Raw genomic sequence first — 144179 nt, 5'->3', positions numbered from 1 at the left:
TGGCCAGTTTGCAGCTGACATGGAAGTCTACTGCCATGAACCACTGAGTCATGGGGGTTGTTTTTTAACAAGTATAGCCTAGCAGCAGCTCACTGATATGGACTCAATAAGCATTTGTTGAATTCTATCAACCAGGGACAAAGTCATGGGAGCCCAGAACAAGGAGGGCCTAATTGTGACTGAGGCAACGGTCAGAGAGAGACTCCAGAGAAGGGACTATTTGCACTACCCCTTGAAGTGTGGCTAGGATTGAGAGAGAAGGGAACTGGGGTAATGGCATATTGATTTCCTAATAATCAAGACCATGCACTTTGGGGTTCTTTTTCGATGTTATAAATTCTGCATAAAAACTTTCGAGTTCCTTGCTTAATGGTATGCTTTGGTTCTCTTTTGAAATATGCTTCAAAAACCTTCAAAAATGGCAAACAGGGGCGGCATATTAATGGCTTGGCCCAGCTTATGCACGGGAGGTCCAAATAAAATTGGAGTTTCACAGCAGAGAAAATAAAGAGGGATCTGAAAAGAGCTCCAGATTCTTGCCTGAAGAATGCTTCTCTCTTTAAGAGACAGACATCTGACACCCAAGAGAAGCTTATCCATAGAAGCTCAGCTCCCTTTGAAACATGGGCAACTAAGACCTTGCAGGAATAGGGGCTGGTTGGCAGGGCTTGATACAGCTCCACTAACAGCCTCCCTCTCCCTTCTCAGGACCTGGCTGGCTCTGAATTGCAGCAGGAAAAGGCATACTGTGAACAGGTTGGAAGCTAAACCCTCTGGAATTCAGAGGATGTGTTCCAGGGCCTTTGGTGAGCACATTTGGTGAGGGAGACTGTGTGCATGTGGGTGTTCGCACACACACAAGCGCACACGTTCAATTTAGCAGAGGAAGTCAAGGCAAATAGTTTAATCACAACCATCCCTTGAGGCAATTTGAAATAATTTTCTCATTAGAGAATATAACGTGCAGCATGACTAATGTTCAATCAGACGGTAGTTCCAGCCCCTTGCTCACCGCCATTACGCAGCCTCTGCCCTGATGAATGGAGAGGGCTTTCTGTCCTTCCTCTTCAGGGCTGGGATGGTGGCAAGAGTCCGGTGACAGGGAGGGCAGGGGGAAGGGAAGGGAAGGTCTTTTTTTCAAACATGAACATGAGAAATGAAATAATGAGAACCCTTAGGTCTGAGGTGGATTCAACTGAAGCTGGAGACAGCGCCCCCTTTTGGGGGATTGGGATGCTGGGGCAGGGCTGTGGTCTGCAGGCTCCATGCTTGACAGAGACCCAGCTGGCAGTCTCTGTTTCTTCCTGTGCTCCCCCAGCCCCTCGTCTTTCTCCCCACTCCACCTCTGCTCTCCTCCTGTCCATCTGTCTCCCTGTCTGTCTCTACTCCAGTCTTTCCTATTCTCTGCATCCCTCACCGTGTCTGCCCCTGGCCACGTGGGCTTCTGTTTCTTCTTCCTTCTGTCTGCCTGTCTCTGCTGGTGTGATGCGTGTGTGACCTTTGGACTCAGAAATGATTTGGGTTTTTCTAAGAAAGCCCTTAAAATTGACCCCGGGCCGGGCGCAGTGGCTCACGCCTGTAATCCCAGCTCTTTGGGAGGCTGACACAAAAGGATTGTTTGAGCCCAGAAGTTCAAGGCCAGCCTGGGCAACATTATAGTGAGACCCTGTCTCTACAAAATAAAACAAAATAAAATAAAACAATTAGCCGGGCATGGTGGCACGTGTCTGTAGTCCCAGCTACTTGGGATGCAGAGGCAGGAAGATCACTTGAACCCAGGAGGTTGAGGCTGCAGTGAGCTATGATCCTGGCCACTGCACTCCAGCCTGGGCAACAGAGTGAGACCCCATCTCAAAAAAAATAAAAATAAAAAATAAAAATAAATGAGAAGCCCAGCTTCTCTCATCCCAGTTCAAACCATACCCCAGTATGTTCACATTGAAAGGGCTCTCAGAGATTTCTTGGGGGCCAGGATACAGGACATCCATGTGGGGCAGCCAGACCCCAGCATCCTGGGACCCCTAGGTGGAAAGTCCTGGGTGGGGTCCCATGGCATCTGGTGCAGTCCTGGCTCTCAGGGGCCTTGGGCAAGTCAGCTTCCTGATGGGCCCAGTCCTCTGAACTCGCTGGTCTCTTGGAACCCTCCTTGTTATAGGGTTGTGTGGTGCCGCAGGCACTTCTAACCTTGGTGCTTACAGTGTTTGAGATCAAAGATTCAAGTTCAATGAAGGCACACACACCACGTGTCTCCCCTCGACCCCCCACTTCACCCCTTAAGAAACCTTCTAGACACTTGTGATTTTAACTAAAGCCTCAGTGCTCAAGTGGGGTCCAGACCAGTAGCATGGGTGTCGCTGGAAGCTTAAAAATGCAGATTCTCAGGCCTCGCCCTCCAGCCACTCAATCAGAATCTGCGCTTTAAGGGGATCCCCAGGGCATGTGTGTGCACATGGAAGAATGAGAGGCGCTGGTCTAAAACACTCTCATTCCTGGAAGAGGCAGCCATGAGGATATGGAGAGGGCCTGAGATTGGGCCTCAAAAGCAAGCTGCTCTGCTCTCTGCTGGTTGTGTGGCCACAGGAACCTTTTGCCCTTCCCCGTTGGGTTTTTGCATCTGTAAAGTGGATGGCTAGTGCTTGACCTACACACACCAACTATCAGACGGAAGTGAGTATCTCTAAGTTAATTGGGCACAGCTGGGTGCGCAGTTAACACAGAGGTGTTCACTGCCGCACTGTTTGTGACAGCGGAAAAACCAGACACAATCTAGATGTCAGCCAGTAGAAGATTAATATAAGAACTGGTATACACCCACACAACACAGGACAGTGCAATTAAGAAGGAAAAAGAAGAACTGTATGTTTGGGATCTATTGCTGAGTAAAAAGGCAGGATTACAGAGCAAAATGGGTAGTGTGATGCCAAGCATGCAAGAAAAAGAAACCACACATATAGTTCATGTATGGATGGAAAAGTCTAGAAGGTTATAACCCAAACTGGGTTCACAGCGAACTGGAAGATAAAGGGAACTGAACTGGGAACAGGGAAGAGGCTACTGCTTTCTCAATATTGTTTTAAATCTTATTAAAATGGATTAGAAAAAAATTAACATGCTGTATAAATTTGAGATATTATTACCATCATTATTTATAAGGTAGACATAGTAGCGCTAGTGACTTTAGCCAGGAGAAATAATACATGCAAAACGCCACGTCCCGCTCTTTAGAGTTCCTAACCTCTCCCCAGGGCCAAGACACAGAGGCGTGAAGGCGCTGCAACAGTGAGGCTCCGGCGGCTTCTCCAACTCAGCCCCCGAAGGAGGTGCACTGCTACTTGAGTGAAGTACACACAGAGGGTAGAACATTTTCAGATGAAAGCATTCCCCTACTGTACATGTGTCTCTACTGAAATGCCACTGGCCCATGGTATAATACAGGCTAAAATGGCGTCTGATTTAGAACAAAATTACACCACGCTCAGACATTTTGAGTACAACGTATCTGCATCTCACAGTTGGGCGGGGAGGGCAGTGGGAGGCGGTGGGGGGAGCTCCACAAAGTCCTGACCCCCACTCCCCGGTGAAGGGCCAGGGTCAGGGGTGCCAGATGAGGCCCAGAGGGCACGCAGGAGAGCACCACACCCAGCAGCCCAGGAGGCAGCCCCAGAGAGAAAGGGCACCTCGCACACTCCTCTCTCTGCCTCTGCTCAGTGACAACCAGGAAACGCAGTCTATGCAACTCAGCAAAGAAGGGAGACAATGGTAGGGGTCCTGGGGACCCCAAATCGCACCACCAATGCCGCCCACTTAGACTCACATGGAACACTGAGCCTGGGTTTGAGGCACAGCAGAGGAGCCCCAGAGGAGGCTAGAGGGGTCAGTCCCCAGGGGAGAGCAGGGTGTTTGGAGGAACTCGCCCCTTGCCCAGGGCCTCTGTGTCAGGCTGCCTGAGGGCACATGCAGGCAGGCAAGGGCTCAAGTCCAAGAAGCATATCTGAATATGCTGCCAGGTGAGGCGGGAATTGCGAATGGGTGCAGGCAGAGGAATGGGGGGCTGAGGACTGCGAGGGCATTAGAGTCAGGAGCAGGCTCAGCACCAACAAGCAGTTGGGCACACACGGAGACTGGGTGTTTACCAACAGCCTAGCATACTGCAGGTGCTCAGTAAATGGTGGTGCACCCCCCTTCCTCCCGCTGCTGAAGAGGCTCCTCCTTCCTGCCACTTGTCAGTGCTTGAGGGACTGTCTCAAGTCCAAGGATGGAAAAGCCCTGATCTCCCCTAAAATAAGGAGCCCTCTCTAACCAAAAGGAAGGAGCCAGCTGGGGCCCAGAACGCTCTGCCAGAACCCATTTCAAAGTCCCTTCTACATGTTCATCTCAGGTAGGCTGCCAGATAAAATGCAGGTAAAATATTGTATGGGACATGTTAATACTCAAAAATTATTCATTATCTGAAATTCAAATTTAACTAGGCATCCTACTTGGTTTTGTTTGTTTCATTCTTGTTTTGTTTGTTTGCTACAGCTGGTTAATCAAATCTCAGAACAATCTTACCAACGAACAGCAAAGATATCATTATGCCTACACTGCAAAGAGGAAAGCAAGGTCCAGGACATTTGTGCTCACCTTCTAGGGGGGCAGGGGCGGCTCTCAGGTTCTCAGGTTCCCAGGCTGTCCTTTCCCCCACACCAATAGTTTCCAGTCTGCCCATGCAGCATCTGGGAAATGTATTAAAAATAAAATGAAGGCTGAAGAGGAAGGTGCTCCAAGATACACCCCAAACTGATGGTGCCAGTCTCTGGGGGATAGGCATGGCAGGGGAAACCAAAGACTGGGTGCTTTTGTTTCATACACTCCTTATTGCTTGAATATGCACTGCTTTTGTGATTCTAAAACTAAGAAAATAAATGAGCAAATGTTCCGTATTGGCAGGAGACGGGGTGGATACACTGGGGGGGAGTAGAATCCAGCACAAGGAAATGAGCTAAGCTAAGTGTTTAAAACTCTAGAGTTTTCTCACACACTTGGGAACCCATCTCGAGGAAATAATCAGACATGCAGACAAAGATTCCCTTATGTGCAGCCGGTACAAACCACACTTTCAAAAAATATTAAATGTCATGGGAAAATACTCATGATGCTCAGAGGAAAATGACACCAAACTGAGTGTGCAGCACTAATCCGAACATAAATGTATGCACAATAAAAAAGCCTGGAAGGAAAGTTGCAAAAATGTTCAATGTGAGTATCTGAGGGAGGGAACCATGATGGTTGACATTTTCTTAATTTTCTAGATGAACATACATACTGAAGATATTTTGAAAGAAAAATAAAGATGCTTGAATCCCACATAAGAAGGACTAAGCCAGAATCTCCGAAGGCTATGAATCCTAGAGATCTGTACAGCACTTCGAAAGTGTTTGGAACTCTTCTGTGTCTACACCATGCCAGTGCTTTATAACTAACTGCTAAGAATCCAAGGCCGAAAGAGGTCTCACTCCTGCCTGGGCAAGACTCTGTCAACTTGATTCGCTTGGCCCCTGCAGGTGGTTCTAAGGGAGGGAGTGGCAGGGCAGAGGGCAGCCTGTGGGCAAAGCAGGGCACTTCACATGCAAATGCTCCCTGGCATGTGACTTCCTCTGACTTGGAAACAAAGAGAGCTCCATGGCTCTATGAAAATCGCTTTGCAAATGAAACGGAAAACAGGGCCTTGGAGATAGCCAACCCCAAAGCACACCCCTAGAGTCACTCACCTGGAAATACAGTTATAGCCAAACACACAGCACCACCAGGTGTAATTCGATCAGAGTGTCTCATCTGTGAGTTGACAAAGTAACAAAAACATTTCACACATCACTCTGCCATGGGGCTGCCATTTTTAAATTTAGAGTCCAGGAGGCCCTTGTGCTTCCCAAGAAGAAAGATATTTGGGCGCAATCCAACCTAGTTACTGATGAGGCCCTCTTTAATCACCGCAGTTAGGGCCCAAGTGGTGCCTCGACAGGCGGGAGACAGAACAGGCAAATCTGAATGGCCCCGGGGCCAGCTGACCCTGGAGGTCTCCTCCAACCCCTACGCGGAATCTCTTCCCACTCCCTCACCTCCAACTGCCTACATCCCTACCATAGGTTCCCCCAAGGCCGGGTCCCACTGAAGGTCTGTTTAGCAGAAACTCTCTCTTAATCAATCCTTTCACCCACAGTGCTAGCACCTCAGTGGACAGGGCTCAAGTACATAAGCAGAAAAAATCAGATTAATTCATACTAAGGTGTGATTGACTGATGAACTGACCCCTGAGAGCCACAGGAAATTGGCTAGCCATGGGGAACATCTTGGCCCCAACCCACACTGGGCTTTGAGACTCCCGCGTCCTCCTGAGAGGCTGGAAGACAGCAAGGTTCCTCTGGACAACTTCAGCCCTCGAGAAGGGAGGCTTCTTCCCGGGTCTCCTCGGTGAGCATCCGCAGGCCCGAAGCACTGAGGAGAAACTCTTAGGGCAATTACATCAGCACAGGACGCCTTTGTTTTGAGCTAAGGCTGGTTTTCCCACAAGCGACTGAAATAAATTAGAGCGTTTTCAACGAGGGCGGTTGAAAGCGGTACTCTTGGAAAAATCTCAGCAGCTGCTCTTTATTGGATTATAACTAGGAGCAAAACACCCCAAACCACACAATCGCCTGCAAAGAAGGGGGGGAAATCAAATCAAATACAACATTGTTGTAGGCTCTGGAAAATGTTTCCCCAGGAAACCCAGCCTGGGAACCTAGTCAATGTTCTCTTGCTCGGCTGCGAGGGGAGACAGACACTGCTTCTCGGGGGTCAGATACAGTTTGTCTACATACAGGCAGCCAGAGACACTGACAGACAGCCACACACAGGCAGGCTGGAGACAGGGGACAGACGCCCCAGTGCAGGCTGCTGCCAGAGGGATGCGCTGAGGCCCAAGGAGAATGTCCCGTCTGCTGGGGTGGCTCAGCCCAGAATGAGACACGCCAGGCTCTCTGCTGAGAGGTCTTTAAAAATAGGTAAAACCACCCTGCTTGTGGGGCAAGTGCAGCCCATCGTGCCTGGAGCCCAGAGGTGGGATATGTTCCTTAGGAAATCCATGGAGGCATTGATCCATTATTGGTATCTAATTTGGCAGACGGCCTGAGATGGAAAGAAGGAGCTAGAAGACCAGAAACCTGGCTGGGCCTAACACTGCTAATACTTAGCTCTGTGAGCTCAGACAAGCCATTTCTGTTTAGCTGAGCCTTCATTCCCTTATCCATAAAATGGCTATAATCTGAGAACACACGGACACATGGAGGGGAATGGCACACACTGGGGCCAATCAGAGGGTGGAGGCTGGGAGGAAGGAGAGGATCAGGAAAAATAATGGATACCAGGCTTAATACCTGGGCGATGAAATAATCTGTACCACAGACCCCCATGACACAAGTTTACCTATGTAAGAAACCTTCAGATGTACCCCCCTGAACTTAAAATAAACGTTAGAAAAAAGAAAAGAAGAAACGGGTATCATCACATTAGTTTTCCCTCTTTCCATGGTGGAGGTGGGAGATTGATCAGGAGCCTCAAATGAGAAGCAAAAGGAGACAGAAATCAGAACAGTGGTTGTTTGGTGGGGTTGGGAATGGCCTGGGACAGGGGCAGAGGGAACCCTCTGGGCTGAACATAAAGGCACTAGATCTTGACCGGGGTTCCTCCGAGTTCCTCTGGCATATGCGTTTGTCAAAATTGATCAAGCTATACATTTAAGATCAATGCATTGCACCGTATGTAAATTACACCCCGGTTTTTAAAAATGAGAAGTAAAACGAAAGCGCTGAACAAATGAAAGCTACTTCTGCCATAAAGGAGGCTTTATTGGCCTGCTGTGAACAGAACACTCTCAAGTAAATAAAGTCTCACTTTGCCCTCGGATAGGAGATTATTTTGAAGTTCAGGTTCAATAGTTTCAGAAAACACATATGTTTGTGTCTAGTTCGAACTGGTTTGGTAGGTATTTAAGAAAAAACATTAGTTCAATTCAGAGTTCAGTCAAAAAATAATAATATTTGGATTCGGTTTCGGGTTCAGTGAATCAGGGCAGTGTTTTCCAATTTGGGGGTCATGGTTCGGTTCAGTTCAAGTTCTTGTTAGAACAGCCCAGCATGGGGCTTGGCCCCTGGGACACAGCCAGCCTGGCCCACCAGCCATTGTCCACACACTCCCAACCCTTCCCGATCAGCAGCAGTCAAGGGGGCCCTTTCCAGCCTCTTTCCTGCACCTCCCAAAAGGAGAAACCAGAACTTAAGAGGAAAAGAAAATAGTTAAATTTTTTGGCAAATCAAACCTCGGTCTGTACTCTTGCACACGTGGATGAGGCAAGACTTGGCCCCTCAGATGCTGCCACCCACCAGGAGGAAGAGTAAATAATCAAGGCATTGGGGCAGTTTATGCGCTGGGCCCTGGGTGGGTGGGGGCTGCTATACGCTTTTGCAGGTGGAGGAACTAAGGCAGGGGGTGTGATTCATCCAGTGCCTCAGTCAGGGGTGGAGACTATGCTCATACCCAGGTGTGCACAAGCAGTGGGCGTGGTATGAGAAGTCCTCCCACACCACCCCGAGCACAGCGGCAGTGGCTGACTCCTCCCAACCCCCCACTGCACCCTCTGTACCCAGTTAGTCCCAGCAGACACATGTGTGTGGTCATGACTTCCCTTTTTAGCCTTGGCATTTCTGCGTAAGAGTAAGGCTCCAGCTTCTGTTTCCAAGATTCCCAGCAGAAGCTGGCACAATGGGCAGAAGACAGAGCTCAGAACTATTGCTGGAGGCTTCTGGGAATATCATTGATGTGGTATGGAAATAAGCCTCTAGAGGAGCCTAGGAAAAGGAAGGTTACCTCCCACCTGGCTCTCCCTTGCTGCCCTCTTCCCTCCAGCCTGGCACATAGCTCCCTGAGCCTCAGATACAGAACAGCCTGCAGAAGACCAGGCCTTTAACTCTGGCCCCTGCCCACCTCATCTCCTGCTGTCCCCACCTTGCACCCTACTCTCTAGTCAATGGGGAAGTTTTATGCCTCTGTGCATTTGCACATTATATTTCTTCACCCAATGCACCCGTCCTCCTCCTTATCCTCCTGTATAGCTTCTCCTGGATGCTTCCTAGGAAGAGTTGACCACTCTGAGCACAGAAGGGACCAGATGGGGAGGGCATCGCCCAGGTCTCAGGTACCTCCTGCTTCCCGCCTGCAAAAGGGTTATCAGTCCTTGATACAAACAGCCTCTACTGGCAGGACCGTCATGTACAGTTGTGCAGTTTATGCACTGCACAAATGTGTCCAGCTAAGAGGGTTAGCGGGGACTGAACTCCACTTGCAAAGCTGTGCTGCTGAAGGCTGTGCCCATCCAGAGAGGGTTCTTTTTCCTAATTCTCCCTGTCAAGGGAGCAGCAGCCTTGCCCAGCAGACATGTGCAGACCCTAGGAGTAGGCATTTGGTGCCTTGACCAGCCATCTTGATAAGCTTGTCACTCATCCTCGCTGCAGTGACTTGCAGAAGGGCCTGTCTGCTGCTGGGCTGGTTGCTTTCTTCCACAGGCCCTGGAGAGCTGGGGCTTCTCTCTGTGATAGTAGCCCTGAGCACAGCATCCAGCCTGCCAGCTGCCTGGCTGCTACAAGAGCTGATTTTACCCAATGAATCGAGGACCTGGCGAATCCCTTCATTTTAGCTTCCATGCTCAGGCTGAATGTCCATCCAGTGTCTGTCAGAAGCTGACACCATTTCATGGCCCCCTGTGGAAGTGGCCGATGCTGTCCCTGGCCACCTGGCAAAGGGGGCCTGGGTGAACTTCCACCAGCATCTGCTTCTGCCTACATAGCCCCCACCCAGGCCAGCCAGACACCGCCAGGTCCTCGGCTCACCAGGCTTAGGGGTTTGGTTCTTGTCCTAAAAGATGTTTTAGATAAGTGTCTGGGCCGTGGAAGAGGCACGTGCAGGTATCAGGGCCTTCTTGGCGGTGGTATCTCCCTTCCAGGCCCTGTCAGCCTGGCTGTGCCCCCTCGGCCTGGCCCAGTGTGTGCTTTGCTGCTACCTGTGCTCTGACCATGGGGTCCTAAAAGTCCCCACATCACTTGTTTCTGATGTGCTGCTCCCCTCAGACCTCCATGCCCTCAAGGGACTCCTGGGCTGCTGCCCCAGTTCAGGCGACCACCACAGCACACAGCATAATTGTCCATGCCCATGGCCCACAGCTGCCTACCATTTGGGCATCACGGATTCATGCCTGTGAATGCCACTTCTCATCTCTCAACCTCAGAGGCATCCAGGAGAAACAGCATGGGTCAGGTGGTCCTGAATTCAAATGTCCACTCTTCCCTCCCCATCCAGAGAGTTTGGGCAGCTTGTTTAGCCTCTTCCAACCTTAGTTTCTCTGTACAATGGGGAGATAACACGACCAACAATGTGGGTTAGGCAAAGTGATGTCTGAAAAGTGGCTGGTACCTGGCCCGAATGACCAACTTCTTGGGTTGCCCAGGATTTTCCGAGTTTAGCACCAAAGCTGTGCATCCAGGAACTCCTCAGTGATGAGCAGACTAGAACAGCTGGTCGGCCTACAGCCCCACACACGGGAGCCGCTTCCTCTTCTTCACCCATCACTCAGAGGAGCAATCGACAACCAGGAGCAAGACCATTCACGAAGCCTTCGGAGTAAGGAGAGGCGGCCGGAAAGGAGGATTCAGCGTGCCAGACCCAGGCTGGGCCTCGCTTTGTCACACCTACCAACACCCCTTCAAGTTGCCCCATGCCCCTGCGGAAGTATGAAGTCCATAGGGCTGTGGGCCCCACAGCTCCTAAGGCAAAGCCCGGCGGGCAGTGGGTGCCCAGGAGCCCCAGCTGCTGGGTGCTCCCACGCGCCCTGGCCAGGCCAGTGAGGGGGGCGCAGCCCAGCAGGCCTCCATGGGGTCCTCTGAAGGGAAGGAGGAGAAGGGCTTTTACTCCTTTCCTTAGGCAGAACTGCAGGGAAACAGGCTCCTAACCTTGCTGTAAGGTAGAGCCTGTGAAGCGGGAACAAAGCGGTTTGTTCCAGCTCACCGTGTCTCCGCAACCCGTGGCCGGCCGTCTCTGGGGCAGCAGTGACACCTGCTGGCCGCCGGATGCACCTTGCTCCAGATTCCCTGCGGGAGCCTCTTTTCCTGCAGCCCTAAGGAAGCTCGGGACCTGGTCAGCTGCAGAGGAGAGGCCCGTTCGCCCAACCCCGCAGCCCTGAGGGGCGTCGGCTACAGACAGACAGCTGGCTGGAGATGCTGCAGGAGCTGCGGGCTCTGGGTCCTTGGGGAAGGCAGGACAAGTGGCCACTGCATCTGTCCTCCTTGGAGGGTGGGCCCCGCACAGCTTTCAAGAACGAGGAGGAAGAGGGACCTGGACAGAGCTGAGGGCGCAGGGAGCTAGACCAGCTTGCGGTGGCGAGCACCCTCTCCTGGATTTACCTATTTCCTCCCCTAAATGCTCCAAGAACACATCGTTTCCCCCATAACACTTCTTGATTCTAAGAACAATCACTTTCTCGGAATCTTCCTTTTCTCTTTGTTTCAATCCTAGTACTAATAGCTGGTTTTCTCTTCAGTGCTTCCTCCAGAAGCAAATGTCTCTGCAGCTCATGAGCAGGATGGGACATGCCTGGAAGGTGGTACCACAAAAGCCTCATGGGGACAAGGGCACCCTGTCATCAGCCACTTCCCTGGTGGCCAGCTGATCATTGCCCACACTCCAGCCTCAGAGGAGCAGCTATTTAAAAACGAGGCCTCAGCAGAATCTCAGGCTCTCACATGCCTCAAAGTCCAATGGTCTATGCTCTTCCTAGTAGACATCTAGGGAAATCCAGGCTGGGAGAAGCAGAACGGCTCGTCCCAGATCTCAGAGCTGGCTCAGCCTCACCCTCTGTGCCTCCCACTGCTCTGTGCCTGCTTCAGGCTTCCAGAAGAAATCATGTATTGTGTTTGGGGATGCCTTGATATCAAAGAGAAAAACTGAATACAACATTAAATGTTTATCCATAGGGGGACTGATTACATAAATAATCTATACCCACCCACTGAAATGCTGTGAAATAGCATACTGGCCTTAGAATGGCCACTCCTCTGTTTATTTTGTGACTGTGAGCAGATTACCCACCCACTCTGAGCCTCTGTTTCCTAATCAATAACGGGGTGATGCAGTAACACCCTTCTAAAGGTTTATCTGGGGCCCCCAGGACTTCATGACTTTACAGGATATTTATATATAATAACACCTTTTTACACACATACACACACACACGCAGATTACAAAACAATATATGTGCTTATTCTCAGTCAAGATTCTGAAAAACATAGGGTGGGGTGACTTGAAAAGAGTTTACTTACAGGGTTTAAGGAAATCAACAAGGGAAGAAGGGCCAGTAACCATCCGCAGGGCTGAAGGGTAAAGGGAGGAGGTCATTATGGGAATCCAGAGAGGGAAAATGTGTGAAGGGGCCACCTGACAGGAGCTATGACTCCCAGCAGAGGACTGCCACCAGCCCCCTGACCATGTGGTCTCCCACCAGCCCCCTGACCATGAGGTCTTCCACCAGCCCTCTGACCATGAAGTCTGACACTAGCCCTCTGACCATGAAGCCTGCCACCAGCCCCCTGACCCCAGTGTCTGCCATCAGCCCTCTGACAACGGGGTCTGCCACCGGCCCTCTGACAACAGGGTCTGCCACCATCCCTCTGACCACAAGGTCTGACCTGGCATAGAGGGAGCCAGCGAGAAGAATATCCTAGCCACACCTCCTGTCCCTTGCAGAGGCTGAGCCCTTTGATGCAGTGCACACCGGTCAGCTTCTGGGCAGAAAGTACGGTGGAGGAGGCAGCCAGGGCGCAGGCCCATACAGCTTGTATGCATATGAGAATGTCCAAAAGAGACACCCCAACATATCAAACTGTGTTCATCTTGGGTTGGGGGCCAATTGGGGTTGCCAGGAGTAGAGGAAATGACACTTGGATCTTTTACTTCCTATTTCTCTGTATTTGCATTTATAACAATTAGCAGATATAAAACGTGTCATTGGCAGCAGTAATTAAAATGTTCCATTTAGGGAAACAGCACCTAGATTTCAGTGAGGTCCTGGTGGAAAGAGCCCCATTCAGGGGTCCGCAGTCTGAGCAGCTGTTCACGCCTCCTTCAAGAAGTGAGCCTGCCCCCTACTCCAACCCACTTGCCGCAATGGCTGCACAGAGCTCCAGGTCAGCTTCAAGTTGAAGGACCGTACCTCATGTTGGGCTGCTCTGTACCGTTCTACTTAAATGAGGCATGTGTATCCACAGCTAGACAGAGGCCGCCTCAATGTCCTTTTCACAGCCCTGGGCTGGGCACAGAAGAGGTGCCCAGGAATATGTGGCCACAACAGACTGATCGAATGCACCAGCTCCGTGTCTTACCAGTGGGATGACCTGCGGGGTAAGCCATTTAACTTCAGTGCTCTCATCTCTCAGGTGCAGAGATGGATGGAGGCCTTGCTCATCTCTCAAGGCTGCCAGGAAGTGAGAACACTCTGAAAAGGCAAAAGCACATGCAAAACCGATGTGTCAGGAGCAACACGCTTGGATTCATGCACCTTTGCAAATGCTTTTCTTTTCAGTGTTTAAAAAAAAAGTGTGTTTAAGAAGAGCGATCACTTATCTTCATTTCCTCCCCTCTCCCCTTCGCTTGGGCATGAGACATTTCATTCAGGGTCACAGATTCTGTTTCTGTCTGGGGGAGGCTGGCCTCGGGGGAATGGCCCCCTTTAGGAATTTATACCAGGGGAAATATAATCCAGTGTTTTCCAGCCACCATTTAGCAAAAAGTTGTCATCGGAGTAGTTTCCTCCCAGCGATGCTGCCTTCACCTTACCCCCACCCCGCCCCCCGAAGGACCGACTTGGTGACTCTCTTCATAGTTATGAACAAGCAAATCTGCGAAAACTTCGGAGGCCTTGGCTGAACCAAAACGTTTTTCACAGAAACACTTTCCAGCCCAAGAAAGGTAATATCCTGGAGGGCTGCCCGCCTTCCTGCAATTAACTAGAATACCACCCAACGGCGCTTTTGTTGGCTACCATTTCCCATGGAAATACCTCAAATGCTTTTCCTCCTGGTGGTTCAGCAACTAGAGACATGGAAACAGACTGCAGCTCTAAAATGGGACCTTTGTCTTTTCCTGTTCAAGCCACAGAAGGGTAGCCTGGACCAGAGAGCCCTTCCTCTGCCACCCACGGCAGCCGAGGCGCGGGCAAGGGGCAAGGGTCCTGGCTCCCGGGTGGGCTCTGGGCCCAGGCCCTGAAGCAGGATGGGAGGGGAGGGGGCGATGTCATGAGGAGGGGCCTAGGGACTGAGACTCTACCAAAAGTGTATTCAAGTCCAGCCCCACCAGAGAGCCTCCAGCTCTGTGAACTTGACTGCTTGACTGTACCTCCCTAAACCCCTAGGCCTCCACTTTCCTGTCTGTTAACTAGGGAAGCAAAACCTTGCAGGGTTGTAGTGAAGATTAAATGAGCAACACTTGTGCAAGCTCCTGATACCCAGTAGGTGCATGTTACAGCATAGTTTTCATTTTATTCTTTGAGTTAGAGTGTCTGCTCCACTGTCTCCTTTTAAAATATAAATGCTGCAGGAGGAATAATCTTTGAAGGTTTCTAGAAGTCCATCAGGAAGAGGAAAGGAGGTGGTGGTGCCAGGTGGAGGGGGCCAAAGGAGAGATATCAGAAAAACCAAGCCACAGAGCAGCTGATCTATCCTATCAGGGGGAATGGCAGAGAGATCTTCCAAAGAAAGCATTAAGGCTTCTGAGCCCCCCTAGAAACCTAATGCAAGGGCTGTCCCCTGACCAGGTGTTCTGTGCCATGCTATCAGTGACAAGGACACTCGGAGTTTCACCACTAACAGGATCCAGAAAAGGAATTGGTATGGAAAGTATGTCCCTCCAGCTTCAAGCCTGCCCTGCACATCCTCCATGACCTCAACCCACGCCGCTGCCCTCCTTCCCGGCCAACGCCAACACCGGTCTGCAACTGCACTGATGCTAGGTTATCAGCACCAGGCCTCTCACTTCCCAGAGGCATGCTCTTGTCCACCTAGAGCAGCCTGACCAGCCCTGGAAAGGACCTCTGGCCCCGAAGACCTGTCCCACTGAATGTCTGCACCTGAAATTCCACCAGCAGCTGTTCATTTCTTTAAGCAGGAACTGTACAGTTTTGAAAATGTTCAAACTATGGAGGAGACAAGATAAGTAAAAGGAAAAAATGGGGTGGGGAAAAGGGAGTTTGCTATCATTTACAAGGAGCACGAAGATAGAGGCGTGAAGTAATTTTGTAATTTTATGACTCGTGCTATCTTTTGCTCACTGAATCAACTCATTTGACATTATCTCTGATCCTTTTTGGACTGAGGCAATGTATTCATTTGTTATTTAATATCAAGTTGAATATATTACATTTAAAGATATAACTTAGCAAATAATACATTTGCCAATTGAATTTCATTTTTACTTCGTTTTAAAATGGGGCTACAAGCTGCTAATCCTCTATAAATCTGGCATCTTGACTTTTGTTTCTGAAAAGCAGTTTTTATAAAATCATAATCAAGAAGTCTGCTGTCACAGAGCAAAACTTTGGATGTGTGCATGTCCTTTGATCATCTTCAGGGAAGGAACAATTCTGAGCCCCAAATCAAGAATAAAACAGCTGAAGGCCAGGTGAATGAGGAAGAGGTCACAGCACACCTTTTTGTACAGGAAACTCACAAGTGGCAGCATTTACACCACGGGGAACAGCAGCAGCCACTGGGGCATGATAACAGGCAGGGCAGGGCACAGGGACTAGAATGAGGAATTTGGAAGGTAAAATTTGTGTAACTTGCAATTTTGCTAAAGAATGCTGCTGTTGCCAAGTGACATTTCAGTAGTTTTCTTTGTTTATGCTGATTTTTTAAAGATACACTCTAGTCTTTCAAAAACACATTGGATGATCCAAATTGTCTCTGAGAATTTTTTTAATGTATTACAAAGGAGCATAAAGAGTAACAATGCTTATATCCACGCCACCTTGAGTTAAGAGTTCTTCATTTTCAGAGGCCAAGGCAGGTGGATCATTTGAGGTCAGGAGTTCGAGACCAGCTTGGCCAACATGGTGAGACACCCCGTCTCGACTAAAAAAATACAAAAATTAGCCAGTCGTGGTGGTGCATGCCTGTAATCCCAGCTACTCAGGAGGCTGAAGTAGGACAATCGCTTGAACCCAGGAGACGGAGATTGCAGTGAGCCGAGATCATGCCACTGCACTCCAGCCTGGGCGACAGAGTGAGAGTTCATCTCAAAAAAAAAAAAAAGAGTTCTTCAATTTCACTGGGAACATTACTAGGAGGCATGAACTGCTATAATCATGCCTATTCCGCTTTTATTACATATCCATGACAAGGGATCTGTGTTTGTGTAGTGCCCAGCTATATTAGTTGGCAAAAAACGAAGTTCTTACGTACAGGTTGGTGAATGGCCCTCGCCACCTGAGCCTTTCCCCGGGGCTCCTGCACCTGGCTACAATCTAGCAACTAAAGAGTTGACATCTGTCACGAAGCCTGCAGCACCTAGGTTACTGTCCCAGAGGGCCTGGCTGGGGAGCCCCTGCACCCACTAAACCTCTGAAGCTCCTGCGCGAGATTCTATCCCAACATGCCTCTTTGGCCCAGCAGCCTGGACACTCCTTGACAGTGGGGCGGCCATCCCCCGACCCCCACACCCAAAGGCTGTGGCTGCCCCATAAACCGGCACTCCCCTGGCATCGCCCTCACATGGCCACGTGTGGAACTGCGGCCTCTGCGCTCCGCCGGGCGGGAGAGCAAGCAGCCAGGCAGTGACTTGGCCGGCGCTGGTTAATGCTGCTGGTTCTGACAGTAGAGGCACCCGTGCGACAGAAGGAGGGATGCGGACCCAAGTCTGTAGGGGCACTGAGGGCCACGTCCCCTCAGGGGTAGGTCCCTCTTTCATCAGGGGTAGGTCCCTGTTGAATTTCACCTTCTTTTATTTTTTTTTTCCTTTTTTTTTTTTTTTTTTTTTGAGACGGAGTCTTGCTCTGTCGCCCAGGCTGGAGTGCAGTGGCGCGATCTAGGCTCACTGCAAGCTCCGCCTGCCGGGTTCACGCCATTCTCCTGCCTCAGCCTCCTGAGTAGCAGGGACTACAGGCGCCCGCCACCACACCCGGCTGGTGTTGTTTTTGTATTTTTAGGAGAGACGGGGTTTCACCATGTTAGCCGGGATGGTCTCGATCTCCTGACGTCGTGATCCGCCCGCCTCGGACTCCCAAAGTGCTGGGATTACAGGCGTCAGCCACCGTGCCCGGCTGAATTTCACCTTCTTTTAATAAAACATGTATTAAAACATTGAAACACCTGTCCATCACTGGCATTAAGAATCTAAACTTAATAAAAATGAGAGCTGACATTTATGTAGTGATGCTCACTGCCAGGTACCATTTTAAGTGTTTCCTGCCTTACTAAGTACCATCCGTATCATCACCATCATCACCGCCCCCCTTTACAAATGAGGAACCTGAAGACAGAGGTAATGAAAACTGACGCAGGAGAATCAGAATTCAAAACCAGGCAATCTGGCAACGAAGCCCATACATTGAGCATCTTCTCTCATCCACCTGAAAGATTAGACTTGATCTAACTAAATATGACGTTTCAAGAAAGGAATGTCAATGATTTCATCACTCATAGAGGTATGGAATATATGGAAACTTCTGACATTTTTATAGGCCTCAAAAATGTTTTACTTAGCTGCCGTTAGTTTAGCAGAAGCTGAGAAGAAATCAACACCACTTACAATATCCGATGTTCCAAAAGATTTTCTGCTTGTTGAGACTAAAAGTTACCTCATACCTATAATTTCATGGGGAAATTCTTGGAAGAGTTTGCTGCCATCTCCTGTATCAAAGCATGGCCCAGACCAGTGCATCACTTACCAAGAGTCCACCACATCAAACAGAAGCTCACACCAGCAATTCCTGAAAATTAACAACTTGGAAATTATAAGATGTATTTGATAAACCATTTTTGCCAGAATTTAGACAATAAAAGAGAATATTTTTAAATATTGGATGTATTTATTAAATTATGTAATTAAAGAATGATATTTGCATATCAACTTCTGTCCCTATCAATAATAAGAAAGTTTCACCTGTGAATTAGATTGTCACAAATGCTCTCTTGCTAAGTATGTCATTCTGCATCCTCTTTTTTCTCAGTGGTCACTTTTGATTGCTGCACAGCAATTCCTCTTGAGACCCTCCCACATTTTATTTATTATTTCCCTACTGATGGACGGAACGTCCAAAGGTAGGGAAAGAATAAATAAAATGTGGGAGGGTCTCAAGAGGATTTGCTGTGGAGCAATCAAGGGGGACCACTGAGTGGGGAAAGGTTAGAAAGGTTTAGTCGTTTCTAACCTTGTACACTTCTCCTTGTGCACAAGTTGAAGAATTTATCTTGTGTATAAATGCTGAATCAGAGCTGTTGAACCATAGAATACACCCATTTCACTAGATTCTACCAAAGTACTTTCACCCTCAGTGGATGAGATTTGCCAACTTTCTTCTTTATCCTCTTCAATCCTTGGTATTATTAGACTTCAATTTTTTCAATCTGATGAGTGCAAATGGCAGCTCAATTTTTTTTTGTTTGTTTGTTTTGTTTTTGTTTTTGAGACAGAGTCTCACTCTGTTGCCCAGGCTGGAGCGCAGTGGCATGATCTCGGCTCACTGAAACCTCTGCCTCCCAGGTTCAAGCGATTCTCCTGCCTCAGCCTCCTGAGTAGCTGGGACTACAGGTGCGTGCCACCACCACTAGCTAATTTTTGTATTTTTACCGGAGACAAAGTTTTGCTGTGTTGGCCAGGCTGGTCGTGAAGTCCTGACCTTAAATGATCAGCCTGCCTCGGCTTCCCAAAGTGCTGGTATTACAGGCATGTGCCACCGCACCCGGCCTAAATTTTTAAAAGTTCTTAAAGCATCTGGAATGTATTCTTGTGAATGGTGTGAGGTGGGGAGATAAGGCAAGGAGACACACAGAAGGGGATTTAGGAGCAAGATGACAGCCACTAAAAACAATATTGCAGAAAAAAATGAATTCCATAAAAACTTACCATACAACATTTTTTAAAAGCCAATCACAAACTGCATGTCCATTACTAGTGCATTTTTATTAAACATTTATGTGTATTTTCAAAGGCTACACCCAGGTCATGTTTTAAATGTCTCCCTCTTGTTAGTCCTCCCTCTCCCATTAGAGTCACTATATCTCCCCCACACACCTCTTCTCCCTCTTCTCTTCTGAGAAAGGAGGAAGAACTCTTTCCCCAAAAATCATCCTTTGACCTTTGGTCAGTAATGGAATGTCCGGGTTTGCCTGGGATAGCCCAGTTTTCCCAGATTTCCCAGTTGTTTAATCTGATGTGTCCCATACTGTGGTATTGGTACCACCACCACGTACCACCACTGGTATTGTCACCACCATTATGGCAATAGTACCACCAATACCATAGTATGGGACACATCGATTAAACAACTGGGAACTAATGCCCCGAATCAGCATATTTGATACCCAGAATAAATCTTAGTTTAATACTTCCCACTTTTTACATGTTGAAAATTTTTCAGTTATCAAATAAAAATATTACAATTCACAGTGTGCACTGTTTCAGTGTTTAAATTCTGAATACAAATAAAAATTCCAAGTGGTCACATAGAATGACAATTAAAGTAGCTCAATTCCTTTCATCTTTATGATAATCACTGCATTATCATTGTTTATTTCAAATCTATTGTTTAAATGCAGGAGTAGGCTGGGCGCGGTGGCTCACACCTGTAATCCCAGCACTTTGGGAGGCCAAAGTGGGCGGATCTCCTGAGATCAGGAGTTCGAGACCAGCCTGGCCAACAAGGTGAAATGCCATCTCTACTAAAAATACAAAATTAACTAGACGTGGTGGCTCACGCCTGTAATCCCAGCTACTCAGGAGGCTGAAGCAGGAGAATCACTTGAACCCACGAGGCGGATGTTGCAGTGAGCAGAGATCACACCACTGCACTCCAGCCTGGGCAAACAGCGAAACTCTGTCTCAAAAAATAAAAATAAATCCAGGAGTTCTCTGCCAGAGGTTGGAGACATGAGCTGTTCACTAAGCCTGATGACTTTGAATAATTATGAATGTATTCACAAAAAAAAAGTGTGTAGCATATGCCAGGGGTCAACTGTGTAACTGGGTATTTGTCTAATTAACTTCCATGTAAAATATATTTATTTAGTAAAAGGTAAGAAATTAGGCCAGGCGCGGTGGTTCATGCTTGTAATCCCAGCACTTTGGGAGGCTGAGGTGGGCAGATCACCTGAGGTCAGGAGTTCGAGACCAGCCTGGCTAACATGATGAAACCCCGTCTCTACTAAAAATACAAAAATTATCCAGGCATGGTGGCGGATGCCTGTAATCCCAGCTACTTGGGAGGCTGAGGCAGGAAAATCGCTTGAACCTGGGAGGTGGAGGTTGCATTGAGCTGAGATTGTGCCACTGCAGTCCAGCCTGGGCGACAAAACGAGAGTCCCTCTCAAAAAAAAAAAAAAGTAAGAAATTAAAACAAGCCCATTTTAAGCTTACGTGCATGTTAACACAATAGTAGCCACAGCAATTGTTTAAGAGTTAAACCAATTAAATATTTTTTTTAAGGAGGGGTAGATTATCACTGATATAGTTCAGAATTGCTGGTTGCTGCTGCATGGTGATAATGAAAAGCAGACCAATTCTTACCGATTTATATAGTCTTTAGCGAATGTATGTCCTGCTGGACTGCTTCCACCACCTGCACTGTTACCATTCTCAGAAGTGTCCCAGTTTCGATGATAAATTATTGAATATATGCTCAGTGGTTTATTTGAATCTTTGTTTTTGCTTATATGGGGGCAGGAGGGGAAAAAATGGCTGTTGGGCACAACTGAGAGAGGAAAGAAGCCTGGAGCTACACAGCAAACATGAGTTAATACTTTGAGGTCTTCTTGCTGGACTGGAATCTGCCTCCATGGCCCTGCTTCTCTTTCTTGGGGTCACATGAAAGAAAATTAAGCCTCTTGCATGTGACAGCCCTTCAAATTGAGAAAGGGCTTGCTACAGGTTGAACTGTGTCTTCTCCAAAAGAGATGTTAGAGTCCTAACCCCAATACCTGTGAATGGGACCTTAACTGGAATAGGGTCTTTGCAGATGAGCAAGCTAAAATGAGGTCATTAGGGTGGGCCCTAATCCAACACACCTGGTGTCCTTACAAAAAAGGGAAGCATGGACAGAGGCAAGCACACAGGGAGAATGCCATGTGAAGACGAAAACAGAGACTGGGGTGATGGAGCTACAGTACAATGAATGCCAAAGATTGCCAGTGAACTGTCAGAAGCCAGGAGAGAGGCAAGGAACAGGTTCTCCCCCACAGCCCCCAGAAGGGCCAACCCTGATGACACCTTGACCTTGGACTTCTAGCCTCCAAAACAGAGAGACAGTAAAGTCTATTGTTTCAGCCCGCAGTGTGCGGCACTGTGTTAAGGCAGCCCGAGGCACCTAACACGGGGCTCTTATGTCACTTTCCCACACCCCACCAGCTCTCCGCCCAACCACGACTCCCATCTCTTCACCCTGATGATTCTGTTTCCCCCAAAGTTCACAATTGAACACAATTCCCCTACTAGTCTTATACGGAGGGCATTGGTATCTAGGCCCCAAGTCAGTCAGATTCTTCTATTCATCGTTAATCTCATTTCATACTGTTACATTCAGCTCATCATTCTGTTTGGTCAAAATACTTTTTGGATCTTGCAATATTTTTCAAAACATGAGCTCTCCTGACCAGCTTCAAAACATCCCAGAATGTAATGAGTGTGCTTTTTAGGCTTTCATGCAAGTGAATGCTTGGAATGTTAAGCAGTCCAGGGTCAAGGGCAGAGTCTGGGGCACACCGCCAGATACCGCCCTTGGGGATGACACTATTCCCTTAATCAGCACAACTTTTTGTGCTGACCTTGTACCTTGGTGCTTTTATTTCTTTAAATATTGTCCTATCTTGACCATAGTTACATCAAGTTTTTTTTTTTTTTTTTTTTGAGACAGAGTCTGGCTCTGTCACCCAGGCTAGAGTGCAGTGGCGCGATCTCGGCTCACTGCAAGCTCCGCCTCCCGGGTTCACACCATTCTCCTGCCTCAGCCTCCCGAGTAGCTGGGACTACAGGCGCCTGCCACCATGCCAGGCTAATTTTTTGTATTTTTAGTAGAGACAGGGTTTCATTATGTTGGCCAGGATGGTCTCGAACTCCTGACCTCGTGATCCGCCCACCTCGGCCTCCCAAAGTTCTAGGATTACAGGCTTGAGCCACCACGCCCGGCCTCAAGTTTTACAAAACAAAGTTTTATAAACACAAAGGTAGTAAGTAAGTCTTTCTCTTGACTTTTACCGTTATTTAATGAAGAGCTTTACTTTACGTGAAAAGTAATACTGGCTGGAGTGTTCCCTATTCCTGTTTCTCTCCATTATTCCCAGTTGGCCCAACCTCATCAGGCACTCCTGAAGGCCTGGTTCCACCACCAGCAATGTTAAGTTCTGCATTGGGGGAAATAATTATGCTCCCTAATAATAAATAAATATTTAAGGATATCTTTGCACATTCAGAAAGTCCAGAGATGGTCAACCCGGGCTGGCGTGGCACTCCCTGGTGTATGTGGACCTGGGCCCCTGCTGTCTTGTCCTCCCTCATGCCTGGCCTCCCTTCCCAGTGTCTCCTTGTGGCAGGTACAGTGGCCAGAGGGCTACGAGCCTCTAGTGTCTGCCTCTAGCTGGCAGAAGAGAATAAGGAGGATACAGCCTCTCCCATCTTAAGAACACATCTCTTGCACTCATCATTCCTGTTCTGTTCCACTGGCCAGGACTTAGACACGCCACCTTCTTAATATGGGCTTTGAAGACTGACTGTTAAACACTGCAGAGAATGTCCACTGAGACAGTGCTGGTGATTTTGCTAAAATATGAAACACGTTTAGAGACTAGGCCATGTATAGGAAATGTGGGGCTTGTAACTTTGGATTCCTTTCCAAAGTGTGGAATTTATATGTAAAGTAAGTGTGTTCGTTGGAATTTAGTTCAGCTGTAACAGAAAACCCCGCAGTAACAGTGGTTTGCTTCTGTTTCCCGTGTCTGAATGTTTTAAATGACAGTAATGCCTACCACCGACTGAAGGCCTGCTGCGTGCCAGGAACGGCCCTAGGTACTTTCCATTTCACCTTCTCGAGACCCAGTAAAGGAGGGCCCCCCCTTTACAGGTGAAGAGACTAAAGCTTGGAGAAGGGAAGTAACCTGTCCAAGGTCACACAGCTCCTTCATGGTAGAGCCTGCAGGAACTCAAAGCTCTTTCCACTCCACTGACCACACCAGAGGATGACAAGTGCCACCCTCACTGCACCCAGGTCAACTAGGTGGGAAGGGACATCGCCCAGCTGACTGTTCGGTGACAGAAGCATGTTTTCCTGGACATGTGTGCTAAATGGTGAAAACTAAAATTGACATGTGCATCCACACTCATCACCCCACACGGGCTCTTCCTGTTAATTTTTTTAAATACCGCAGAGTGACTTCTTTGGGTTACGCTTCTGATTCACCAAGCACAACTGTGAACCAGATATGAGACATAAACCAATGCCAAGGACGTCTGAGACGAGACCTCATGGAATGATGAGTCTCCAGGCGCTCAAGTCCTCTCTTCCTCCCCAAGTACCAAGTTTTGGTCAAAACAACAAAACTCGTGGCCCTGAATCTGGTGTGAGGCTCACCCCTGGTATCTTTCTCTATGAACTACAGCCCAGTATCATGAAGGGCATGGTTGGTATCAAAGCTTTCCAGGTGCGGGCACTTAGGAGCTCAGAGGCAAACAACTTGACTCATGACCCCTTTTACTCAAGCAGTAACAGCCGCACTTCACACAGGGTCAGAGACACCAAGTAATTTGTCTCAAGTCACACAGCCTAAAAATAACAGAGTCAGGACTCAAACCCAGGACTTCTGACTCTGAGAACAGAGCTTGTTCTTGTTCCCGAGATGTTCCTCCTCAATGTCTCCCCCTCTTCCCATCCCCTGCTGTGTGGAGCAGCAAAAGTGGTAATTTCCAGAGTTGAAGCCCATCCATTGTGTGGGCACTGGGGATGGAGATTGCAGAGGGGGCCTGATGTTTTGTGGCCAGACATGCTGGGGGACAAGAGGGAGAGAGACAGAGACAGAGATGGAGAGAGAGGCTGAGCGAGCAGCCCCCTTTCTGGGCAGATAAGCAGAAGGTGTGATCTAAAGAAGCTTATGACCTAGCCAAGGAGCGAAGACATGACACAGGAAGAAACTAGGACGCGACGTGAAAGCCGGTCAGCAGACAGTAGGGGGGTTCTGGGCAGATTTGGACAAGGGAGAGAATGCAGAGGACCCAGTGAGAGGACGGAGAAGAGACTAGCCTGGAGTAGGGGATGACCCAGGAGGCACCCTCACCCTGAGGGCGGAGGCAGCACAGTCCTCCACCGCTTGGGTGTTACCACGAGTTTAATTCACTGAAGGACGTTTAGGTTGTTTCAGACTTTTGTATTCACAATGCAATAATGATGGATTTCCCTTCCAGGTCAATCCCTAAATGTGGAATTGCTCACTTAAAGAGCAGAAGCAAACAGTGTTTCCCAGGTTTTTGTTTGTTTTGTTTTGTTTTTGTTTTTGTTTGAGGCAGGGTCTCACTCCAGCCCAGGCTGGAGTAGCAATCATAGCTCACTGCAACCTTGAACTCCTGGCTCAAGCCATCCTCCCAGCTCAGCCTCCTGAGTAGCTGGGACCACAGGTGTGTACCACCACACCCAGCAAATGTTTTAATTATTTGTAGAGACAGGGTCACCCTATGTTGCCCAGGGTGTTCTCAAACTCCTAGACTCAAGCGATCCTCCCACCTCGACCTCCCCAGTAGCTGGGACTATAGGCACATACCACCACACCTGGCTACTTTTCATAATTTTGGTAGAGATGGGGTTTCATCACGTTGCCCAAACTGGTCTCAAACTCCTGAGCTCAAGTGATCTGCCTATCTCGGCCTCTCAAAATGCTGGGATTACAGGTGTGAGCCACCGTGCTGGCCTTTCCCAGGTGTTCTAATTGCATTCCGTGTTGCCGCGTTTGATGGGTTTCTTCTGCTCTGCTCCCCTGTCTCCGCTGTGCTAAGACAGCCCCAGAGCTGCTGTCCTGCTTCTTGCCAGCTCAGTGAGTTGGTAATGTGTGCCCTGATCATGTATTTGAGAAAATGTAGAGAAATCAAGGTTTATAAGCTAACTCCAAGCTTTTCAAATGTATGAGAGGGCCCGGGCCAATTGGTGAACTCCACATTGACTCAAATACAATCAACAATCTCTTTTCTGCGCTTTGGGAAAGTGCCCAGGTTTTCAGATATATCGTCATTTTCAGGGCTTGTTTGTAATGGTGTCAGGAGGACACGACTCTGGCAGTGACCCCCATATCCCCAGCCACAAGATAGTGAAGCAGGTGCAAGACTGAGAAGTGGGTGGTTATAGAAGCAGGGCCGAACTGTGCTCTGTCCTAAACTTTTCTGAAATGTTGATCCTAACGTAGGCATTCCTTATCTATCTCATCCCCTTCAGGGGCCCTCGGGAGTTTGTATTTGTGTTCACATAATATCTACAAGATGTGTTCTCAGCTGAGTTTGAAATATGTTGAAATATACTTTCAAAGACCAATGCAAAAACTTTGAGTTAACTCAGATGCTGTTTTACTTCTAAGAGGGGAACCAATTAGCAGTGCTGACCAAATGAGTCAAAGGAGAAGAAGTTTTCCCCTCACTGACACAGAAGAAACTGCAGGGACCAGTGTGCTTTGAATTTCAGAGAGGAAACAGACACATTTCTTTTTTTTTTTTAATCTTTTTTTTTGAGACAGAGTCTCACTCTGTTGCCCAGGCTGGAGTGCAGTGGTGCGATCTCGGCTCACTGCAAGCTCCGCCTCCTGGGTTCACGCCATTCTCCTGCCTCAGCCTCCCGAGCAGCTGGGACTACAGGCACCCACCACCACACCCGGGTAATTTTTTGTATTTTTAGTAGAGACAGGGTTTCACTGTGTTAGCCAGGATGGTCTCGATCTCCTGACCTCGTGATCCGCCCGCCTCGGCCTCCCAAAGTGCTGGGATTACAGGCGTGAGCCACCATGCCCGGCCTAAATTCCAGTTTTAATAGCTGCACATAGCTAGTGGCTACCATATTGGACTGCAAAGTTCTGGAAGAACCAGAACCTTTCTGAACTTTGATTTTTCCTTGGGTTTTTCTGACCCTTTGTCAAAGCACGAACGTGGCAACTGTGGGTACAGCAAGAGCCCTTGTTCTCCCCTCCCTCACCCCAGCTCCCCTGCCCTTTCTACATTCCCCCTTCCGCCCAACGCCTTTAGAGCTTTCTAGGACCAAATATTATTTCTAATAACAGAGCTTTCTCATTCCAGTTATAATCACAAATCCCTCTGGGAAGAAAGTCTTATAGTGCAACAAATGGCCTATCCAAAGATTTCAGAAAATTACTTTTTAAAAACTCTTTGGAGTGGACTATGCAGGGAAATTAAATAAGTATCAGGTTGGTTTGAGTAAGTTATCACATATGCCCCATGAGTTTCAGGGCATGTTTTGAGAAGGCTTTTTTCACTGGTTGCAAATAACGGACAAATTGTTAATATCGTGAGTGATCGAAGGAAGGGCCAGTTGCTGCCTTCAGAACAGGAAGACCTCTGCAGGGAGGAGAATATTAATCAAGCCATCTGGAGAGCAGAGGACAGCCAGGAGAAAAACAAGCTTCTCCTTCATGTATAGGCAGCTCCCGGGTGAGGCTCCAGCAGTGTTTCCCAAACTTCCATGTGCATGCACACCACCTGCATTTAAAAGGCAAATTCCCATTCAGCAGAGTTGGGTGATGCTGATGCCATGGCCCATAGTGACCCTGCAGGCCTCGATGCCCTGAAGTTCACAGACAGCGTCCACATCTTCCAGCCCTGACTCTTGGGTCTACCCTGCCTGCTGAAGGCTAGCTTCTCTTGAAACGAGCATCTTGGAGCCTGTCTCCTTCTAGGAATTCAGCTCCGCTTTATAAACTCACCTGCTGCAACCAGCAATCTGCAGATCTCCAGGAAGTTTCCAGAACCCATCCAAATTCATAGCATAGGGCTGAGCATGATGGCTCATACCTGTAATCCCAGTGCTTTGGGAGGCCAAGGCCAGAGGATTGCTTGAGGCCAGGAGTTCAAGACCAACATAGGCAGTATAGCAAGGCCCCATCTCTACAAAAAAATTAAAAATTAGCCAGGTGTGGTGGTGCATGCCTGCAGTTCCAGCTACTTCCCAGGCTGAGGAAGGAGGATTGCTTGAGCCCAGGAAGATGGAGGCTGCAGCAAGCTATGATCATGCCACCCCAGCCTCGGCGACAGACGGAGATCCAGTCTCTAAAACAAACAAACAAACAAACAAACAAACAAACAAACAAACTTGTAGTTCAGAAGCCCTGAGAGATTAGCTTTGGGAGATTTATATATACAATCATCTTCCTGGATGCCCATGTAGGTGAGAAACCTGGAGGTCATCCCTTATGCTGCCTGTTCCTAACTCCCCACAAGTTGTTGCCCTTGCCTTAGCGCCTCTGAGACCTGTCAGCATCTTGTTCACCGCCACTGCTGCCCCCATGGCTCAGGTCTGCATTGCTCTCTGCTCACTTGTAAGCTGGCCTCCAGCAGTCCTTTGCCCATGCTGACTCCTCCTCCTTACGCCTCTGCTGGAAACTCTCCTTGTCCTCTAAGTACAGTTTTCCACCATTTTTTTTTTCAGTCTTTCATTTTGGCACTAGCTGGAATGGTTTGGTTCCAAGTAACAGTAACCAATACAAGAAGAGGCTGGGTACGGTGGCTTATGCCTGTAATCCCAACACTTTGGGAGGCCAAGGCCAGTGGGTCACCTGAGGTCAGGAGTTCCAGATCAGACTGACCAATATGGTGAAACCCCCGTCTCTACTAAAAATACAAGATTAGCCAGGTGTGGTGGCACATGCCTGTAATCCCAGCTATTTGGGAGGCTAAGGCAGGAGAATGGCTCAAACCCAGGAAGTGGAGGTTGCTGTGAGCCTAGATCACACTGCTGCACTCCAACATGGGCAACAAGAGAAAAACTCCATCTCAAAAAAAAAAAAAAAAAGAAGAAGAAACCAACACAAGTCAGCTGATGTGTAGGGGCTCTCGCAGGAACCAAGGGAGGTCTGCAGCTAGTTTTCAAGAAGATCCTGAAAGCAAGACTGAAGCCACTAAATTCTCCCTAGGTCTCATCTCTGCCCCTTTCTGGAGACAGCTTTCTTTGTTCCTCCGTCCCCATGAGGAAACGTGGCAGCTCTTCTATTCCTGGCTTTACACATTCATGCCGCCATAAGGGAAACTGAACGCTCTCTTTCAGCTCCAGATTCCCAGTAGAGAGGATGTTATTGGCCCAGAGTAGGTCAAAAGTGTCAAATCAACTATAAAGAAATGGAAGAATAAAGAATTGTTGGGCCCTATTTCATTGTATGAAAATTTCATACAATGAAAATTTAGGGAAATAACTAATTAGAACTGAAGACTTCAGGAAGGCTCCATGGAAGAAGTAGAGCTTATAGTATCTTTTAGGCATACACAAGGAAGCAGGGGGCCTGGTATCCCCATCACTCAGTTGGCTTCACTACCTCCTGCATGTCCATCCCCACTGCCCCATATGGATCCATTACCAGGCTACCCACTGGCATTCTTGGTTGCAAGCCACAGAAACCACTACTGACCAGTCTCAGCACAAAGGGAGTTGATAGCTCATACTCTCTCAGGCAAGCCCGGAGAACCAGGCATGCTGGCTGTGCTGCCCAGAACAATGTCCAAAAGACCCTCTGCAGAATCAGTCCTGCGCCCATTGGGTAGACACCCTGAGGCTCGCACCACCACCACCTCTGCCGGACATTCCTCCGGTGGTGATGGCTGTCTCTGAAACTGCATGCATGGGTCCTTCTGAGCTGGAAGGTGTGGATTCCACACAGCCTGGGCTCCTGTGCATCCCTGGTTCCTGAGCCAAAGTCCAGCAGCACCTGACTGGGGAGTTTTCACTGCCAGGAAGACGAGGAGAGCAAGTTTTCAGCTTCTATGGTAGGAAGCAAGGAGGGGATTCCACAAATGTACCAAGAGACTGTACATACTATGAGGCCGAAACGAATGATGAGCATCGAGTCCAGCCCTGAAATCCTGAACTTCTCCCTGCCCTATCCACCCTAGGGAACCCACAGTGGCTGTTCACATCACCATCCCTTTACTCATGCCTCAACCTAAATGACCTTCTCTCCTCTTTTGCTGGTAAAAGCCCATCTGCCCTTTAGGATAACAAACGCAACCCCACATGCACCACCTGCCCTGTCCAGGCTGCAGCTCCCGCCTGTGTTCCATGGCCCGTTGACTCTTAGCTCTGTTTTACAACCTGCTACGTGATATTGTCACCATGTTGCCACACCTGACCTCCCCTCCCCGCCTGCGGAGCAGACTTACTTCCTCTGAGCCAGGAATCGCATCATTTGTCTTCTGAAGGCAGCGTCTGCAATCATGTGTGCCCTCTGCAAGTTACTGAATCGTATTGGGAAGGCATGGGGAACACTCCTTCTCCATTCCTCTGCTTTCTAAGACAGGGGTTTTCCCTAAACTCTCCTGGCCTCCTGCCTAGAGACGTAGGAGTAACCAGACTGGTGGGTGACAGCCAAAAGCCTAGAGTCCCAGGCCTCTTTCTCCTTTTCTTCTCGTCCTAGACCAGAATGAGGCATCAGCCTGGGTGAAGGAGTCCACTCTGCAAACTCACCCTGGCCCATAAGGGGCAGCTCTGAGGCCCAACGGTGGTGGGCGCTCTAGGAAGCCACTGCTAGCATGAATCTAAGCCCTATCTGCTTTTATCAGTAACCATGTTGATTTTTCATGTTTCTTTCTTCTTGTCTCCTCCTCTCTCTTACTTCATTTAGTCTTTGGTAGGAAGGAAATGGGTCGAATTTGCCCTTTCAAACTTGATCTCCATCCATAAGAGGAAGACAATCGAGTACTTACACTTCTGTTTTGTAAGGATCATATCAGACGAGGAATAGGCAGGTTTAACCTCATCCCTAGTATGTCAGATGGTCACTCAACACAAGCCATTAGAATTAGAGGTACCTACAATGTTTGTTCTATGTACAGATCAGTCTCCAAAAACAACCTCCCTGTTAACCTCCAGATCCATATTTTCCAACACCTGCTTGACGTTTCTACTAACAGCAAACCTTTCATCTTTTCTCCAAAATCAGTTTCTCATGCCACCTTCCGTCAGAGGTATCATCATTGTCCATCAGAGACATATCCAGGCACCAACACCTTCCACTCTGCCTCCCCAAAGCTCTTGAATACACCCCCGCTTCCTTCTCCATTACGCCACCCTCATCACCTGCTCGCAGACTCCTGCAATAACTTCTCACGGCCTTCCTGCCTCAGTCTCTTTTATCCAACCCCGTTACGGGCCCTGCCTACAGGTTAGTCTTCCAAGCACTGCTGGAGGCATTCAAAACAATTCCAGTAAACAGCTCCAAAGACGTGGCACTTTAAAGCCCATCCCAGTGACTCACTGCCTCCTCCACACCCCCTGGAGCCCCCACTAGGGCTGGACGCTCAGGCTTCAGCAGTAAATACGGCGAGCCCCACCCTACACGCTCAGTCTGTTTTCGGGAGGCTTAAATCCCAGGTCGAATGAACCTCTGTTTTTCAGAGAGCATTGATTTGGTTTAGGTTTTTCCCTGCACTTATTTGCTATGGTTTTGTCATCGAGCAAAAGTATTGCTTTTGTTTCATAATCTGCCAGGGATTTTAAGACCCGGTATTGTTTTGGAATTCATCTAGTTCAAAATAAATATTGTTTTTAAAAAAGCAAGTTTGCTTAAAAATAGTGATGACAGTTGAGAATGAACATGTTCTGCTTCTCGGATTTGAAGGTCAAAAAGATCTTAACCCAGTTCTTGGTCCCTCGGTTAAAAGCCATTCCTCTGTTTAACCACCAGATGGCACTGAAGCCGCGGTGGGCTGGACCAGCTGGCTCCAGAGTTTAGGACCACACCCCAAGAGGGCCTGGACAGAGAGGAGATGGGTGGAATTTGGAAGAGATGTCCCACCACTTCCTTAACCAACATACAGGCATGTCACTTTATTTATTTTTTATTTTATTTTGTTTTATTTTGAGACAGGGTCTTGCACTGCTGCTATCTCAGCTCACTGCAACCTCCGCCTCCGGGTTCAAGTAATTCTCCTGCCTCAGCCTCCTGAGTAGCTGAGACTTCAGGCGTGTGCCACCACACCCATCTAATTTTTGTATTTTGAGTAGAGACGGGGTTTCCCCACGTTGGCCAGGCTGGTCTGGAACTCCTGGCCTCAAGTGACCTGCCCACTTCGGCCTCCCACCACACCCAGCCAGCATGTCACTTTAGAATCGATTTTTATTAAAGACAAGAACAAATACTAATAATTGATTACCATCGAAGAAATAGTGGGAAAAAAAACCCACATAGGTGATTTAGAAAATCCCAGTCTGTGGCTCACAGAGTCTGCATGTCATGATTCTCTTTAGTTCCACCTTCTTGTTCCATCTCACCCCCAGAAAATGACACCTTCTACAGAAGCTGGAAAAAAAAAATCCCTCTAGTTTAGTGCCTGTCCCATCTGCATGCTTACCACTAAGATGCTGCCTTCCCTGGGAGCTCAGTTCTCCAAGGCTCAATTCCCCAAGGTGCAATCCCTGAAGCATTTAGTAGCTGTTCATCCACATGGGCTCCTCCTAACTCAGCAAGCAGAGATGAGGTGGCTCGCTCCCGCCAAGCCTCTTGGTTCCCTGCCACTTGAACACTAAAATAAAACATGACCTGGCGCCTGTAATCCCATCACTTTGGGAGGCCCAGGCTGGTGGATCACTTGAGGTCAGAAGCTCAAGACCAGCCTGGACAACATGAGGAAACCCCATCTCTACAAAAAATAATGTGGACAGCTGCCATCCTCCTTTTTCTTCCACCAGATTTTCAGAACCAATCAAGAGAAGCTTGAGGGAAGACACTGGAAATTTCTATGGACGTTTGAAACTTCTAGTCTAGGCAGGGTGCAGTGGCTCACACCTATAATCCCAGCACTTTGGGAGGCTGAGACAGGAGAATCCCGTGAGGCCAGGAGTTCAAGACCAACCAGGGCAACACAGAGAGATCCTGTCATTACAAAAAAACTAACTTCTAGATTTCTTAAGCAAGCAAAGCCTACATCTGGGCAGGTTTTCTTGATCTCTCCTTCCTCAGATGAAGAGTTTTAAAACCCAAACTATAGTTGACAGACTTGACCATTTTTGTGGGGAAGCAGGAAGCTCACCTTGGAGTAATCAAATAACCATCTCCCACATATCCTTTCTTTTATAAATTTTGTGTTTAACAGACAACATGTTAGGAAATGTATGAAATACATATAGATAGTAAAAATCACTACTATAGTGAAGCAAGTTTGACACAGCCATCATCTCACAACTACCCTTCTTGTGTGGCAAGAGCAGCTAAAAGCTACTCATTTAGCAAAAGTCCTGAGTACAATTCAGTATTAACTATAGTGCTCATATTGTACATTAGATGGCTAACTTGTCCATCCTACAGAGCTGCTACTTTGCATCCTTTGAATTAGATCTCCACATTTCCTACTCCCCCAATCCCTGGTAACCACCATTTTCATCTCTATGTATTAGACTTTTTGTTTTTAGATTTCATGTGAGATGGTGCCATATTTTTCTGTGTCTGCATCATTTCACTTAGCATAATGTCCTCTAAGTTCATCCATGTTACAGCAAATGGCAGGATCTCCTTTTTTAAGGCAGAATATTACATCGTGTGTGTGTGCGTGTGTGTTTACACATGAATCTGTCGATGGGCAGTTAGTTGCGCTTCTGTGTTTCCTATTGTGGATAATGCTGCAATGAACATGAGAGACCAGATAGCTTTATGAAGTATGATTGCATTTCCTGTGAGTGTATACCCAGAAGAGGGATTGCTGAGTCTTGTGGTAGGTTTACCTTTTACTTTTTTAGCAACCTCTGTACTGTTTTCCATAATGGATGCACTAATCTACACTCCCACCAACAGCATACAAGGATTCACTTTCTCCACACCTTCTAGTTCCACCTCACCCCCAGCCTGGTCTCAAACTCCTGGCCTCAAGTGACTCTCCCACTACAGCCTCCCAAAACACTTGGATTACAGGCATAGACCACCACACCAGCCAGAATATGTTATCTTAAGAATCGTTAAGGAAGACAAAATATATCTAGAATTCATTAAGTGGAAGGGGATCGTCATGAAGGTCTTCATCTGCATCATCTTCACACCGAGTGGGCCGAGGAGGAGGTGGAAGGGAAGAGGAAAAAGAAAATCCTTGTATAATTAAACTGCAGTTCAAACCCATGTTGTTCAAGGGTCAACCATACTGTCATTTCAACAGGTAAGCAATATAAAAAAATTGAGCTATATTACATTTACTTTCATATTGTCTTCAAAACCCAGTATTTTACACTTAATAGCATACCTCAAATTTTACAACAGCCATGTTTCAGGCACTCAACAACCACGTGTGGCTAGTGGCTCCCATACGGGACAGCACAGCTCTACATGGTACATTAACAAGTCTCTTATAACGGGTAATTTTAATACACATATATTACTAAGTTATTGTCTTCTTTTTTCAAAGAAAAAAATCTTGAGACAGAGCAAAGCTTTCGAAATATTTAAGCCTATCTTTAAAATGTTAGTCTATTAATCATTGAGATTACTAACCTCTCTTCAATGTTTTAGTGAATAGACAACATGTATGGCGTCCCCATGAAGTTACAGCAGAGCTGAAAAATTTGTATCACCTAGTGATGTCATAGCTGTCATAAAGTGTAACACAATTACTTTACTTTTTAAATTTAGTGTAGCCTAAGTGTGCAGTGTTTGTAAGTCTACAGTAGTGTAATGTCCTAGCCTTCACATTCACTCACCACTCATTCACTGACTCACCCAGGGCAACTTCCAGTCCTGCAAGCTCCACTCACGATAAGTGCCCTATACAGGTGCACCATTTAATCTTTTATACCATATTTTTACTGTATATTTTCTATATATATATATATATATGTATACCTAACATAGGTGTGTATGTGTATATGCGTGTATATATGTATATATGTATATGTATATATGTATATGTATGTATATATGTATATGTATATATATGTGTGTATATATATATACACACACATAAACACCTATGTTAGGTATACAAATAGTTGACTGTTACACTTGCCTACAGTATTCAGTACAGTAACATGCTGTACAGATCTGTAGCCTAGGTGTGTGGCAGGCTATATCATCTAGGTTTGTGTAAGTACATTCTTAAGATGCTCCCACAACGACAGAGTCACCTACTAACACATTCCTCAAAAGGTATCCTCCCCATCAAGTGATGAGTAACTGTACTTTCTGATAACAGAGCTGGCTAATGAGCCAGTAGTATACACAAGCCGGATACACTGGACAACAGGATGATTCGCCTCCTGGGCAGGATGGAGTGAGACCATGAGAGATTTCATCACACTACTCAGAACTGTGTGTAATTTAAAAAGCACGGATTACTTCTTTCTTTCTGGAATTTTTGACTTAATATTTTGGGGCCATGCTGACTACAGATTGTAAATCTCAGAAAGTGAAACCTCAAGGGGGGACTACTGTAATATTGCCTGAACTCCCCTCCTTGGCCTTATCTCTGGCAGCAAATGTGCAGAGGAGACCCAAAGAAATAATGTAGGACTGCAGGAAGGATGAGGAACCAAGGAAACACTTTCAACAAATAATCCAATCCCAAGAGGCCAGGCAGAGGTGAAAAACTTGGAACCAAACCCAAAGACTGGCCACCAGGGACAACCAGATGAAATAAACAGCCTTAAATAATGAAATAGGATGCATACCCTAGAGATCCCCCAGAGACATATATAAGCCATCCCATGACCACAGTGTAAAGGAGCTGCTAAAGGAATTAAAATTGGCTCAAACCACTGGTTCATTCTTTACTCAGAAGTCCAGAAAACTACAGGCTTGAGTGTGATTTTGAAAAACAACGGTTATTGTGCCAGCTCCAAATTCACCCTGCTTTATGATACAGGAGTTGTAACCTAGAAACGTTTCCGTTTTGCCAGTGGATCCAACAGCACAGCCACTGAGGGACACAACAAGTGGAAGGGGCTTGACTTCTGGTTCTGGTGCTTTTCCTTCTTGCTCCTACTGTGTCACTGTCAGCATGTGGCTTCCTTGCCACCAGTGGCACCTCTCTCTACCAGGGAGGCGTGGGAGACCCAGTGGTGTGGGTGCTCTGGAGTTCTGCTAACGCCCCAGGAGGCAGGTTTCCTCCAAGTATCACCAGCACCCTCAGCAACTGACTTTCTAGCGAGGTTCCCTGGCACCCTGGCAGCTCAGCAAACTTCTCCACCCACACTCTCTTCAGTGAGATGTGAATCTCAGCCTTTGAGGAGGCGGGAAAGGGCTCTTCCAAGTCCTTCTTCGGTTACTCTCTGTCTGCAGGTAGCAGCTGCTCCCTACATCTGCCATTCCTGTATTATTTAGAGATGTATTTTTCCCTCTTAGTAGTTAACTCCCTACTACTGGTCAGTAATCTTCATATTCAGTCTTCCTTGTTCAAATTACTGGTTTGCTTTCTTTCTCCTGAACAGATCCTAAACCCTGAATGATAGATACCATAATTATTTCTAAGACTTAAAAGATGATGTATATTTTCTAAATCACTAAGAAAATTAAAACTAAGAAATTACAGTCCATTTACGGACATCAGTGAGAAAGTGTAAGACATGATTACAGAAGACTAAAGTCATTAACTAGCATACAAAACAAAACAGACCCTATTAAAAGCCAAACACTCTCGAAATGGTTTGAAATACAAAATTCAACAAGATATGCTGTTTAAGAGACAACTAAAAATTATATGTGAAAGTTGAAAATAAAAGGATAGACAATTTATCATGCAAATATAAGCAAAGAAAGAAGAGAAATTCTAATAACAAAGAAAGTAAAATTCCAGGCAAAAAGCATAAACAAAACAAAAAGGATAGCTTTAGGCCATGAAGTCTTCCTTATGAATTGTATGTAACAGACACAAGTATTTTACACTAAATAACACTATCAAAATACACAAAGCAAAAGCTCTAGAGAAACAAATGAAATAGAGAGAAAGAACTATAATCAGAGACTTTAAGAAAACACTATTATTCTAGGGTATCTATAACAACAATAAGAACATTAAATTTGAATAATTAAGTTGGTTGAATAAATTACACATTCACCTCTGTCCTATACAAACTAAATAAATCTTCATTTATAACATCCATAGAACACTTTTTAAAGATGCTAGGCCCCCAAACCTCAATAAACAGAAACTACATAAACCACATTTTTTTTCCAGAAGGTAAAAATCCTACAACTAGCAAAAAAAAAAAAAAAAAAATTTAAGCCAACCATATGGATATTTTGAAAAAATTATTGAACCAGAAATTTAAAACACAATGATAAACTACTTAGAAAACAAGACTAATACATATCAGAATGGCTGGGATGTGAACATATTTGAACTTAAGAGATAGTTCAAAAGTCTTCAACACATTCATTTGTATACAAGCAAAAAATAAGCATCAGTCTCAAAAAGTCAAAAAAATCTACAGAAAACTAATAAGTCTAAATTGAGAAATTAACATATTTTGAAACAAAATCACAATCGATAAGCCAATCAAAACACTAGTTTTCTGAACAGAAAATATATATCCTTAACAAGTCTAGTCAAGTAAAAAGTGGTAGAATTAAGAGAAGGTAAATTTCCTAGAACTTAGAAATGGCAAAGTTAATAGAAAAGAGATTGCTATTAGAATTTTCTGCTAACAACAGATGTTTATATTTAAACTAAATAAAAATATTTCTTAAAAAGTATACATTACCTAAATTTACTAAATAAACATAAAAGGAAAAATATACTTTAAAACAATTTTTTTAATTTAAAGTTGCTTAAATTTAAAAATAGATAACATAATAGTCACAAAAGAAACTGACAGTTATAAAGAAATTATTTCCAGAAAGCACTGTGAACTCAAAAGTTCTACAAGTACAGACTTTCAACCTTTCATGAACAAATCATTCCCGTGTTATAACTGCTTAATGCACAGAAAAAGATACACAGTTATCCTATTTACTTTAGAGAGCTAGCAAAATCCCAATGTCAAAATACAATAACCAGGCTGGGCATGGTGGCTCACACCTATAATCCTAGCACTTTGGGAGGCCGAGGTAGGTGGATCACCTGAGGTCAGGAATTCAAGACCAGCCTGGCCAACATAGCGAAACTCCGTCTCTACTAAAAATACAAAAATTAGCCGGGTGTGGTGGCACATGCCTGTAGTCCCAGCTACTTGGAAGGCTGAGGCAGAGAATCACTTGAGCCCAGGAGGCAGAGGTTGCAGTGGGCCAAGATTGCACCGCTGCACTCCAGCCTGGGTGATAAAGCAAGACTCCATCTCAAAAAAAAAAAAAGTACAATAGCCCAAAAGACCAATCTCACTAATGTAAAAATGTAAATTTCCTAAATAAAAGATTAGTAAATCAAATTCAGATGCATTTCTAGGGAGGATGCATGGTTGGCCAACATTAAGTCTGCCATCACTATAGTGTGGTTTTTCTTTGATGTCGTTTTTTATTAGACAGCATCATGTCTCTAATATTTCAAAAAGGACTCTCCCTTGTGGTGGTTTCTTTCAGCTTTTTAGCACATTTTATTTCTATCCCAAAGTTACTGAGACTTTAACACGCTTAACACAAGTTTTAACAATACCTTAATGAATGCCTTAACGACCAATACCTTAGTGAACAATACCAGTGTGAATGTTATTTTTATTGTTATTATTTTTTAATAGAGACAGGGTCTCACTATGTTACCCAGGCTAATCTTGAACTCCTGAGCTCAAATGATCCTCCCACTTTGGCCTCCCAAAGTGCTAGGATTACAGGCATGACTCACCGCCCCTGACCTCAGTGTGAATGTTAAAATAGTCACCAAAATCGCTGCATGGTGCTGGTAAAGAATCCTGGGCTTTACAGGATACTAACAAAGGATAACAGTGTGTCTGTTCACCATTTCAAGTGGCACTGCTACCTAGCAAATGCATATGCAGTTTACAATGCACCAGTTTTGAAATTTTGTAATTCCTGCCAATTTTTTTAGGCTACAAGTATGTGAATTACTTCAAATTTTGAAAACAAAGTGAGCCTTTATTAATATTAGATCAACTTTTAAATCCATATAATTCAAGACTACAAAAAATGCAAATAAACTATAAATCCTTTAAAATTTCTTTTAAAAATTAATCTACCTGATTCCAGGAGTGCAAAGATTATTTAATGTGGGAAAATCTATTAATATACCTCATCAAAACATCAAATGAGAAAAATTATATGAATGCTTTAATAGATGCCCAAATGGTATATTGCTTCAAGTTCCAGAGCCATTTCTAATTCAAACTCTTTAAAAACTAAAAGGGAGACACTGTCTTTCAGATAAAGACTATCTAACTCCCAACAGCAAACTTAAAAGTAAAAAGTATGGACATTCCCATTAAAATAAGAAAAAAAAAAAATGTCTAACATCATTATTGTTATTTAACATTGTCCTAAACATTTCAGATAACAAAACATGCAATAAAAGTGAAATAAAACTATCAGAAGAAACACTATCATTATTCACTGATGATACTGAAGTTTTTCCTAGAAAACCCAGAACTTACTGAAAAAGGTATTTGAATTAAGTGACTACATACCAGGAAAATATCAATTTATGGTCTGATAAGACTATTAAGTATATACCTATCATGTCTCTCCACATATCTCCACTACTATTACCTATTAACCTCCACTACTATTACCTATTACACTATTATTTTTTTGTCTGGATCACTGCATCAGGCTCCTAAATGGACTGGCTTCCCTATCTCCAGCCTGGTGAGATTTTACACCCTAAGGAGATAGTGATGTTTCTAAAACCAAATCTGATCATGTCATTCCTTTGCTTAGATCTTCTCATCGATTCTTATCATATTTAAAGTAAGATCCAAATTCCTTATTATAGCCTTATTTATGTGGCTCTATACAACAAGGCCTTATATACAGAAATGCCATTCTTGACGCTCTAGCCACATTGTCCTTTTTGTTCCTCAAACATATAAAAGAGGCTTTATGTTTGCTATTCACTCCACCTAGGATGTTCTTTCCTTGAATCTCACAAGGATAACCCATTCTAAAATGTCAATCACATGTTATCTTAAATGTTACTTCTTTAAGAGGTCTCTTTGGCCGTGCAGCTGATAGTGGTACAGTGCAGCATAGCACAGTGGTATAGTGGTGAGCACAGCTGCCTTCCAAGGGGTCTCTTTGATCGTCCAGTCTAAAATAGCCACTCATTCACTATCTCATAATCACCCTACTTTAATTTCCTCCATAGAATCTAAAACTCATGGTCTGATACCTTCCCTGTATATACTTAGTATCTCCTCCCCACTAATGTCACCTCCAGGAGGGCAAGAACTCTGTCTTAATAACTGCTTATCTCCAATACTTAAGTAAGTGTCTGACACATAAGAATCACCAAATAAACATTTGGATTTTAACTGTCTGTCATTCTCAAAAGACTATAAGCTCTACTAAACAAGAACTAGGCCTATTTTGTTCATTGTTCTCTCTCTAAGACTCTGGCACAGGGTATACATTCAGTATCGAATGAATGAATGAATGAATGAATGAATCCTTTCCCTTCCCTTCCTATAGTCCCTAGTATTCTAAGACTGGGCAAACGTTTTTGGTGATCTCAAAACATTGCTGGCCTATAATGAGCTTGTAGCTGATACTGTAACTAAATCAATTTATATGAATTATTATAAAATTAAATATCTTCACCTCTATCCATTCCCCAAATTCTACACTGATGTAACTGACTTCTTACGCTAAACATAGAGCTTTAAGTTTGATGGCCTTCTTGAAATTAACTTTTAAAATGCCTTTGTCAAAAAATACTTACAAGAAAATAATGGGACAAGGAAAGTTAAATCTTTTAAGCCCTGACCCATAAATTATTTAAGTAGCTGGCAGAGAAGAGACCTTCTTTAAAGTGATATTAAAAAAAAAATTTGAGGTACTAAAAAGTTAATCTAACTTGTCAGTGTATACAGAAATGACCACTCTTTGCTGAAACTAACAAAGCCACAAAGAACTGCCTCTTAAGTGTTTAAGATACTGCATCACCATTTTGATTACCCAAGAGTTACTCATTAAATATGACACAGAGTACATAGCTGCTGGTTTGCGGGCACTCTTAAGTATCTAATTACTTCAAACAAAAGGCTACATTCTCAATTTTTTATATTTTGTTTTTATTCAAGAGTTACTCACAGGCAGCACTTTAAAATTAGGCTTTTTAAATTAAAGGCCAAAACTAAAAAAGTTTGCAAATGTGACATTGCTAAAAGAATGATAGCCTTAATAATTTAAACTCTAAAATGTCCGTCCTGTGGAGTTAAGGTCTTTATACACAGAATGTGTAAGATCGATATCATTTAAAATAAACAACTGAAAAACCACAGATGGTGGATAAATTTGTCAATGAAGATAAACATCAGTTTTAGCCTTCTAGAGTATGAAAACTGGCAATTAATTAATCCTGTGACAGAATATAAACTGTACTTCAGAATTTTGACTTTAAAGTCTCTTTCTCCAGCAGCAAATCGGCATATCTATGTTGAAGTTCCTTTTCTCTTTCTTGCTGTCGCTGAACGTCTTCTTTTAGACACTTAAAGAAAGAAAAAGTAATTATTTTAGATGTAAACTATACTGAAAAAAAATCTACAGTACTTTACTATCTTAAAAACCAGCTGAATTAAATCATGATTCTTAAGAGGTAAATATTTCTCAAAGAGAAACAAACATATCAAATACTTTTGCTATAAAACCAGTATCACAGCCATTCTTTGGTCATATGAAATCCTGCTGCTACTTCAAATAAACAAACCACTATGTCTTAACAATACCCCCAAATACACTTCAGGAAGCCCTGACTGCCCTTTAGCTGGACAGGAGCTATTATGCACATTTGGGAGATAAATTCAATCCAAACCTTGTCAAAGGTATTTGATGGTTTAGGAGGACTACCTATGTTCCCAGTAACCTACGTTATAAAACAAAAAGATACTGGTTTAGTTTCCCCTCACAGAGCTACATGAATGGGATGCAATTAAGTTTCAAGGGGACAAATTACAAGGGCTAAGTATCCATTTCACAGTGTATCTACATATGAAACAGAAAATGAGTAAGGGGAGGCCTTTGTATCTACAACTTGCCTGGTCTATCCATCTACACAGAGGCAATTCTAGATTAGAAAGTCAAACACTTTAGGTTCTCATTTTTAAAAGCCTGACAGTACCAACTTCAGAGACAGTCTACATAGGAGAAGTAAAAGAGGACAGCTCTGATGATTCTTTGCAGCACTCTTTTTAAGCAACAGTTCAATATATAACGTTACCTCTAGCCTCCGGGGAATAGCAGAATCTTCATGTTTCTTGAGTTCTTCAAAAGTGCGTAACTCCAAGTGAGCCTGTTCAATTTGGTCCCATAAGTCATTCAACTGTTTCATGAGCCCCATAGCACGAGACTGGTAACCCCCAAGCAAAATTTTCATCTTCTTTTCCATCTTTGCAGCTCTCTTGGCTTCTGTCGTCATGTGACCCCTGTTTATCTGGAGAGCAGGGGAAGATCACCTCAGCATACATGAGAAAAGCAGGCTACTAAATAACAGGGCTGAAAAGGTATTATTCGTTCATGTACGTGCCTCAAAGCAAAAATACACTAGAACTCCTTATAGCTCAATTACTGTAACAAAATATCAAGCTTAAGAAGGATTCATTTTGCACCTAAAGGGTTTTATAGGTGAATCCCAAATAATCTATAATCTATTTATAATAATTTGACCCATGATTGAACTTCAAAGAGGGCTTGAATGTCACAGTATGGGAAAAACTAATGTCTACTTTCTGAAAACGACTCCTGCTATCATTCAACTTATTTATTTTGGGACTAGCTGCAAGCCATCTTCATCATCTATATCCCAAAAATGTACTTCTGGGAGTCTGTTGACACATCAAGACCCCAACTTTTACAGTTCCCATCCAAGGGCCTGCATCCTAAATCTCCTGGCTCTGGGAGCTGAGGGATCTAGTGCAAGTCTTCCTAGATCACTAAATCCCTAGAACAAAGAGATACTTTTAATCAAGCATGCAAAGTATTTTCAGGGACTACACCCTTTGGGGGCAGTGCAGAGAAGCAGTGAAGAACGTGAAGCTCCACATTTCTCCCTGGAAGGGGCTCATGGCACAGTCTTTCAGTGGCTACTCGACAGCCTGGCTTTTAACTTGCATGGGGGAGTTAATCGGACAGTGCAGAAGTAGCCTTCTGGCAGCCTAAGCAGCAGCTGGACACTTTCCGAGCCTTTCCCCCTGGCCTGCCCCAGCAGTAACTCTAGGCCTACCAATTCCTCCTAGAAGGAGTTTGTCCACACATCAAATGCCTCAATTTGCACAGCATCCACCCAAAGGACTATATCCTAAATCTCCTAGATGTGGTAACGGAAGAGACTAAGCATATGCATGTCTCTCTAGATCAAAAAACAAGGAGGTGGTTTTAAACAGGTGTGCAAATACTTTCTAGGGCTACACTCCCTGGGAGCAGTGAAGAAAAGAGTCTGGAACATGTAGCTCTCATTTTCTCTCCAAAAAGGGTTTATAACTGCCTACTCTTCCAGGGGCTACTTGACAGCCTGGCCTCTAACTTGCAACTGAGAGCTAACGGGGGAGACAAACAGTACCCCTCAGGCAGCCTGAGCAGGAACCTGGCATATCCTGAGCCTTTCCCCCAGCACATCCCACTGATAATTCCAGGCCTACTTATTCTTCCTAAAAGGAGTCTGTCCACAGACTGAGTGCCACACTTTTATAGCTCCACACAGACAAGGGACTGTACCCTTCACAACCTATGCTCTGGGAAGTGACAGGGCTTTGCATTTCTGAATCTCCCTAAACCACAGAAAACAGAGGTGGACATAACTACAAGCCCACTTCCAGCAGATATCTCCCCAGGATCATAGAGTGCAGCCACAATACAAGCATAGGCATTTGCCACAGAGACGGCTTAGTGTAGAGAAGGTGGAATAATCAAGCACTTGACTTCAACATGATGACAGAAGGAACTAGGACACATACCCAACACCTCAACCTTCCCAGCTACATCTAAGCATCTGGCTTCTACCTTACTGATCACAGGGTACTGATGGAATATGGCACCAAGAATAGAAACAACAGTCTGAACAAATACAAAGATTTTCTTAAAATCTCTAGCTGGATGAATTGGTGAGATCCTTCTGCTACACAAGGCCGGTCTAAGAAGACTGAGGGAAAAAAAAAAGAAGACTGAGAGAGGCAGCTGTCTCATGTAATGCACAGAAACCAACACAGAGAGAGTCAAGAACAATTAAGAAATAGGAAAATATATTCCAAAAAAAAAGGAACAAAATAAATCAATAGAAACCAACTCAAGTGAACTGGAGATATATGATTTACCCAACGGGAAATTCCAAATAATGGTCACAAAGATGCTCACCGAGGTCAAGAGAGCAATGCAAGAACAAACTGAGAACTTCCACAAAGAGACAGAAAATATTAAAAAGTACCAATGAGAAAACATAGATCTGAAAAATACTAAAACTGAACTGAAAAATTCAATATAGGGATTTGACAGCAGACTAGATCAAGCAGATGAAAGGATCAGTAAACTACAAGACAGGTCACTGGAAACCATCTAATCTCAGGAGCAAAAAGAAAAAATAATGAAAAAGAGTGACTTAAGAGACTTATGAGACACCATCATGGAAAACAACTTATGCATTATCAGGTGCCAGAAGGAGAAAAGAACAACTAACATATTCAAAGAAATAATGGCAGAAAACTACCCAAGGGTTGGGAAGGAAATGGAAAGCTAGATCCAGGAAGCCCAAAAGACACCAAATAAGATATATTCAAAGAGACCCACCAAGACACATCACAATTAAAATGTCAAAAACTAATGGCAGAGTATTGAAAACCACAAGAAAAAAGCATATCACCATGTATAAAGGAACCTCCATAAGACTATCAGAGAATTTCTCAGCAGAAACCTTTCAGGCCAGAAGGGAGTGGGATGATATATTTAAAACTGAACTATAAACTAAACTAAAGGGAAGGAAGGAAGGAAGGAAGGAAGGAAGGAAGGAAGGAAGGAAGGAAGGAAGGAAGGAAGGAAGGGAGGGAAGGAAGGGAAAGAAAGAAAGAAAGAAAGAAAGAAAGAAAGAAAGAAAGAAAGAAAGAGAGAGAGAGAGAAAAAGAAAGAAAGAAAGAAAGAAAGAAAGAAAGAAAGAAAGAAAGAAAGAAAGAAAGAAAGAAAGAAAGAAAGAAAAGAAGAGAGACAGGGACAGGACAGGACAGGAAAGGACAGGATGGGACAGGACAGGTCAAAGGACAGGACAGGACAGGAGAGGAGAGGAGAGGAGAGGAGAAGAAAGAAAAAGAAAGAGAAGAAAGACAGAAAAAACTGCCAACCAAGAATACTATACCCAGCAATCCTACGTTTCAAAACCAAATGGATAATAAAGACCTTCTCAATCAGAAGCTGACTTTATCACCACCAGACCTGCCTTACAGGAAATGCTAAAAGGAGTTATTCAAGCTGAAGGAAGAGAACACTAATTAGTAACATGAAAATATATTAAAGTATAAAACTTTTTTTGTACATTTTGGATATTAACCCCTTATCCAGGCCAGGGCATGGTATGTACATTGTCATATCCAAACATTCTAATACTCTAACAGCAGTGAGTAAATCAATTATATCTCTAGTATAAAGGTTATAAGGCAAAACTATTAACAACTAAAGTGCAACAATTTGTTAAGGGAATAAATATTACATAAAAATTTTAAGTATAACATCAGAAACACAAAATATGGCAGAAAGGGGTGTTAAAAGTGTAGTTTGTGTATGCAATTCAAATTGTTATCAACTTAAAATACCCTGTTATATAAGCTGTTTTATGTAAGCCTCAAGCTAACCACATAGCAAAAGTCTGTAACAGACAGACAAGAGATAGATAAAATCCAAAGCATACCACTACAGAAAGCCATTAAGACACACACACACACACACAAACACACACACACACACACACAAGCAAGAGAGGAGGAATAGAACAAAGGATCTATAAACAGAAAACAACTGGCACTGGTTAAGTCCTCACCTATTAATAATTACTCTGTAAATGGATTACATTCCCCAATCAAAAGGCATAGAGTAGGCCAGGCATGGCGGCTCACGCCTGTAATCCTAGCACCTTGGGAGGCCGAGGTGGGTCTATCATGAGGTCAAGAGATCAATACTATTCTGGCCAACACAGTGAAATCCTGTCTCTACTAAAAGTATAAAAATTAGCCAGGCATGGTGGCGGGGACCTGTAGTCCCAGCTACTCAGGAGGCTGAGGCAGCAGAATAGCTTGAACCCAGGAGGCAGAGGTTGCAGTGAGCCCAGATTGCGCCACTGCGCTCCAGCCTGGCGACAGAGTGAGGCGCCGTCCCAAAAAAAAAAAAAACAAACAAAAAAAAGGCATAACTATTAATAAAAAGAACAAGAACTTTTTAATCAATAAAAAGAATAAGACCTCACAAAGTGCTGGGATTACAGGTGTGAGCCACCACGCCCGGCCTGGATAAGGGATTAATATCCAAAATATACAAACAAACAAACTCAAACTACTCAATAAAAAACAAGTAACCCTATTTGTAAAATGGGGAAAGGACGTGAATAGACATTTCGCAAAAGACGACATACAAGTGGTCAACAGGTACATGAAAAAAATGCTTAACATCTCTAATCATCAGAGAAATGCAGATCAAAACCATAATAAAGTATTACCTTACACCTGTTAGACTGGTTATTTAAAAAAATGAAAAACAGTATGTGTTGGCAAGGGATGTGGAGAAAGGGAACCCCTGTTCACTGTTGGTGGTATTGTAAATTAGTACAGCCATTATGGAAAACAGTATGGAGGTTCCTCAAAAAACTGAAAACAGAATTATCATTCAATCCAGCCATTCCACTTCTGGGTATACATATCCAAAGGAACTGAAATCAGCATGTCAAAGAGATGTCTGTACTTCCATGTTCTTTACAGCATTATCCACAACAGCCAAGATATGGATTTTTAAAATATAGTATACACATACAATGGAATACTCTTCAGTCTTTAAAAAACAGGAAATCTTGTTATTTGCAACAACAGATGGACATAGAGGACATTCTGCTAACTACGATAAGCCAGGCACAGAAAGCCAAATACCGTATGACGTAACGTGTATATGGAATCTAGAAATGCTAATCTCATAGAAGTAGAGGTACAATGGTGGCTACCAGAGGATAGTGGGGTAAAGGGTAGACAGGGAAAGGGGAGATGTTGGTCAAAGATACAAAGTTTCAGTTAGGAAGAATAGGTTCTGGTGATCTATTACACAGCATGGTAATCACAGAATCATGTTTATTTCAAAATAGCTAAAAGAAGGGACTTTTAGGCTGGGCATGGTGGCTCACACCTGTAATCCCAACACTTTGGGAGGCTGAGGTAGATGGATCACTTGAAGTTAGGAGTTCACAACCAGCCCTGCCAAGATGGTGAAACGCCATCTCTACTAAAAATACAAAAATTAGCCAGGCAAGGTGGCACACACCTGTAGTCCCAGCTACTCCGGAGGCTAAGGGGGGAGAATCGCTTGAACCCAGGAAGCAGAGGTTGCAGTGAACCTAGATCACACCACTGCACTCCAGCCTGGACGACAGAGCAAGACTCCATAGCAAAAAAAAAAAAAAAAAAAACGGATTTTAAATGTTCTCTCCACAAATAAACGGTATGTATTTGAGGAGATTAATATGTTAATTAGCTGATTTAATCACTTCACATATGTGTATGGAAAAATCACATCTTACTCCACAAATATATGCAATTATTATTTGTCAATTAAAATAGAACTTTAAAAAATATGGCCAGGTGCAGTGGCTCACAACTGTAATCCCAGCATTTTGGGAGGCCACGGCGGGCAGATCACCTGAGGTCAGGAGTTCGAGACCAGCCTGGCCAACATGGCAAAACCCCATCTCTACTAAAAATACAAAATTTAGCCAGACATGGTGGCACACACCTGTAGTCCCAGCTACTCGGGAGGCTGAGACAAGAGAATCACTTAAACCCAGAGGCAGAGATTGCAATGAGCCAAGATCAGGCGACTGCACTCCAGCCTGAGCAACAGACCAAGATTCCATCTCAAAAAAAAAAAAAAAGAAAAGTCTAAGTCAAGCCCATGGGAGGTGGAGGCAAGGGAGTAACACTGCATGTATGTGCCTTACAAACATGAGATGGATCTAAAATTAAATAAAGAAGCTCCTTTAAAACCATTCATTTCTTCAGATTTTTATAAAAGTTAAGCTTTTATTCCTCTGCAATTTACTTGAACAATAAATTCATGAAAACTGTTAATGTACTTTATAAATGAACCTCTGATAAATCAAACCAAGTTCCATGGCAATGATTATATGTCTCCTAAGGGAGTTAGGATATACTGGTTGAAGGCAGGCAGCACAGTACAGTGGGGTAAGAGTGAGTCACTCTTACAACCCAGCACTGCTGCCCAGCTGTTTTGAGCTGATGTGAGTTATTTAACCTATGTGTCTCCATTTCTCCATCAGTAAAATGGCAGTCATTGCTACAAGTTGTTATGAAGCTTAAATAAGATCATAGACATAAAAAGCCTCAGCTGCCCAGTGCCCGGCACAGAATAAGCAGTCAATAAATGTCAGGTTTGATTACGATTATTATTTTCCAGATACTAAGAGTTCAAACATTTTGCCCTTTTCCCTAATAACTAAGGGAGAAAAAGGATGAGGCTTTAAAAGCTTCACTAAAATTCCAACTTCAATGTAAGTCTACGTAGACCCTTTCCTGGAAACACAGCAAGGAAAAACAGCTGGTCCTTCTTTTAAGTGAGGAGTTTGCCCCTTGCGGACCACAAGACCAAGTAACACACACTGGACCTCTGTCCTACAGTGTAAAAATAGTGTTAGAACACGGACTCGCGGTGCTTCCCAACTCTATGGGAAGATTTTCTAACCCTGAAGTTCAAATGAGGTTAAGGAAGTTTCTAAGTAATTCCACTCCCCGTATTTCCCAAGAGAAATGAAAACATGTCCACACGAAAACCTGTACACGAATGTTCACAGCAACATTATTCATAATAGGTAAAAGTAGAAGCAACCCAAATATCCATCAGCTGATAAATGGATAAACAAAATGTGGTATTATCCACACAGTGGAATGGTACTCAGCCATAAAAAGAAATACTAATATATGCTACCACATGGATGAACTTTGAAAACATTATGTTAAATCAAAGAAGCCCGTCACAAAAGACCACATATTATATGATTCCAGTTATGTGAAATATCCAAAATAGGCAAATCTACAGATACAAAAAGTAGATTAATGGTTGCCTAGGGGTGAGCACGTTCTGGGGAATGGGGAGTAACTGCTGATACAGAATCTCTTTCTGAGGTGATGTAAACGTTCTAATAATGGTTGCACAACTATGTGAATTTACTAAAAGCCGCTGAACTATACACTTTAAATGGTCTTACCTTTATGGTATGTAATTTATATCTCAGTAAGGATATTATAAAAATAAGGTATACAAGGAGTAGAAACATTACCTCCACAGGAGAAAAAAAAAATTCCTCATCTTCAATTCTTATGGATACAAAATGCAAAAATATTTTTCCCCAGAAACCAAAAGCAGTACTTTCTAAGTTCTAGAAAGGCAGTAGTGGGATGGAGTTAGAGTTTAAAAAAAAAAAAAAAAAAAGACAAAACTTCCGCCACATAAATTTTACAATACCTTCAAAGAGAGAAAACGATAATTTGTACTCACTCTCTTCCACTTCAAATATTTCTGGAGTATGTCTTTTTAAGCCAGTGGTTTTCAACCACAGCTAAACTTCAGAATTGCCAGTGGAGTTTTTAAAATCTACCAGCACCAGTGCCCTAACTCCAGATACTCTGATTTAAATGGCCTCAGATCTCTGTGTCCTTAAAAACTCCCGTATGATTCTAATAGGCAATTCGGATGTCAAACTCTGTTTCAGCCAGTCATTACAGAAGCTAGCTAGCAGTTGTTTTCTCAACTATACCTACCAAAAAGTCTTCATTTCCAATAAGATATGAACAACTAAATCCATCAAGTTATATTCAAGTTCCTTATTCTATAATTTAACATGTTCAGCCAGGCAACAGTGGTTCACGCCTGTAATCCTAGCACTTTGGGAGGCCAAGGCAGGTGGATCACTTGAGCCCAAGAGTTCCAGACCAACCTGGACAACAGAGTGAAACACTGTCTCTCAAAAAATACAAAAATTAGCCAGACATAGTGGCACATGCCTGTGGTTCCAGCTACTTCGGAGACTGAGGCGGGAATCACCCAAGCCTGGGAGGTTGGAGGCAGCAGTGAGCCGTGATCACACCACTGCACTCCAGCCTGGTCAACAGAGAAAGACCCTGTCTCCAAAAAAGAAAAACAATTCAGCATGTTCTAAGAATACCCATTATTACATACTCCAATCACATCTGGATTCAAACATACATTCCAAAATCTTAAGAGCAAAGAATTTCAAATTAATACATATAATGCTTTTTAAAAATCAGTCATACGAATTAACATTTTCATTGATAACTCAATTAACTATACACTGTGCTCCACGGATAGTCCATTTCCAATTTGGTTTAACAGCATAATATCTATACTCAGAAACTGCTTAATTAGTCATCAAGGTACATTTAGTATTATGAGTACCCTGTATCTTGGAATTACCTCACCTCATCCAATGGAGTCATTTATTATTCTCAACCCATCAGAGATTTTAAAACTTCAAAGTTGTTAGCTTTCATTTAATGCCAACAATTTTATTTCATTTAGCTCAAGCTTTATAAGTCTTCTGGCTCAAATATTGTGCTAAGGTTCCAAGCAAATATGGACATAAATTGTACAAAAATTAACTTAAGCACAGAAAAAAATTAATTTAGCCAAATAACTATATAGTCATTAAACATATAAAGAAGAAATGGAATACAGCTTTTAATATTCAAGTTGAACTTAGTCATCTTATGCCTGTCATTTGATTATTAAAACATGAAGGAAGGTATCTGCATGCTTTGTAAAATGCTCAACCTGTGACTACTCAATATGCTTTAAGAGGAAAAATCCTAACCTACAGTTTCTGGTCTTTTTCAAGCCAATAAACCTCAAGCATGAAATGTACATGCATACAGGGACAGGACTAGCTTAAATCAGCCCAGCTCCTCCCAACACCCATCCACACACAGAAACAACACTGAGGCACAAGACAGTATAAAACTTTATTTCCTAAAATTCAAAGAAAAAGGGAAAATCAGACTCAGATTTAACCAGTCAGATTTCTAAATTAATTTTTTTAAACAAGCACTAGCAACTGCCCTGATGGACACCTTACTTTAGAAACCACCACACTGTGCTTTAAATATGTACTGGCACAAAATTTCTAATAGTCTTAAATAAAATGAAGTTCACTATCACTAATAGGAATTTAAAATAGACCGACACTTGATACAATTAAAGCTGACTTGATCAAATATGAAAGGGTAAACTTCAATTCAAAGCAGGAAATTAAGAATATATCCACATACAAATCGGTAGGAACACCAAGCTGACAAATTTCACGCATCGTTAATTCTATTTCATAATATGCTATCTAAAATTTGCTTCAAAATAATAGTGGAAGGGGGAATAACAGGGGAAACAAGAGTGGCTATGATTGATGACTGTCATAGCTGGGTGAGAATACAGGAGGATTCATTACACCAGTATACTTTGGCGTACATTTGAAAATTCTTATAATAAAAGATTTTTTAAAAGTCAAATTCAATACTGTATCTACTCTAAAGGCTACTTTCTCAAGACCATACACCACAAACCATGAAACATCAATGTAATGAAATATAATAAGACATTAAAATTTACAAATATGTCAACTATTTCAACACACCAAAATGTATACATGAAATGTTACATTAAAATCCACATTGATGTAAAATCTGTTTACACTAACCAAAATCTGAGTTCTAAGCTTCACTCAGTACAACAGTCTCTCTCCTAAAATCAGCCCATGTCTCAAATTTCAGACATTCCTCAAAATTTACAGAATATAAAAACTTAGCCACCCGATTGTTTAAAGTGAGGTTAGTTCCTAATATCTTATAGTATCAAACCAAGTATAATCCAATTTAGGTAGCTCTAAGGGTGATATAGACTTGAAGAGACATGGGAGGAGAATTCTCATTTACTAAAACCTGCTATTTGCTAATCATATAGTATCTCATTTAATCTTATCTCAAATTCACGCTTCCATCAAATAAAAACGATTACTCGGCCGGGCACGGTGGCTCACACCTCTAATCCCAGCACTTTGGGAGGCCAAGGTGGGTGGATCACTTGAGGTCAGGAGTTCAAGACCAGCCTGACCCATGGTGAAACCTGTCTCTACTAAAACATAAAAATTAGCCGAGCGTGGTGGTGGGCACCTGTAATCTCAGCTACTTGGGAGACTGAGGCAAGAGAATTGCTTGAACCCTGGAGGCAGAGGTTGCAGCGAGCCAAGATTGTGCCATTGCACTCCTGCCTGGGCAACAGGAGCAAAATTCCATCTCAAAAAAAAAAAAAAAAAAAAAAAAAAAAAAAAAAAAAAAAAAAAAAAAAAACCATTACTCACCCAATTTTACAGATAAGGAAATGTAAGACCCAGAGAGGTTAAGTAGGGCACAACTGCTGACATCATCACCAAGTGGCTTTGTGGCTTGCCCTAGGCCACAGCCACCAAGGGATGATGCCATGCAGTTGTGCCCTACTTGAAAGTCCAATACAATGGTCACACCACTGCTAATAAACTCAATGTCCTCCTTGGCTCAGCCCCCTGAAATGCAAACATGCCTGAAAAAATTTAAGCTGTGGAACTGAATGGCTTAAATGTCACCAGACAGCTCCCTGAAAAATAAATTATTCTAGACACATGTAAACAAGAAATAAGACCTTAATTAGCGATTCTGCCCATCATTCTTTCCCTGATTTAGACTCTCACCTACATGTACCCACTTATAAGACTTCTGACACCTGAGAAAAGCTTTTACTTTCCTCAGTTTGTATTTTAAAATTCTAAATTCTTTAATTAACAAGCTATAAAACTATAAGAAAACAAACATCTCTCAAAAAAATTTTACAGAAAAAAAAGGTTCCATTTACCACCTTTTTAGAAGTAGGGTGGAATGTAACTAGTGTTTAATCATATTTACAACTATTAAATGAAAAATGTAGAATATGATGATCCCAGTTTAGTTTTAAACACCTTCATCCAAACATTAAAAAAAAAAAAAAGATATACGGGAGTATGTGGCGGGGGGGGGTGCATATATACACCACAATGTTTAAGGTGATTATGTCTGGATAGTAGGTTCCTTTTCTTATGTTTTCTATTTCTTTTAAAACTTCTACAAAGCACAGGTATTATTTATAGAAAGACGCCTAGAAATGTTATTTTTTTAAATGCATAGAAGAGAAACTGTCTAAAAAAGACTGGCCAGAGACCAATGGAAAACTGATGGTCCCCAGGAGATGAATCAGTGGAACCATAAGTGTTTCCTCGGGTCATTACAAAAGGGAGCTGTATGGGACTTATAAAAGTGTAATTGTTACTTTCAAGCTCACTGAAGTTTGTTAAGGTTACTAAGCTTAAGTAATTCCAAAATAAACACATTATCCTTGGGTCTCCAATACTGTCTTCAGTAAAAGTCCGTTACAGTGAGGTTCAGAAACATTAAGAGCACCCCTCACTGAAACTCTTGCTTGGGGGCCCAGAATATAACCTTATACCACTGGAAAAACAGGTTTAAGGATACCCAAAATAAATACGCAGTCAATGGGAGCTCCACTTCCCAATCCATCAATCAGCAATATGATCCCATATAATAGTCAAGATGTGGTTCAATCACCAAAACATTTGCAAACAACAGGAGTCCATGAGTGATTCTCCTTTAATCTCTATACCACTTACCAGCATTTTTATCAGTGAACCTTCTCTACTCTGATGAGATGCAGGTCCAAGAAAGTAATTATTGTTTGCATCTATGAGTTAGCAACCATCATATTGCATCCCTGAAAAGCATGCTAACCAGGAAGACAAAACCTTACTAAAAACCTTTATAAGGACAGTAATACACGAACAAAGCAATACAAGAGCACTGCACATCTGCATACATTAGGAAGTGAAACATGTAAACTGCATAAAACAAATTCAATTCATGTTGAGGCATAACAGAAGCAACCTGGTTGTATGAAGATCTCTGCTCCAGCTCATAAAGTTCTTACAAGAGACAACTATGAAATCTGTCAGTGCCTATAAGGGTCATAGCAGAGAACAGAATTTGGGAAAGAGAGAGTATGCCAAAGCACTGTGAATTCCTCTCCTGTACCACAAGTCACTTCCCCCTCCTCTACACAAGGCAACATAAGCATAAACCTGCTGATATCTGACAACACATAGCCCTCTACCCAGAACTGTCTACTAACTAAATCCTTGCCCTAAGTTTTCCCTCTTTAAAGTATTAAGGAAATTTTTTCCTGTGTAAAAATATCTGACTTTATAATGAAAATCACTGAGAAAATGAGATCTACTGTGCAGCCAATTTTGCAGAAATATAACCTTCAGACAAGTCAGGGGTCCTCACAAGAGCTACTAATACACTGAGAAGGATTTTAAGTGTGTTATCTGTGTTCCTTAAGTTACTTTACTTCTCAGAAGTCAATGTTATATAATATTTCTTGACTACAGTTGACTGTGCCAGTAAATTACAGGGAGAAGTAGTATTACTTCTGGACCTACTTTCTATCTCTAAGGAAAGCCTTTCCATTTTTATAGCTAACATGACAAAATCCACTTTTCAGCCAAACTTCCTCAACACAGCAGTTTAGATACTATTTCAAATACTATTAAATTTAACGGCATGCCTAAATTCAGACTTCTCATTTCACTTTTGCACCTCCTGGAAATTATTTCACTCAAAATAATTATGTCTTCAGATGATTTCCTATTTCCACTTAAAGTAGAAACAAATTAGAACACTTCAAATTCTATTTGCACTTCCCAAATACAGTAATGACTCATTTATCTGGCATCATCAGAAAACGAGGTTCTCCACATTAAGCATTTTCCAGGTAACTGAAGCCCGCAAACACACAGAACTTGTCTGCCTTGTTCCTTGCTGTTATCCCCAAGACACAGAACAGTATCCAGTACATGGTAGATAGGCAGCAATAATTACTGAATGTGTGAATAAATAAAAGTACTGAAGCTCTTTTATTTTTAACCATTTGTGAAAATTTTTCCTACACTGAATTATAGCCATCCCGCCCTTTTAAAAAAACATGACACTGAAAAGAAATAAAGATTTTCTTATTAATTTGGGATACCACTATAAATAGCAATCACTTTACTCCCCTACAATGTACCTTAGTGCCTTTAAAGCTATTAAAATACACTGGGCTTTTTGCCACCATGTAAAAATGGACTCAGCATGGTATGCTCTCATAACTTTTCCTTTCCTTATATTAACTGTCATTGCTGTGTTTGCTCTTGCTGTCTTATTTTACACACAAAAGTCTGGCAAGGTTCTAAACTCAATTCTGCCTCCAAAGCAGAATAAAATACATGGACTTGGTTACAATTCAGAAGTCTTTTCCACTTATTGCTGACCTGTAACTACATTCTGATTCTATTTATTTAACAAACTCCTTGCACACACACATCCTCTACCACATTCTACATAAAATCTGAGATGGTTCTATTAGTTTTAAATGAGTATCTTAAGGATTTTCACTTAAGTGCTAAGTTTCAAATATTAATCATGAGTAATGAATGGCTCAAAGACTACCTCCGATATAAACCTCAGGGCATTTTTTTTTTAATCCATTCAGGAGACACCAGCCACGACAAAGCTGGACTTCATCTTTCTTGATAGGCAGTGATAGGGCCATAATTTAGATTCACGGTTCCAAAGTTCATGGCAGCAAAAATCAAACACACTGGCAGCCATGGCATACAGTGCTTACAGAGAAGGGCTTATCTCCTGAACCTAAGAGTGGAAAGGATAATTTAAGTATAGCATTTAGTTTATACAATACAACTGGAGTTCCTTCCCCACAACAAACTTTGAATAATGTTTATAATTTAGCAATCAACTGAAATGAAAGAATTACCACAATTGAAATAAAATATTTATGTATTTCAAACCAACAGAACTGTGTCTTCAAAAACTAAAACAAGCTAAAAGAAACCTAGTTCTGAATTAGCGATGGATATAAATAAAATGGGGGTTTGTTTATTCAAGTCTTTGAGCTGCTTTTCTTTTTTTAAAAGATTTCATGAACTTTCATTTGAAATAAGCACAGTTTACCAAATTAAAGGACTTGATTAAGTATTCTTTAAAAGTAACTAGCTGGGTAAACAATAAAGTAAGTTATCCAAGAGTCAAGAAAAGAAAAATGACTTCAGACTGCTTTATGAATATTCTCCAAAATCACCAATCCTTCAACAAAAATAGTTCAACGAAAGATTTCAGTTCCTGGTACTGAACTGAACAAAGAGAACCACATGTTTTTAATGGTTGCTCATAAACGACCCAAATAAATCTCCAAAAGAACAGGAGTAGTTCTTTCTGCATTTTTCCCTTTAAAATTCATAAGACCAATTCAACACAGAAATAAAAATTACTGTACTTTATGGCACCACTCACTGTGTGACACATTTATTTGCTGTCATGAAAGTTAGTGCCTCAACAAAGTAAACGAGATTTAGGGAGAAAAAAATTTTCTACCATTTAAAAAAGCACAAAATGTTCTTGCCATTTGTGGCAAAAAGAGTTTACCCATCTCAAATGAGAAGATTTTCATACTAAGTAAGAAACCTAAGTATTTATATATAAATAATACAAGGAAGCTTTCCAAATAGCTTTTCAATCAATGATGATGCTGACCTTAGATCACAATTACACTGCTAACTACCATTTATAAGAAAGGAAGCCTACACAACAAAAAAATGTAACTTACAATTTAACCACTGATGTTCTATTTTCCCTGGCTTTAACACTGAACCACAACACAGAGCAACAGCACACCCTGCTGGAAGTTGGTAATACAAATAATTAGCAGCACTGAACTGCTAAGATTTTACCCAAGATGAGAATTACTTCAGAACCAATCATTTCTCACTAACTGAGAAAAAAAGAGGTTCACAGGCATTAACCATCAGCTGCCTATATATATGTGATCTGAATAGTTAAATTAATACTCAGAATAACTCAAATTAAAAGATACTGCTTTTTCCTGCTCATTTCCTCAGCCCCATACAGCCCCAACCACCCCAAGTGATTTTACTACTTCTGGCTTTAACCCTAAATAAAAATATTTTCAAATGCACTTTTTGTAAAGAGAAACTGGTAATCACATAAAAGAGGAAACCAAGGCAATTTTCTGTATATGACTGCCTGAAGTACCCCTTCTCTCCCATCTCACCTTGGCCTTAGAAATGCCCCTAAAGATTACCATTAAAAATGCACAAGGCATAGCCGGGCATGGTGGCTCACGCCTGTAATCCCAGCACTTTGCGAGGCTGAGGTGGGTGGATCATGAGGTCAAGAGATCAAGACCATCCTGGCCAATATGGTGAAACCCTGTCTCTACTAAAAATACAAAAATTAACTGGGCATGGTGGCGCGTGCCCGTAGTCCCAGCTACTAGTGAGGCTGAGGCAGGAGAATTGCTTGAAACCAGGAGATAGAGGTTGGCGTGAGCCGAGATTGCGCCACTGCACTGCAGCCTGGCAACAGACTGAGACTCGGTCTCAAAAAAAGAAAAAAAAAGAATGCACAAGGCAGCCTGGTGGTCTGTGAACCACAATTTACATGCCATTGGCAAAATGCCTACACAGATTCTGGAATTCAAAATTTGCAGACTATATTAAGAAACCACATGTCCTGAAACTGCATCTAGTATGTTTTCAACATTTTCACAGACATGGAAAATCATGAAAGCCACTATCTAGAGAATCCAGCTCTGCCCTCCCTAACTCAAACTCACAGTTATCCAAGGATGAACAGAATTGTATTTAAGTTTCGTAAATGTGGTCTCTTTGCTATTAAAAGAAAACTCCTCGGTACTGCTGAGATTCCTCTTTAGAGAAAACAGGCTACGCTAGCAATGACCTGCCTGTTCTGAGTGACTAGTATTGGCTTCTTGGCTCCTTGCTCCCACATCTAAAAGTTCTGATTGACCTCTGGTCAACTTGCAGGGCACTCTTTAGTCATGAAGGCCAACAATTGTTTAAAACAAAAACAAAAACAAACAAACAAAAAAACAATCAACAAGGCCAAGGAAGATCCAACACTTAAGTGTAATTTTCTCCAAGAACGAAAAAGGCAATAAGCACCTCAGGTGTATTTTTCTGAGATTGTCTCCAGTGGCATTATTTAGTTCATTATCTCAATCAAAGTACATTTAAAATTAAAATTTTAAAAGGATACCAACCTCGAGCCTCTTTTCAAGTGATTCAATTCTGTCCTTTTTACTAGCCAGATTGGCCCGTGTGTAGCGGCTCTGCCCAGGAAGATATAAAACTTGACTGTAGCATTCTTCCCACACCTGGTTATAAGCTTCACTTGAGAGCTCTCCATGGCTCATTCCTTGTTTAACCACTTCCATCTCCTGCACCAAAACATCCTGGGCCTGTTTACAATAATAATTTCAGTAAGTTTAAGTACCACAACCACTTGCCCTATCCAGAGAGCTTTAGAAGACTAATTTTTTCCCTCATGCCTTGAGCCAAAGCCAAGACGTGATTGGTTGTTTTTTGGAAGGGGGGATAACAATACCTAGGAAAAATAGCTTAAGAAGTCTTTGAGTCAATGCAGACTGCTTTTTAAAAGTCAAGCATCCATGTTTCCTCAAAAGTATAAACATCCTTTGCTTTCACTCACTATCACAGCAGCTATCATTTCTCAGGTACCTATTGTGTGTGTGAAAAACTAGGTTTAAAAGTTTTACCTACATTATATCCAAAGATCACAATCACCTTACAAATTAGCCAATATTAACCTCATTTAAAAGCTAATGAAATTTGGCCGGGCACGGTGGCTCCCTCCTATAATCCCAGCACTTCGGGAGGCTGAGGTGGGCGGATAATGAGGCCAGTAGTTCAAGACCAGCCTGGCCAACACAGCAAAACCTCGTGTCTACTAAAAATATAAAAATTAGCAGGGTGTGCTGGCACACGCCTGTAATGCTAGCTACTTAGAGGAGGCTGAGGCACAAGAATCTCTTGAACCCAGGAGGTGGAGGTTGCAGTGAGCTGGGATCGCACCACTGCATTCCAGCCTGTGCAACAGAGCGAGACTCAGTCTCAAAAAAAAAAAAAAAAAAGGGCTAATGAAACTAAGGCTCATAGAGATTCAACCACTTGTTAAGACCACATCATTAGTAGGCAGATGAGGCAGAATACAAATGGCACCACTGGGTGTGCTCCTTCCACTCTCCCACTCCACCGTGCGTGCAGGACCTCACGTGATGGTAAAGGGGAGCTAGGCATCTTTTTGTCACGTGGCATTTTTCTCATTCTGAAGGAATGCCCTGACATTGCCAGATAATGAGACTGGGGCACAAATCAGATGATAGTTCATAAACCAGTTTAGTTCACTACTAAAGAAAATAGTGTAAAATGACAGAATGAGAGGGACAGCTGGACAGGCCTGGGTTCAGCTCACAGCTTTACCATTGAAGTAGCTCTCTGAGCTTGCTTAATTTATCTGAGCCCATTTCTCAGGGCTTTTTCAGCCTGGAAAGCTGAAAAATAGCTTTCCAAGCAATTATGATGCTGACCTTAGATCAGATGTGTTTGTTATTAGGATTAAGTGAACAATCTACTATAGAGCCTAGCCCAATGCCAGACACACAGAATTCCATAAGCACATGAATTTTTTCCCAGCCCTTTGCTTCATGGCTGATGAAAAACCGGGAACCACCTTCTGTGCCTTACAGAAGGCTTTCTGTTTTGACAGAGCAAACAACTGTGATTGTAAATAGAAATCTCCATAATTGTATAAGAAGATACAGTGGGTCTCATAGTTGGAAGCAGAGTGGTCATTAGCTTACAAGTCTTTTTTTCTTTAGCCTTCAGCCCTGAGGAGCAGTGACAGACCCATGGATTTGGAATGAGCTGCTGCAAGAGAAATGACTGATAAACAAAAAATTTTAACAAAAGAAATGGAAAATCATCTCTATAGAAGAAAAAATGGACACTTAAACAATAACTTAAGGGAAATAATGGAAACAAATCAATTTTAACATATCTTAAAGTATATTAAAGAAAATCTGACACTTTATTAAAAGAGAAATGCTATTTCACTCTAAAACTGTACACAGTAAAAATTTACAAGTTCAGATCTTATAATCATTAGGAGAGAATATGGCTAAGTTATCTTTAAACTATCCATAAATAATCTGCTAAGTAAATAGCTGCTTCAAATTCTTTTTGAAACAAAGAGAAATATACACAGATAAATAAAATATGAGAGAATATTTAAGCTACTTTGTTTCAAACAATTCCAAATCAATACTTAGAATTATTATTTTTCAAAAATTGTGTTAGGGTTTACCCTCTACAGAATCTCCAAAAGCAACAATGTGATCCTTGTTTCAGGTTTCCATACATACAATTTAGGAAAATTTATTTCCTAAATTCCTCTTCCCCTCATATTTTCACTTTAAAAAGAGGAAACTGTGCAAGTATCAATTTCGTAGCCTGATTCTCCATCCCAGTTCAATGATTAAATGTGCTCGACAGAGTAGGCAACTCAACAGATGTTAGTTTCCCTACTGCACTTACTAAAAAATGAGTGACTCAATTATTCTGAAATCAGGGACAAGTTGTTGAAATATTAATCGAAACCCTCCTTCCTTTCTCTATTTTCTAAAAATCCTATAACAAATATGTATTACTTATGCAATAAAGAAAACACAAAGTAAGAAATTGTGAGAAGCGAAGAAAGAGGAAGAATGCAGGAGAGAAGACAGGAGAGTTTGTAAGAATCTTGTTTGTTTTATCCTAAGTATGCAGCAGCTCATTCCAAATCCATGGGTCTATCACTGCTCCTCAGGGCTGAAGGCTAAAGAAAAAAAGACTTTTAAGCTAATGACCACTCTGCTTCCAACCATGAGACCCACTGTATCTTCTTATACAATTATGGAGATTTCTATTTGCAATCACAGTTGTTTGCTCTGTCAAAACAGAAGGAATAAAATGCATATAGAAGAAAAGACCAGATACAGACTTCATACAAGAAATCATTTCTTCATGTCCTTATCAAAAGAGTAGGGGGAAATCATGTGAGGGGAATATATTCAGTAAAAAAAAAACTTCCTTTCTTTCAACAGGTAAAAGGTTTAATCCATAAACATTTTTATATTAGTCTCTCTTCCTCTCTCACCTCTTCATATTATTCTAAATAAGTGAGGTTTAAGTACTAAAGCCATCTAATTTTTATTCAGAGATAGCAGAGCTGACTACAGAAAATGGCAACTGTAACAACTGTCAACCAAGCCATTAATACCCATGAACCAAAAACACCCTGGCAGTGTTTATTTGCTAAAGGTCTATCACACTGAACATGGGGGATGGAGGTATTTAAAGCCTGTCCTTTTCATAACACTTAATCTAAACATGTATCTCCTAATCATACATTTCAGTTGTTTATGAATACCAATGGGGAAAAATAAGTTCATTACCTGTCCATGATAAACAGCACCTAACAACTACCTAAATCTCAAGAAGAAAATTCCAGCTCAATCATACCTTTTTCAGCTCTTCTTTGGAGAACTTTTCATAAGGATTATGTTCCAGATAGGTAATGTGCTCTGAATTATTGGTACCAAACCCTACAGTTTTGCCTTTTTTATTTCCAGATGGTTCATAAGGGTGATGTAGAAGGTCATAATGAAGCATTGTGATCATTTCTTTTTTGATTAGTTCTTCACTTTTCTGTAAATCTGTTAAAGGCGGTTCTACATTTAAGGGTCTTAGAATAGTTTCATTTACCTAAAATTTTAAAACAAATACAATTACCAAACATATCACTACAATATATTAATGTTATTACCCGTTACAGCATGAATTAAACAGCAGTTTTACATTTTCCAAAGCAATTTCCATTTTTTTCCTTCTAAATTCTTTCTGGTAGTACTGAAACATTTTAAAGATTGGATTTGAGAACTACTTTGCTATATTCCAGAAAGTAGATGAAATTTTGTTTTATAGTCTTTATGAATGATGTAAAATGCAGCAATCATATAAAAAGAAACTTAAAACTTCCTAAACCAGAAATTCTAACACTTACTTCGGATGGTCTTGGCAGATCTTTCTGGACAGCTTTATGCATTCGTTTCATTTCCTTTACACGCTCTGCATCTCGTATGGCCTAAAAAATGATTTTTATATCCTTTATTGCAGCTATAGCATATTTGATATCTCTCAGTAAAGCTAAAAACACTTTGGTATGTAAGATCATGTGTGTTCAATAGCTAAAGTTTAGAAATCGGTTTAAGTTTGTAGAAAGGCAATGCTAAGGCAACAGAAATGAATCAGTCTATTCACTTTCATTATAATAGAAACTAAGAGCTTCCAATGTCTACTAGAGCATTCTCCAAACTTGCACGGATCCATCCATCACGTAACAAACTTTTCTCATCTAAATGGAAAACCTAAATTCCAAAGAGACTCCCATGACAAAACTCTTTCTTCCCTTTCACTCCAAAATTACTGACTTTTAATTCAAAAAGCCAGCCAAAAAATGTATTGTTTCCTGATTCTTATGAATAATGTGGGATAACACATTAAAATTTCATGCCATTTCTGAAGGAGTAAATGTAACTCAAAGTAGCTGAGAACTAAACACAAAAAGTATCACCCTCTGTTCCCCACTGAAAAGCACATTCACATGGGTCCCCTCTAAAACATTATTTCCACTGATGTCATTCTCACTGCAATCCCCTGAGATTCAAGGTCCCTAAAATCATCCAGCAATGGACTGCAGCAAGACTTACTGAAAGGGGTCATATAATATCAGTTCTAGTTTAGAATTCACCACTTACCCACCATGAGACCTGAGAAAGTTGAGACCATGAGACATGAATTCATCTGAGCTTGTTGAGTATTCCTTACTAGAAATATCTGGGCCCAGAGTATCTTGGATTTCTGATTTTTTCAGATTCTGGAACATCTGCATTATACTAACTCTAATCCAAAAAGCTTCAATGAGCATTTCTTTTGAGCATCATGTTGGCACTCAAAAAGTTTTGAATTTTGGAGCATTTCAGATGTTGGATTTTTGGATTAGCAATGTTCAACCTATAATACCGATCCTATTTATATCACTGTGCTGTTATGTGCAAATGAGAAAGTAATTACGTATAAGATATATTAGTACAAAGTGTTACTAATATTATTCTGACACACTCTATCTAAATTTCCAACTCCAGTTTAGATAGAGGTCTTACTATGTTCCCCAGACTGGATTCAAACTCCTGGGCCCAAAGAATCCTCCCACCTCAGCCTCTCGAGTAGCTGAGACTACAGGCTCGTACCATCGCACCACCCAGGAACCAAGATGTATTTGTTTTTAAGACTAACCAATAACATCTTTTCTTTGCTAGATTGAAGCAATGTCTAAAAGATTACCTATGTGTATTTTAGAGAAGCATAATGAATTTGACAGAATGTATTTAAATTTCCATATATATATTTTTAAGAATGTCCATCAAAATATCGTGAGTATATTAATTATGTGAGGATACATTATTAATGACATAAGTTATTTACTTTAGAAGTTTTTTCAATATTAAAAAGAACTAGGTAGAGATCTTGAGACATTTAATGGCTATTCTTCATTCTTCGAGCCTACTGACACATTCAGCCAAACTCACACTTCTTTCAGTACAGTTACCCACCTGCTTTCGAGCATCCACATCAGCAGCATCTTCAATGTAAGTATCATCTATTTCACGTTCTTCCAGCTCCTTCTCGGCATTTTCTGGTAGAACAATTTCAAAATCATTCTTAGGGGCAGGAAGGCCCAACAACCCTAAACGGAGATGTTCTCGAGATTCTCTTTCCTGTAGAAAAGAAGTGGTCCTTCTCAATTCATGCATATTAAATATTCCACCAGTATTTTATGAGTCTCTTAAAAATTGATAGCACAACAGGGTGACTCTAATTAAAATAACCGTACATTTTAAATTAACTAAGAATAATTGGATGGTTTCTAACACAAAGGTTAAATGCTTGAGGGGATGAATACCCCATTTTCCATGATGTGATTATTACACATGCATGCCTGTATCAAGATATCTCACATACCCCATAAATATATACACCTACTATGTATCCATAAAAATTAAAAATTACAGAAACGGAAAAAAAAGTCCCCCAAAAAATCAGCCTAATATTAATTCTAGAAAAATAATACTGACTTCAGAGGTAAGACAAGTCTTATGTTTATTTTCTATCCCCACTTCTTCCCAACATTAAGACCAACCGAAAACTTTCACTTGTGATCACTGAAGATACTCTGGGATATTCCAACAGGAGGTTTGAGGCCAGGGCAGAAAAAAAGACCACTTTGAGGGAACACATTTCTGACACCGAAAGTTAACAGCAAATGAAAAGAACAGGTTCAAAAGTTAGTTTGTCCTTGGACTAACAAAACCCACTCTAAAAGATACTTGAATTTGTACCTATGTGTTTATTTTTAATGGAAATACTAAATCCCATGCAGAAGAAAGAAAGTAGAGTCCTGGTTCCCAAAAAAGCCTCCTGGTACCCAGAGTTTTCCCATCCATCCTCAGTACTTACATGTACCAGGTGTGAGGAACAGATGAGTTGCTATATCTAAAACATCCTCCGTGCTTACTCATATTGTAGTCTCCATCTGGGACAGCCCCCACCCTGCTTCAGAACATACCTCCTCTAATAAGGCTTTCCTGTTACCCAACAAATGTGATTATTCCCTTCTTTAACTACCCTAAGCACACTGGTTTTACTCAAAGGGCTTATTCTGTTCTGATATTACAATTATTTTTGGACTTAGTTTAGTACTGTCAATCTCCCCAGAATATAAATTTCCTTAGGACAAAGGACATCTTTATTCAACTTTAGATCCCCTCAAATGTCCAAATGCATACTCTGCGTGCATGAGGTTCTTAATCTATTTAATTCTTACGTATCCATTCAGAGTTGGCTTTAGTTGATATCAATTTGAACTTTAAAAAACATATATAAATCAACCAAATATATACATGAGGTTAGAATTCATTTTAAACTGAAGAAAAGCCAGTATCATTAGAAGTTTTTTTTTAATTTCACAATGATTTCTGTGGCATTAGATAATAAGGCCCAATAGCAAAGTAATAAACGCAGTAACACGGGCAGAAGCAAAACTTAACTTTTACAATTAGCTTTCTACCTCACCTTGCTGAAGAAAACTTCAGTGAAATCAACAACAAACATCAATATTCACAAACCTAGTAAGCATAAAGAATGGTGGGTTTTGAGCCCAAAATATTCCCTTTCATCAAGTCTTACAAAACATTCTTTTTCTGGCATCCACAGGTGTATAGATTCTTAAGGTATATATGATATGCACTAACAGGAGAAATTTTAATTTGGCACCCATGAGATATTAAAAAAAATTTAAGAGTTTAAAAGGGAATTGACATTTACCATCTGCTTCACGTAAGAGGGATCACTATAGTCTGCCATTCCATCCTCGGGATTAATGTTTAACTTGTCTCGAAGAGGAGTTCTACCCGGGGTAGAGTTAATAACTGGTTTGGGAGTTGTTCCACTCCGGGGAGTCAGCCCTTCAGCTCCATTAGAAGGAGTCCTAGAAAGACAGGAATCCCAATTAACAGAAGTGCCACTTACATCTGGATTGTGCTTTCAAATGTTTTTCACATAAATTATTTCACAAGAAATATAGGAAAAAAAAAATAAAGATTTCAGAAATTCTGTCTAGCTGGTTTTGTTAGGATCTCTAGGTTAAAATCAATGTTTGGTCTAGCTAGCATGGTATTTTTATTTTATTCACTTACAATAATCACTACATTTGATATTTTCTTGCCTTCCTAAACTACATCCACTAAACATTATTTCAACCTTTTCTTGGCACATTAGGGCGACTAAGAACATGCAGTGGGCAGGGAGGCGGGCCACCACACTCAATGACCCCAGATGACTCTTTGAGTTTGGTGTCTATTTGTCTCCTACCTCCCTATCAAGCTGTTGGTTCTCACATCACTGTCACTGTTATTATTACCAATGTACACACTTTAAATAGTTCTTCCTTTTACATTTTGTTTAGAAACCAAACACCACACTTTTGGAATCACATATAAACCTGAGTAAGTTCCTGAGTGAGGCCTAACAGATTCTCCTAGGAATAAGATCCACAGAATTTGCAGCAACCTATATTTTAATTATTCAAAGCCTTATTTTTTCCTGGTTGCCTATTTCCTGTATATTGGTGTGCTGCAGAATGGTGATACTGCCAGACAGCTATTCCTGATAGGTAAGGTGTTATCACATAAGACATGGTTCCCGCTCCCAAGGAGTTTACAATCTAGGTGAGAGACAAGACATACAGTTGTCCATAAGTATCCACCGGGGATTGGTTCCAGGACTAAAATCTGCAGATACTCAACTCCCTGATATAAAACAGCATCGTATTTGCATATAACATATGCACATCCTCCCATGTACTTTAAATCATCTCTAGGTTACTTATAATACCTAACACAATGTAAATGCTATATAAATAGTTGTTATATTGTATTTTTATTTGTGTTACTTTTTATTGTTGTACTGTTTGAGTTTTTTTGGAATATTTTTTATCCAGAGTTGGTTGAATCCACAAATGTGGAACCCTCAGATACAGAGGGCCGACTAAACATAGGAAATGAGGGATTATGCTCTCTTACAAGACTCTCAAGAAGTGTTAAATGTTTAAGACTGGCTGCCAATGCTTCTTGGTTCTGCTGTCATGATATGTGTAATAGCCTGAAGTGCTTTCTCTACTAAATAACCAGTAGGAAGACATATCTTAACACTTAAAATTCAAAGTAAACCCCAAATATTTCCAACCATTGTAAGTTCCAATTCCATTTTACTACTACATGCTTCCATAACATTTGTATTTTAAAGATTCTTCTTAAAAAACAGCAGCTTAAAACTAAGCAAAAGAGTTATAAAGAAATACTGAATTCTAGTTAACACATGTGGAAGTGTTTTGGGATCAGACAAACTGGTATCTGCAAGTTACTTTGAAATGCATTAAAAAATATGATGGATTGGTGGATGGACATGTGATAAAGCAAATATAGTAAAATATTAACGATCTTAGAATCTAAGTGGTGGGTATATGGATGTTCACTTTACCATTTGTGAACTTAAATGGATGAGAGACTGGGTCTCCAAAACAAAGAGTTTATTCGGGAACAGCAAGGGATTACAATGTGGGATATGTGTGCTATGACAGACCATAGGTACAACTGAGGGTGCTGGGGCAAGGAGAAGTTTTTAAAGATACAAGGGAGGAGTCTATGTAAACTGTTTTGAAACAAAGACCACTGGTTACAGGGACTTATCACAGGAAGTGGCATTTGTTTTCATTGCCGTTATAGATAAGAGTATCCCTTATCTGAAATGTGGGACCAGAAGAGTTTTAGATATGGGATTTTTTCAGATTTGGGGATAACTGCACTATACTGACTGGTTGAGCATGCCAAATCGGGAAATTCGAAATCTGAAATCTTTCAATGAGCGTTTTCCTTTGAGTGTCATGTTGGTGCTCAAAAAGTTTGGATTTTGGCCGGGCGCAGTGGCTCACACCTGTAATGCCAGCACTACGGTAGGCCGAGGCGGGTGGATTACCTGAGGTCAGGAGTTCGAGACCAGCCTGACCATCATTGAGAAACCCTGTCTCTACTAAAAATACAAAATTAGCTGGGCGTGGCAGTGCATGCCTGTAATCCCAGCTACTCGGGAGGCCAAGGCAGAAGAATTGCTTGAACTAGGAGGCGGAGGTTGTGATGAGCCGAGTTCGCACCATTGCACTCCAGCCTGGGCAAGAAGAGCGAAATTCCGTCTCAAAAAAAAAAAAAAAGTTTGGATTTTGGAGCATTCTGGATTTTCAGATTTGGGATGCTCAACCTGTACTGGCTGTTCATAGGGCAATGTCTTCACAGAAGCAACTTATCTGGAATTTGTGTGGTTTTCACAAGGTCCCTGCAATAATTTCTGTCATAGGCATATGGGCACGAGGGTTCCTTTTTCATTAAAATGTAACATAAGTGACTCCATTTCAATATTGATAACTTCCACACATTCTTTCAACCTTTCTAAATGCCTGAAATTTTCATAATAAAATGCTGGAGGGAAAGCAATAGTAATACATACATAAAAGGATTACAATTTTAATAAAATTCACAAAGTAATCATTAAAAATGAATCAATCTACTCTAAAATCAAATACAAAATATTCAAAAATAACATGACAGGATCCGAAGCTTTGCAAAAGGACACTCCAATTAGACAGGCATAGTGGCAGATGTCTGTAATCCCAGCTACTCGGGAGGCTGAGGAAGTAGAATCACTTGAACCCGGGAGGCAGAGGGGTTCCGTAAGCTGAGATCGCGCTACTGCACTCCAGCCTGGGTAACAGAGTGAGACTCCATCTTAAAAAAAAAAAAGGGAGGAGGCACTCCACAGTATTTAACCATTTCCTGGACACTATTATTTATTACTATGAAGAAGAAATCAAAGAGGAAAATTCAACACAATAAGTAGTCATTCTCCGTAAACATTACTAAAGCAAACATGCTAAGTCCTTGAATTCAAGTTTTTCTAAAATAAAAAACGTGTTCATTTACAATACCTGAATGGAGTAGAGAGAACTGTGTTTGGAGTCTGTACAACTTGTCGCTGTGGAGTTACACCTGAGAAGTCACTCTCATGCAACGGGGTATTAAGTCCACCTTTTAATGGGGTGTCCACATTGGTGAGGGCCATGAGGTTCTGGGCTTCCTGATTAACAAGAAGACAAAGAAGCACGTTTAAAAGTTTAGACAGGCTTGCAGAATCTCTTCTGGTCCTACTATACAAATCTTGAAGCAGGCAGAATTCTTATTCATTTTCTCAATGAAAGCCAACAGAGAAAAATGAATACCAGTCATGGCAGATTTCAATGTTTCCATTACTTCTATCAATCTAACACATCAAATCAGAAGTTTTATACATCAAATAAAGTTTTATGTGTAGAGGTGTGCTTTTGTGGCCTCACATATGAAATTACTATTACCCAAAAACTTCTCCTATTACCTGTGCCAAACCTCTCTATAATCATGAAATACAAGAATTCAAATTTCCCAGTGTGAGCTTAGGCCAAATGTCTGAATGCCTGGGTTTCAGTCTGGCTTCACCACTGAATTCTCTATCCAGTCTTCATTAGTATCTCTGAGGTCTGTTTCTTCTACTGGGAACTTAAGATACTCCCAAGCAATCTTTCCACTGCACAAGAAAACAACTTGTGGGGGTCAGGTCCCTTTCAGAAGTCTTGCTGATCTCTTTAGGCAGAACTGACCATGTTCTCTTTGGTCCCTCTACCCCGTCCTCAGTGCTACCTTTGTACCCATAAATCTCTTTATGTCCAACTTAGGGCCTGTGGCAGAGTTTATGTTCCAAAGATGGTCACAACCTTCTCTCTCATGTTTCATGTTGTTAAAATCCAACTGTGATACTCCTTCCATCAAGATGTAGGGTCTATGTTCCCTCCCCATAAATCTAGGTGGGCCTGTGATACACCTGAAACCAACAGAACACAACAAAACTAACAATGCTTGGCCTCCAAGGTTAGTCTAGAAAAAGTAACGCAGCTTCCCACCGCACTCACAGTGGAGCCCTGAGATACCACATGAGAAGTTCAACTGTTCTGAGACCACTACGCTATAAGAAAGCCCAAGCCACATGGAAAGACCACATGCAGATTCACTCCACATTCCCAGCTGAGGACCCACCCCACCAACAGCCAGTATCAACCACCAGACATGGAAAGACAACACCTCCAAATGACTCTATCCCCTATCCATCAAATCACACAGAACTGCCAAGTCCTCCTTACTAAGGCCCTAGACATCACGGAGCACAGACTAACCACTCCTTCTGTGCCCTGTCTGAATTCCTGACTCACAGAAGTCATAAGCATAGTAAAAATGCACTAAATCACTAAATTTCGAGGTAAAATGAAAATAACCAGAGCAAGACTTATTCCATTATTCTGTATATCTTTATTCATGAAAAAAAAATCTTTAATTTCACATTATCAAAGGCCCTGTATGTGTCCTTTTTGCTATTCCAAATATAAAGCATTTACTAGAAAGAAACGTATGTAGGCTTAGATCTTCTGCATAGGAAAGAGGAGAAATAAGAATCAAATGGCAAAAGTATACATTCCTGGAAGAGTGGGTGACGTGAAATATCATATGTGCCAAAATTACAAATAGGCAACACTCCAAAAATGGTGTGGCTAAGGAGTGGGGGAGTTTGGCCCAGTATGAGATTGGCCCAGTAAAATGCCGTTGCATCTGAGAGCTATCTCCTATGTGGTGAATTATCCTTTGTCGACCTGGTTACACTGGGATGTTTCCCAGAATCCTCTTCCCTCTTGGTACTGAGTAGAGTTCATCAAAAGTAAAACAGAGGTAGAGGCAGAAGGAGAAGCAGAGGTGACAGAGGTGAAGTAGCAACCACTACACTCTGAAGGCCATCATTGGTTAGAGGTAATGACAGACTTGCAGAGGAGCTGGCAAGTTTCAGTGTGTCATTGCACCCCACTGCTCCGTATATCCAATTCTCCTCCTTTATAGGCAGCCCTGGTGACCAGACTTCTGCTTCAAACTCACAGAAACAGTAGTGACAAAGAGCCAACAACCCTCCAGACTTCCATGCCTGGCCTCCAGATTTCCCTATAAGCTACGACTCACCCCACACCAGGGCTGGTGACCTTTCTCCGATCTTTAACACTCCTTTTCAGACCTTTAATGCCCCGCTTTTCCCATAACTGTATATGGGACTAATTCTGCTAACAAATTCCTTATTCCATGATTTTCATAGTGGTTCTGTTTCCTTAATTAAATCTTGACTGATATACCCTAGACTACATCAGAGGAGGCCAAGAGACAGAAGCAAAACTCCTCTTATCCCTAGCTACACACAACAGCAGCCAGAGGTACCACCTTTATCACACATAGAACAGGGACACTGAACCAATAAAAGCTCACAAAGCAAAAATAAAATTTATCAAAATTTTACATAAAAATGTCACAGACTAGACTAAATCTCAACTTCTGTCAGTTCATCTTAGAGGTTCCAAAGGGCTTTAGCCAATCATAATCATTTTCATTAGTAGATATTTATTTTACTGTGGCAGAGACTACTCCTTGTCACCAAGCACCCATTCTCTTCCTCCATAGTAACAGAAGCCTCAATTCTTAACCAGCACCTGGCTACCCAGAACAAATATCACACGTCCCAGTAGCTAGGACATGTGTGCCTAAGTTCTGGCCAGCAGGACAGACAGAATGATGTGTGCAAGAGATGTGTTCTTAAGAAGGTAAAGGGTGTGCCCTTTTTCCTCCTTCTTGCAGCTATATGCAAACATGATGGCTGGCCCTGCAGCGACTGTACCTGCCACAAGGAGAAACTAAGAAGAGAAACCTGACATGGGGGAGGACAAAAAAGCAGGTGCCCAGGTCCCTGACACCATCGAGTGCCACACAAGCCCCAGTTTGATTTATCTCTCAACACTTAGAACATGAAACAGAAATAAACCTCTATTCTATTTAGGCCACTGTTAGAGGTTTTCTGTTACAGCTAAACCTAATTCCAACAAATATATAACTTCCCCCACATCTTTTAGAAGAGAAATCCAAAGTTACAAGCCCCAAGCTTACTGCATATGGCTCAGGTTCTAAACCTGTTTTGTGCTTTTTCAAAATAACTACACTCTCCCAGTTCACATTCACTCATTACTTCAGTATTCTTTAACAATCAGTTAAAAAGCCTATTAAAAACACAAAAGGATACTACAAGGCTATAGGAATTAAGACAGAGTGGTACTGGCACAGGATAGATAATAGCTCAATGAGACAGAATTGAGAGTCCAGAAATAAACCCTTACATTAATGGTCAATTGATTTTTTAAGGGCTGCTAAGAACATACAATGGGAAAAGAACAGTCTTTACAACAAATTGTGTTAGGAAAACTGGATATCCACATGCCCAAGAATGAAGGTAGATCCATACCTAACAGTACATAAAAAACTAACTCAAAATGGATCACAGACCTAAATGTAAGCACTAAAACTATAAAATCTGAGGAAAAAACATGGGAGTAACTCTTCATAACCCAGGGTTGGAAAGAACTTCTTGGATAAGATTAAATGCATAAGCAAAAAAGAAAAAGATAGCTAAACTATACTTCATGAAAATTTAAGCCTTCTGTACTGCAAATGAGAACATCAAGAAAGTGAAAACACAACCTACAAAATGAGAGGAAACATCTGCAAGTTATATATCAGATAAGGAACTTATATCCGGAATATACAAAGAACTCTTACAATTATAAAAAACCCAGTCAGGTGCAATGGTTCACGTATATAATTCTAGCACTTTGGGAGGCTCGGGTGGGAGAATCTTGAAGCCAGCAGTTCAAAACCAGCCTACGTAACACCAGCAAGACCCTGTCTCTATAAAAAATTTTTTAAATTAAAAAATAAAAAGATAACCCAATTTAAAAATGGGTAAAGAATATGAATAGCTATTTCTAAAAAAAAAAAAAATATACACACACACACACACACACACACACACACACACACACACACACACAGGCCAGGTCAGGCACAGTGGCTCACGCCTGTAATCCCAACACTTTGGGAGGCCAAGGTGGGAGGATTGCTTGAACCCAGATCTTCGAGACTAGCTTAGACAACATAGTGAAATCCCATCTCTACAAAAACAAAAAATTAGCCAGGCATAGTGGTGCACACCTGTAGTCCCAGCTACTTGAGAGGCTGTGGTGGGAGGGCTGCTTGAACCTGAGAAGTTGAGTCTGCAGTGAGCCATAATGGCGCCACTGCACTCCAGCCTGTGTGACAGAGCGAGACCCTGTCTCAATAACAACAACAACAAAGATATAAAAATGATCAATAAGCACACGAAATGTCATTAGCTATTAGGGAAATGCAAATCAAAAACACAAGATATCACTTCACAACTAGGATCTGTCTGATTACAAGATGGCTATAATCAAAAAGACAGAAAACAAGTGTTGGTGAGGATGTAAAGAATTAGAACACATTACACATTCCTAATAAAAATGTACAATGGGCTAGGCATGGTGGCTGATGCCTGTAATCCCAGCGTTTTGGGAGGCTGAGGCAGAAGGAGCACTTGAGGTCAGGAGTTCGAGACCAGCCTGGGCAACACAGGGAGACCCCCATCTCTACAAAAAATTAGAAAATTAATTGGGCCTGGTGGTGCATGCCTGTAGTACCAGCTACTCAGGAGGCCAAGTTGGAAGGATCACTTGAGCCCAGGAGGTCAAGGCTTCAGTGAGCCATGATTGCACCACTGCACTCCAGCCTGGGCAACAGAGCAAGACCGTGTCTCAAAAATAAACAAATAAAATGGTGCAGCGACTTTGGAAAACAGTCTGGCAGTTCCTCATAAAGTTAAACATAGTCACCATAGGACCCAGCAATTCCACTCCTAGGTATATATGCAAGAGTAAGGAAAAAAACATGTCCACACAAACATCTGTTCAAAGCAGCATTATTCCTAACAGTCAAAAGGTAGAAACAACTCAAGTGTCCATCAGCTGATAAGTGGATAAACAAAACATGGTATATTCATATAATGGAATATTACACAACGACAAAAAGGAATGAAGTACTGATACAAGCTACAACATGGATGAACCTTGACGATATTATGCAAAGTGAAAAAAGCCAGTCACAACATCATATATTATGATTTCATTTACATATATGTGCAGAATAGGGAACTCTATAGAGACACAAAGTAGATTAATGGGTGCCTAAAAACTTGGCAGGTTTGAGGGGAATGGGGAATGACTGCTAATGGGTATGGGTTTTCTTTCTGGATGATGAAATTATTCTAAAATTTACTGTGTTGATGGCTATACAACTCGGTAAATACAGTAAAAATGGGTGAATACTGTAATAGTGATATCTCAATAAAACTGTTTAAAAACCACGAAAGGAGTTCCATTAAATGTTCCTTATATTGCCCTATAATGTAATTTATTCCCAAAATTTAAAAAAAACTATTTTTTTTATTTCAAATGTGAATATTCACACTTGCAAACTTCTTCAAACAGCACCACTGAAAAAAGTGGGGGGTCAGGTGCAGTGGCTCATGCCAGTAATCCCCAGCACTCTGAGAGGCCAAGGCGGGCAGATCACTTGAACCCAGGAATTCGAGACCAGCCTGGGGCAATATGGCGAAACCCTGTCTCTACTAAAAGTAAAAAAACTGGCTGGGCACAGTGGCCGTGACCGTGTCACTGCACTCCAGCCTGGGTAATGGGGCGAGACCCCGTCAGAAAAAAAAAAAAAGTGGGGAACAGGTTATTCCTATCTGTCAGAGAAGTGGAGACATCTGAAAGGCTGAGGCATGGATTAAGTGACAGAACCAGGAAAGCATGCTCTGTATTTTAATGAAAGGGCTGGATAAATGCTGCACATGCACAAGCAATACTAAGCCATGTAACACTGACAGAGCCTCTATCAGAAGCATCTCCATCACTTCAGGGCCACCAGGAGAAGATGGCTAGCAGGATTCTTACAATACCTATAGCCATTATTGCCCCCTGTTATTAACAGGTCTATACAGTTTAAGTGGATTCCTGCCTGTATTGTGGACTGTGTAGGTCCCTCCATATTTCCTCTGTGAGTGGTTAGGTTTTCTCTTTCCCAGTCTGCCTGAACAGGCTTATCTGACACTTTACCTGGCCTTGAACACCCTGAAACACATTCCTTACCTGTGTTCAGAGTCCAAGGAAATAAATGCAAGATCAAATTATTGTTTTTAAAGCTTCTGATATGCTAGATATTTTACTTATTTACTTGAGAAACCCTATGTTCAGACCTCCTCAAAGCCTTGAGCTGGCTAATAACTAGTTGCCATAATTTCATAAACTTTCACGAAACAGTATAAAATGAAAATAAAAAGGAGAGTGATAATAAAAAACAAAGTCTATAGGATTTTTAGTCACACACACATACACACACACACACACACACTCTCTCTCTCTCACACACACAAGATTCATAAAAGACAGAGGGGCTTTACTCTCTGAAGAGAGTACAAAAGATTTCTAAACCACAGAATACCAGGAAGAGTTAAGAGCAAAATTATTACTATGAAAATAGAGAAATGAAGCAGAAGTTTTTATTTTAGATTGGAGACATCCAGCCTTTTTCCCCAACTAGGTTCCCAGAGACTGGCCAACTTTATACCCTGTAGATAGGAGACTGGAAATTACTTCTCTGAAGAAATCTGACTAACCTAAGCAAAAAGAACTAACACTGACCCAAAAGAACTAACACTGACATCAAGAACTCCCCCAATGAAACATCCCAGCCAGATCAGCCTCCAGGGAAGCCAGGAGTCAAGGAGCCCTACCCACACCTAAGGAGCTTCCAATCAGCTTGTGATTGCCCCCCACCCACCTCTAGACACAGGCAAAAAGCACCAGACATTTGAGGAAATACCCATAAGGAAAGACAGAAAGGAAACAAAACAAAAAACTTAGAAACTATGCAAAGAAAAGAAAACTTATAAAAACAAAACCATCATTAACAGCCTCAGAGAAATAAGATACTCATGAAATAAGAGATGGTAAAAAAAATACTGAACAAAATTTTAAAAAGCACTTAAACATTACATATATGACAGTAAATTAAAAACTGAATAAAGATAAAATTGAGAAAACCTCCTACAAATAAATCAAAATCAGTAAGATAGAAAACTGCAGAAGAATTAATAGAAAACTTGGAGGTTCATAAAGAGATCAATGAAAGGGAGAAAAACAATTTTAATTCAAAATAATTTTACAAAATTGAAGGTCATGAGTCTCTGGAATGAAAAGATCCACAGTGGTTGAAAAAGACCTTCACCAAGAAACATGCATCATAAATCATGTAAGATAATATAAGCTTCAAGAAACGAAAAAACGAGGTTTCCTTTTAACAAACTGAACAGTATAGGAGGTCTCAAGAGCAACAGTGGAAGCCAGAAGACCTTGCAGTGCTACCTTCAACACTGTGAACAAAAACCACCGCAATCTGGGATTCTATACCCAGTTATACTGTCAACCAAGAGGGTAGATTAGTAATTTACAGATATGCAAGATCTTGAAAAATTCTACCTCTGGAAACAACCTAAGGGTCCATCAGTGGAGAAATGAATTAAAAAATATGTGATATATAAACACAATAAAATACTATTCAGCCTTAAAAAAGAAATCCTGTCATTTGTGACAAAATGGATGAAACTGAAGGACATTACATTAAGCCGGATACAGAAAGACAAATTGCCCATGATTTTACTTATTTGTGGGATCTAAAAAAGTCAAACTCACAGAAAAAGAGTAAAATGGTGGTTACCAGAGGCTGAGGGGTGAGGGAACCAGGGAGATATCTGTCAAAGGACACAAAATTTCAGTAAGACAGGAGAAATAAGTTCAAGACATTATACATCACAGTGATTATAGTAACAGTATACTGTACATTTGAACATTGCAAAGCGTAGATTTTAAGTGTTCTTACCACAAAAAATGATAAATATGTGAAGTAATGCACATGTTAAACAGCTTGACTTAGCCATTCCATAAGGTATACATATATCAAAACATCATACTGTACACCATAAATAGATGCAATTTTTCCTTATCAATGAAAAAACTAATAAAAAAAAATTCTACCTCCTATGAACCCTTTCTCTGAAAGCTACTGAATGATATTCTTCATTGAACAAGGGAGTAAACCAGGAAAGCCAAAGACATGGGAGCCTGGAAAGAGGGGATCCAAGGGACTCTCTAGGGTGACAGCGAAGGCAAATCAAAAGAACAAGAACAAGCTATAAACAAGCCCTGAAGAATAACCAGTCCAGCAAGAACATTCGGAAGTTCTAAGAAAGATTTCTTCAAAAAGATGAGGCTACCTAAAGTCAGCACAGGTTAGAGAAAACAGACACAGCCAGCGTAGTCTAGAGTTGAATTAGTGCTTAGTCAAAAAACTTAGCAACTGAATAAAACAAGTATTAGCTCCAAGAAAAACAAAATACTATACCACAAAGTACAATGGTATGCTATGGATTACATACTGTATGTACGAATATTACGTATTTGTATAACTTACACAAATTATAAGGTAATTCATGGTTTAGCAATGAATAGGATTTACAGAGTCGTAAGATAAACCAAGAATATAAAGCTAACCAAATTCTAACAGACAATAGGGGAATAGAAAATGTATGCATGATGGATACAGAGGGTGTGGAAGCCAAATGTCAAAATCTATGTGGAAAAACAACAGATAATGCCTAAAACTGAAAATGGTCGATGAGTAACAAAGATCTTTTAGTGGTAAGTAAAACAAAGAGTTGTAACAGGCACCTCTATGGATGAGGCGCACGAGTGTTTTTCTTGCTAAGCCTTACACAACTGTTTGCCTCAAATCAAAGCCTTAAAATTATATTCCTGACTATTAGAGACGAGGAAATGAGATGTAAGGGCACCAAAAGACCCAACTATGTTTTGTAGGTTTGGATATTCTCTGGCATACAGACACCCTGGGAACACACAAAGCTGTGTCTACGCCATGTGTTAGAGAGAGGGAAGAAACTAGAACTGCAGGCACACTATGCGAAGCTAAGTACAGAAATGCAAGGAAGTATTTCTTTCTTTCTAGGATTGGCAGGCAATGTGAAATTTTACAAAACTATGCTTTACTGACAGGTACAAAAGACTAATGAAGGTAGAAGGGCTGGCTTCAAAAAGTTACAAATTAATAAATGTGAAAATAAAACTACCTTATTGCTGAATCTATTTAGCTTCTCGACTACAGAAATGTTGCAAGATCTATGCATTCAGGACTCAGTGTCAAACCATTTACACTAAAAGAAACACAAGCAAACCGCTTAGTTCTCTCCTGCATGATACTTCTAAGGACAATAAACAAAGTAAAAGGCTCATTCTACTACATGACACCTTACCTGCAGAATTCTGTCCTGGGAGGCTGGTGTTCGTGGTGTTCTAAGAGCAATGCTGTTGTTGGTGACATTGTACTCAGACAAAAGTGTACTGGAAGCAGAGTTTGTTATGCCAGATTCCTCGGCAGTTTGACGTGCTATTTCACTCGCTTGGCCTACTTTTACAACTTCCTGGAGTTCTGCATCTGAAATCTAAAAGGACACAATTATCATAGTAAGCAACATTTTAACTGAGGCCGGGCACGGTGGCTCACACTTATAATCCCAACACTCTGGGAGGCCGAAGAGGGCAAACTGTTTGAGCCCAGGAGTTCTGCTCCTACCTGGGCAACACAGCAAAACTGTCTCTATTGAAAAAAAAAAAAAAAAAAAAACCAACATTTTAACTGAGAGCTGACACAGCTTTAAATTTCCATATTCCAGAAAAATGAATTGGTGAAGCTGTGTGATTAGTATCAGGGGTTCACGGTAGTACTCATCTTTTTTGTGGCTTTGAAAGTTTCCATAATATAGCTTTAGAAAGGCTTCCCTACAGAATGTGAGGGGAAAATTCACATATGATATAGAATCAAGCTACAAAGGCTGTATGTCTATACTGAAATTCTTTCAAATCAACATATCAATGTACCAAGAATGTAAAATAGCAGTACTTATACAAAACTGGAGGAGGAAGACTGAAAACCAATTAAAATATCACACAGAAAGAGTCCTGTGAGCCACAAGATCCCTAAGAAAATCTAAAGGTGTTGTGTTAGTAATTTTACCAAAATAAATATCCTAAGGTGTACTAAGAAAAAAATTAAAGACAAAATTTCAATTTAATAAATATCCCCACTAGGAATGAATGTCGGGATATGACAAAATTCGTTTATGCCCAAGAATCTTGTGTTGATGCAGCCAATGTGCTAATGTGGGAAAAGAGTTCTTCTGGTCTCCTAAGTCCTTTCTTCTGCACCATTAAATCTGTCCAATTCTATAAAGCTGTACTACTCAAAACAGAAAAAAAAAGGGTTAGCAGGGCGTGGTGTCTCACGCCTATAATCCCAGCACTTTGGGAGGCCGAGGCGGGTAGATGGTAGCTCACGAGGTCAAGAAATCGACACCATCCTGGCCAACATGGTGAAACCCCATCTCTACTAAAAATACAAAAATTAGCTGGGCGTGGTGGCGCACGCCTATAGTTCCAGCTATTTGGAAGGCTGAGGCATGAGAATCGCTTGAACCTGGAAGGCGGAGGTTGCAGTGAGCCTAGATGGCGCCATGGTACTCCAGCCTGGCGACAGAGCGAGACTCCGTCTCAAAAAAAAAAAAAAAAAGTTACCCTAAGGTCCCATGTTTCTGACCAACTATAGTAACTTAAAAGAATACACCCTGTAATAAGCTGAATGAAAGAATGTTTGTATCTCTTTTCTCCACAACTCCCACATTGATTTTCACAACTGTTGTTTCAAAAAAGAGAAGCATAACACAACAAAACATTCCCTGGGAGAAGGCAGCTTGAAGTCCACAAAGCCAAACCACACCTTTACCCTCAACAGCTACAAAAAAGAAGCCCAAAGCCCTACCCTGTTGACAAAATGTTAAGAGCTGATAATTACTTACCAAACCATCATATAAGCAGTTTAAGCTCTGATACAATAATTTATACAGAGAAGCTGAAGCTATCTTACCATACTATATCACAATTACTTGTGGGATTTTTTTGGGGGGGTTTTGTTTGTTTGTTTTTTTGAGACAGAGTCTCACTCTGTCACCCATGCTGGAGTGCAGTGGCATGATCTTGGCTCACTGCAACCTCCACCTCCCAGGTTCCAGTGATTCTCCTGCCTCAGCCTCCCGAGTAGCTGGGATAACAGGTGTGTGCCACCAGCCTGCCTAATTTTTGTATTTTCAGTAGAGACAGGGTTTTACCATGCTGGGCAGGAACTCTTGCTGTCTTGAACTCCTGACCTCAGGTGATCCGCCCGTCCTGGTCTCCCAAAGTGCTGAAATAACAGGCGTGGGCCACCACAGCCAGCCCACAATTACTTGTTTTTATGTGTGTCTCACCCATTAAGCTGTGAATTTCTTAAGAGCATCCAGCACAAACCTGGTACACAGGCCTTCAAACATTTGCTGAATAAATGATATAAGCATATAAATTCACGTAGTGAAAAATTTGCTTTTATCAGATTACCTGAGGGGCAGGAAGTACTAGTTTGCTTCTCTTTTTAGTAAATTCAGAAACACCACTAGTTTGAAGAATAGCTGACGGTAAATCAGATTCTTTTTTCCTTTTCAAATGCTGTTTGTCTTTTTTTCTATCTCTTCCTTCTTTTTCACTGTCATGGATCAAAGTAGAAAAGAGATTTTTAAGTTACATATAGGCAAAAACATTAAAATCCATACAAATACTCAAATCCTTTGAACAAACAACCTCATTTCTAAGAAAATAACTAAGAAGGCCAGGCGCGATGGCTCACACCTGTAATCCCAGCACTTTGGGAGGCCGAGGTGGGTGGATTACCTGAGGTCAGGAGTTCAAGACCAGCCTGGCCAACGTGGCGAAACCCCATCTCTACTAAAAATACAAAAATTAGCCAGGTGTAGTGGCGCGTGCCTGTAATCCCAGCTACTCGGGAGGCTGAGGCAGGAGAATCATTAGAACCTGGGAGACGAAGGTTGCAGTGAGCTGAGATTGCACCACTATACTCCAGCCTGGGCAATAGAGAAAGACTCCATCTCAAAAAAAAAAAAAAAGAAAAGAACTAAAAAAAGGCAAAAACAATATACATTAAGTAGTCCCCTACACCATTACTTACTATATTCAAGATGAAAGCAAACTCAGAATAGCAACAAAATTATTAATAAGGTATCCTAATTGAAGTACTAAATATTAAAACATATAAGTATGAAGATTGTGATAAGCAAAACATTCCACATAACGTCAAAACAAAAACTATTCGTATATTATGAATACATTCAATAAAAACATGTGTGCACATAGGAAAAAGTACGACAAGTATGTAAAAAGGAAAATGTGTATGAAAGAAAATTAAAACATAATTTTTAAATTTCCCTTTAAAACTTGTTATTAAATTGTCATGATTCTTAAAATTCACAATTTTTTAAAAAAGGCTGTCTTAATACTGACAAGTGACATCTAAACACGGTTAGGAAGCCTAAAGACAGGCTCAAAGCAGTCTTTCAAAGCTCCAGGAATACCTCTTCCCCTTCTGTGTGTCTTTCTTGCCTCCCCCACTTCGTACTCCTTCCAAATGAATAGTTTTCCTGTTCAATCTCTTTATTTGTAGAGCCTACCTAAAGCAAAGTCCTAATCTGAGGAATAAATACAATAGAGTACATCTAAGAAAATCCTATTTTACAATGGCTGATAGCTGTTGTTTTGTAACAATTCATGTCAACAGAAATGAAAGGTCAACAGAGAAGAAAACTTTTAAAAAATTCTTGACAACCATAAAATACTATCCCTACAATATTCAGATGAGATTTAAAGAAACTAAAAATCTCAAGAAATAGGGAAAATCTGCTGTGCCCTAAAACATAAAGATTTTATAAATGTTTATCTATCCCATCAAGTGAAAGGATCAGTAAGTTTTTTCTTTTAATTTCATCTTAATAAAAACAAGGTAAAATTTTTCACTAGAAAAGACTACAAGGGCCGGGTGTGGTGACTCATGCCTGTAATCCCAACACTTTGTGAGGGACGCAAAGGGAGGGTAGCTTGAGCCTAGGAGTTCAAGGCCAGCATGGATAACACGGCAAGACCCACCTCTCTACAAAAAATAAAAAATTAGCCAGTCATGGTGGCACACATCTGTACTCCCAGCTACTTGGGAGGTTGAGGTGGAAGGACTGCTTGATCCTGGGAGGTGGAGGATACAGTGAGCTGTGATCATGCCACTGCACTCCAGCCTGAGTGATAGAGTGAGACTTTGTCTTAAAACAAAAAAAAAATTTTTTTTAAAGGCTAAAAATACCAGACTCAATTTTGACAGATTACTCAGCCACTAGTAAAACTAACCTATTCATAAATGTACATAAAAGTTAAGATGTGATTCAAAAACAGTCAATTAAGAGCCATGCATTTCAACTCAAGAGCCATAAACAGCATTCTGTGCTAAAAACATGATAGCCAGAGTCCCTAATTTTCTCAGAAAGATGAATCCATTAAATAAATAAAACCATATGTAGGCCACATTGTACTAATAAAAATCTAGGCCAGGCATAGTAACTGATGCCTATAATCCCAACACTTTAAGGAGGATCACTTGAGCCCAGGAGTTTGAGACCAGTCTGGACAACAAAAGGAGATCCCACCCTACAAAATAAAAAACAAAAAATTAGCTAGGTGTGGTGGTGTGCACCTGAAGGCCTAGCTACTCAGGAGGCTGAGGTGGAAGGATTGCTTGAGCCCAGGAGGTCAAGGCTTCAGTAAGCCGTGTTTGTACCACTGTACTCCAGCCTGGGCAACACAGCAAGACCCTGTCTAAAAAAAAAAAAATTAATTTTAAAAAATTTAAAATAAATAAATAATAAAAATCTGGCTCTGACAAGGATAATACTTGGCCCTTCGTAAGACCCCTCCTGCTATTCCTTTCCATTTCCAAAATCAGAAAGGCAACTTACGATCTTAGCTCCCCATCAAGATCCTGTTGTCTTAATTTCCTGAAATCTGCGTCAAGAGCTTGGTAGTTTTCCTCGGAAGTATCATAAAAACCAAGGGCAGGCTTTTTTTCAAATGGGATTTCAGCATTATAATCAACTCCTCTCTTCCTTTTTCTTTTCTTCTGAATTTCTATGCCAGCTGCTCGAAGTTCTCTTCTTTTTTGGAGGGCAGCAAGACGTCTGAAAAGAATGCAAAATCACTTTGAAAATCATCTGCCATGTGACAGGGATAAATTATCCCATACAGTTAAAAAAAAGTATCTATTTATTTGGGGAAGAAATATTTATTTAAATCCTTACCTCACACCATTCACCAAAACAAATCCTAGTTTTAATTTAAAGGTGCACACACACATGCACATAATAAGGCAAAAAGAAAAACCAAAAGGAACTACAAGTAAATACATAGCTTATCTCTGGATGGAAATGTACTTACTAAATATAAATTAAATAAATGGCAAAGGAAAAAAATCAACAGCTTTTTTTCCTTTTAACCCACTCATCTGCACACTGAATAGCTTTGAGATATAAAACTTCTAACTGTAACACTATGAAAATTTATAAATGAAATTAAAAAGCAAATGGTAGGAAAAAATATTTGCAACTAGTATGACGGTTAAATATAAAGAGTCAAAGCAAAGTTTTTTTTTTTAAATGCACTCAAAGGGTGTAAAAAGAGCAAAAGGAAACAATTCACAAAGGAAAAAATGCAGGTAACTAAAATGACAAAAGTTTTACTTAACAATTAAAGAATCACAAATTAAATTAACAAGTACCATTTGTGCATATCTAATTAATACCATTCAGTTTTTTGTTTTGTTTTAGTGGCAAGGCTGCAAAAAATGGACAGTCTGCTGCACTGGTAATGAAAAAGTATATTGGTGCATCTCTTCCCAAAGAGAAGTTAGAAATACACATTCACAGTCTAAAGATTTTCATATTTTTTGAGCAGCAATTTCACTCCTTAGCCTTTAGCCTAAGGAAATAAGTTACACCATAAGCAAGGACTTAATTACAAAGCTGTTTACTAAGCACTGTTTATAACAGTAGATAGCTGGATACAATCTAAACATCTATCAGTAAGAAATTAAATGAATTTATAAGATATTATACAGACATTTACATAAACTTTTAAAAGGCTATAAATCTACTCTGACATGGAAAGAGGCCCAAGACATACCACTGTGTAAAAAATGTTAGAAAGTTTACATGTTACAGAGCAACACGTAAGAACTGTATGCATATCTATCAATGAATATATGCCTGAGGAGATATGAAGGATGTCCACCAAAATATTAATAACGATAGTCATTGGAGGGTGGAATTCCATTTAATTTTTACTTTTTTTCTTTGTATCTTCCTACGTTGCTATAACTGTAATGATTTCGTGATAAGAAAAGCTATTCACAATATTAAAGACGGAAAACAAGTTACAAAACAGTATCTATGAGTAACTTCCAGCATGACAGCATGAGGAACTCCATAAACTCACTACCCAGGGAGAATGGTGAAAATTACATATATTTTAAAAACAACCAATTAAAGTCTCTGAAGAGGATCAGAAGCAGATACAGCAAATATATAAACATTAAATCAAGAAAATCTACTTTAACTCGGTAAGAAACACAAGAATATAATATTTAAATCAAGACCCACTCCCTCCTTCCCCCCAGCTCAGAGAAACGGAGACTCCACTCCACACAAGTGCAGCCAAGAACCCAGGACTCCTTCTCCCCTCCAGCTCCCAGTAGTAGGGCTTTCATTCCAGGAGGAGTAGGACATCCGTATTTCTGGTGGCAAAGTTCCATCAACAGTGGCTGAGAAGTGGGCTTCCTTCTTCCATCCAAACAGAAGTCCTAGCTTTGGACACAGTGCTGCTGAGAATACTGGGGCCCTGATAGCCTTTGCCCTGGCTTATGAGATGAGGGTTCCACGCTGGGGGTGGATGGGGAGGGCAAGCCAAGGAAACCTTGGGCTGCTGTCCATCCCCCACTTCCCACCAAACACTCAGCTAATAAAGTAGGGCTGTCACTTGGAGACATGTCCTGTCAGAGCCCTGGGGAAGAAGCAGGACACAGAACTGAGAGATCACATCTCTCCTCAAACAAAAGGACTTCATCTGCAAGAGTGTAGAGAAGTTCAAGCCTAAGGGCACTCTCAAAAACAGTGGAAGTTCTGGTAAAAGGCAAGTTGGGAAGAAACTTGACAGACTCAATGGAGATACCAGTGAATCAATCTGTAGGCCTACTAGTTTGCCAGAGAGAAACAGGGAATAAGAGCTGGGAGGAGCCCTCCTGGGGTGAGAACAAATCTCAAACACTGATATCAGGAAGCATCCCTTCAAAGGAGCCCAAATTTGACTGGATCAATTTGTAGTGCAACTTATGCCCCAGGACATTGTTGAAAACAACACAGCAAACAGCTGGCAATCAGTGAAACTTAACAGAGAAAGGAATGTCAAAGAGAGCACTGCCCAAACCATGCCATCCCAGGGTGTCTGTGAGCATATCCAAGACTGTCTCCCTGAGGAGCAACATCAGATGCTTCTCACAGGAGGTGAGGGAAGAATAGATTGACTAAAATTGGCCAGACACGCTGGCTCATGTCTATAATCCCAGGACTTTGGGAGGCCAAGGCAGGTGGATCATCTGAGGTCACGAGACCAGCCTGGCCAACATGGGGAAACCCTGTTTCTATTAAAAATACAAAAATTAGCCAGGCACGGTAGAGAGTGCCTGTAATCCCAGCTACTCTGGAGGCTGAAGCAAGAGAACTACTTGAACCCAGGAGGCAGAGGTTGCAGTGAGCCAAGATCATGCCATTGCACTCCAGCCTGGGTGACAGAGCGAGACTCCGTCTCAAAAACATAAAATAAAATAAAATAAAATAAACCAGTCGCCAAACAAGTAAACAAGCAAATAATAAACGAAGGCTGGGGGAGTACCCAAAATTGCTACAATATATTATCTAAAATGTCTAGTTTCCAACAAAAAATTATAAGACATGCAAAGAAACAGGAAAGAATGACCCATATGCTAGAAAAAACGCAAGCAACAGAAACTGCCTGAGTACAACCAGATGTCAGATTAACAAACTTGAAAGTAGCCATTATGTTCCAAGAACAAAAGGAAACCAAGAAGTAAAGGAAGGTATGATAACAATGTTGCATCAAATAGAGAATATCAGTAAAGAGAGAGAAATGCTTAAAAAGAACCAAATGGAATTCTCAAATTGAAAAGCACAAAGCTGATCAGCTAACTTAGAAAAAGAATGAAATAACAAAAATGAAAAAAAAATTATTTAATTAAAAAAAAAATAAGGTAGCCAGGTGTGGTAGCTCACACTGTAATCCCAGCACTTTGGAAGGCCGAGACGGGCAGATCACCTGAGGTCAGGAGTTTGAGACCAGCCTGGCCAACATGGTGAAACTCTGTCTCTACTAAAAATACAAAAATTAGCCGACTATGGTGGCACACGCCTGTAGTCCCAGCTACTCAGGAGGCTGAGGCAGGAGAATTGCTTGAACCTGGCAGGTGGAGGTTGCAGTGAGCAGAGATCATGCCACTGCACTCTAGCCTGGGTGACAGAGCAACTGTCTAAAAGAAAAAAAAAAAAGTACAGGCTGGGAATGGTGGCTCACGCCTGTAATCCCAGCACTTTGGGAGGCTGAGGCAGGCGGATCACGAGGTCAAGAGATCAAGACCATCCTGGCCAACATGGTGAAACCCCGTCTCTACTAAAAATACAAAAAATTAGCCAGGTGTGGTGGCAGGTGCCTGTAGTCCCAGCTACTCAGGAGGCTGAGGCAGGAAAATGGCGTGAACCCAGGAGGCGGAGCTTGCAGTGAGCCTAGATCACGCCACTGCACTCCAGCCTGGCGACAGAGCAAGACTCCGTCTCAAAAAACAAAACAAAACAAAGTACTCTGAAATGTAAACTTCACTAGAGAGGCTCAACAGTAGATGTTAACTGGCAGAAGAATTAACAAACTTTAAAACAGAGCAGTAACAATTACACAATCTAAACAGAGAAAAAGAATGAAGAAATACAAATAGAGCCTCAGAGAAATATCTGGCACTATTAAATCCACCAACATAAGCATATACAAGGGTACCAAAAGGAGAGAAGTGAAAACAGCAGAATTAAATATTTGAAGATATATAATGGCTGAAATTTTGAAAAATTTATTGAAAAACATTAATCTACACATCCAGTAAGCTCAATGAACTCCAAGTAAGATAAACAAAAATAAATCTACAAACAGACACATCATATTAAAAATGTTGAAAGCCAAAGACGAGAAGATTTAAAACCAGCAGGACAGGCCAGTCACAGTGGCTCGCACCTGCAATCCCATCACCTTGGGAGGCCAAGAAAAGAGGATAGCTTGGGGTCAGGAGTTCAAGACCAGCCTGGTCAACATAGCCAGACTCCATCTCGACAAAAAAAATTTTTTTTAATTAGGTGGGAGTGGTGGTGTGCATCTGTAGATCCAGCTACTCAGGGGGCTAAGGCAGAGGACTGCTTGAGCCCAGGTGCACAGGGCTGCAGTGAACTCTGCACTACAGCCTAGGCAACAGAGAAAGACCCTCTCTTAAAAGAAATTAAAATTAAAATTAAAAGCAGTATGACAAAAATGATTTAACACTTACAAGGAAATCTCAGTAAGATTTACAGCTGACTTCTCATTAAAACAGTACAGTATAATCTTTGTATACACATAAATGCACATCTATGTTGAGAGAGAGAAAGGTTTAGAAAAATATATTTCAAATTTTAAAGTAATTTCATTCTTTAAATAATGGAAATAAGGACTTCAAACCACATTAGAAAACCTTTACACAATAATGAGGCCGGGCACGGTGGCTCACGCTTGTAATCCCAGCACTTTGGGAGGCCGAGGTGGGCGGATCACGAGGTCAGGAGATCGAGACCACGGTGAAACCCCGTCTCTACTAAAAATACAAAAAATTAGCCGGGCGTGGTGGTGGGCGCCTGTAGTCCCAGCTACTCGGAGAGGCTGAGGCAGGAGAATGGCGTGAACCCGGGAGGCGGAGCTTGCAGTGAGCCGAGATTGCGCCACTGCACTCCAGCCTGGGCGACAGAGTGAGACACTGTCTCAAAAAAAAAAAAAAAAAAAAAAAAGAAAACCTTTACACAATAATGCTAAATGAATATAACCAAGCCATATAGCATTATATTATCTATGTCCCAAAATGAGAACATTAACAATACTAGAAGGAAAAATGTGTTACTTTTATAATCAATAAAAAACTGCTTTAAGTTATAAGGTAGATTTGTAATTTAACATTTAAAAGCAAATAGCCCTGCGCTGCACTTTGCATAGAGGCCAATCCGGCCTGTTACAATGTAACTTACAAAGATATGTAGATTCTACAAGAATGCCTACAAGAAATTACAGGGTAAATTAAAATCTGCAAATTTTATTTAAAGCAATCAATGCTAGCCACACTTGGAGATTTTTCACATATGCATTTCCTGTGTCCCTGGCCCAATCCACGTGGTTAAAGGGCTCTAAAAATTTTGTCCCCTACAACCATGGATAAAAATGGAAAAGTGATTTTTTTTCAACCTTACTCACAGTACTTAACTCTAAAGAGCATATAGAATAGAGAGGTGGCCAAGAATGGTAGAAAAGTTAGTACCTCCTCTTGGTTTCTGTTTACTGTCCCAGGCAGCTAATACCCCCAAATAAGCTAGCTATTCTAGGCTAGCAATTGGCTAGCTCTGCCAACATGCATCCTCAGGCATTAAAAAATCCTCCATCCCAGGATCTGGCACTTCAAAGCCATTAATTACAACATAACGCTACTCATCAGGTCAAGAAGAACCAGCAGGCCAATCTGGGGGCCACAAGGGATGGTTATTCTAGGGCCTGAATCCCAGAAGCTAATAAGCTGTTACACAGTCCAGATTTGCCCTTTAGTGACATCATCTTGGTTTCTGGGCTATTAGGACTGATATCGATCATGGACTTAACCAAAAGGAAAAAAGGGGAAAGTGAAGAAAATCCTGGGTGAAAGACAATGTGTAATATATATTCATTTACTTTTTAAAAGAAGATTTCTATAAGGGCCTAAAATTTGGTTCTAAGCTCATTGATTCCCTCTTTGTTCAGCCAAGTTTCCTGTTTTACAGCCAGTGCCTTCCCAATACCAATCAAGGAAAGTTACTAATTGGCAGTCATACAAAAGACACATAATCTTGTGTGCCCTACAGTCATGTGACTCCAAAACAGCTACAACAAATGAAGCTCTCATAGGCCAACAGAACACACTCGACATACTGGATAAACTGGGCAATACTTCTGCCATAGCTTAAATTTTTTTTTAAATATGGTTTTCTATAACTATTCTGAAATGGTTAGGGGAAAAAAAAATACAAGATATTTTCAGAGAAATAAAGAAGTTAAAGAATACTAGCGAAATGGGAACTGGACAATTCCAATTATTATTCACCCAACAAGGTTAATAAATCATGCAGTTTTATTGGTCCTAAGGATGCCTAGACTAATTATTGAACTATGAATGGGGAGACAAGCACGTGTTGTGAAATAATGTATTTGGTCTTCAGCCCTGTTTCCAACAATACAACTCCTAAAATCCTGGGACTCTTCCAAGTGGTAAGTGTCTTTCTGCATGTTAATGAGTTGACTGATAGCTGGCAGTCACCAGAAGGGCCACAGCAGGATTAGAGGGGTTGGGACTTTCAGCCATACCCCCCAACCTCAGGGGAGGGGAGAAGGGCTAAAGGTTGAGTTGATAAGCAACGGCCAATGATGTAATCAATCTTGCCTATTTAATGAAGCCTCCATAAAAACCCAAAAGGACAGAGTCTGGAGAACTTGTGGGCAGCCAAATACATGGGGGCTTCCAAAAAGGTGAACAAGAACACACTCACTTGCTGGGAGGGTGGCATACCGCAACTCCAACGGGACATAAGCACCTGCACTCAGGGACCCTTCCAGGCTTCACCCTATGTATCTCTTCATGTGGCTGTTAATTTGTATCCTTCAAAATATCCTTTGTAATAAACCAGTAAATGTGGGTGTTTCCCTGAGTTCTGTGAGCCCTCTAGCAGATGAATGGAACCCAAGGAGGGGGTGGTGGAACCCGGCTCGTTGGTCAGAAACACAAGCAAGATAACCTGGGGCTTAGGGTCAGCATCAAAACCGGGGTTCAGTCTTGTGGGACTAAGTCCTCAACCTGTAAGATCTGGAGCTATCTCCAGGTAGACAGTATTAGAATTAACTGAATTAGAGGACACCCAGCTATCCACTGCAGAATTGACTGCCTGATTGCTGGTGGGGAGGGAAAAAAAAAAAAACACGTTATCTGGTCACAGAAGTATTCTGTGTTGATTGTTATGGGAGAAAAACACTTTGTTTTTTATTCCTATATCCACACATACCTTGCTTCTTCTAATTGTTTCTCTCTTGCTTTCCTCTTGGCCTTCTTTCCCTGAGTATTAGCCAAGCGGGCTCTGGCTTCAGAAAGCATCTCAAGTTCATCTGCAAAAATTAAAAGAAGAAAAACTAAGTATTTTCTTAGTTCTTACAAACTCTAGAAGCGAGGTATGTAAGAGACACTCTATTCCTCAAAATGAGAAAAAAAACATAAAAATACTGATTTTATGGTGTAGCATAATGGAAACAGCTTGAGTTTTGAAGTCAAAGAACCTAGGTTAAAAACCAGGCCCACCACTTGCTAGCTATGTGACCTTAGTCACTTACTTACCCTCCCTAAGCATGTTTCCCTATAAAATTGGAATAACAATTCCTATTTCACAAGGATTTTGAGAAGAGCTAAGTAAAATGAAGTATGTAAAGCATCCCGCAAGCCTTCATTAAACAGTGGCTACAATTATTGTATCCTTCATTATCAACTAACTGGCAAAGCACAAATTGTGAAATAGGGTAAAAACTATTTAATTATGAGAGAACTGCTATCATTAGATACTTTTTTTCCCCTCAGAACAATTTCTCTCCTCCAATACATTTTTCGTGGCTCTACAGAATGGAATAATACATGCCACTATTGATGCCTTAGAACAATTCCTATGCAAGGCTTTCCAACTAAATCACATGGGAACTTGTAAAATACTCAGATTCCAAGATCACTGCTGTTCCCTTGCCTCCCACACCACCCCAGATGTACTGACTCAGTATATACAGGAGAAGCCCTGATATTTCTATTTTTAAATGCTCCGTCTGTGATAATGATGCAGCCAGCCTAGCCACAGCCTGCCTTTGGGAATCACTACGTTCAAACTTTACATTTTAGAAACTCAACAAATATTCACTGAGTGCTTCACAACAACCCTGCTAAGGTAAAGCAGGTATTAGTATTCCCCATCTAGCAAGAAAGGGAATCAAAGCTCAGAGAGATTTTATGACTTGTCTAAGGTCAAACAGCTAATAGGTGGCACACACGGGTTGAAAATCCAATTCCTGACTCTGTTAACTGATACATCATACTTTACATGTTTATAGGGTACATGTGAGAGTTTGTTACATGCATAGAATGTGTAATGATCAAGTCAGGATATCTGGGGTATCCATCACCTTGAGTATTTATTTCAGATCTCTCTTCCAAGTACTTTAAAATATGTAATACACTGTTGCTAACTATAGTCACTCTATTCTGCTATCAAACATTATAACTTATTTCTTTCCATCTATGTTTGTACCCATTAACCAACCTCTCTTAATCCTGCTCTCCCACCCACACACCGTACCCAGCCTCTGGCATCTATCACTTTATTCTCTATCTCCATGAGATCAACACTTTTAGCTCCCACATATGAGGAAGAATATGCAGTATTTGTCTCTCTGTGCCTGGCTTATTTCACTTAACATAATGACTTCTAGTGCCATCCATGTTGCTGCAAATGACATGATTTCATTGCTTTTTATGACCAAATAGTATTCGTGTGTGTGTGTGTGTGTGTGTGTGTGTGTGTGTGTGTGTGTACTTTTTTTTTTTTTTTTTTGAGACAGGGTCTTGCTCTGTTGCCCAGGCTGGAGTGCGGTGCTTGATCTCGACTCATGGCAAACCCAGCCTCCCGGGCTCAAGTGATTCTCCCACCTCAGCCTCCCCAGTAGCTGGATCTACAGGCATGCGCCACCACACCTGGCTAATTTTTGTATTTTTTATAGAGGAAGGGTTTCACCATGTTGGCCAGGCTGGTCTTGAACTCCTGGGCTCAAGTGATCTGCCCACCTCAGCCTCCCAAAGTGCTGGGATTACAGGCGTGAGCCACCATGCCCAGCCCACATTTTCTTTATCCATTCACCCATTAATGGACACTTAGGTTCCACTTTCTATTGTGGAATTCCTGATTCAATGCCTCCCAGAATCACTGTTAAGTCTCCATCACCACCTCACAGGTTGCCTTCTCACACAGAATAAGTAACTTGCCTACAGTCAAATAAGTAATTAATAGGACGACTGAGGTCCAATATTCTGACTTGTTGTCTCTCTCCATGGAATAGGAATGAGAAACAGGATCTTCAAGGGCTCACCTCTAGCCTCTGAAAAATCTACCCAGTAGAATGACACTACTCAATTTTAAAAACAGGGTCTCGTTATGCTGCCCAGACTGGCCTCCAACTTCTGGGCTCAAGGGGTTATGTTGCCCAGACTGGCCTCCAACTTCTGGGCTAAAGAGACTGACCCACCTCAACTTCCTTAGCAGCTAGCACTACAGGTACACACCACCACACCCAGTAACACTGCTTAATTAACTGAATTGAAGAAACAGAAGATGAAGGGGCACTGTTCAGAAAAAGCAACTACTCTATAACAGAAAAGACTGGACATATTTGGAAAGATACTTAGAATAAGAACACTGCTGATAGAATTGGGGGCCAGATATGGTGGCTCACACCTATAATCTCAACACTTTGGGAGGCAGAAAAGGGTGGATAGCTTAAGCCCAGGAGTTTGAGACCAGCCTGGGTAACACAGGGAGACCCAATCCCTACAAAAAAATTTAAAAATTAGCCAGTTATGGCGGCATAAACCTGTAGTCTCAACTACTCAGGAGGCTGAGATGGGAGGACTGCTTAAGCCCAGGAGGTCAAAACTGCAGTGAACCATGATTGTGCCACTTCATTCCAGCCTGGGTAACAGAGAAAGACCTTGTCTCAAAAAAAAAAAAAAGGGATTCTAAAGTAGAGGAGTTCAGAAAGGAACTGAAAGAGTGAAACCCGAGGAGTTTACAGTTACCAAAGAAATAAATTCCTCAAAGCATACACTTACCCTCATCCATATCAATTGGATCAGGCCGCGCTGGTTTTGTTTCTGGATTTGGATCTATTTCTCCAGGTTTAAGTTTTCGTGGATCATCTGTTGTTTCCTCTTCATTGTCTCTTTGGGCAGCTTTATCCCTAGAAAAAAGCCCATAGGAGTTAGTCACACTAAGTACCATTTAGTGTTAAAATTACCAGATTTCCAAGTTCTGACACTCTTTTTCCCCCAAAAAAACCAATGGATGGGCTTTAACAACATAAAGCCTTTTTACTATCACTTCATCTGAAAGAAATGATATTAAAATTTGCTAATTTCAGTGACTGGTTTCAATCACTCTGAAATGGGACACAAACAGATCCTAATCACAAATGCAGTATGGCCATACAAATTAAAAAAAAAAAAAACTATTAGTAAAGAACCAAAATGTTCCAGTAGTTAATTCTTAGCAGTGTGATTACGGGTGACTTTTCTTTGCTCTTTTACTATTTCTTCCCCAGATTTTCTATGATGAACATGCATGACTTGTATAATTCTTTTAAATTATTATTTTAGGAAGTATATGACAGAAGGCATAATTTTGATGAACTATCTGAGATTTGGAAAATATCCAATGGCTTTAGCTTTGGGTTTACTCACATCCATAATTAAAAGTTTAAAGACAGAAAATACTCAAAGTTTATTCAGCCTCTTTCAGAACATATACATATATTCTATGCTCTTTCTGAAGATTCACTTACAGAAGAAATTCATAGTGTTCTAAGCACTGAGCCGCTGTTCTTCCAATGATTGGAGCAATGGTCCTCCACTGAGTTGGCATCAACTTGGCCAAGTGCAAGAGTTTTTCCTCTTCTTCTCTGGACCATTCTGTCTTCTTAATGCTTGGATCCAGCCATTCATACCTATTAAAAATAGATCATTTTCCATATTAATCAGTTACCTGGCATAAATATCCAATTTGCACAATGCATACACTGACTTGTGCTCTCATCCTTCAATTACTAAAACTGTTCTTTTTGACAACAGAATATTTGCTGTGTGGTTACACTTACCCCAGTCAATATTCCCCATCTCATCACATTCTATTTTATTTTAATTATGCAAGATTAGTAATGGTTAAAAAAGGTTACTTCACTGACTCATGATCATATGCCTTCTTTCTCAACTATCATGTTTTTATTTATTTTACACTTTTCTAGAAATTTTGAAATAATTGGAAGACAATACAACCTCACGTTTCTTACAGTGTTTCTAGTTTTCATACTATTTTCTCATGCTTTGATTCTCACACCATGGCTTATTTCTTTAAGCATTTGACTTACACTCACTAAATTCACCGTATCTTTTCATTTGGTATGTTTTAAAATTTAAGTAAAACTACTATGACATCCCCTCTGTCTTTCCTAATTCCCCACCCAGCCCACCTTTTCCATCCAGTCTACTTAGCTGGATGACAGGCAGGCAAACAGGACTTAAGTCCTACCAAATATGAGAGTAGGAACTGGTACCACTAAGACAAACAGAAATCAGAACCATTTCTTCAGCCTAAAAATCATCTTCCTCTTAACAGCCAATTTCTACATTCAAAAAGCCTCGCTCTGTCGCCAAGGCTGGAGTGCAGTGGCACCATCTCAGCTCACTGCAGCCTCCACCTCCTGGCTTCAACTGATCCTCCCACCTCAGCCTCCCAAGTAGCCACCACGCCTGGCTAATTTTTGGATTTTTAGTAGAGACAGGGTTTTCACCATGTTGGCCAGGCTGGTCTCAAACTCCTGACCTCAAGTGATCCCAGCCTTGGCCTCCCAAAGTGCTAGGCTTACAGATGTGAGTCACCGCACCTGGCCAATGTCTACATTCTGATCTTTTCCCCTAACCAGGTGCCTAGGAAGTTAGGTTATTCTTGTATAATCCAAAGTATTTTCCTAATGCCACATGAGTTGGGGATGGTGCTAAATAACTCATGCCAAGAACATACTAAATAGCTTCACGTGTCCACTACTCTATGATTTAAGAGGTGACACCAGTCGAGCACGGTGGCTCACGCCTGTAATCCCAGTACTTTGGGAGGCCGAGGTGGATGGATCACGAGGTCAGGAGATGGAGACCATCCTGGCTAACACAGTGAAACTCCGTCACTACTAAAAATACAAAAACTTAGCCTGGAATGGTGGCAGAAGCCTGTAGTCCCAGCTACTGGGGAGGCTATGGCAGGAGAGTGGCGTGAACACGGGAGGCGAAGCTTGCAGTGAGCTGAGATCACACCACTGCACTCCAGCCTGGGCGACAGAGTGAGACTCCATCTCAAAAAATAAAAATAAAAAAGAGGTGACACCACAGGTTCAGAGCTGGCTTATATGTTTTAATATATATAACATATTAAATATGTTTAATATATATAACATATAACATATTAATTATAAAATATATATTTCAACTGTATAATAAGGAAACTTAACTACCGTAGGCTTACTTAGAAAATTAGCCATTATTTATCATTTATTTCTTTAAGAAAGTAAGTTCTAAAACAGCTAATTTATGCACTTTTAGAACACAATTAATTTACAAGCTGGGGCTCATCTGTCCCTGAAAGTAGACTTTGTATGCTTCACAAAGCACTCTCAAATACATTAACCCATTTAGATGACAACTCACATCTCTATCAGTCAGGACCAAGTATTATTATCCCTAATTGGGAGAAAACAAGGGCAGGGGAGAGGGATAGAAAAATGGCTTGCCTAAGATCACAGAGGAAGCAAGTGACAGCTAAGTCAAAAATTCAACTTCCATCTCCCACTCCATGCCTTGTTATATCACGATGTCTGCTTTCTTTGATAAGGTTCACAGAGTTGACACTTTCCATCATCATAATTAAGCTCCTTTTCTGTTTTCCACTTATTAAACTGATACATACCATCTGGCTTTGCACTGCTTTGCTGATTTTCTATGCAGCAATGAGGCAATCCTAGACCACTGGTTTTTCCCATATTTCATTACTGCTGCTTTCAGAATTTCATCCTAAAAAAAATTGCCAAAGAGTACATTGAGTCACAAAACTCCAAGTGAGAAAAGACAAAATTTAAATTAACTCTGATAGGGCTGTTGGAGACAGACACACATAACATGCACATACACACCCCCTAGGTTAAAAGACTAAGGATGAAAACCTCAGTAACTATAATAATAAACAGCAACCAAGAATTAAGAAATTAAGAAGAAATCCCTTAGAAAGACATCTACCAACACTTATACCACACTCTCCAATAAATTGGGAGTGGGAACAGCCCAATCTGAGAAACCCTACTTTATGACAAATATTAAGAAAAAGTATTCTTCAACGTGTGGCTGTCCTTCTCTTCAAAAAGGATAACTAGAAAACACAATAACAACAAAAAGGTATAACTCATTCATTTATACACTCACTCAAAAAACACTTCCTGAACATCTACCTTGAAACAGTTCTTGCGGAAAGGTCTTATCAAACAGGACATATCCAGGCCTCAAGAAGCAAGTTGGGACTCTGGTGAATATATTCTCCAATCCAAGCCTCCTGTCTCAAGTTTATATATGGCATTTCCCCTCCAGCCCCTTAACCCCAACTATGATCCAAGAATCCACATCTCAGGTCTAACCTAACAATTACGTATTTCCACCCCAACCCCACCAGTCAGCTCTCCTTCCAATTTCCCCGTCTCTAGATACCATTTCACCAGGGCACCCATCGCCATGTGGAATGCACCAATCTCAAGGCAGCCTGGCAAGCCAAGCCAAAGACAAGAAGGTAAATGGGGCCATAGATGCATGCGCTTAGGCGATTTTACCTCTATGCTTTTTTTCCCACATTGGATTTGAGGTACATGCCTCTTGAGATACCCCACTCCATCCTCTACATTTCCCATGATCAAAGATACTTTTTTAAAAGGACTGCAGAGCTTTGACCACTGCACAGGAATCCTACTGTTACTTGATTTTATATCTGTCTCTCCCTCAGAAGTCATCTCTTCTCCAATTTAAATAGTCTGGTTCCCTCGGTGCAAGCTGACGCAGTTTTCATTGTCTTTACTTGTAACTCGGTTGCAGTACAACTACACTTAAACACATTTTCAACTAAATAAATATGGCAGATGCCTACTCTACTTGATTCATTCTGCAAACACCTGTCAAGCAACCTACTTCACGTTGGTTACTGTCCTAGGTTCTAGGGATACCAAGACCTGGTCTTCTCGCAATGCTGTCTGGTGAGGTGAAAGAGCAACTAGCACTTACTCAGAGGCTACTATGTGCCCTACTCTGTTCTAAATATTCCAAACGTATTAACTCGTGTAATCCTCAAGAGAGCTAAGTAGTGTTATCCCAATGTAGAAAAAGTAGAAAACTGAGGCTTTCAGAAGTTAAGAAACTTACCCAGTACCACACAGAGGATGTGATGCTTACAAAAAGACAAAGCAAGCTTTAACAAACGGAAGAAAAAGGTACCATGAGAATACTGGGGGTGCAACTAATCCTTACAGAGATTCCAAGAAGTGTTTCCGAACTAGGTTTGAAGGACGATCAGAATTAAGCGCTAGGAAGGCAAAAGATGTAAAAAAAAAAAAAAAAAAAAAAAGAATCCATAAAATTTAACGAAAAAAAGACACGGAGCATGAAAAGATATGATGTGCTCCAGAAACTGATAAATTCGGTACACTCTGAACACAAAATGCACTAAAATCTAATTTCTATTTCACTCCCACTCTACTGCCCTTTGGCTCACCAATGGCACTATCCACTACGTTCCTAGAAGCAGAGACTATCCTAGGCAGTTTTTCCTTTCCGGCTTCTATCTAGGCAAAGGCAGTGACAGAAAGAGACAGACCTTGGGATCTGTCGGGATGGCAGACAGATTATGCCCTGATAACAGATAACCAGAGAGATGCGGGCATAAACGGGCTCTCTGAACCTGGCACTCAAACTGCTTCCCCTCTGCAAGGAAGTCAATGAAGAAACAAAGTTGTGGCCACGGCAACTTCTTTATTTCTGAGTATCAGACAGAGTAGTGGTGCCCGGACTGAGTGGATGGTGCCCCGGGGGACCAACTCTCGCTGGGTTGGAACTCCGAGTTCCTCCGGGGGCGGGGGGGTGGGAGGGGGCGTATTCAAGTCAACAAATGTTCACTCAGGGCCTAACAAGTGAGCTTGGAGCTGAGTAGCCAGGTGGTGACATCACGGTCCCTGTCCTACTGGCGCTCGCACAACACGGGGCCGGACACACGGTAAGGGCCCCGAGGGTCAGCCCCCGGGCTGCCCTCCACGCAGACCCCACAGGGTCTCCTCCTCGCCTCCCCGACCTCCGCGCGCGTGCGCACAAGCTGCTAGAGGGAGCGGAGGGCAGCGGACGGCGGGAAAAGGAGACTTACCTCGGTATTCCTCCATACGCCCCCCTTGATCATAATTCGAGGCATCTTGGCGGCAGGGTGTCTCGGCAAGCAGCCGAGAAGAGCTTCAGAGAAGTAGTAACGGCGCTTGGGCCACGGGACTCAAAGCCGCCACTTCCTCCAAGCGCGACCTTCTGCTTTGAAGACCTGCGCAGGCGCAAGGTGGGGGGGCGGGGAGCAGAATAGCAAGTCTCGCGATATCTGGGGTGGCTGAAAGGGAAAAAGTGTCTTGTGGAAGCTCATCTGTAGGAAGACTGACACAAAACCATCAAACCACTCTGACCAAAGCGCCTTACGCCCCGCGCATGTCCAAAACAGAATGGAAGAAACTACGGCTCTCGCGAGATAGCGGCGGTAGAGCTTGGCTGGGAACGTAGTGGTGGGATTGATCATGACGTCACCGAGTGGCAGAGGGTGGGAACGTCACGCGTAAGGAATTTCAGCACAGTTGCTCCGAAGAAGGCTTTGTTAATTTATTAATGTAGCTCTTTTAAGTATTTCAGTAATAGGAATTTATTCACAGAATACTCAGGAAAAGCCAGTAGTTTATTTAAGGCTCAGTTTCCTAACCTGTAAAATAGAGATCATAGTAATGCCAACCTCACAGGATTGTCGTAAGGACTAAATGAGGTCATGGACCCAGCACAGTATCTGATCCATAATAACTGCTGCAAAACAATAGTAGCTATTATGGCAAGGAGGGCAACGCCAACTTCACCGCGTCCCCAGGTGACCCAGGCTTGTTCCAGAAACCCGCAGACACGTCACGTCAGAGTTTTTAATTCATCGCCCAGTCTGGATTAATAATACCATTGGTACGCACTGGTATTAGACAAACTCGAGTTGGGTTGAAATATTGTGAAATCTTGGCTTTCTCGTAAGTTTGGGTAATAACCTTACTAAATCTCAATATCCTCATCTGAAAAGTGGAGCTAACAATACCTGCCTCATAAATGAGAAGGCAGATTAACTGAAACATAACTAAAACCCAGTGAGATAGGGATTGGCAAACTCTCTGCTACCCCACCCCAATTACTCTTAGTCTCCTTCATCCTTCCAGAACATCTCTGGCTCCATCCCTGGAAAATATCAAAATATTTAGTGGGTTGGGAAATGCCCTATTTATAGTACCTAGTATTTATATAGTACCTATCTCTTTATATTTCTTCATTTCTCCGTTTGCCTCTTCTGGAAGAGCTAAAGAATTTTCTTTCTTTTTGCTTTTAGCTTTTATTTACACACATTCTGTACAATTATGGTCAGCAAGAGGGCATTTTCCATGGCCACCCTGGTAGTGTTTGCCACTCAAAGGTTAATGCTGGCGGGCAGCCCGCCCTTGAGCTGTTTACCCACTGTGTGGTGGATAGGAAACCATTGGACCTGTGGCCAGTTAAACTCAAACAAAATGTTTTCATTTGGACCTCTCCTGTAATGGGGTGTTTTTTTTTCAATTTGTTATATTTAATTTGTACCCACATATTTATGGAGTACACGAGATATTTTGATACTGGCGTACAACACATAATAATCACATCAGGGGGCCGGGCGCGGTGGCTCACGCTTGTAATCCCAGCACTTTGGGAGGCCGAGGCGGGCGGATCACGAGGTCAGGAGATTGAGACCACGGTGAAACCCCGTCTCTACTAAAAATACAAAAATTAGCTGGGCGTGGTGGCCGGCGCCTGTAGTCCCAGCTACTCGGAGAGGCTGAGGCGGGAGAATGGCGTGAACCCGGGAGGCGGAGCTTGCAGTGAGCCGAGATTGCGCCACTGCACTCCAGCATGGGCGACAGAGCGAGACTCCGTCTCAAAAAAAATAAAAATAAAAATAAAAATAAATCACATAGGGTAAATGGGGTATCCATCATCTCAAGTGTTTATCCTTTGTTTTACAAACAATCCAGTTATAATCTTTTAGTTAATTTAAATGTACAATTAAATTTTTTTTACTATAGTCACCCAGTTGTTCTATCAAATACTAGGTCTTTGAGATTTTAACACTGGAGCGTAGAGGAGGTCAGTCTCTGCTGACTGCTGAACATCCAACGTGTGACACCCAGGAGTTGTCTACCACCATGTTTTGGACTAAGGGAAAAAAGCAAGTAAAGAGAGAGATGTAAGTCCTGACCATGTCAGAGTACCTGGATCCAGCATGTTCCTGAGTCCCAGCTGCATTCCTGTTCTTGCATTCTGATTATTAGTTTCCTGTTGGTGTTAGCCAGTTGGAATTGGGTTTCTATTATTTGTAAGCAAGGGTCCTAACAATTCCAGAGATGGACCAATACTCTCTCAGAGGCCTTTCAGATCTCACATTCCAAGAATTGATGATGGCTTCTCCTTCCCACTCCGGGCCACCTCTTTAGCATATGTCACCTTTGTGAGAACTAGAAAAAGGTGCCCCTTCCTCAAGACACTTTATGCCACCTGCTGGAAAACTGTCACAAAATACTGGTGTTCTGAGAACAGGACACTCTATTACAAGAAAATTGTATCTACCATCTCCACTGTGTGAATTCCACCCCTAGAGACATGCATTGTACAACCTACTCATCCAGATAAAACAGCCCTGTCAACTGTCCCTCATTTCACCTTTGAACATGCGGATTGTTTATACCCTTTCAGAATTCAGAAAAATGCAACATCATGGAAGTTCCAGGATGTCTGAAACCAGAGCGCTGTAGCCACAAACATCAGAACACAAACACACTATCCTCCAGGATGGCCTGCTTGGCCAGTCTCCCCCACCATACTACTGCAGCCTCACCAGCCAGGTATGGGAACCCTTACAAAGAGGCCCCAGGGACTGCCAATAATCTCTTGAGGGACAGCCATAAGAAGCATCTATGATCAGGCAACCAGACTATATGGTCAGTCACTGTGAATCTTTGGTAAAGTGAGTGGCCACTGCTAAATAGTCTCCTCACTCACCTAAGGCATTTTTCCCCAAACATGTTCCTTAGAACACCAGTTACATAAAATACTCCATTTAAAAAAAAAAAAAAACGTGGTTTTTATGTCCTCCCCTCTTGCAGAGTCACTGAAATTAAAGCCTGTAAGAAGCTGTCAGATGAAAAAATCTGTTTCTCCCTGTTGAGAGTTGAATTGTATTCCCCCCAAATAAATATGTTCAAGTCCTAACCCCTGCTATCTATAAATGTGACCTTATTTGGAAATAGATTCTTTGCAGATGTAATCAAGTTAAAATGAGATCATACTGGAGTAGGTTGTCCCTAAATCCAATGACTAGTGTCCTTATAAGTGGAGAAGAAAAAAGATACAGACACACCGTGGGGAATATCATGGGAAGAAAGAGGCAGAGATTGGAGTGATGCAGCTCCAAGCCAAGGAATGCCAAGGATTCTGGCAGCCACCAGAAGCCAGGAGAAGGCATGGAACACATTCTCTCTCTGAGCCCCAAGACACTTTGATTTTGGACTCCCAGCCTCCAGAACTGTAAGAGAATACATTTCTCTTGTTTTAAGCCACTTAGTTTATTGTACTTTTTTGTGGCAGCCCCAGGAAGCTAATACACACCTTTGTTAATACAGCAGATCCTTGAATAACATCATTTTGTGCAAGATCGTTTCATGATAACATTGATGAGTCCAGGCATGGTGGCTCAAGCCTGTAATTCCAACACTCTGGGAGGCCAAGGCAGGAGGATTGCTTGAGCCCAGGAGTTTGAGACCAGCCTGAGCAACATAGTGAGACCCCCATCCCTACAAAAATATTAAAAATTAGCTGGACGTGGTGGTGCACACCTGTGATCCCAGCTATCCGTGAGGCTGAGATGGGAGGATCACTTGAGCCTGGGTGGTCGAGGCTGCAGTGAGCCATGATCACATCACTGCACTCCACCCTGGGCGAGACCTCATCTCAAAAAAAAAAAAAAAAAAAAAAAATTCTGCTTGAGGCCAGGGCCACTGTCTGTGTGGGTTTCTTCCAGATACCCTGGTTTCCTCCTACATCCCAAGGCTGTGCATGTGAGGTTCATTTGCAAGCCTGCAGTCCGAGTGAGTGTGGGTGTGTGTGAGTGTGCCCTGCAATGGGATGGTGTCCTGTGTCCTGTCCAGAGCTGATTCCTGCCTTGTGCCAGGATAGACTCTGGCCACCTGTAACCCTGAACTGGAATAAGCGAGAGTACATATCTTGTTTTTATTAATCTTTCTTTTCTTTTCTTTTCTTTTCTTTGAGACAGGGTCTCACTCTGTGCAGGCTGGAGTGCAGTGCCACAATCTCGGGTCACTGCAGCCTTGACCTCCACCACACAGGCTCAAGCAATCTTCCAACTTCAGCCTCCCGAGTAGCTGGGACTACAGGCGTGCACCACCACGCCTGGCTAAGCTTTGTATTTTTTTGTAGAGATGGGGTTTCACCATGTTGCCCAGGCTAGTCTCAAACTCCTGAGCTCAAGTGATCTGCCCTCCTTGACCTCCCAAGGTGCTGAAATTACAGGTGTGAGCCACAGTGCCCAGCCTAATCTTTCTTAAATGTATGTATAGCTTACACTTATTTCAATGTTTAATATTAGAAGTGTTTTTGTCTTTGTTTAGAAGTTTGTTGATGTTTTGTGACCAGAAATATGCCATAGAAACTTAACTCTTGTTTATATCAATTAGCCTATGGTAAAACTGATTACATGGTACATCCTTTTGCTTAAAGTTGCAGTTTCCAAAAACCTATCAATGATAAAAATGAGGACTTACTATATAGCATTTCCAAACTAATTTGACCCTAAAAACCTTTTTTCTTATATATCCATCCACACTCAGGAAACACAATTTGGGAAACTCTAGCTCAGGAAAAAGAGGTTAGAAGTCCATCCAACTTACAAAGGGGAACCAGAGATGTTAGCAGGAGGATTTTTAGGTTGCATTGTCCCCATTTCCCTACCTCTCACCCCTCTATGGGGAGCTGGTTCTGAATGGATTGACATTTACTTAGCAGAGAAAGCAATCAAAATTCTAGTTTCCCTTTCATCCAGTTTTTTCACCACCAAGAAACTATGCAAGAAAGGGCTAAAATTAGGGGCAAAAGCCTATGGCAACAGCAAGGCATAGTTTAGAGGCAGGGTTAATGACTCTCACAATCTTCATCGTCTCCCCAAATAAACATGCATAATAATTTAAATAAAAATACTATCCTGCTTTGCAAATGCAGTCATGTGTCACTTAATGACAGGGATACATTCTGAGAAATGCATCGTTAGGTGATTTCACTGTTGTGAGAACATCATAGAATGTACTCACACCAAATCTAGATGCAGTAGTCTATTACACACCTAGGCCATATGGTATATATAACCCTTTGCTCCTAAGCTACAAACCTGTACAGCATGTTACTGTACTGAATACCATAGGCAGTTGTAACACAATGGCATTTGTGTATCTAAATATAGAAAAGGTACAGTAAAAACATTTATCAGTAAAATGTCTTCTAATAATTGTTAAAAAAGACATCTGCAAAACATAAAAAATAAAGAAAAGATACAGTAAAAATATGGTATTATAATCTTATGGAACCACCATCATATATGCAGTTTAGAGTTGATCAAAACGTCATTATGCATTGCATGATGATACCATTTCAAGGCAGGTCCTCTAGCCCCACCCCATCCACCAGATTGCCATCCATAAGCCCCTCCTTCCCGTTTAGAAATTCCTCAACCAGCATTAGGAAAAGCTAATGTCCTGGTGTCAAGTTGCTACAAAATGATTTCCAAGCATCCTAAATCCTGATAATTCATGTTGTATTGCTGAAAACATCACCTAAATTGGCTTGAGTTTCATCCATTGACAATTCCTTATGGCGGATCCAATTGTGGCTTTATAGTTCTTTCTCAGGGGTTCACCTTTGTGGGTGTTCTCTAGGGAGTCTCCTGTGCCCTGAAGTGGAGAAATGATCCCAAGGAGAATTTGCTTTTGCTCAGGCCCTGAGGTTTGAGAGTCTTTTTGAGCTCGTTGCTCAGTTTGGGATGGATATTCCAATTGTGTAATTTACATCTAGCCTCTGCATCTAGACGTCACAGGCTTAGAAGATACATTTCTCACAGGGGACTTTATTTTTCACATGCATATATCCAGACCCCAGATTTATATGCCCAATTATACCCTAGACAGTTCCGCCAGTGTCACAGATTCCTCCATGTCAAATTGCCCAACATTGACCTCCTCCCAAAAAATCTGTACTTCCCCAGCATGCCTCATTTCAGCGAATAGCACAAGGCTGCTGCATACGGTTGTGTAGGAAGTTCACTGCACAACAAGGACATGGGGGTTTAAATCCAGCTTGCACACAGCTCACCAAGCTGTGCATCCACAGGGCTGTGTCCACCAAGAGGGCATCATTCTCTAGTTGTATAAAGACGCTACATGAGGTCCAGATGGCCCTGCAACTACACCATCACCCATCCAGTTGCCATTTCTCCTTCTCCTATATTTTTACCCCGCCCATTCCCAAGTCATCCCAGAGCCTCACCACCTTAACCTCCTACTTAGCCCTCAAATCTATCTCCTTTGTGCCACCTGCACTATAAGTTGCCAGTTCTGACAAATAAAAATGCAGAGCTCAGCTGGGCATGGTGGCTCACGCCTGTAATCCCAGCACTTTGGGAGGCTGAGGTGGGCGGATCACGAGTTCAGGAGATCAAGACCATCCTGGCTAACACGGTGAAACCCCGACTCTACTAAAAATACAAAAAAATTAGCCAGGCTTGGTAGCGGGCGCCTGTAGTCCCAGCTAATCTGGAGGCTGAGGCAGACGAATGGCATGAACCCGGGAGGAGGAGCTTGCAGTGAGCCGAGATGGCGCCACTGCATTCCAGCCTGGGCGACAGAGCGACACTCTGTCTCAAAAAAAAAAAAAAAAAAAAAAAAAAAAAAAAAAAAAAATGCAGAGCTCCCGGTTAAATGAATTTTAAAGAACAAACAATATTTAGTATAACTATGCCCCTAAATCCATTCTGTCTAACAGAATCCCAACTTTTACTCCAGCCCAAACTGTGCCCAGATAAAAGAAAACGTTTCTAGCCAGATGAGCATACCCTTGCTCACAGCTTCACCACTGGAAGCTGGATCCGTCTGCTGCCCCCACACCATATTTGGTGGAGGCAGACACATTTCCTCAGAAAATAAGACATTGGGATATTTTGGCTGCTTGTGTGATATAAGGCTAGGACCCTTCATGCACACCACAAAATGTTTACTTTTCGTGTAAGCGTGATAGCCTGGATTTAGGAGCCTCAGTGTTGGCTCCCAGGTGCGTCAGTAGTGGCCTCCCCATTCCTGAGGATGGGATCAGGCCACAGTCCCTCTTGGGGCTCCCCAGCATGGGAAGGACACCAATCGTCTCAAATGGGCTCCCACATCCTCTCCCAGAGTGTGCCGGGAACTTGGCCCGTAGACCCCGTGAAAAGGTACACCATCCCGCATCAGGCAGGTGGCTCAGTTCTGGGTAGAGGTAATTATATACCCAAGTACTCTCTCCTGATTTCCCATCCAGGAAAGAAAAGCCTCTTTAGGACAGGGACGTGATCTTGAAGGGCTCCAACTCTAAAATACTCACCAAGTCAAGTCCTGTAAACAATGTGTTTACCTGCCTAGATTTTGAGACCCAAATGCCTAAGAACAAAACAAAACTAACCAAATTGAGTGCCTCGTATTAGAAATGTGGACAATTAGTGGAATCCTACAGTATATTCCTAAATTCCTTGTGGAATTTTAGAAGTTTAATATCCTATTGTCTTAACATTTTGGTAACTTGGAGCTCAGAGATCACTGATTCGAACGTTGGTGCCACTAGCTGAATAATACGATGTTTCCTCATGTCCACAGGGGTCATTTTTCATTTATCCCAGGATCCAAAATTAGAATACCTCTGTGCAATGTAAAATTGCACACTAAGAAATTTACTTGTAAAGTGTCACATATAGTTTATTTCTATTGAACTTCAATTACTGAAAGTAAGAAATGAACACACACGCACCTCTGCACACACACACGTTTTTATTTACCAAAGACCCTAGAGTGAGGTGAAGGGGATCTTTACATCTAACAGGTTCAACCTCTTTGTAGCTGGAAAGAAGCAAAAGCTGGAACAGCTATGATATGCACGTATTTTTCCCATGTGGCCTTTCTCTATGCCTTTGTCTCCCCAACACGCAGACACACTCATGCTGTCCAAAGTTGGCAGTGGAACTCTACCTGCCAGGTGTTGAGGTGCCGTGGAATAAGACCTGGCCATCGAGATGTACCCACAAAGAACACCAGATCCAGTGAAACCTGCCCTGATTTTCAGGGGATGAAATGTAGCTCTGCAACTCCAGAAGTTCAATCATCTAACAGTTGTGTAGGGTTTTTTCGTTTTTGTTTGTTTGTTTGTTTTTACTCATGGTTTCTGCGGCCTGGATTAAAAGAAAAAGGAATCAAATCATATCTACTTAGAGCAGCATCTAGGAATTATATGGCCCTCTTTGAAACCTAGAGACTACTCCGAACCTTCTAAAACTGTATTTTGGTTGTTTTTCTTTCCTTCTTTCTTTTTTTTTTTTTTGAGAGAGTCTCTCTCTGTCGCCCAGGCTGGAGTGCAGTGGCACAATCTTGGCTCACTGCAAGCTCCGCCTCCCGGGTTCACACCATTCTCCTGCCTCAGCCTCCTGAGTAGCTGGGACTATAGGTGCCCACCACCATGCCCGGCTAATTTTTGTGTGTTTTTAATAGAGACGGGGTTTCACCGTGTTAGCCGGGATGGTCTCGATCTCCTGACCTCGTGATCCACCTGCCTCAGCCTCCCAAAGTGCTGGGATTACAAGCGTGAGCCACCACGCCCAGCTGGTTGTTTTTCTTGATATATTTATGATGTAGGACTCCCTCCTTCCAAAACACCAGGGAACCTTCTGAGAGCAGTTTCCTGTGCCACCTAGATAATCCCACTAGGAAATCTCTGCAGAATCTTTTTTTATTCTATATTGTGTCCTCCATTACTAAGCCACCTGGTGGTTGCAGTTCACTCTTTTTTAGGGGTGGGGCGTTGTTTTTGACTAGGGGAAAGAAGACTTTTTTATATTTAAGTAATAGAGTCACAAAAAATTATTATTTTTTCAGAAGTTAATGTGTTCTGGAAAATTTCTTGGCAGCCTCGGTCTTTTTAAAAATTATTTGGTGTTTTTTAAAATTATTATGTTGGGAGCAGGGGTGGGCCTGTGACCCAGGGGCCACAGGATTAGCACGGATGTATGCTGATGTTAACCCAAGGAGTGGTCAGGCACAGCAGCTGGCGGTAGGCACCATGCTCTCTGCCGGTTAGTCTAGAGGCACATATGAAGGTGCCATGAATGCATTGTGGTTTCTGTTTGTTTCTTTGTTTTGGGGATGGAGTTTCACTCTTGTTGCCCAAGCTGGAGTGCAATGGCATGGTCTTGGCTCACTGCAGCCTCCGCCTCCTGGTTTCAAGTGATTCTCCTGCCTCAGCCTCTCGAGTACCTGGGATTACAGGCGCCCACCATCTCGCCTGGCTAATTTTTGTGATTTTAGTAGAGACAGGGTTTCGCCATGTTGACCAGGCTAGTCTCGAACTCCTGACCTCAAGTGATTCGCCTGCCTCGGCCTCCAAAAGTGCTGGGATTACAGGCATGAGCCACCACACCTGGCTAAATGTATTGTGTTCTAAACCTGCTTCATTCAGTTTGGCTGTGACTGGAGACAACGAACATTTTGGGAAATAAATCATGCTCATGTCATAGACATGTTGAGTCTCAGCGTGGACCCCAATCTCTTTCCACTTTAAGGTTTTGGGGAGACTAGATCTGCAGCCCTCATTAGGCAGCCATGGGGTTCCCTAGTGGAGAAAGAGATTGGCTATAAAAATGCCGAGAGTCATTAGTTTGACTGTGTCAAAGCCTGTGAGGCAGCTTTTGTTTTCACCTTTTCCTCCAAGTGTTTGCTTCTTGTCTGATTGACAGGAGGCCCTAAAACTCATGACTGGTGGTCACTGAGCTCTCACCCTGCTTGGCTATTGTAGATAGGCAATACTGAACTGGGGAATGCAGCTACAGGGCAATAGTATTACTTACCTGGTATAGATCCAGCCTTCATGTTTTTCTGACAAGTACCAAGTTAACATTAGAGAAACATTCTGAAAGGTACTAATAAAATGAAAAGTTTTACCAAAAGCAATGAAAGTTCACTGCTATGGTCTAAATGTTTGTCCTCCCCACCCCAAAATGCATATATTGAAACCTAATCCTCGAGGTGATGGTATTAGGAGGTAAGGCCATTGGGAGGCAATTAGGTCATGAGATCAGAGCCCTCATGAATGAGATTAGTGCCCTTGTAAAAGAGACCCCAGAGGACTAGCTCACCCCTTCTATCATATGAGGACACAGCAAGAAGATACTATCTATGAGCCAGAAGGCTGGCCCTCAGCAGACACTGAACCTGCCAGCACCCTGCGCTTGGACTTCCCAGCCTCCAGAACTGTAAGAAATAAATTCCTATTGTTTATAAGCCATTCTGTTTATGGCATTTTGTTATAGCAGCCTGAACAGGCTAAGACATTCACACAATGTCTGTATTTTGTGATTGATTTGAGGGCATCCTTAGAAAACTAAATATAATTGACTAAAACTGAATGTGGACTAAATATTAATAATATTTTATCAGTGTTAAATTCTGTGAGTTTGGTATTTGTGTTGTGGTTGTTAGACAACATCCTTGACCTTAGGAGATACATGCCGAGGTATGTAGGTATACAGGTGTAAAGGGTTACAATATCTGCCACTCACTCTCAAAGAGTTCAGCAAAATGGTAATTGTAATATTGTGAGACAGAGAAAGTTTGAACAAATATTAACAATGATAGAATCTATGTGAAGTATACGCAGGTGTTTGTTGTACAATTCTTGCAACTTTTCCATAAATGTGAAAGTTTTCAAAATATAAAGTTTTAAAAAAGCAAAGCACAACACTTCCTCATAAGGGTCAAACACTGGATTTAGAACAGTCACATGACAAAAACCATCAACTGGAAAAGGCTCGCCAGAGTGCAGTCAGCACATGTTTTGTGGGCCTGTTTATGCTCAGGATTGTCTTGGAAAGTCCAAAGCACCTGTGGATAGAGGCATGGAGTTAAAGGTTTTCTTCCATTACAAAACTAACAATTCTCAACCAATACACTTGACCCCCAATGCTTGGCTATGACATCTGCCCATGAGACCACCTCGGGAAGAAGACACATCCACTCCAGGAGATACTTTGCCTGCCCTCCTTTCCACTGTGAAGCCTCTCAAAAGCCTGTTCTTCTGGATTCCTCCAGTTTTGTTTTGTTTGTTTTTGTTTGTTTGTTTGTTTTTGAGGCAAAGTCTCGCTCTGTTGCCCAGGCTGGAGTGCAGTGGCACAATCTCAGCTCACTGCAACCTCCGCCTCCCGGGTGCAAGTGATTCTCCTGCCTCAGCCTCCTGAGTAGCTGGGATTACAGGCACGCGCAACCACACCCGGCTAATTTTTGTATTTTTAGTAGAGATGGGGTTTCACCATGTTGGTCAGGCTTGTCTTGAACTCCTGACCTTGTGATCTGCCCGCCTTGGCCTCCCAAAGTGCTGAGATTACAGGAGTGAGCCACCATGCCCGGCGGACTCCTCCAGTTTTTACACTATTCTTTGAAGGTTTTTTAACCCACCAGAAAGGAGTAGCATGTGCATTAAGGGCACTGCTGGCTGCCAGTTATCAAGCTCCTCAACCTCTTGTATCTCATTTTTCAAACTGTTGGCCTTCTCCTTCACCCAGAAAGGCAAGCTGTGGGAAGAAGACAACACCCTGAGTTGTAGTTTGATGCAAAATTTACAAACACCAACAGCGGATAAGGCATTGTGTGCTCCAAAAGTAAAAAGACCTCCAATTTAGGAGACCAGTTTTAAAATAAAATATGTTAGTTGTTCACCATTTGCCCCTGCCTCAAACCCAGCTCTTGTTCAGCCCTTCTCTGCCAAGAGGCTGACCTTGCAGCTAGTATCACCTGGGCTCCTCTGTGCTTCCACATTTTTTTTTTTTTTTTTGAAATGAAGTCTCAGTCCATCACCCAGGCTGGAATACAGTGGCGCAATCTCAGCTCACTGCAACCTCTGCCTCCCAGATTCAAGCAATTCTCCTGCCTCAGCCTCCCGAGTAGCTGGGACTACAGGCACATGCCACCACACCCGGCTAATTTTTGTATTTTTAGTAGAGACAGGGTTTCACCTTGTTGGTCAAGCTGGTCTCAAATTTCTGACCTAAGGTGTTCCACCTGCCTCGGCCTCCCAAAGTGCTGGGATTACAGGTGTGAGCCACTATACCCAGCCCACATTTTTTGGTTTGTTTGTTTTTTGAGACAGTCTCGCTCTATCGCCCAGGCTGGAGTGCGATCTCTGCTCACTGCAACCTCCGCCTCCCGGGTTCAAGTGACTCTCCTGCTTCAGCCTCCCAAGTAGCTGGGACTACAGGCACATGCCACCATGCCCACCTAATTTTTGTATTTTTAGTAGAGACGGGGCTTTACCATGTTGGTCAGGCTGGTCTTGAACTCCTGACTCCAGGTGATCCTCCCACCTCGGCCTCCCAAAGTGCGAGGATTACAGGCATGAGCCACTGTCCCCACCCGTGCTTCCACCTTTGAGCTGGGCTTGGCTGATGGCACCGACAGGAGATCAGAAGGTGGAAAGAAATTGGGGCATTTCTTACCTAGCTGCTCCCCTGATGTCCTATCTCCCAAGGCACCCCAATTCGGGTAGTGCCGCAGCTCCTGTTGGGCAGCCCTTCTCCCAGAGCTCCAGCGCTTACTGTTCTGCAAACTGTAATCCCTCTTCTTGCTGCTCAGACCCAGGAGTAGTAACGCTTCCCACTGTCATGAGCCTCTGGGTGCTTCACCCTCCCATGTGGGTTCCCCCAACCCTGCCCACACACCCATAAATAGTCCCTCTCCTTAAGCTGTCTTCAGAATCCCAGCTGAGTGTGCTTTCTGTTTTCTGCTGGGACCTTGGCTAATGCAAGATACCCAGAGTCTTCCCAGAGCCACTGAGACTTGAAAGGGCATTTCTGGGCTGCATGTGGTCCAATAGGTAGCAGGAAGTGTGACTCTGGGATGAGTTGGAGCAGGGAGATGCAGAAAGTTTTCATCTTTTGGAAGCTAGAATTCTTGTGCTTTAGGGGAGAAATATACCACAATTGGCAAAATGCCCTGATAAAACTGCTAGGGGTAGGGAAGTCCCTGCAGGACCGAAGAGGATGGTTACCACATGGGTAATTGGTGAAAGTCAAAGTTATCACTTAAAGCCAACAAGCCAAATAGTAGAAACCCAAATAAGAAAAGCAGGACTAAGAGCAATGTATAAAGATACTAGCATAAAGAACTATTAGAACAAAAACAAGAGCATTTCTAAATATCAAAAGAAAGCATTTTTCAGCCTTTGTTGAAGCAATCAAAGAAAACACTGAAAGACTCACACTAAATATAATACAGTACACATAATATGCAACAAATAATGTAACAGAACTGAAATCAAATATATCAGTCTAATCAATAAATGCAAGTGGCCTAATTCACCTGAATTAAAGAAAATATTTTCAAGCTGGCTCACAGAGCAAAATCCAATTCTACACTAAAAGCAAAGTGCTTCAAAAGCAAAAGAATGGGCAAAAAGAATGGGCAAAGGTCAGATGCAAATAAAATAAAGTAAGAATTAGAATCTTAATAACTGGCTAGGTATACTTTAGGACAAAAAGTATTAAATGAGAAAAATAAAGATACTTTCATAATGCTAAAAGACACAATTAACAACAAAAATAATCGAAATGCTAATATTCAGACACCCTAACTCTCACACTAACTCTCAGTCCAAACTAGGCCAAGTGAACAAAAGGAAGGAAATATAGGGACTAAACAACATAACCAATAAAGTCAATCTTCTCTGTATGTATCTAACTTTCCACCCTGATTAAATGGAATACACTTTCTTTTCAAGCACATGTGGAAATGTAAAAATAAATATTAAGTGACCTAATATAGATGCATCCCATAATATTTTGTCCTTGGAAGATATATTAACTGCAATGCCTCATCTAGGACCCAGATCAAATACCGCCTCCTCTGCAACACGTCAATTTCCCCACGTCTTTCCTCTATGTACACATTGTACCATATTTGCTTTCAATTGTTTTATGATTACTCATCTAGTGGTCTCTCCCCACAATAGACAATGAGCCTTGAAACAAATATCATATCTTATTCATCTTTGTGATCCCTGCCTCCATTACCTCACCACCTTCCCGTTTCTCCTATAGATCAAGTGCGTAAATGGTACTCAAAGGATATCTGCTGAGTTGAATAAATAATCCCTGTAAATGTACTGCACATTATAGGGACCTTTTCAATAAGTAATCTTACCTCCCTAATTTTTATTCTAATTCTGGCTCTCTCTGTCACTAACTAGAGAAGACTTGGCAACTTTATCTGGTTCTGGTTATCAGGTTTTGTTCTTATTTTAAAGGTGGATTGTTGCATTTGCAGATTTAACATTCTTAAATTTCCAAGCACAATTACTACACTATTTTAAGATATGAATAACTTTGATGACAGTAATGGCATAGTACAAAACTGATTCATCAAATAACTTGGGGGAAAAACCTACAATTTTTATTAATAGATGATAGATAATAACATTTTTATTCATAGATAATAATTCCAGCCATAATGAAGTAGCGGGGATCAGATTTACTCTCCTGACTTAAACAAGTAGAAAACTGGACAAAATGTATGAAATAACAATTTTCAGAATGAGACAACAGGCAGCACAGGATTGTGATCGTAAAGAAAAGGAGAGCAAATGAAGAGAGCCCTGTAATCACCCAGCTTTTGCCTGGAGGCACATTCAAGACCACAGCGTAGGATGAACAACCCCACACAGAGCATGGCATTCTCTATGAGTTTGAGGAGCCGAAGATCCGAGTTCAGAGAGTCTTGGAGGGCTGGAAGCTGCAGAGCAGAGTTCTGGGGAAGAAGGAGCTATACAAAAAAATGAAAGTAAGAAATTTACACAGCACTTCCTTTGAGTCTTTGCTGAATATTAAGACACACATGCGTAGGGTAGAACTCCACAATATCAGACAATAGAGTGACTGGGAACTGAATGGGCTCACAAAGGGCTAAAAATCATTTTAGTTCCCACCAACTAAAGGGAAGACTCCTCATTGATCACTCAAGGTATTCAGCAGAGACTCTAACAGGGCCACATCTTACTTAGTAATGGAGTTAAACTATCCCTAAAGACTACTTTAGACACGCCCTAACAAAGCTTGAAAACAAGCCTCGAAAGAATCAATCCAAACTGCAAGTGACTTAACTGCCTGCTACAGCAAAGCCCAGCACTCTTTAAAAGAAGACAAGGCCTGTTGCGGTTGCTCACGCCTGTAATCCCAGCACTTTGGGAGCCCGAGGCAGGTGGATCACGAAGTCAGGAGGTTGAAACCAGCCTGGCCAACATGGTGAAACCCATCTCTACCAAAAATACAAAAATTAGCTGGATGTGGTGGCACATGCCTGTAATTCCAGCCACTCAGGAGGCTGAGGCAGGAGAATCCCTTGAACCTGGGGGGCGGTGGTTGCAATGAGCCCAGATTGCGCCACTGCACTCCAGCCTGGTGACAGAGCGAGACTCCATCTAAAAAAACATGAATAAAATAAAAAATAAAATAGAAGAAAACAAAATCCGAATACTCAACAATATAAAATTATAATGTCCAGTATCCAAATAAAAATCACTAGACATAGCAGGAAGCAGGAAAATGTGACCCATAATCAGGAGAAAAATCAGTCAGTAGAAACACACCCAGAAATGACACAAATAATAGAATTAGCAAACAAAAATCTTTTTTTTTTTTTTTTGAGATGGAGTCTCGCTCTGTCGCCAGGCTGGAGTGCAGTGGCACGATCTCGGCTCACCGCAACCTCTGCCTCCCAGGTTCAAGCGATTCTCCTGCCTCAGCCTCCCGAGTAGCTGGGACTACAGGCGCGCACCACCATGCCCAGATAATTTTTGTGTTTTTAGTAGAGACAGGGTTTCACCATGTTGGCCAGGATGGTCTTGATCTCTTGACCTCGTGATCTGCCTGCCTCGGCCTCCCAAAGTGCTGTAGTTACAGGCGTGAGCCACGGTGCCCGGCTGCAAAAAAAAAAAAATCTCTTTTTTTTTTTTTGAGACGAGTCTCACTGTGTTGCCCAGGCTGGAGTGCAGTGGCACCATCTCGGCTCACTGCAAGCTCTGCCTCCTGGGTTCACGCCATTCTCCTGCCTCAGCCTCCCAAGTAGCTGGGACCACAGGCGCCTGCCACCACGCCCGGCTAATTTGTTGTATTTTTAGTACATACGGGGTTTCACCGTGTTAGCCAGGATGGTCTCAATCTCCTGACCTCGTGATCCGCCAGCCTCGGCCTCCCAAAGTGCTGGGATTACAGGCATGAGCCACCGCGCCCGGCCCGCAAACAAAAATCTTTAAACAGCTATTACTATATCCAAATATTTAAGGAAAACATGAAAATAGGAAAGAACAACAGATATAAAAAAGAATCAAATAGAATTTCTAAAGATCAAAATACATAATCACTGGATGGGACTAACAGCAAACTAGACACTACAGAACAAAATACAGAATCTAGGAAACAATAAATGCTAAATCCAGCAACAGAAGCCTTTGTTGCTTCTGCCATGACTAACTGGTTAGTAGACTTTTTCATTAGGGTTACCGTCCCTGAGGAAAGGGTCCAAGTCTCACAACTGTCTTATTGACCATAGCACAGAGGAATATGCCGATTGACTTCTCTCTTTTTTTTTTTTAATTTGAGACAGGGTTTTGTTCTGTCACCTAGGCTGGAGTGCATAGCACGATCGTAGCTCACTGCAGCCTCGAACTCATAGACTCAAGAAACCCTCCTGCCTCAGCCCCCCAAGTACCTAGGACTACAGTTGCTTACTACTATGCCTGGCTAATTTTTTAAAAAAATATTTTGTAGAGATAGGGTCTCACTATGTTGCCCATGCTGGTCTCAATCTCTTGGCTTCAAGCAGTCCCCCTGCCTTGGCCTCCCAAAGTGCTGGGATTACAGGTGTGAGCCACTGCACCCAGCCAGCTTTGTACTCCTTTAAGAAAAAAAAAAAACTTAACTTTTCTTTTTAGGAAAACCAGACTAATTGGTATTCTGGGGTTTATACATGTAAAAACATATTTGCATATGAAAGGTAATGTACAAAAGCTAAAATAGTAGAGTGATGAAATTTAGGCAATTGCTATTATTTGGAATATCCTAGAATAGTGTTTATTAAAAATGTAAAGTACAGACATGAGAAGCCCTAATCGTGTGCCATAAGTAACAATGCAACATAATAAAGACATTAAAATCTCAAGTTTGGAATAAAAGGTTTTTATTCCCACTGAGCTCCAGAGTGGGGCAGACCCTGGGACACACGCCCACTCATAGAGACTGTTTTGTATTAGAAAGTAAAAAAAGAAAGAAAGAAGGAAAAGAAAATATCTCTTTATAGGTCAGAAACCTGCTTAGGTAAATAAGTGAGGTTCAGAATGGAGTGAAGCAAAAGTATGAAATTAGAGGAATGACATTTCCCTCAAACACAGAAGTGCTCTGTTAGCTTTCTTTCTGCCTCTTGAAACTCTAACCATTCTCCCCAGTTGCAATCATTTAAGTATGTGTCTTTCTTTCCCAACAAACTCATGTTCTAGGAATCAGGAACCCTGTATTTTTGTTCCATGTGAGCTCTCCTATAGTGCATGGCTAGCACAACACATGGCATCTGGTAGTTTGTCAATTACATCTGTTGAATATGTGACCATCCCAACTGCAGACTCTACAGAATGTCTATCCAAACACCTTCCTTACAAACCGCCCCACCCTCCTGCTGGGATTCAAAAGGGTCCTGTGTCCTGATTATCTACCTGCTCCTCCGCATAAGGAAATAATAAAATAATCGATATTTAATAAAGATGGGATAACACAAAATATGGTAAGAGAACTCACTTGGGAATTTGTGGAAGAGGCTCAAGTGGAATAAATGTATCAAATTTCTTTTCATAAGGCACTCTGAAAAACAGAAAAGGCAATCATAAAACTGATATGCCATCTACAGCGAAGAGATCAATACATCATTGTATTCAATAGAATGTCCTGTTTTCTGATTTTAATTTTCAAGTATGGACTTCAAAACTGTAAGAACCGCAAATTTTATTTTATTTTATTTTATTTATGTTTTGAGACAGGGTCTCACTCTGTCCCCAAGGCTGGAGTGCAGTGGCACAATCTCAGCTCACTGCAGCCTCAACCTTCCAGGCTCAGCCTCCCACCTCAGCCTCCCAAGTAGCTGGGATTATAGGCACGCACCACCATGCCCAGCTAATTTTTTGTATTTTTGTAGAGAAGGGGTTTTTCCATGTTGCCCAGGTAGGTCTGGAATGCCTGGGCTAAACAATCCTCCAGCCTCAGCCTCTCAAAGTGCTAGGATTACAGGCATGAGCCACTGTGCCTGGCCCACAGATTTTATATTATTTTATTTTATTTATTTTGAGATGGAGTCTTACTCACTCTGTCACCCAGGCTAGAGTGTGGCACTGCAATCTCGGCTCACTGCAACCTCCATCTCCCAGTTTCAAATAATTCTCCTGCCTCAGCCTCCTGGGTAGCTGAGATTACAGGCCTCTGCCACTGTGCCCAGCTAATTTTTGTATTTTTAGTAGACATGGGATTTTACCATGTTGGCCAGGCTGGTCTCGAACTCCTGACCTCAGGCAATCCGCCCCCACCTTGGCCTCTCAAAGGGCTGGGGTTACAGGTGTGAGTCACCGCACCTGGCGCACAGATTATAGTTTTGATCATTTTTAGTCAACATCATTATATCCCACATGGTCAATTTTTTAAAATAATATTTTAAATGTAGTACACCAACTACCTAGCACTTTGGGAGGCCAAGGCGGGCGGATCACGAGGTCAGGAGATCGAGACCATCCTGGCTAACACGGTGAAACCCCGTCTCTACTAAAAATACAAAAAATTAGCTGGGGGCAGTGGTGGGCGCCTGTAGTCCCAGCTACTCGGGAGGCTGAGGCAGGAGAATGGCGTGAACCCGGGAGGCGGAGCTTGCAGTGAGCCGAGATGGCGCCACCGCACTCCAGCCAGGGCGACGGAGAGAGACTCTGTCTCAAAAAAAAAAAAAAGTAATACACCAACTAGTTTTCTTTTAATGTAATGATCCTCCCATTTTTCTGCATCACTTTGGTCTAAGTTTATTTCCAAGTTCAAGTCTACCCACATAGTAGTCACTGTGGCCAACAATCTGATTCAGTATGAAAATTTAAAAGTTTTCAAATCCGTGATAATAGAGATAGGAACAAAATTAACAACCACTCTTTTGTAGTCCAAGTCCTGTGTGTAATTTTAATTATACGCATGCACGTGTGCAGACATTAATTAACTAAAGATGAGCTTTTCAAGGAATTTTCTTCCAATCACATCTTGTTGACATCTACCCCTTTTAAAATATAATTTCTGTGTAGTAGAGAGACACAATTCCTTTAAAGTTAACTATATAATGCTAGTATTAACATACACTTACATTGAAAAATTCACTGGTGGGAGCGTTGATCCTGCTTTGTGGAAGCCTTTACTCTGTTCTGGGTACATATATGGATTGTCCCCTGGAGTTAACTTTGGGATTCCATTCCTGGGATCAATATCTGTGGAGAAGGTTTGAAAACAAAATCATACAACGGCTGAAGATGATCCACAGATTTGCTGTAAGTATTGGCATGACAATGGAAATAGGATATTTTAGTATTTTATTATAAATTACATAGAAGTTTCTCAAAGTTCTGTTTGTGATTATCTTGCCTTAAGGAGATGAGCCTATGTTTGGGACATTTTCCAAAAAGTGTTGTTATAACTACCTCACCCTGGAAAAGAATTGTTAGATTCAGATGGAGTGTTTTGGTTTAAAATATAAGGTGAATCAGAGGTTTCTTTGCAATGATCCAAAAATCTCTGACCTAAAAATCTCTTCATTCCTGAGCATTAGTGCACTTTGAATCCCTGAGTCTTAGGAAGCCGAAGAAACAAGTGTGCTTGGGGCTCTGCCTCTCTGACTGGGTCGGGGAAGCAAATCAACTAAGGATGTCTTGCTCCTTCTGCCTCAAGGACTGGAGCCATGCAGCAATGGGAGGTGGCTTCCTGGAGAACAGCAAGATTACCCAGCAGAGGTTCTTACACCCAGCTCAGCCCCTGCTAAAGCCCAGGGAGCAAGAAACTAATCACGGGAGTGGAAGGCATCAGCCTGGTGTAGGGTGATCATTTAAACCCACACACCTAAAGTCCTTAAAATTCCCTATTTAAAAAACTAAAATTTAAAATAAATAAATCAACCCACACACTTACACCAGATGCATCTCCTAAGAGAACAAGCCTGGACTACGAGACTCATCACCCTTGGGCTCAGAAGCAGGGACACGTGGCTGGAAGCACGACCTCCATCTTTGCCACACACCCAGATTCTTCCAGCTAACTCGGAAAAGCCATCAGCATGACAGGTGCAAGTTCTTGGGTTACCGGAGTATTTACTTTTTTGTCTTTCTCTTTCAAAAACCTTTTCAATAACTGACTGTATTACACTTTTGATTAGCTCTTCTGTGTAGTGAAATAACATCAACTACACCCATGCATTGAGTGCCTGCTGGGTATGAGATGCTGAGGATTCAAAGCAGAGAGAGTGGAGGTTTAAAATATGTACTGAATCCCCTTGAGGCCAGGAGTTCTAGACAAGCTTGGCCAACACAGTGAAACCCTGTCTCCACTAAAAATACAAAAATTAGCTGGGTGTGGTGGCACACGCCTGTAATCCCAGTTACTCAGGAGGCTGAGACAGGAGAATCGCCTGGAAACCCAGGAGACGGAGGTGGCAGTAAGCCGAGATCATGCCACTGCACTCCAGCCTGGGAAACAGAATGAGAGTCTGTCTCAAAAAATTAATTAATTAATTAAATATACAGTGAATCTGAAACCTTTTGAATACCAAACCAGGGCACTGACAAGTAAGAGTTGGGTGACAACAAGAGGTGGTGGGAAGGGTTTGGACTTTGGAGTCGGTCCCACCGGAGTTCATATTCACTCCTGCAATTTCTAGTTCTGTGCCCTTGAGCTATTTATTTAACCTTCCTAAACCTTTGTAACCTCATTTATAAACTGTTTATTTCAAATGACTACTTTGCAGAGTTATCATGAATACTAAATAATAATGATGTGAGCATATAACAAGCACCCAAGAAATAGTAGCAATTATTATTATTTGAAATCAGAACTGGACTGATACCCCTCATCCCAATTATTTTTTAATCTGGAGGATACAATTGCTATATAGCTGAGGTATAAACTTCTCCCCAGGGAATCTTATCTGATGGGGAGACATATGTAAAGACGAAGGTAACACTACAAGGCAGTAAATGCCATATACCATAGAACAGTGGTTCCAAAATTTTAGCACACCTGAAAATCACCTAGGAAACTTGTTTAAAATGCAGCCTTTAACCCAAGAAATTCTGTTTCAGAAGATCTCTAATAGTTCCCAGAACCAGCATTTTTTTTATAAACTCTCCAGCTGATTACGATATAGGTGGTCTAAGGAGAACACCTAGAAATAGACTATGGTGGCCAGGCGCAGTGGCTCATGCTTGTAATCCCAGCACTTTGGGAGGCCAAGGCAGGTGGATCACCTGACATCAGGAGTTCGAGACCAGCCTGATCAACATGGTGAAATCTCGTCTCCCCTAAAAATACAAAATTAGCTGGGCATGGTGGCACATGCCTGTAATCCCAGCTACTCAGGAGGCTGAGGCAGGAAAATCGCTTGAACCTAGGAGGCAGAGATTGCAGTGAGCCGAGATCTCACCATTGCACTCCAGCCTGGGCAACAAGAGCGAAACTCTGTCTCAAAAAAATTAAAAAAAAAATAGACTATGGTAAAAGATATCACGAGATAATGTCAGGAGGAAGAAAAAGAGCCAATGGTGTGGTGTCAGTATAAGCTGTTACTTCTAGGGGAAAAATCGCCCAAACAACACTTCTGAGATAACACGTTTGTTTAAGCTATTAGGTACAATATGGGGCCTTGGTATAACTTCTGGATGTCTCGCCAAAACAGGTATCAGCCCAAAGTGCTGGCCACTATGTATCAATAGCTGATGAACCCGTAACACTGCATGATCAGTTCTAATGCTTGTTTGTTTTTATACAGACCATCCAATTTCCTGGATGTAGACATTCAGGAGGTAGAAAATGGGAAACATACATTTAGAGACAAATAACCATATGGGGGAGCGAACCGTTCACCAAATGACTTACTCTGCCCCACATTTCAGTGCCCCGATGCACTGTCAGAGCCATGTTCTGACTGATAGACTGTGAGCAGAGATGATATGTGCCACTTTAGAAAGAAGCATTTAAGGAGCTGATGTGAAAAACCTTCCAGCATTTTCTCTTTCCCCTTGTATGGCAATCTTAGAAGCCACAGGTTGAGATGGAAAGGTCACAGATGAAAGCAGACGGCATCCTTGGAAAGGAGCTGTCCTGGGGAGCTGCTGGATCCACAGTGGAGTTTACAAGAGAAAGGAGCAAACTTTAGTGCTTAAGCTGTAGAAATTTCAGGGACTGTTACTGCGGCAGAATCTATGCTATTCTGACTAATACAGTATGCTGTACTGTAGGAAGAGCTACACAATAGAAAATTGTATTTTCAGTTCTATTTCCCTATCACCTACAATCATAGACGGCATTTTGTTCTGTGGCAACAGCTAGGCCTTTAGGGAACTCCACCAATATCCTGGTTATGGCTGATGGATAACAGCCAACCATTATTTAAAGATATTTTGATCGATTTTTTTATATAATAATGCATTGCATTCCAGTTTTAAATGGCAGCTGGTTGGCAGTCCCTGAGCCTGCCACTTCATCTTATCCAAGAAATAATGAGTGGGGGCCAGGAGTGGTGGCTCACACCTATAATCCCAGCACTTTGGGAGGCCGAGGCAGGGGGATCATCTGAGGTCAGGAGTTTGAGACCAGCCTGGCCAACATGGTGAAACCCTGTCTCTACTAAAAGACAAAAATTAGCTGGCCGTGGTGGCACATGCCTGTAATCCCAGCTACTCCAGAAGGCTGAGACATGAGAATTGCTTGAACCCAGGGGGCGGAAGTTGCAGTGAGCCGAGGTCACGCTACTGCACTCCAGCCTGGGTGACAGAGTGAGACTCTGTCTAAAAAAAAAAAAAAGAAAGAAAGAGAAAAGAAAAGAAAAGAAAGAAGGAAAGAAAGAAAGAAGAAAGAAAGAAAGAAGAAAGAAGAAAGAAAGAAAGAAAGAAAGAAAGAAAGAAAGAAAGAAAGAAAGAAAGAAAGAAAGGGGAGAGAATTTCACAAAGGAAGAAGTGTCCAGTGTCAAGCTTGACAGTATCGAGTGCTGCAGTGAGATCAAGGAAGAGAAGAAATGGAAAAAGACCATTGCATTTGATGTTTAAAGAAGTCACTGTACATCACCTAAGAAGTAATCACACTAAAATGAATCAAGCCTGTAGATCCAACTGCCACTTCACAGGAAATACACAGGAAAGAGGAACCTGTTAAATGATACCAAGCAATGTAATCAGCGAAGTCCTGATCATGGTCAACACTACAGGACAAGGCCTAGTTTCTTCACTATACAAATTGCAAGAAAAAAGGAGGGAGAAAGAAACTTAACAGACATACCAACCAATTTCAATCTGTGGGCCTTACTTGGATCCTGATCCAAACAAATTAATATTTTTAAATTATGGCATTTATGAGACAATGGGATATTTGGACACTGAATATATTAAGGAATTACTGTTAATTTTTAAAATATGATATTATGATATGGAATTGTGGTTATGCTACTAAAATAATCCTTATCTATCAGAGGCACATATGATATATTTAGAGATGAAATAATATGATGTCTGAAATTTGCTTTAAAATAATCCCTGGAAGGAGGAGTAATGATGAAACAAGTTAGCCAGGTGTTAATCATTAATGAAACAAAGTGGATGAGTACATCGGGTTTCATTATGCTATTGTTTGAAAATTTACCTAATAAGTTTTTCTTTAAAAAAATGTGAAATATGGCTTACCACTGGAGTTGGGGGAGGAAAGTTGGAATATTCAGGGAAGAGGATATTGGAGGCTTCAAATATAAAGTTAGTATTTTATTTCTTAAGTGGAGTAAAATAACGCAAGTGTTTGTGATATTTCCTTCTATATAGTCAACAAATGTTTCATAAATATATCATTGCATTTACTCAGTATTTATAAAACCCTAAATGAAGAAGGGAGAGAAGAAATGAAGGGATGGAGAGAGGGAGGGAGGAAAGGAAAAAGGAAGGAAGGAGGGAAGGAAGGAGAAAAGGAGGGAAGGAAGGAGGGAAGGAGGGAAGGAAGGAAGGAAGGAAGGAAGGAAGGAAGGAAGGAAGGAAGGAAGGAAGGAAGGAAAGAAGGAAGGAGGGAAAGAAAGAGGAGGAGGGGAGAAGAAAGGAAAGGAAAGGAGAGGAGAGGGAAGAATCATAAACATAAAATTCAGGATAAGGTGGTTTACTTTTGAGCCAGAAGGGCAGTGATAAGTGAAGATTAAGATTTGGGTCATTATGATAATCCCATTTACTTTTGATAGGTACTTGCAGCTCAAGAGTGCAGGGTAGGCTGGCTGCAGTGGCTCACACCTGTAATACCAGCACTTTGAGAGGCCAAGACCGGCTGATCGCTTGAGCCCAGGAGTTTGAGACTGGCCTGGGAAACATGGAGAAACCCTGTCTCTACTAAAAATAGAAAAATCAGCCAGGCGTGGTGGCACATGCCTGTAGTCCCAGCAACTTGGAGGCTGAGGTTAGAGGATTGCTTGAGCCTGGGGCTGGGGGGCTGGCGTTCGGAACTGCAGTGAGCCAAGATGGTGGCACTGCACTCCAGCCTGGGCCACAAAGCAAGACCTTGTCTTAAAAAAAAAAAATAAAAGTGCCGGGCGCAGTGGCTCACGCCTGTAATCCCAGCACTTTGGGAGGCCGAGGCGGGCGTATCACCTGAGGTCCGGAGTTCAAGACCAGCCTGACCAACATGGAGAAACCCCGTATCTACTAAAAATACAAAATTAGCCAGGTGTGGTGGTGCATGCCTGTAATCCCATCTACTCCGGAGGCTGAGGCAGGAGAATGGCTTGAACCCGGGAGGCAGAGGGTGCTGTGAGCCAAGATCGCGCCATTGCACTCCAGCCTGGGCAACAAAAGCGAAACTCTGTCTCAAAAAAAAAAAAAAAGAAAAGAAAAAAAAAGTGCAAGGTGCAGGACTCCTCACAGATTTCCGTATCAATGACCACTCTCCCAGCTCATTTAGTGTGGCTTTCCACGTATTTTTCTACCCAAATAAATAAAAGACTCAATTCTCAAAACTATTTGTCTCTGCTGTGAGTTTAAAAGTCTATTTTAAAACTCAAAAATGAGAACAGTCTACTTCTTTCTCTTTGTATTCCTGCTACAGCAATCCTATTTATTCTTGGAGCAATAGTTGCCTCCTACACAGGGATTTATATAGAAAAATGTGTCATAAACGGTCCGTTGGTACTCAGCAACTTTTGAGGGTCTTTCGGTAAGTCTATTATGAGTAGGTTGAGGCAAAGAACTCACTGAGCTACAGACCAAGGAGATATAGGTACACAGGTATCTATATATTCATTTCAGTAGCCTTTAATTAAATCAGCAATAAAATAAAAACGTGCACTTCAGGCTGAGGTTTATGGGATGTTTTCCTTGTGGAGACTATAAAGTACAATTTAAATGTCTATGCCAGGCAGCATCTAATAGGAACATAAATTCTTTTCTTCAGACTTCAATGGAGGTTTCTATTAATAAGTATCTGAGAGAACTTATCTGATGACTTAAATGTCACATTTGCATTTTATGGAATTCAGAGAAAAAAGAAAATGTGGATCAGCATCTGTTGTGAGTTCTTTGCCAAAACGTGCAGCCTGCCAACTGTCCCCTTCACTTTTCTGTCTTCCAGGCTGCACTAGGGGAACATGGTGACTCTACAGGGCTGCCCCCAGCTACAAAACCCAGGATCTGTAGAATCACGACTCGAGAGTTTTTCGGGGACTGCACAGTCAAGACCCAGAAGGAAACATCACCGTATTTCTTTCTCCCAAAGCACTTGTCCACCGTCCTCTCTGATAGAGACCTCTTGTTGCCAAGGAAGACTCCATTAAAGAAGCACTGCTTTCCGACATGGTAGGTGTGGATGTTGCTGCTAAACCTCGGGTAAAACGTCCACTCAGGACGATGCCCATCTTCTGCAAGACACCAGAAAGCCTTCCATTAGCGCTGTTCCCAGCCTCATAATGCAACTGGATGACAAAAAGCTGTGAAAACTTCCCAGGCACTATCTGGCTATGCAACTTTAATTAATGTGTCTAATCCCTTGGTTCTACATCAGAGACAGTGTGAAACTTTGTGGGGCTAGGCACAAAAGGAAGGGAAGTCGGGGGAGAGCTACCTAAGAGGCCTTCTTTGTTTTTGTTTGTTTGTTTGCCCTCTTCACCCTCTCCTTCAAAAATAAAGCCAACTTTATGTTTGACAGTTAAGTATTGATTGGGAAGCTCAGAGACAGTCTTACAAGTACCTGTGATTCAATCTTCACTCTGATAATGGTGTAGGAAAAATAGAAATGCCATCAACCAGCAAATGGCTAGGCCAGTGCCATCCACATGGCACCTCAAGTGGAGGAAACATCGTGTTGGCTGCAACAATAGCACGCACATGTGCTACGGTGACACCAGGACATGTACCCGTGATAATTTCAAATGAGAAAAGCTGCCGTGAGACCTCAGGCTAGTTTCTGGACCTTGCAGTGCCTTTGTTTCATCATCTGATACTTTTCCTGTGAGATTGCTAACAGTGACTTTGAACAATAAAAGATCCCCTAGCAGCTCTAGGGATGTTTGAGAAATGTGGGCTTTGGGATAGCCAAGAAGAGCACAGGCTTCGAGGCAAGCAAGTGTGGGTTCTGATCCCATCGCTCTACTTCCTGGCCATGTGGCTTTATGGATGACTGAACATCTCAAAGCCTCAGTTTCCTCCTCTGTAAAATGGGTATGTCTATATTAACCATATAGATCTATATGTATTGACACAGAAAGAGGTCCATGATCTATTTATACCAGTTTGTATACTAACCGATTTATTTTATATCTGTATATGTACACATGTGTATATATACACACACACATACATTTCAAAATACTAGAAAAATATATATCAACTCTTCACAGCTATGGGGCAGAATAGGGATATTGTTGGAAAATATTGGGGAAGGGGTTTTTATACTCTATATACTTCCATATTATTTTAATGTCTTTCTGCAGTATTTTAATGGGTTTTATATAAAGGCATTTTATTTTTGAAAAACATATAATAGCTTCCTGGCAGAGGTGTTGTGAATTTTGAGATAAAGTACGTCAAATGCTTGACAGTTGTGGGCCTTCGGTGATGGTGGCCAACAGTATGGCAGACTTCTGAAAAGACCTGGGGCACAGAGGCATGTAGAGGAGGGTCTGTGACTTACTCGTCTGCAACTTAAGCAGGCTGAATTCCTCAGGATGCTTATCCTTTTGGACTTCAGGCAATGACATTTCAGAGGAGTGATCAGAATGTGAGAAGGAGGGTTTCCAATCCAAGTCAGCAGTGGTGCTGGAAAGAAAGCAGAAGGATTCTTCCACGTGCTTAAACTGGTAATTAGAGCCTGATCTCACATAGTTTACCCTAGAATTGCCCTCGCTTATGCGAACTGGGACTACTCCTCTATAAAAGTCCTTGAGCATATCATTTATTTACTCACAATTTGTGGGGACTGAAACTTATTGAAAAGATGGGTATTCAGTGGTTCATGCCTGTAATCCCAAAACCTTGGGAGGCTGAGACAGGTGGATCACTTGAGGCCAGAAGTTTGAGACCAGACTGGACAACATAGTGAGATCCCATCTTTACTAATTTTTTTAAGTGTTTAAAAATAATTTGGTGGTTCCTCAAAAAGTTGAACATAGAATTACCATAAGACTCAGCAATTCTGTTTCTAGGTATATACCTAAAAGAACTGACAACAGAGATTCAAACAGATACTTGCATGTGAATGTTCTTTGCAGCATTATTCGTAACAGCCAAAAAGTGGAAACAACCCAAGTGTCCATCAAGAGAAGAACAGATAAGCAAAATGTGGTACATAATACATACAATGGAATATTATTCAGCCTTAAAAAGGAATGAAGTGGCTGGGCATGGTAGCTTATGCCTGTAATCCCAACACTTTGGAACGCTGAGGCAGGTGGATCACTTGAGCTCAGGAGTTCAAGACCAGCCTGGGCAACATGGAGAAACCCCGTCACTACTAAAAGTACAAAAATTAGCCAGGCATGGTAGTGCATGCCTGTAATCCCAGCTACTCAGGAGGCTGAGGCAGGAGAATTGCTTAAACTCAGGAAGTGGAGGCTGCAGAGATCTCGCCACTGCACTCCATCCTGGCAACAAAGTGAGATCCTGTCTCAAAAAAATAAGAAAAAAATAAAGGAATGAAGTAGTGATGCACACTACAAGATAGTGAGCCTTGAAAACACTATGCTAAGTAAAATAAGCCAGACACAAACGGACAAATATTATGTGATTCCATTTATATGAAATATCTAGAATAGGTAACTTCATACAAAGTAGATTACAGGTTACCAGGGGCTGGGGAGAGGGGAGAATGGCAAGTTATTGCTATGGTCATAGAGTTTCTGTTTGGAGTGATGAAAATGTCTGAAAATAGACAATGGTGATGGTTACACAACATTATGAGTGTAATTAATGCCACTGAATTGTACACTTAAAAATGAATAAAATCAGGCAGGCACAGTGGCTCATGCCTATAATCTTAGTATTTTGGGAGGCCAAGGTAGGAGGATCACTTAAGCCCAGGTGTTTGAGACCAGCCTGGGCAAAATAGTGAGACCTCATCTCTACAAAAAAAATTTTAATTAGCCAGGTGTGGTGGTGCACACCTGTAGTTCTAGCTACTTGGGAGGCTGAGGTGGAAGGATCACTTGCTCCCAGGAAGTGGAGGCTGCAGTGAGCAGTGACTATGCCACTGCACTCCAGTCTGGGCTACAGAGTGAAATCCCATCTCTTTAAAAAATGTTTTTTTAATGGATAAAATGGCAAATGTTGTGCCATATATATTTTACTACAATTTTTAGAAAGGAATGATATATATTACAACATGTATGCACCTTGAAAGCATTATGCTAAGTGAAAGAAGCCAAACACCAAAGACCACATATTGATAATCCCATTAATATTACATGTCCGAAAGAGACAAATCTATACAGACAAAAAGTAGATTAATGGTTGTCTCAGACTAGAGGGATAGGAAGATGGGGCTGCAGGGGGATGATTGCTAAAGGGTATGGATTTCTTTTTGTGGTGATGAGAATGTTCTAAAATTGATTGTGGTGATAGTTGCACAATTTTATGAATGCACTAAAAACCATCGAGTTGTGTGCACAGTTCAAGTGGGTGACTTTTATGGTATGTGAATTATGTTTAAATAAATCCGTTACCAAAAAAAGCATGTTTAATAAAATCATTAAATGCAAATAAAAAATCAATAAGTATATAAAGAAGATGACGAAATAATCTAAAACAAACCTAGGCTGAAATGATTACAATAATAGAGCATTATGTTTAGCGCTGAACTTCCTAGCAGTTTATAAAGGCCCGCAACAAACTATTATAGGTGTCAGCAGAAAATGCAATCACTTCTGATTTAAATGGCTTTGCGTCTGATATCTGGCCTTGGACAATGTTTTCAGGTACAATGATCTGTTATCAAGTCACAGGGTCTTTTTTCATAACAATGCATCACTCATATTTAAATGGCATCAAAGCAACTTCATATTGCTTGTCTTGTTTGCTCCCTACTAACAATCCTGTGATGTAGGTAGGACCAATAACTCAGTGCCCCCACCCCCGATTCAGAATATAAGCAATTTTGGAGGTGTGTTAGTTTCCATGACAAGAGTATAGCTGGGGACAACTGGAATTGGGGTTCAATGTCTCAGAACTGTCACTCTCCTCTGCTTATCCTGACACTTTGGCTTCCTTTCTGCCAGTTGCAGATGAGCTTCTCCACAAGAGCAAAAAGGCCACTGACAGCCCAGATTCAAATTCTCATGTCTTCCAACCAATTTTTACCCGTATCTCCAATGTGAAAAATCTCAGGGAAGGACTCACTGGCTCAGCTTAGATCACATGTTCTCCCTTAAATCAATCACAATCAAGAAGTGGAGATAAGTAAGATGATGGTAGCTCCTATTCAGAATACTCATTAAAACTGGGTAGGCAGGAGTTCGAGACCAGCTGGGGAAACACAGCAAGACCTTGTGTTAAAATGTTTAAAAACTGAGTAGGGAAGGGCTGGGCACGGTGGCTCACGCCTGTAATCCCAACACTTTGGGAGGCCGAGGTGGGTGGATCACCTGAAGTCAGAGGTTCAAGACCAGCCTGGCCAACATAGTGAAACCCCGTCTCTACTGAAAATACAAAATTAGCCAGGTGTGGTGGCATGCACCTGTAATCCCAGCTATTCAGGAGGCTGAGGAGGGGGAATCACTTGAACCCAGGAGGCCAAGGTTCCAGTGAGCCAAGATGGCGCCACTGGACTCCAGCCGGGACAACAGGAGCGAAACTCCATCTAAAAACAAACAAACAAACAAACAAACCAAACAAACAAAAAAAACTGGGTAAGGAAGGAGTGAAAATCAATTCCCCAGAAAAAGGAGAATAGCATAGACGACGCCACTGGAAAGACAGTGGAAGCCAAGCAGCTTCTACAATATGTGAACACAGCAAGGCACTGGAGGAAGCCACTTCAAGCAAAGGAGGCAATGTGAGCAAAGGCATAGAAGGAAGAAACATCAGGGAAATGAAGAAATTTGATGCGGTTGTGGCAGGAGTTTTTGAGATAAAGGTGGAGAAGAGAAGGAGACAGATCTGGAGAACTTGCAGCTCATATGGGGGGGGGCTCTTTTTTATCAAGCTTTAATGGAATATCATTAAATAATGGTAAGCAAGGACATGACATGGTCACATGTGGTGAGAAAATTCTGGAAGCTGTGAAAGGAAAGGGCTTTGAGAATATAAAATTTAAGTCAGGGAGTCCACTTAGGAAAGTGTAGCAGGCAGCCTCTGACATGGCTGCCAATGATCCCTGACTCTTGGTATTTATTCCCTCCTGTAATCTTCTCCCTTTGAGTATAGGCTAGACCTACTGACTCACTTTCAACAAAGAGAAAACAGCAAATGTTATGGGATGTCACTTCCCAGGTTAGGTTACAAAGAGACTGTGGCTTTGTCTTGTGTGCACTCCTGCTTGCTTGTAAGGAGAGACAGCTGCTATGTTGTGAGATGCCCTCTGTAGAGACAAGGAACTGAGGGAAGCCTGTGGGCAACAGCCAGTGGGGAATGAACTCTCAGCCCCAGCAGCCTGTGAGGAAGTGAATCCTGCCACAAACCATATGAGTGAGCTTGGAAGTGGATCCTCCCCCAGTTGAGCCTTCAGATGAGCCCACAGCTCTGGCCAACACCTTGATTGCAATCTTGTGAGAGAGACCTTGAGCCAGAGGCACCCATCTAGGTTATACTCAGATTCCTGACCTATAGAAAATGTGAGATAATAAATGTTTGTTATTTTAAGTAACTAAGTTAGGGTGATTTGTTGTGTACCAATAAATAACTAATCTAGAAGGTATTACAGTGGTCCAGGTAAGAGATTATCAGGGCCTTGAGTGGGACCATGGTAATATAGATGGAGTAGAAGAGATGGACTTATACAATGTTCCAGGGCTTGATCCCCCATTGGATGAGTGGGAGGAGACAAGTATGACCTGTCAATCTATACCTTTGGAGCCGTATGAATACTGAGATTCTCAACTGACACAAGGAACACAGAAGGATTTGGTTTGTAAGGATGGGTGATGAAAAGTTCATTCAAGGCATGTTGAGTTTGGGGGCCTGTGGGACATCAGGTGGAGATATCTGGAAAGCAGTTCAATATATCAATCTAAAGCCTGAGGCTATGTCTAGAGTAGAGCTTTAGATTCAGCTACACATGCTTTGACTGAGTTAGGTCCTCCGTAACCCAGGCATCATGAGAGATAAAGGGGACTTATTTAGGTGGGAATTAGGAATGCAGAAGTGGCAGCAATCACCCAGTTCCCCATCCTACAGGATGTGAACCTCACATTCTGGGCTTTCTTTCCCTCCCAATACATGGTCCCACTGCTGCTGCTAGTGATATACACCTGTTGCAGAGGACCTAAAGAGGCAGAGCTTAAGAATTATGCCAGCCTCTTCCATGTCTAGTGCTGGGGGCAGCAAGTCCACTTGGAGCAGATTTTATGATATAAAGAATCACTTGAGCAACTTCCCTTAACTTTGACTGAATAAATCCATTTCTAGGAATTTACTTTTATGATATAATCAGAGATGGGCAAAAGCTGAATGTACAGGGACATGCATTACAGCACTATTTGCAATAGCAACTCTTTAAAACTATAGGTCACTGGTTATATTGTGGTCTATTCATCTGACACTCAAGCACTGTAGTCATTGAAAACCATGTTCTTGAAAAACACTCAAAGGTATGAGAAAATTCTCTCCACATATTGCTCAGTGAAAAAGCTGCCTTTATAAGATGTCCTTCGGTAAGTGAATGAATAAATAAACTATGGTACATCCAGACAATGGAATATTCTTCAGCATTGAAAAAATGAGCTATTAAGTAGTGAAATGACATGAAGGCAACTTAAATGCATATTATTGAGAGAAGCCAATCTGAAAAGGGTATATACTATGCGATTCCAATTACATGTCATTCTGGAAAGGAAAAAACTATGGAGACAGTAAAAATATCTGTGGTTGCCAGGGGGTGGGAGGGGTGGGAAGGGATGAATAGATGGAACACACAGGATTTTTTAGGACAGTGAAACCATAATGTGCTGGGAGCAGTGGCTCATGCCCAGCGCTTTGTGAGGCTGCAGCAGGTGGATCACTTGAGTCTAGGAGTTTGAAACTGGCCTGGGTAGCATAGTAAGATCCTGTCTCTACAAAAAAAAATGAATTTACAAATTAGCTGGGCATGGTCACACATATCTGTGGTCCCAGCTACTCAGGAGGCTGAGGCAGGAGGATTGTTTCAGCCTGGGAAGTCAGGGCTGCAGTGAGCCATGATCATGCCACTGCCTGGGTGACGGAACAAGACCTGGTCTCAAAAATAAATATATAAATAAAAATAGAGAAGCTACTATAATGATGGATACATGCCATTATACATTTGTCCAAACCCATAGACTGTGCAACACCACGAGTGAGCCCTATTGTAAACTAGGGGCTTCGGGTGATTATGATGTATCCATGTAGGTTCATCCATGGTAATAAATGTCCCACTCTGGTGCAGGATGTGATAGTGGGGGAGGCCGTACATGTGTTGGGGCAGGGAGTACATAGGAACTTTATACCTTACTGTTAATTTTTCTGTGTACCCAAAACTGCTCTAAAAATAGTAAAACCCTTAATAAATCTTTTTAAAAAGTAGGTTTTACAAAAGAGTAGTATAATATGATCTTAATCGTAAAATAAATATATATTTTATGTGCAAAAAATGTTTTCTTGCACATATAAAAAACTAATATCAAAATGTTAACACATATTCTCTAAGATGTGAAATTATAGTGACATTTATTTATTTATTTATTTATTTATTTATTTTGACACAAGTTCTCACTCTGTCGCCTAGGCTGGAGTGCAACGGCTCAATTGTAGCTCACTGCAGCCTGGAACTCCTGGGCTCAACTAATCTTCCCAACTCAGCCTCCCGAGTAGCCAGGATTACAGGTGCACACCCCCAGGCCGGGCTAATTTTTGTATTTTTTTGTAGAGTGGAGTCTCACTGTGTTGCCCTGACTGGCCTCGAACTCCTGGCCTCATCCTCCCAAAGTGCTGGGATTACAGGTGTGAGCCACCATGCCCGGCCATGTGACTTTTTTTTGTTTTGTTTTGTTTTTTTGAGGCGGAGTATCACTCTGTCGCCCAGGCTGGAGTGCAGTGGCGCAATCTCGGCTCACTGCAAGCTCCGCCTCCCAGGTTCACGCCATTCTCCTGCCTCAGCCTCCCGAGTAGCTGGGACTACAGGCGCCCACCACCACACCTGGCTAATTTTTTGTATTTTTAGTAGAGATGGGGTTTCACCATGTTAGCCAAGATGGTCTCGATCTCCTGACCTCCTGATCCGCCCGCCTTGGCCTCCCAAAGTGCTGGGATTACAGGCGTAAGCCACCACACCTGGCCGTGACTTTTATTTTTAATACTGTCTTCATCTGTTCAAATTTTCTACAATAAACTTAAATTACTTCCATTGTAACAAAAATTATTAGAAAAGCATATTCAAAACTTTTTATTGTAAAAGAAATATAAACAGGGAAAGTACATAAAACACAAAATCAGTTTTACAACTAATTACAAAGCCAACATCCTGGTCAAGAAACAAAACGTTAGCCCGGCCCAGTGACTCACACCTGTAATCCCAGCACTTTGAGAGGCCAAGAAGGGAAGATCGCTTGAGCCCAGGAGTTTGAGATTAAAGTGAGCCAAGATAACACCACTCTACTCCAGCCTGGGTAACAGAGCGAGACCCCTGTCTCTATCCAAACAAAAGAAACAAAACATTGCCAGTCCTTCCCTTCCCCACTCCCCAGAAACCATCTGTGTGTGTCCCTTTCCGGGAAAAGTAACCACTACCCTAATTGTGACTCTTATGATAATCATTTATTTGCTTTTCTTTAAGTTTTACCACCCATGTATGTATGTACATATCCCAAAAATACAGTTTCACTGATTTTTGAACTTCGTGATAGCAAACACTTACACAGAACTTGCTGTGTGCCAGGAAGTCTTCTAAGCTCTTTCCAGGTATTAACTCAATTAATCCTCACAACAATCCTATAAGCTATCATCAGCATTTTACAGATAAGAACACTGAAGCCCAGGGAGGTGAAGTAATTTGCTCAGATTCACACGGATACTAAGTGGCAGAACCGGGATTTGAACCCACACAGTCTAGCTCCAGAATCCATGCTCTTGCCAAGCATACCATGCTACCTCTCAGACTGTTCGCTTCTTGGTCAGAATCTTCCCCAACAGTGACAGCTCTGCACCAGCCCCTTACTTTATGTAAGCAGACACTCTGGGGAGGCCTGGAGGCTCGCTGACACTTGGGCCTGTTTCCACAGAAGATGAGGAACTGACCCTTTTGCCAGAGGGTGTTGTGTTGGCAAAACATCCCTTAGATTCCAGAAAATCACTGCAATTAGCACCTGCAACACAGAGATATCACCATTTAATTAAATTATTGAAAATACATTCCACCCTATTTTGTTTCCTAGATTATAAATAAATTTTTAAAACAGCTAACATTTATTGAGCATTTACTGTGCACTGAGGATTATGTCAACACCTTACACATGTTATCCCATTTAATCCCTATAACAACCCACAGGCTTAGGTATTCCTTATTATCCCCATTTTATGGTTGAGAAAACTGAGGCTGAGAAGGCTAAGAAACTTGCCTATGATCGCATAAAAAGTAAACATCTAGGCCGGGCGCGGTGGCTCACGCCTGTAATCTCAGCACTTTGGGAAGGAAGCCAAGGTGGGTGGATCAGATAAGATCCACCCTGACTTGAGGTCAGGAGTTCGAGACCAACCTGGCCAACATGGTGAAACCCCGTCTCTACAAAAATACAAAAACTAGCTGGTCATGGTGGCACACTCTTGTAATCCCAGTTATTTGGGAGGCTGAGGTGGGAGGATTGCTTGAACCCAGGAGGCGGAGGTTGCAGTGAGCCGAGATCACATCACTGCACTCCAGCCTGGGCAACAGAGACTCTGTCTCAGGAAAACAAAAAAGAAAAAAGAAAACACCTACGACTATATTTGATTATAGCTCTTGTGACACTAAAGCCTGAGATTCTAACCCCTGTACTAGACTGCTTGCCCCTACACACAGTTCACCACTCTGAACTAAATGGAAGACCTAGGATCTGAAGTGAGCTGTATAGCACTGTCCATTGTATTAAGCATCTCAATATAATTTTCCAAAGGGTTTGTTTATAAAAAGACTGATGAATATAATGCTGATCACAACCCAAAGAAAGCCCTCAGAAATTTCTATGGGTTCCTCTCACAGTTCTTATTCATCTTAGTAGAATCCATAACAGTGCCTGGCACAAGGCAGGTGCTCAATAAATGTTTGAGTGAATAAATGAAAAAGAATTATAACTCCCCAACCACACACAGTGACAAGTAAGGGAGTCCTGAAAACCAGTGAGTGTCAGACAGAGAAGAATATCCATTATCTTCACTCTGCTATACTATTAATACTTCATGAAAGCCAATTTGTTCTGTTATCATTTCATACAGTTATGTACCTCAACCAGCCACAAAGATAAAAAGTCCGATGAAAAGATTATGCATATTTCTTTACGCATAATTTCGTAGAGCACTGAAGCTCAATAGATGGCAATGTAACCTCTGGTAATGAGAAAATTGTAAGAAATAAGAGTTAAACTTCTCTGATTCTTGAGTACATTTTTAGACTGACTACTATTCCACCTACACAGTATCATGCTTCACACATATAGAGTCATCTTTTGGTATCGATGGGGGATTGGTTCCAGGACCTCTGCAATACAAAAATTACAAAAATCCAAAGATGCTCAAATCACTTATATGAAACAGTGTAGTATTTAAATATAACATATGCACATCCTCCTGTATGCTGTACTGTAAATCATCTCTAGATTACTCATAATACCTAATACAGTGCAAATGCTATGTAAATAGTTGTTATATATTTATTTGTATTATTTTTTGTTGTTACATTGTTGTTTTCTTTTCTTTTTTTTTATTTTTTTTTGACACAGAGTCTCACTCTGTCACCCAGGCTGGAGTCCAGTGGTGTGATCTCAGCTCACTGCAACCTCCGCCTCTGGGTTCAAGTGATTCTCCTGCCTCAGCCTCATGAGTAGCTGGTATTACAGGCACCTGCCACCACACCTGGCTAATTTTTGTATTTTTAGTAGAGACAAGGTTTCACCATGCTGGCCAGGCTGGTCTCGAACTCCTGGCCTCAAGCAATCCACCTGCCTCAGCCTCCTAAAGTGTTGGGATTACAGGTGTAAGCCATGACACCCAGACTTGTTTCCTTTCTGAATATTTACTATGGGCAGTTGGTCGAATCTGCCAATGCAGAACCCGTTATATGACTGTATAGTATAAACTATGCAAATTCCCACCATCTATCAGCAGGACTGCTACTCAGAGAAATTTCTATTCATTTCCTCTCAAATTCATATCACAAGTGAATAATATCTTTTTCATTCTTATCAAGTCCCAATCTATCACCAAACCTTTCACTCCTAAGAGGACTTTGCCTGTTACTCTACAAAGCTTAAAGTTCAGCTGAGCTACTTCCTCCCTTCAAAATCCTCCCACTCTGGGGCTTCTCAGGACATGGTGCAAGGCCTATCTGCACCAGAATTACCCAGGAAGCCTGTTAAAAATACAGATTCCCAAATTCCGTCGCAGACCTATTGAATTAGAATCTCTCAAAGTGAGGCCTGGGAACCTGTATTTTAAATAAGCCCCCACCCTCACCCCTGCTCTTCCTTCAGGCTCACGTTTCAGCAGGTGAGGATGAGGAGACAGGTCCCCAGTAACCAAAGGAAGAACCACCCATATACTAAGCCACAAAACAAGTATCACAATACATAGACCACACTCCCTGACCACAATGCAATACAATTAGAAATCAATAACAAAAAGACAGCCAAAAAGTATCCATAAGCTTGGAAACTCAAACCACACTTCTAAATAATTCACATACAAGAAGAAATTGTAATGGAAATCATGAGGTGCTTAATGATCAATGAACATTGAGTACTATATATCAAAACCTGTGGGATTCAACTAAAGCAGTAATTAGAAATCTGGGGCCTTAAATGCATATGCTGTATTTCACTGAATATAAGGCACCATCAATTGTAATAGCATTGTTATTTTATGTATCACAAAGAACAAAGGCTGCCAATTAAAGTATGACACATGCTTTTATCACTTAGAATTTTTATTTTATACTTATTGAGGCATTCTTTTTAGATTTACTTAGATATAGATTTTAATCACATATCACTCATGCACATATACAAAGAAGGAAAATATAGGCACAATAGACTGGTTAAGGCATTCCTAAATCTTATGCACATTCAGAAATCTGACTACTAAATCACTTTCAACTCAATCACTATTGTCCACATTTTCCACCTAATACTGACCTAATATTTCAATAAAAATGTGAATTGAGTGATGCAGCATTTCTTTCTTTTTTTTTTTTTTTTTTTTTTTTTTTTTTTGAGCCAGAGTCGCCCAGGCTGGAGTGCAATGGCACGATCTCAGCTCACTGCAACCTCCGACTCCAGGGTTCAAGCAATTCTCCTGCCTCAGCCTCCCAAGTAGCTGGGATTAGTGCATGCCACCACACCCAGCTTATTTATTTATTCATTTATTGGAGACAGAGTCTCGCTCTGACCCCCAGGCTGGAGTGCAGTAGTGCGATCTCAGCTCACCGCAACCTCCGCCTCCTGGGTTCAAGCGATTCTCCTGTCTCAGCCTCACGAGTAGCTGGAATTACAGGTCCCCACCATCATGCCTGACTAATTTTTGTATTTTTAGTAGAGATAGGGTTTCACCATGTTGGCCAAGCTGGACTCAAACGCCTGACCTCAGGTGATCCACCCATCTCAGCCTCCCAAAGTGCTGGGATTACAGGTGCAGTGGCACCAGGACCAATTTTTGTATTTTTAGTAGAGATGAGGTTTCAACATATTGGCCAGGCTGGTCTCTTAGCCAGGCTGGTCTCGAACTCCTGACCTCGTGATCTGCCTGCCTCGGCCTCCCAAAGTGCTGGTATTACAGGCGTGAGCCACCGCGCAAAAGTGCTTCTCTATTGTCTCTGGAGTTTTCTTCCAAGCTATGAACACACATTCTACATGCTTCAGTGCTCGTACAGCAAAAATTATTACAACTACATCCTACCTGCTGCTGGGCCCACAGACCTGGTAACATCCAGTCCCTACTTCAAAGATGCAAACTGTCTATCCAAGAATTGATGGATTATAGTGTTCAAAATCAAAAATTCCAAAATGAATGAGCCAAGTTGTCAATTTAAGAAATAAGAAAAAAAAAAAGAGTAACCCCTCTCCCCCCCAAAAAAATTTTAAGGAATAAAATCATAAAAGCAGAAATGAATGAAATAAAGATTATCGGAACTATGGCTTCATGCAAAAGCTAATAATGTAGATAAACAAGGTTCAAGAAAAAATTTTAAACACAAATAAATAATATTAGGGCCTGGCCTGTAATCCCAGCACTTTGGGAGGCCAAGGCAGGTGGATCACCTGAGGTCAGGAGTTCAAGACTGCCTGGCCAACATGGTGAAACCCCATCTCTACCAAAAATACAAAAATTAGCCGGCCATGGTGGTGCACGCCTGTAATCCCTGATACTCAGGAGGCTGAGATCATGCCACACTGCACTACAGCCTGAGCAATAGAGTGAGACTCCATCCCAAAAAAAAACCAAAAATAATTATAACAATAATAGAAATGAAACAAGGCCATAATTATAAATAAAATAGAGATAAATTTGCAGATAAAGAAATTAAGCTCCAGAAATGTCAAATAACTTGTTCAGAGTTACATAGCTATGGAGTATAATTTATAAAATGTAGTCTAATATTTAAATAATCAAGACAGTACTGACAAAAACCATAACAGACAAATCAATAGAACAAAATAGTAAGCATAAATAGAATAAGTAGAATAAAATTTTATATGAAAACAAGTGGCATTTTATCTTGGTGAAGAAAGGATGGGTTATTCAAAAAACATTGCTGGAACAACTAATTAACCATTTGGAATAAAAATAAAATTAAACCTTTCTTATCTCAAACTGGTATAATCCAGATGACTTACAGATTTGAATGTAAAAATTGAAATTAAAGATGTACCTGAAAAAAATAAGTGAAAGTTTATATAATCTTAGAGTGAAGAAGTTATTGCCAAGAAGATAACAAATCAGGCAAAATAAAGGAAAAGAGGCATAGATTTGAATATGTCTCTTTAAATATAAACTTAAAACTTTCATAGCAAACTATAAACTGGGGGAAAATCTATAACAACATGACAGAAAGAAAAAAGAGTTAGTAGTCATGACAAATTATGAGCTTTTTTTTATACTTTAAGTTCTGAGGTACATGCGTAAAACGTGCAGGTTTGTTACACAGGTATATACGTGCCATGGTAGTTTGCTGCACCCATCAACCCGTCGTCTACATTAGGTATTTCTCCTAATGCTATCCTTCTTCCCTCCCCCAACCCCACGACAGGCCCTGGTGTGTGATGCTCCCCTCCCTGTGTCCATGTGTTCTCATTGTTCAACTCCCACTTATAAGTGAGAACATGCAGTGTTTGGTTTTCCATTCTTGTGTTAGTTTGCTGAGAATGATGGTTTCCAGCTTCATCTATGTCCCTGCAAAGGACATGAACTCATCCTTTTTTATGGCTGCATAGTATTCCATGGTGTATATGTGCCACGTTTTCTTTATCCAGTCTATCATTGGTGGACATTTGGGTTGGTTCCAAGTCTTTGCTATTGTGAACAGTGCCGCAATAAACATAAGTGTACATGTTCTTTATAGTAGAATGATTTATAATCCTTTGGGTACATACCCAGTAATGGGATTGCTGGGTCAAATGGTATTTCTCGTTCGAGATCCTTGAGGAATCCCTACACTGCCTTCCACAATGGTTGAACTAATTTACACTCTTTGAGCTTTTATAAATTTATAAGATGAAAATAAATATCCAAAAAGAAAAAAAAGGGCAAAAGATATGATCAGGTAACTTATTTTTAAAAACAGGCTGGACAAGGTGGCTTATGCCTGTAATCTCAGCACTTTGGGAGGCCACAGCAGGTAGACTGCTTGAGGCTAGGAGTTCAAGATCAGCCTAGGCAATATATGGAGACCTGGTCTCTACAAAAAACTAAAAAGTTAGCTGAGCGTGGTGTTGCACACCTGTGGTCCCAGCTACTTGGGAGGCTGAGATGAGGACTGCTTGAGCTGGAGAGGTCAAGTCTGCACTGAGCCCTGATCGTACAACTGCACTCCAGCCTAGGTGACAGAGTGAGACCCCATCTCAGAATAAGATAAAATATACTAACACATACAAATAGCCAATATATATTTGGGGGAAATTTCATCCATCATAATAACTGGGTTTGGGGGAGTGGGTGGTTGTTTATTTTGCGGTTTTGTTTTTTTTTTTTTTTTGAGTCCGGATCTTGCTCTGTCACCCAGGCTGGAGTGATCTCGGTTCACTGCAACCTCTGCCCCTAGGACTCAAGTGATGCTCCCACCCCAGCCTCCCAAATAGCTGGGACCATAGGCACGCACCAGCGTGCCCAGCTATTTTTTTGTTGTATTTTTCGTAGAGATGGGGTCTCACCATGTTGCCCAGGCTGGTCTCAAACTCCTGAGCTCAAGTGATTCACCCACCTCAAAAGTGCTGGGATTACAGGCATGAGCCACTGTACCTGGCCCCGACCAAATAATTGAAGAACTGAATTTAAAATGAGATACCATTATTTGTTATCTGTTTGCAAACACCCAGGTTTGGCATAGCTTGGAGGAATGGCATTCCTATCATTGCTGGTGGAAAAGTCCCCATCTTACTGAAGAGCAATTTGGCCATATGTGACTTCAGAAGCCTATGAGAAGTGCATATCATTTGACTCAATAGTTCTGCTTCTAGAACTGTATCTATAAAAAAGGCATGAAATGCGTGTTTGGAGAGGTAGAACGGATTCACATATGTGGAGAAGAAATGAAATCAAGGCCAAAGATGTCCTCTACGTCAATACTTGCATGTGAGTTCTGAGGTATCTATAGTAAGATTTACTTATGGTAGGCCGGGCGCGGTGGCTCACGCTTGTAATCCCAGCACTTTGGGAGGCCGAGGCGGGCGGATCACGAGGTCAGGAGATCGAGACCACGGTGAAACCCCGTCTCTACTAAAAATACAAAAAATTAGCCGGGCGTGGTGGCGGGCGCCTGTAGTCCCAGCTACTCGGAGAGGCTGAGGCAGGAGAATGGCCTGAACCTGGGAGGCGGAGCTTGCAGTGAGCCAAGATCGCGCCACTGCACTCCAGCCTGGGCGACAGAGTGAGACTCCGTCTCAAAAAAAAAAAAAAAAAGATTTACTTATGGTAATTTTTGCCCATAGGTTTTAACAGTGACTGCCTTTCATAGCATGTAAACATTTTAATTGTATATTGCCACTATAAGACTTGAGAGTTCACCCAAGCAAGAATTGGTTGGCTCTATGGATGGTATCAGAGAGGGCCCTTTCCCAGGTTTTTTGTTTGTTTGTGTTAGGAGCAAAATTTAAATGTACTGCATGTCCCTAAGCAGCGAGCAGTGAAATCACACCTAAAACTTTAGCACACTTACTTGCTTGCTTGAAAAGTTTTGTGGCAGCAGCACTCTAGAAAGTGGCCTGTGGCCACTATAATGGGGAATGCTTGTCTGATGGACAAGGACAGGAAGAGCAATCTCTTGCTAAACTGGCAAACAGCACACTCTCTAGATCAAGCTGACTACAGCATCTTCCTAAGAGTAACTCAACCTCAAACTTGAGCTGGAGACACTTAAACATGTCCTCAAGATGCCTCCACGCCCCTCCCCTGGTAAAAGAAGATTAGCTGGAAGAGAAGCTGGAATTGCAAGCCTGAACACTTACTAATACTGACGCTAATACTAATACTGATGCTCCCACTGCACAGAGTACCATCCAGCTACTCCAAGCAAGTCTACTACTTCTCCACGCTCAGCTCCCAATGGCTGCTCTCTCCCCCATCTAGCTCAGAAGGCTGTGGGGAGAAACAAACACACTAAGGAGATACACCCTGCTTGAAAGTTTCACCATTTATCATGAAAATTGTTATTCAAGTGCAATAAATGTCAAGCCAGAAGCCAGAAAATTCTAACAAGTTTCTAAAACACTACAAAACAAGAAGAAATGATGTAATTAAAGGCCAAGAGAAGGTTCTGGTAACCAGAAAGGAATTCAAGGGAAAAAAGAGAATTTGGAAGAAAGTCTGTTTCTTTATTGCCATCTGTGGAATTCAGGATAATTATTTCCATTTTTTTTAGGCAGGAATAACACCTTACATAACCAAAGCAGTTTCATATGTTTGTCATCTCAGCTGATTGTCATAATAGCTCTGTCTGGCAGGGAGAAAAATAATACATCAAGCCATGTTTGTTTAACATGGATACTCATTTAACCAAACACTATTTCCCACCTCTGCTTATCTGCTTCACATGGGGCCTAAGGATCAAAGACAGTTTTTAACCCGTTTTTTGGATTATATCCCCTCCCCCATGAGCAGTAATGAAAGCAATTGGTTCTCTGATGGAAAAATACACACACACACACACACACACACACGCATGTATCTTCAATTGGTTTGTGGAGCCCCTTCCTTCCTGAAATCCATAGACTCCATGTTAAGCTAAACTCAGATGTATACTCCTGAATAGACTCACCTACACAGCAGGAAAGGACACCATGGGTCTTTCATTAATGTGGTCTCGGACCTGGTACCCTTCCCCTAAGTCAAAAACATGGATCCTCCCTAGGACATCCTTAAAACAGCAGCTTCTTCCTTTACCCCAAACTGGAAACTGCAGGAAGGTCTGGAGCTTAAAGTTAGAATCCCAGAACCCTTTTCTCCTTGCTGTTCCAGACACACTTGGACAATTAATAGTTCTAACTCCTCCAGCTCCTCCTTCTCTGCGGTCCTAGCTTACATTAATAGCTGGGTGGAATGAGTTGTACCTCCCTCCTTTCTCCCCACTGTGAAGGAGAATGAGGAGATCACACACCCAGAATACAAAAGACCAGGGAGAAAGCTAAAATCTGATTCAGCAAAGTCTGGATATTTCACAACCCCTTTTTGCAGCACTCAGGCCACTCACCCATAACAGGTAAATGACAACTTGAGCGCAGGCGCACTCTGAGCTTTTCTGGGAGACTGTGGCTGTTCGGCGCCATGACACCGTTCTCTAAAGGCAAACGTGCCCCCAAATACCCTTCTCGGCCTTAACCAATTATGGAGCTACCAGCCATTATTTAATTTTTAGAGTGTTCATAATTATCACCTGAACTGTCCCATCCAATAAACAGTGACACAAACCTACTAATATCTGAGCAAAGGAAAGATGAAAGGACACAGGCTAGAGAGTATGGCAGACTCACGTCAAATCCCAGGCTTCTGTCAAATCCCAGGCTCACCTTTTATTAACCCAAGCACTGGGCAGGTCAAATCTCTGGCTCCCTTTACTCACAGGTAATATACTTCACTGTTGTGAGATCCAGTGAAGTAATTTATGAGACTCTCTGCTTTGGTGGTGCTGTCTGCCTAATCAAATCTTGGGTTAGCACAAACATAAGCTACTATTCAAGCAGCTCTTTTTACATGCCCCCAAACTAGCTTCCTTCTAAACTTCAAATGGTGCCCCCCACCTGCCCCCGCCCCCGGGTGTAGTATACTTGGATGTGGCCACCAACTCCACAGCCTGGATTTCTTAGAACTCAACTGTAGGTCCTCTCCACCTCGCTCATGCCAGAGTCCCTTTTTTCTGGAACCTTCTCCAGCTTTCTGCCGCAAGTCGCGCTTGAGATGGAGGGGAAACGGCAGCCCCGTGGACCTTTTCCAGTTAGCATGGATGGACTCATCTGTGCACGTGTTGATTTTAAATATTAGAAGCAACCCAGAGACAAAGAAAGACGCTCGTAAGAAAGGTATCAGTCAAAACAAATTCCACAAGCCACGAAAGTCAGGAGGGCAGGACTGGCCTCTAAACCGGAGCCTCCCTCCCTCGACCTGGCCGTTTCTTGGTTTGGAAGCCCTCGGAGCTCCAGCGAGTCCGCCCCCAGCCCAAACCGGGCTCGCTGCACCCCCCAACAACCAGCTCGAGGTGCTCCTTTTTTTCCACCTCCGGGTCTTCCCACCCCCTTCCCCAGGGTAGGCCCGGCTCTGTGCTCAGAGGCCTCCACGGACCAACGAACCAACTGGCAACCGAACTGCCGAACGCACGCCGAGGCCTGAGAACGGAGAGCCGAGGGCAAAAGGGACGCCGCGGCCGCCTGCTTCTCCCACGGAGGCGCGTTCCGGGGTTGCCGGGACACCGGCTCCAGCAACGCGGCTCGCAGCGTCCTGCCTGGCTCGGCTGCCGGCCCCACTGTCTGTCACCCCCGGGCTCTCTGGCCATTGGTACGGGATGGAGGCTCCTGAGAGGTGCGGAGCAAGGAGCTCCAGCCGTGGCCCGGCGACATAGGCAAGGACCGCTGCAAAAGCCACTTTGTGGTTTTGGATTTTTTTTTTTTTTAAGTTGTGGTTCTTTTCCAGGCAATTTTCATTATTAGAACTGTAGGCTCTGGTAGCAGTGAAAGATGCGCCCTCCACAAAGCTTGCAGATGCCTGGTTATAATTGGCATTGATTAGACAGGATCCACCTACCACTTACAGAGCGCCTTTTCTGGGCCAGGCGCCCTGGTGGATGTTATCTTCCTT

The 144179-nt window shown here is 42.1% G+C and overlaps 2 protein-coding genes and 1 non-coding gene across 4 annotated transcripts; all 3 read right to left on the bottom strand.

The window, feature by feature from the left end:
• Nucleotides 1-31880: 31880 nt before the first annotated feature.
• LOC115831040 lies at nucleotides 31881-31953 on the bottom strand. The gene has a single exon (XR_004026588.1). It is a non-coding gene; the product is annotated as a small nucleolar RNA SNORD55/SNORD39 (small nucleolar RNA).
• Nucleotides 31954-40639: 8686 nt separating this feature from the next.
• On the bottom strand, nucleotides 40640-98482 carry CDC5L (cell division cycle 5 like). The gene is made up of 16 exons (XM_030796192.1): nucleotides 98260-98482; nucleotides 95779-95882; nucleotides 93608-93769; nucleotides 92880-93007; nucleotides 90028-90127; nucleotides 82558-82776; nucleotides 80105-80249; nucleotides 77932-78120; nucleotides 68510-68658; nucleotides 65299-65461; nucleotides 63528-63692; nucleotides 61919-61999; nucleotides 61378-61620; nucleotides 58059-58256; nucleotides 41806-42018; nucleotides 40640-41076 (listed from the first exon to the last, which is right to left on the bottom strand). Exons 1-16 carry the CDS (start codon nucleotides 98302-98304, stop codon nucleotides 40972-40974), a joined length of 2409 nt encoding a protein of 802 aa, XP_030652052.1. The 5' UTR covers nucleotides 98305-98482; the 3' UTR covers nucleotides 40640-40971.
• A 7784-nt stretch (nucleotides 98483-106266) lies between these two features.
• On the bottom strand, nucleotides 106267-143772 carry SPATS1 (spermatogenesis associated serine rich 1). Of its 2 annotated transcripts, none has more exons than XM_030796193.1 (9): nucleotides 143667-143772; nucleotides 143203-143341; nucleotides 133651-133798; nucleotides 125962-126086; nucleotides 124529-124690; nucleotides 117917-118037; nucleotides 116329-116391; nucleotides 109949-110064; nucleotides 106267-109378 (listed from the first exon to the last, which is right to left on the bottom strand). In XM_030796193.1, exons 2-9 carry the CDS (start codon nucleotides 143339-143341, stop codon nucleotides 109350-109352), a joined length of 903 nt encoding a protein of 300 aa, XP_030652053.1. In that variant the 5' UTR covers nucleotides 143667-143772; the 3' UTR covers nucleotides 106267-109349. The 2 variants fall into 2 exon arrangements, with proteins under 2 accessions (XP_030652053.1, XP_003266262.1); XM_003266214.4 differs by having other exon boundaries at nucleotides 143675-143772.
• Nucleotides 143773-144179: the final 407 nt, after the last annotated feature.

Source organism: Nomascus leucogenys, chromosome 17 (genome assembly GCF_006542625.1).
Source record: "Nomascus leucogenys isolate Asia chromosome 17, Asia_NLE_v1, whole genome shotgun sequence".
Lineage (NCBI taxonomy): Eukaryota > Metazoa > Chordata > Mammalia > Primates > Hylobatidae > Nomascus > Nomascus leucogenys.
This window is presented reverse-complemented; position numbering and strand designations above follow the sequence as displayed.

What these genes read in the sequence shown, in the direction of transcription:
- SPATS1 (XM_030796193.1), bottom strand. Translation starts at nt 143,341, where the DNA reads ATGAGTCCATCCATGCTAACTGGAAAAGGTCCACGGGGCTGCCGTTTC. An exon ending in CGAGGTGGAGAGGACCTACA is followed by an intron (nt 133,799 to 143,202) that starts GTTGAGTTCTAA and finishes TCTGTGTTGCAG; the next exon opens with GTGCTAATTGCAGTGATTTT. An exon ending in CCACCAGTGAATTTTTCAAT is followed by an intron (nt 116,392 to 117,916) that starts GTAAGTGTATGT and finishes TCTGTTTTTCAG; the next exon opens with AGTGCCTTATGAAAAGAAAT.
- CDC5L (XM_030796192.1), bottom strand. Translation starts at nt 98,304, where the DNA reads ATGCCTCGAATTATGATCAAGGGGGGCGTATGGAGGAATACCGAG. An exon ending in TAGTACTTCCTGCCCCTCAG is followed by an intron (nt 78,121 to 80,104) that starts GTAATCTGATAA and finishes GTGTCCTTTTAG; the next exon opens with ATTTCAGATGCAGAACTCCA. An exon ending in CTATTCCCCGGAGGCTAGAG is followed by an intron (nt 41,077 to 41,805) that starts GTAACGTTATAT and finishes TCTTTCTTTAAG; the next exon opens with TGTCTAAAAGAAGACGTTCA.